The sequence below is a fragment of the Elephas maximus genome, chromosome 5, assembly GCF_024166365.1.
Source record: "Elephas maximus indicus isolate mEleMax1 chromosome 5, mEleMax1 primary haplotype, whole genome shotgun sequence".
Lineage (NCBI taxonomy): Eukaryota > Metazoa > Chordata > Mammalia > Proboscidea > Elephantidae > Elephas > Elephas maximus.
In genome coordinates, this window is record NC_064823.1 from 91213982 (window position 1) to 91358160 (window position 144179).

Here is a 144179-nt window from a genome sequence, read left to right on the forward strand (position 1 = left end):
AACTATGTTTACACACGTAGTTCACTGGCAATGCTTACATACTTCACATTACATTACCATTCCCCCTCTCTGCCCATATTGTTTCAGCACTATTAACTTTGACTCTGTGCCCTTTTAAGTTCTCATCTGTGTTTTAAAATTACTGTTGTCCATTTAATCTCATACAGATAATTCATTAAAAAAGTTCGATGCTAAAGGTAAATGTTCTTTATTAGATGAGCTAAATTGTTGTTTAGTTTAAAGATGACTTTATGGGATAGTTTCCTTTCAAGGCTTAAAAGTTGTTTCCAGGCAAAAGATTTGGGGGATCCTCTAGTCTCAATGTATCCAGTAAGTCTGTTTTCCAATAATAATTTGAAGTTCTATTCCACAGTTTTTCCACCTATTGGTCAAAATCCATCTATTGGGTCCTTGATCAAAAGTCTTAATAATGGTAGCCGGACACCATCCATTTCTTTTGTTCTCATGGCAAAGGAGGTAGTTGTTCACAGAGGCAATTAAACTTGCAGTGCATTTTCTTTTCCTGTTTCTGGATCTCCTTCATCTTCTGTTGCTCCAGGTGAATAGAGGGCAATTATTGTATCTTGGGTGGTTACTAGCAAGCTTTTAAGATTCCAGGCACCACTCACTGAAGTAGGAGTAGAACAGAAATTCTAAAAACAACCCTTATCCATTGCTCGTAGGAACGCACAGTGGTACAGCTGTTGTGGAAAACAGTGTGGTTGTTCCTCAAAAAACTAAAAATAAAATTATCATATGACCCAGCAACTCCACTCCTAGGTATATACCCAAAAGAACTGAAAGCAGAGACTCAAACAGAGACTGGTATACCTATGTTTATCACGACACTATTCACAATAGCCAAAAGGTGGAAAAGACATAAATGCCCATCAACAGGTGAACAGGTAAACAAAATGTGATATATCCATACAATGGAATACTACTCAGCTAGTAGGAGAAATGAAGTTTTGATACATGCTACAATATGGATGCAGCTTGAGGACATTATGCTGAGTGAAATAAGTCAATTACAAAAAGACAAATTTGTATGACCTTACTTATATGAAAAAAAAAAAGAACAAGCAAATGTATCCAGACCAAATTTTATTAGTGGTTACCAGAGGTGACAGCAGGGGAAAGAGAGGATTAATGGTGATGAAAAAATCATATTAAGGGTAGGGTTGCACAGCTAAGTACTGTTAAGTGCTGTCAATAAGTTGTACACCTGTGAAAAGTTGTATTGGCAAAAGTTGTGTGATAGATACATTTACAACAATGACAAAAACAAAAAAAGAGAGTAGCTGCTAAGGCTGCTTATGTACAATGAAAAACCTCATGGGATTTTGTTCCTAGTTCCTTGTTTAGTGCCTGGGGTCTTAAAAGCTTGCAAGCAGCCATCCAAGGCACAACAATTGGTCTGTATTTGCCTGCAGTAACAGGAAGGAGAGTCAGGAATAGGAGGAGGATATGGAATGTGTGCTTAATTGCCTCCATAAATAACTGCCTCCTTTGTCATGATACCAAAAGAACCGGATGGTGTCCAGCTACCATTACTGAATATTTTGATCAAGGATTCTGTGGATGAATCTTGATCAAAAGAGGTGAAAATGCAGAATAGAATTTAAGATTTTAATGGATTCCAGACTTTTTGGAGCAACGCAAGTTGAATGAATCCCTGAAACTATTGCTCTGAGATAATGTTTAAACCTTAGACCAAAAATATCCCCTGAAGTCTTCTTACAAGCAAACAACGTTTAGCTTAACTAGTAAAAATTTCTGCCTTGAGTATTATGTTCTTTTAAAATGTCTTTATATGAGATCAAACTGACAGGCTGTTGTTGTTGTTAGCTGCCGTCGAGTCGGTTCCAACTCATAGCGACCCTATGCACAACAGAACAAAACACTGCCTGGTCCTGCGCCATCCTTACAATTGTTGTTTTGCTTGAGCCCATTGTTGCAGCCACTGTGTCAATCCACCTCATTGAGGGTCTTCCTCTTTTCTGCTGACCCTGTACTTTGCCAAGCATGATGTCCTTCTCCAGAGACTGATCCCTCCTGACAACATGTCCAAAGTATGTAAGACACAGTCTCGCCATCCTTGCTTCTAAGGAGCATTCTGGCTATACTTCTTCCAAGACAGACTTGTTCGTTGTTTTGGCAGTCCATGGTATATTCCATATTCTTTGCCAACACCACAATTCAAAGGCATCAATTCTTCTTCAGTCTTCCTTATTCATTGTCCAGCTTTCACATGCCTATGATGTAATTGAAAATACCATGGCTTGGATCAGGCGCACCTTAGTCTTCAAGATGACTGACAGGAGCAACTCAAAAAAATTATATAGGAACCTTAGGGGGCAGTGAGTTTATGTTAACGGAGCAACTCAGAAACGGAAGGTGAGGCTGTGTAACTTGAAGAATGTAATCAATATTACTGAATTGTACATGTAGAAACTGTTGGTGTATGTTTTACTGTGTATAGTCTCAACAACAACAATAAAATAAATTCAAAAAAAAGAAAAAGATTAGGCCAATTGACTGGAGAGGCCCATGAAACCATGACACTAAGCCCAAGAGACAAGAAAACTAATCCTTTACAGTATTCATTTGTACTTATGTAGTATTAAGGAAACCCTGGTGTTGTAGTGGTTAAGTACTATGGCTGCTAATCAAAAGGTTGACAGTTCGAATCTACCAGGTACTCCTTGGAAACTGTATGGGACAGTTCTACTTTATGGAAGTAGACTGCCACATCTTTCTCCCTCAGAGCAGCTGGAGGTTTGAACCTGCCAAGCTTTTTGGTTTGTAGTTGAACGCTTAGCCTTTGTACCACCAGGGCTCCTAACTTATCAGTGTCGGTTAGGAATCTGTCCCATTCAATCTTTTACTAAATATTCAACAACTGTGTAAAGTAGGTATTAGCATCCCCCTTTTACAGATGAGAGAAGGAGCCCTGGTGGCAAAGCACTCAGTTGCTAACCCAAAGGTTGGTGGTTTCAACCCACCAGCTGCTCCACAGGAGAAAAATGTGGTAGTCTGCTTCTGTAAAGATTTACAACCTTGGAAACCCTATAGGGCAGTTCTCCTCTGTTCTATAAGCTCACTATGAGTCAGAATCAACTCGATGGCAATGGGTTTGGTTTGGGTTTTACAGGTAAAGAAACTAAGACTCATAGAGTTTGGAAAACTTGTCCAATTTCACAAAGTAAGTAAGTGGTAGAGCCAGGAGGTAACTAGTTATGTCTTACTTCAAACAAACAAACAAAAAACCCCCAGAAAACAACAACAAAAAAGCATTCTTTACAACATTAAGGTAACTTAATACTTGAAAACTAAAGAAGTAGGTTAAGGAGAAATGGAGAAAGGAGGTATAGGTTTTTTCTTTTCTTTTCTTTTTTTTTTAGTGGGAAGGATCATTTTCCCCAATGCCCTACCACCCAGTATATACATTTTCTATACAATGGCTTCAGTAAGTTACTATTCATATTCTGCTTGAATACTCTCAGAGACAGTGAAATCACTACCTTAAGAAGGGAATTCATTACATTTATTCCAATGCTAATTATAAACTGAATAAAAATTCTTTAAAAAAATTTAGCTGAAATCTACCTGTATGTAACTTCTTCTGTTCGTGTATTGGTTTTATTTATGCCTACTGGATGGGAGGAAAATAAGAGTAAACTTTCCAGATGATAACCCTTCAACTCTAAAAACAGCTATTAGGTCTACTTTGCCTTTTTGATTTCCGGGCTAAAGATCTTCAACTAATTCATTCAATTTTTAAATTAATTCACTTATTATGGACTTCTGGTGAACACTCCTATATCACAGACGTTAGTGCACAATAATGGAATACAGATAGTGATGAAAATGGGTTGAAGTAGAAATCACCACAAAATGTCTTGAATATACTTAGAGAAAAGGGAAGATACAGCATCTCTTCAAAGAGAGAATGAGAATGATAATAAGATTGAAGGTTTAAATAGAGGAAGATGGAGTGGCTGCCGTGTGAATTTTAAGTCAGAATTAACAATTGCAAAAAAGGCAGATGAGTTTAGCATGTCTTAGTTTTACATCTCCAGGGAATTGCTCATGTGAAAACATGAAATCACAAAGCTGGCGCATACTATTTTATTGGATATGGACATCCTTGCCTTTTGGTGTTGGAGAATGATATCAGAAGATATGTTCATGATCTTATATTTTATCTGGAAAAATTATAAATAGGTACATAAACATATGGCTTAATGGGCCATTTGTCTGACCCACAAGGACAACTCTTGTATCTTTTTATTAGAATATATCTGCCCATACACCAAGTTTTGATGGATAAAAAAATTCTTGGATCTGTTTATTATATACTTAAAAAAAAATTATATACTACCTAATTTTTTTCTGATTCAAAGTTTACCTCAATGATTTCACATAGTCACAAATATGTACAACGAATTCATAGCTTTTCATATTGTCATTTACCTTGTAAGCAACTCTGCTTTCTTAGTAGACAGGAAAAAATGGAGATACACACACACATACACACACACACACACACACTCAAAGACCCCAGAGTTCTAACTTATTACAATAAAAAGTAGAACCGCATTTATCAGATAATTCACTCTGATAGCAATCAAAAATGGTTTGTCATAGAAAATGACAGTTTAATTTTTATACTGAATGAAAATGGAGGTGATAGTGGAAACTTAAATATACTTAGAAACTTCCATCAATTTAAAAGTTATGAAGAAAAATAACTGCTCATTTAGTGCTTAGGTCACAAAATGTCTCTTTGGATTTAATTCAGCCTATCGTGTGTTGACCAATTTGACTCATTTTTTTTCTTACAAAGTCACTTAGATATCTCTATAGACAAGAATACAAACTGGATTTGTCTGTTTTACTCCATTTCACATATCATTTGGTGAAGAAGAGAATATCTCAGTCTGCTTGATTCCAAATCAGAAACACCTGATGATTTTTTAAGAAGCAGACACTGGAAAATGGTAGCAAATCTTATGCTTTCTCATTTGGAGATATGAGTGACTGTTTAAATGATGACTGTGGTTAAATCTGGGGCATATGGGAAGAAATAAGGAACTAGGATAATGCATATTACTCCAAGGGGACTTTACATGTATTAGTAATATTTGGTTATTTTTTAGAAGGTGGCTGTGTTGTCATATTGTTTGTGTTGTTTAAAGGTATTAGAAACGAAAGCTTGCACTTTCTTACACACTTTTTTGAAAGGGATCATACTTCCCTATAGGTCAAACTTTGCTTATTATTTATATTCAAACCAGTCCTAATTTTTTAAGAAAATATCTGACAAAGACACAGAGGGAGCAAGATAAAAATAAGGAAGCGATATTAAAAGGGAGAGAAAAAAAAGCCATCATACTAATTTAATTATGTGTCACAGGACTTACACAATTTTAGATAAGGACAATACAAAGACTTCTTGAATATATGATTGTGGCTTCTGTCTACTGAGAAGGGTTATCATTCTGTTCTTTGTAATAGAAGACAAGACTTGAGCCTTCACTTGCCTAAAATTTCTATCAGGTACTTGAGGTAAAATACCCATACATACTTCCCTGGAAACTATTATCTGAGTTACAAGAATACCATTTAGTAAGGTTCCAAAACTAATGTAATTAATGAAGAGTATGACTCTGCTCATGGACCCTATCTTATAAATTCATAACCAATTCCTGTCTGTGGATCAAAGGACGAGGAGAGTTCACACAACACAACAGTCATGTTTTACCCCTTCATAATATTAAAAAATGTTATAACTATGATACGCAGTAGTAAAAAAAAAAAAAAAAAAAAACATAGTAGTACAGCCTCATTAATCCAATGCCTGAAAACTCAAGCTTGAAATATGTCAAAAAGGACAAAAGCCTCTATAAGTACTGCAGTAGCAGTCTCAATAGTAGAAGTAGTAGTAGAAAACTCTAGTTGAAGAACAGATGGGGCAATAGTTTAGGGAGAATTGAGGACTATTGTTATAAAAATTAAATAAATCAGTGCTTCCAAATATCTTTGTAATGAATTCTTATCAGTGAATATAATTCGGGGTACACATCCTTAATTTATATATATTAATTTATGAATTACATTCTTGTATTACTGTACTAAGATAGTCTAATATATCATGAAACGTACACAAAAATAGTGATTAAAAAGAATGAAATAAAATAAAAAATACTTACACAATTTTTAGTTTTTAACAGAAAGTATATTGGCAAAGAACACTGAATATACCATGAACTGCCAGAAGAATAGACAAATTTGTCTTGGGAAAAGTATATCCAGAATGCTCCTTAGAAGTGAGGGTGGTAAGACCTAGTCTCACATACTTGGGACATGTTATCAGGAGGGGCCAGACCCTGGAAAAGTACATAATGCTTGGTAAAGTAGAGTATCAGTGAAAAAGAGGAAGACCCTCGAGGAGATGGTGCTACAACAATGGTCTCAAGCATAGCAATGATTGTGTGAATGGCGCAGGAAAAGGCAGTGTTTCATTTTGTTGTATATGGGGTCGCTGTGAGTTGGAACCAACTTGACGGCACCTAACAACAACAACAGAAAAAAAATTTCTGCTAATTAATATCGTAATAATACTTGTTATATGTATAATATTAATATATTATGTGAAAGCAATGTGATTGTCAGATCTAATTAGGCCATTACATTTAACAACATTATGCAGCTGATGAACAGCTCATCCTGGGAGTAGAATAATTGTCAGCTCGGCTTGTTAAAAAAAAATTTATACTACCTTTAATCCATATTTTTCCACAAATCTTTTCTTTTTCTTAATTGTACTTTAGATGAAGGTTTACAGAACAAATTAGTTTCTCGTCAAACAGGTAGTACACACATTGTTCTATGACATTGGTTAACAACCCCATGACATGTCAACACTCTTCTTTCTCAGACTTTGGTTCCCTATTACCAGCTTTCCTGTTCTCTCCTGCCTTCCAGTCCCTGCCCCAGGGCTGGTGCAGCCCTTAAGCCCTGTTTTGTTCCATGGGCCTGTTCAATCTTTGGCTGAAGGGTGAACCTCAGGAGTGACCTCATTACTGAGCTGAAAGGATGTCTGGGGGCCATCCTTTCAGGGTTTCTCCAGTCTCTGTCTGGCCAGCAAGTCTGGTCTTTCTTTTTGAGTTAGAATTTTGTTCCACATTTTTCTCCAGCTCTGTCTGGGACCTTCTATTGTGATCCCTGTCAGAGCGGTCAGTGGTGGTAGCTGGTCACCATCTCATTGTTCTGGACTCGCTCTGGTGGAGGCTGTGGTAGATGTGGTTGGTCCATTAGTCCTTTGCACTAATCTTTCCCTTGTATCTTTGTTTTCTTCATTCTTCCTTACTCCAGAAGGGATGAGACCAGTGGAGTATCCTAGATGGCCATTCACAGGCTTTTAAGACCCCAGACACTACTTACCAAAGTACAATGTAGAACATACTCTTTATAAACTATGTTATGCCAATTGAGCTAGATATTCCCGAAGACCATGGTCCCCACAGCCCTCAGCCCAATGATTCGGTCCCTCAGGGAGTTTGGATGTATCTAAAAATTTTTTTTTTTTTTTTTTTATGGAGCTACCATGACCTTACCTTGTACAGGTTGTGGAGGCTTCCACAGTTCCAAAAACCTTTTTAAAACTTTTTTACATTTTGTGAGGGAGTTTAGTTAAAACCAGATAAATTTTATACATAAATAATTTGCTTAATGAGATATACACAAATTGTAATACATCAAGATATGATGAAAGCAAACTAAAAAATGAGGGTGCCACTGTCAATTTCTCCATGTTGTAGAACCCCTATCTTTCCTCAGGGTATCTAGGATACCATATGTGATATGTGGCCTTCTGACATCCAAAGCTGAAATGAAGCTGCCAGTGTCAAACAAAATATTAAACATTAGTAATACTTTGCTTCTTAATATTCTTTAGATAAAAATACCTCTAAAGCAAGTTCTATTGCTTTTCTCTCACCTCTGCTGAACACATGGTATCCTACCTTTCTCATGGAGTATGAGCCTTTCTCTTTAAACACACTATAACAGACTAGTCTAGAGGCACTTTAAATGTCTAAATGTCAGTAATTGGAGCTAAACTGGCAAAAATCTTTAGGAGTGGTTCTTCAAAATTTCTAGATGCAGAAAGCTTAAACACAATCAAAAGGACTATGTAAGTAAGTTTTTTCAGGACCAGTCACATTTTCCTCCGGGTTCTACACAGCTTAGAGCAACCAGTTTTGGTTTATCAAACTGAGAAACTAAGCTCTATAAATATCAATGGCATATGTATTGAAACTCTTTGATTTAAGATACTATAATTGATACATAAAAGAAAATTAAATAATCATGAGCTAAAAGAATGTTAGGGGCATAATGTGTATTTTAAAGCTATAAGTATGTTTTCCAGACCCTGTCACGAGTCCTTCAGGTTCCTTGTGCCTAATATATAGAACCAAGTTTAGAGTGAAAAATCCTTTATAACTCCCACCCATTTGTCCTTCCTAATTATTGAATTGGGGCTCGGACTGATCCCAAGGAATTATGAAAATGAATAAACTAGACATGTGTATAAAATATTCTGTAGATTCGTATTCTTATCTTTCCCACAAGGCATTTACAGAGATTAAAAACTATCCTACTTGGCACAATATGAGATGCAAGATCAGAAATATTTAAACTAAACTTATTGATATATAGAGTGAAATAAAGCTGTGTGTGCATTTTCACTCAGGAAATGTTGCTGGTTTGACTTTTCTGATCACTGGAATCATCACTCTGGTAGTCAAGTATGCTCTCCTAGCACCCTATATCACAACATACTTTACTACTATTATTTGCTTAATGTTAGTCTTCTTTGCTCAACTGTAAGGTCTTTGCAGATAGAAATTAATCTTGTTTGTTCCACTGTGCTCAGTACTCAGCATGCTACTTGACATATAATAGGTGCTTAATAAGTATTATTTACTGTCTGTGTGAATGAATACATGAAAGATTGGGCCCAATGTCTAGAAGGATTATTACTTCAGGGATTTTTACAGATAACAAAATGATTTGATTATTTTGAATAAGCATATATTTTGGAATGAGAATAATTCAGAAGTAACTATTTATAGGGTCACAGAAGCGACGGTATGGCACCTAACAACAACAACTACTCAATAACCTAAACATAAAGACTTGCAACCATGTAAGATATGTGATGAAATTCTAATGTAAATTTTCATTTCCTCTTCACTGAGGATCTTGTGTAAACTCCTAACCCTATGTCCACAAGAATATTTCTGTTTTCATCTAGGTTAATTCTTTCTTCTCTCTCCCCTTTCTTCTCTTGCCTTTTCCTTCTCTTCTTAATTCTTCTTCTTTCCTTTCTCTTTCTGCTTCTCTTTCTCTGTCTGCTCCTTTTTTTCTTCCTGCTTTTCCTCCTCTTACTTCTTCCATTGGAGTTTGTACATTGATTTTTATCCACATAAGGTAGGGCAGCTACATGTATAGAGAGAGGAAGGAAAGAGGAAGGAAAAAGAAAGGAAGGAAGGAAAACAAAGAAAAAAGAAAGAAGAAACAAACCCTGACACACACACACACACTTTTAAACAAATAACGCACACCTTCTACGTTTGTTTGCCAACTGCGCCCTCCCTCCATGAGGTATTTTCGTAAGTGCTATGTCAGTTTTTTTTTTTTTAACATGTTGCTGTAAAAAAAAAAAAAAAAAAATTAGCATAGCAGCACTAATGAAAATACCTTGTAGGCGGAGGGTGTAGTTGGTAAACAAACATAGAAAAGTACTTGTTATTTGAGTAAAAATACAGCAGGTGTGTATATATATATACATATACTTACCACCAAGACACTGAAAATTTAGAAACAATATTTTTCCACATGGAGAAATAGTCTTCCCTGTGTATTTTTCCCTGGGGCTTCCAGAGAAGAATAATCCACTAAGTCAATAAGAACTCTGAGAGCTTCAAATTCGTGTGAGTTTGGTCCCAACCATAGAATAATAGGATATAATCAGTGAATAGGACCTACATGTCTCTATTCTAAAATTTAATATAGCTATGTGCCTATAAGGAAACCCTGGTGGCATGGTGGTTATGTGCTATGGCTGCTAACCCAAAAGGTCGGCAGTTGGAATCCACCAGGCTCTCCTTGGAAACTCTGTGGGGCAGTTCTACTCTGTGCAGTAGAGTCACTATGAGTTGGAATCTACTCGACAGCAACGGGTTTAATTTCTGTTTTTTTTTTTTTTTTATGTATCAGTAAGAGATTTCCTCAGTGTATGGGATGCACCTCAATATAAAGAACACAAAAATCCTCACAATTGAACCAGTAAGTAAATCATGATGAAGGGAGAAAAGACTGAAATTGTAAAGGATTTCGTTTTACTTAGGTCTGCAATCAACGCCTATGGAAGCAACAGTCAGGAAATCAAACGATGCACTGTATTGGGCAAATCTGCTGCAAAAGACCTCTTTCAAGTGTTTAAAAGCAAAGACATCATTTTGGGAACTAAGGTGTGACTGACCTAAGCCATATTATTTTCTATTGCCTCATATGCATGCAACAATGAGTAAAGAAGACCAAAGAAAAACTGATGACTTTGAATTATGGTGTTGGCAAAGAATATTGACTATACCAGGGACTGCCAGAAGAACAAACAAATCTGTTTTGGAAGAAGTATAGCCAGAACACTTCTTAGAAGTGAGGCTGATAAGAGTTCATCTCAAGTACTTTGGATATGTTATTAGGAGTTATCAGTCCCTGGAGAAGGACATCATGCTTGGTCAAGCAAAGGGCCAGAGAAAAAGAGGAAGACCCTCGATGAGATGGATTCACACAGTGGCTGCAACAATGAGTTCAAACATAACAATGATTGTGAGGACGGCACAAGACTGGGCACTGTTTCGTTCTGTTGTACACAGGGTCACTATGAGTCAGAAATGACTCAGTGGCACCTAACAACAATAACAACAAGCCAGAATGGATACCAATGACAAGAATGAAAGGCAACAATGACTCCCGTAGTCCAGGAAATTCAGCAGTTCTTGGGAAGAATGTGCCTGGATAATAGGATGTATCCACTTAGGAGATGAAGGAGCCCTGGTGGTACAATGGTTAAGGGCTCGGCTGCTAACTAAGAGGTTGGTGGTTCAAACCCACCCATATGCCCTGCCAGAGAAAGACCAGGCAATCTGCTCCTGTAAAAATTACAGCCTAGATAACCCTACAGGGCCGTTCTACTCTGTCACATGGAGTCACTATAAGTCGAAAATCAACTCGATGACACCTAACAATAACAATTTGCAAGATGAAGAAAAATACAGAAGTGATGTTTCCAGTATTCGTCAGTCTGATGTAGAAAAGTTAGCATGGATAAAATTAAATCTCATCTATAATCATGAATTATGCCTGTCATAATTTTGCATGGTGATATCAAACATACTGTTGAGAAAGCTTTCCAATACAGATTTGTTGTTGTGTTTTTGTTGTTGTTCATTAATTTAGCCATTGTTTGGTTACTGGCCATTCCAATGATTCAGGGCATTAATTATCTGATCCTTCTGATAACAGAGAAACATGCACGCTCTCTGTGAAGGTCCAGGGAAACCTCTCTTATATCACTCCTTGGCACAGCATCGTTAGCCTCTGGTAATTTTTCCATTTGATGTTGATGCTATCATGTCACTTAGGAGAGAATGTTTTAAAAGCAGTTATTCTGATTGAGGGATTGTTGGCGTAAGAAGTTTGTGTTATTTTAATTTCTTCATTACAGCTCCACTGTCATCTAGAGGGTCAAAGAGAAGAAGACCCTCAATGAGATGGGTTGACACAGTAGCTACAGGGATGGGCTCAAGCCCAGCAATGATTGTGAGGATGGTGCAGGACCAGGCACTGTTTCGTTCTGTTGTACCTGGGGTCACTATGAGTCAGAATCAATTTGACGGCACCTAAGAACAACAACAACTGTCACCTAGCATTCAGGTTGATTATGAAATTGAGGTTAAGGCTCAAGTTTTTTTCTTTTTTTCTTTTTAAGGATGAGAAGTGCTAACCAATCAGTGGATAAAGACCACTACTATACTATCCCATGAGGACCTCCTCAACCATGTGAAACAATTTAACAGAGATGTTACTAGACCATTTAACTAGAAATCTATTCTTTCTAGAGAACCAGGGTTGCAAGTATTATAAGAGAAGAAAATCTCTAACACTAAAAGAATTACCAATGAATTCCCAGAAATTTGACTTGAAGTTAATGTAGTGTTCTGTAACGAGACCTATTGATTTTTTCCCCAAAGATTAAACAATTTGTAGATAAAATATTTTCCGATCACATCACCCAAAATTGTAAAGAAATGACTGTTTGGCTGTTAGAAACAGATTCCCAGCACTACTAACCTCATGCCATCGAGTCGATTCCGACTCGTAGACACCCTATAAGACAGAGTAGAACTGCCCCATAGCGTTTCCAAGGAGCACCTGGTAGATTTGAACTGCTGACCTTTTGCTTAGCAGCTGTAGCTTTTAATCACTACACCAGCACTACTAGTATTAGTCAATTCACTCCAGTGTAAGCATTATTTATTGCGTTATCTGCTATGTTACTAATTTTTAGCCAGGCTGGAGGTAGATGGATCACAAAATAAGAACATGAATTCTACATATCATGATGCAGAAATTTATCACTGCTTTCCAAATAACTTAAGTAGAAAATGCTCAATTATGAAGAATAAAAACTAAAATTTTGTAAAATTTTTGCAGTTTTGAAAATTACTAGGTTTTCAAAAACCTGGTGATTCTTCTTTACTTTTGATGTTTGTTTGACCATGCTATTACATAGCTCGACAATAGAGCCCCCAGAACTATCAGGACACCATCCACGGAATCCTGTGTAAGTTAGTTCCTGAAGTCTCCCTGTATTGTCTGATAGTTTTAGATACTATCACAGATAAGTTTCAGCAAAGACACCATTTGTACTTTATATTTGAGTGACAGAAGAATATGTCTACAACTTTAAAAATGGTTATAATGAAGTAATTAAGCTATGTATATATTAATAATTTAAATGTGATTGCTTTCTCATCTGTAAAACACATAAATCAATTAAAAATCAAAGTTTTCTAAAAGAAACAGGGTTTGAGAAAAAAATCTATTGGCTTGCGTACTGGCTTGAGCAACTCCAAGATCTACTCTTTAGGGTTAAAAAAAATGCACAGATATTATGTTTTGATCTTCTTAGCCCCAGAATTCAATGAATACATAGAATTGATCATTGGAAATGGGTTGATCTTACTGTGAGTGCCCCTAGTTTTTGTTATCTCAGTTTTGGGCACAAACTATTTGTTCTTATACTATATTAGAGAAACACCACTCAATTTGATTTCCTTTTCCTCAGGCGTCGCCATGAATCAGAATCAACTCGAAGGTAACCGGTTTATGATACATCTATTCCAAATCATGGAGCTCATTGTCTCCCTGAAGGGTGGCTTCTTCTTTCATGTAAACATCTTTTGGTAGTGCTTATAATGGGAAGATGTAATCTTCCAGTATTTCTCCTTAGTTTCTTCTTCCATGGAAAAAATATACACTGACTGCCTTATAAGGACAAAGCAAAACTTAAGATCAACCTCCAAAGTATAGGCTATTAGTAGACATGAGGTTAAATTATTTTTGTTTCTTGACTCCTTTAGAATTTACTACAAAGTCTACAATCACAGAGAAGTATACACAACCCTTTTATAGAGTACATTCTAAAATGCACCTTTTCTATTCCTTGCCTTTATTTTGTACACTGAAGAAATTACACTGAAGAAGCAAGATTAATTGTGAGTATCCTAACTTTCCCCTTGACATCCTGGGGTAATGACCTCTTATTGTTGACTTTTTCTGGTTGACATTTCGCATCATACACTCATTATATGCCTTTGACTGATAATAAATCAATTAGCCGTGCAGCAATAGAAACCAGCATGGTGCCTGCCCACGTGTAGTAACCTGTGTTTAAAGGAGGTGAGAGCCAATGAAATAAGATTCACATGCAGTAGTTTCACAGCTAAAGTAAAATTACTAATGCCTGGCAACCCCAGGAATTAGCTAATGGAGCTCTTCCCAAACCAAACCAAACCCACTGCCATGTAGTGGATTCCGACTCATAGTAACCTTATAGGACGGAGTAGAACTGCCCCATAGAGTTACCAAGGAGTGCCCGGTGGATTCCAACTGCCGACCTTTTGTTTAGCAGATGTAGGTCTTAACCACCACGCCTCCAGGATTTCTGATGGAGCTATAGAGCCTTATAAAAAATGTTACTTTTAAAATCTTCATTTGCTACATTGATTAGAACCTAACATTGTCTTTAATTTTTTATCTCAACTAAAGAACTCTAGACAGCCTGGAGCTGCTGAGAAGAGAACCACATAGACAGAAGTGTTTGGAAAATAAAATTTTGAAGTCTATTGAACACAGTTAGCAATATAATGCTAATCCTAGAGGGGAAAAAAAAAAAGAAATTGAAAGAGAATGAAGTGCCTAACATTTCTGAGGGCTTTAGTATGTGCCCAGAACTATTTTAAGTTCTTTATGTTTACTACCTCTTTTAACTAGGTACAAGTATTACTCCCATCTTACGGAGGAAGAAACTGAGATGTAGAAAGGTTAAGAGCATTCCCAAGTTCACACAGTTAATGACAGACAGTGCCAAGAACTGAATTCAGGCAACTTAGGAGTCTGGTGGTATACTGCCACCCCATCCAGGAAAAGACATTACCCCAGACCCAGAGAGTAAAAATGATTTTGCATGTTTACTGAAAGCAGGAGGGGAAAACCAAAAGGAAACAAGGAAACAAAGCCTTTAAAACCAAATAGATGATCATTTGCAAGAATGGCTGAGCTGGAAATGTTCTTAAGGGAGACACTGAACCTCTATTTTTGAGAAGTTTTTAAAAATAATACAGCTTTTACTGACATCTGTGTTTAAATATGATTGAAATACATATTACAGAATTTCTTAAGGCTCCCCCGCCCCCAAATTCTATGATTCTGTATGAAGATGATGATTTTCTGAACTAAAAGAAGAAATAGGTACACATCACATGTCTCATGCCAGAACCTCAGGTCTGGTTCTCAGACTTACTCAGATGTATGCTTCTTGTACAGCATGATTTCCTTCATTTAAATCACAGTGTGTATTTTCTGCTGTATTATTTACTAATGTAAAGGGCTGAGAGTATTTTTATGAGTTTTAACAAATAAGATTATGAGGCTATCAATTTATTAATGAGAAATACTTTACTGTCAGCTTTAAAATCATTTTAAAAGCAAATTTTAATCATGTTAAAGTTCAAGTTAACAAGTACTAGCATATACCCTATATAAAAAAAAAGATTCAAAAAGTATAATAGGTTATGCATTATACACATATAGTAAAATTAATAAATTCATTCTAGTTCTTTTTTTGTCAGATTTTATTTTATTTGGAAAATGTCTAATCTCCAACAAATAAAGTTGCTTTTGCTAAATGAAGTTTTATAATTTTCAATGTGGTTAAAGTGATTTGGTAAGTTTTGTGAACTACTGATTCAGAAGTTTTCATTCCTACTCAAAATTATACTCTGATTTTTGGATCATATTTTCTATGATAATCTTTACCTGCATAAGTTTTCTCATTTGTACAATATCTTGGGAAATACATTTCACATTAATGACTTGAAGAAAGTTATAATGAAAATGTTAACATTAGATTCATATTGTATTTGTAGTATTTTAAACAAAGGTATATCCTGTATGAATAACAAAGACACATATTTATGTTTTTTTTTTTTTCCTTTAATATCTTCTAGCTCTGAGCCCTTAAAAGTAGCTCTTAAAATTGTAATATCTATCCTGTAACTTTTCGGATCTTTATTAGAAGCTTATGTATTTAGACTAAAATCTCTGTGGATGAATACAATCTTTTAGAGGAATTGTCTGTAAATACTGCAGAATTCACATACACTAAGATGGACTGGAAACCCTTGGCGGTGTAACTGGTTAAGAATTCGGCTGCTAAAGGAAATGTAGGCAGTTTGAATCCACCAGGTGCTCCTTGGAAATCCTATGGGGAAGTTCTACTCTGTCTTATGGGGCTGCTATGAGTCAGAATTGACTCAGCTGCTATAGGTAAGATGGACTAGGTTTATTTGTAACAATGAGAAAGGATAACAGTTTTTGTTTATTTGTTTTTACATTCTTTTTTAGCCTTTTGGGGATAAACAAATGCTTCCTGTTATGTTTAAAGCTAAAATGTACAGTATTAGAAAACTCGACTGCTAATCAAAAAGGTTGGCAGTTTGAATCTACCAGCTGCTCCTTGGAAACCCTGTGGGGCAGTTCTATTCTATTCTATGGGGTCCCTGTGAGTCGGCATCGACTCAACAGCAATGAGTTTGATTTTTGACTTTTAATACACTCCTGCCCTATTACTTATGATAAAAATAAGCCCCAGTGAGCTTAAGCAAAGGAGCTCTTGTGGTGTAGTGATGAAGTACTCAGCTGCTAACCAAAAGGGTGGAGGTTCAAACCTACCACCTCCTCAGTGAGAGAAAGATGTGGCAGTCTGCTTCTGTAAATATTTACAGCCTTGGAAACCCTTTGGGGCAGTTCTACTCTGTCCTATCCTGTCACTCGGAGTTGAAATTGACTTGACAACAATGAGTTTGGTTTTGGGTTTGAGCTTAAGCAGCTTTCTAATGGGTATACCACCAAGGTGACAGAGACAGGCCTCCTGGCTCTCAGCCCAGGTCTTCTCCACTCCTCCACACCCTGTGGTTTCCTCAAAGGGAAAAGACCGATTGATTCTAATGAAGAAGTAAGAAGTGCTATCAATGCATTCTAATTTGGTGTTTTTTTGTTGTTGTCGTATACGTGTTTTTTTTTTTTTTTAAACAAATTGGAGCCATACCTCAATGCTGATCATACCTCCCCAGTTGGAAAAGTGTGGCTTTCTGAATCATTACCAGCTGCAAGTCGTGTGCCTTCCACTGTTCGGAGCTTCTCTAAGCAGGTATTGACAATTACTTCAGTGTGTGGAAACTGCTGGCACAAAACTGATCATGTTTTTATCAGGACTAAAACCTCAGTCACTAAACCCGTCAGACTCGTTTCCTTTCTTGTTGCCAGCGATCCTATTATCTTCCGGTCTCCCAGCTCCGACCTGGCTGATAGAGATCATGTGATGACTGAATAGCAGCTGTCCCGTCCTGGGTACATGATGTACGCGTAAGTACTCAGAATTTCTCAGGAAGAGCTGTCGGATGTTTGCTGGTGGAAGTTGCTTTTTAAAAGATTTTTCATGTGTGTTATTGTGTTTTGTGTTAGTTGTGTTGTTGTTGGTTTTACAAGTAAAAATTATTTGAAACAAAAGGGGCCAATGTAGTCCTTCTTTGCAAAAGAATTGAAATGATACGCCATAATATATTGCCTATTTTATATTTAAACATTCAGGAAAACCTATGCTTCAAATAATAAATTGTTTAATGTATTTTATTTAATTTCTTTAGTGTGTTCAATAGCATGGAATAAATTTTTGTCATATGCCGCTTATTGAAGTATATGCTGAAAAAATAAGAAATGTAAATTTAGGAGGAGTGTCTATTACAATTTATTATTTCATTCTAAATAATAGGGAGCATGATATCAGTAAGATTATTGTATATATCACATAAATGCAATGATTAGAATTAAAATATTTACAAGTACTTAATTACTGAGTTAGCAAAATCTGGCCTCACTGTGACCTTTGTCGTAAATTGAACTCCAAAATAACCATCAATAAATTAATTTAAGGTAAATAAATGTTGAATGTATGTTTATATTTAGGTATCATTCGTGCTATTATGTTACAGGCTCGGAAATGAATAATCACATTTGATGAGAGTGCTTTCATTTAAACCTTCTTAGTCTAACCTACCTTCTCAAAGAGGTTCTTGACTCTCTGCAGACACCAATTTCCCACATGTTCTGCATTTACTAACAGGTCAGACTTAATCATGATCTTATAGTAATAGTAATTGCACCTAAAAAAAATCCATTGCTGTTGAGTCCAACTCATAGTGACCCTATAGGACAGAGCAGAACTGCCCCGTAGAGTTTCCAAGGAGTGCCTAGTGGATTTGAACTGCTGAGCTTTCGGTTAGCAGCCATAGCTTTTAACCACTATGCCACCAGGGTTTCCAATAATTGCACAGTCATTTGATTTCATCTTCAATTAAATATAATGCCTCCAGCCTGTAGGCTCTGGCACTATAAATGATGAGTGTTCCTGTTTCCCTCGTTTCCTCTTAAATAACAGCATACGTCTGGCAGTGCTCCACCAATATCATGCATAAAGCTTCCCCCCCATGGATCATTGCATAATGTAGCATATTACCTGTGCTTCTTATAAGAAAGCATCTTTTTCTTATTTAGCAAGATTAGGACATAACGAAGAAAAAATTACCTTTATTTTTATAAACATTGATGTAAGTATCCTACACTAACAATTTCAGTTTAAACAAATTAGCAAAAATTCTGAAGTTATCCCATACTCATTTATTTCATAAATTCTATCGTACGCCTTTTCTATCAGCCTGGCTCTTCTCTTCCCAACTGAAGACATCATCTTTTCCATTCCCTCACTTTTCCACTCTGAGAGTATCACGAAAGAGAGGAAATTTGTATCTTGAAGCCTCATCAAATTTGGTTTCAGGTTTTATAGTTGAGGATCTTAGAAGCCTTTTTAATTGGATTCCAGACCGGTATTGTTTGTAACACAAGCTTTCTGTCAAAAAATATGGATTGTGTCATAGAGATCAGATAAGGAGTTCAGGTAGTGGGTCAGTTGAATTCATTAGTAAAGATATTTTGCCCAACGGTCTAGCCTCAGGGGTAAATGAGTCAGATGTGCTGTAGCTTCTTAGCAAAAGTGCTGTCTTTCTCATTCAATATGCTAAGGAGAGGCACTGTGGTGTAGTGGAAAGAGTAACTGGATGAGATTTAAATGTGTTCTAGATCCAGTTTTGCACTTATTTGCCTGGTTAAGTCACTCATCTCTCAAGACTTCTTTTTTCTGTAAAATGTGAATATATAGAGTTCATGCTAAAATAAATGGCAGACTGTCACTATTAATGGGCCTTGAAATCATTTTCATGGATAACTACAAAGTTTTCATGGATAACTACAACAGTTAAGTGCCCGGATGCTAACTGAGAGTTGACAGTTTGAACCCACCCAGCTACTCTACTGGAAAAAAGACCTGACAATCTAATCCCCAAAGATTAAAAAGCCTAGAAATCCCTATGGAGCAGTTCTACTCTGTCACATGGGGTTGCTATGAATCGAAAATTGACTTGACGTCACCTAACAACACCACCGTCATAAATAGTAAGTTTAAGTATTACATTGTGGAACTGTTGTTTCAGATATATAGGGAGTATGTGTGTGTACCGTGGTGTGGGTACACATGGTGAAAAATATTTTTAAAAAGCACTACACTAGATGGGATTTTGAATTAAGTTCTATGATTTCAAAGGAGTTAGCAACTAGATAATATGGAGAGCATTAAAAAGTTTCTTAAGGCACCACTCCAACCATGAGACAGATAGGAGATATGGAGACAAGTATAAACCTTAGTGGGCAAGATACAAATCGATACGCCACTCTCTGATAGCACAGTCTGCTAAATGTCCAAAAAAACAAAAAAAAGTTGCAAACAGGGTGTCCAGACAATCTCATAAAAAGATTTTATAATGATTGAGGTTAGTCTTATAAAGCAAGTAGGGATTAGTTAGAGGAGAAAGAGAGGATGGCATTCCAGGCTGGTGGAACATAGCCATTGCAAAGGTCATGAGACTTGAGATGCACTAGCAAACAGATGTAGGATATGATCAGGAGACGAAACAAAAGAAAGAAGAAGGCAAAAGACTATGATGGGTCTTTGTGTTAGATTAAAAACTGAATTTTATTATGAAGATTTGAATAAACATTTAAGCGAGAGAGATGATGAGATTTGCAATTTAGAATGATTATTGTGGACCAGATCCATTTAGTCCACATGGTCACCCAGGTATGAGTGATACAAAACTAAGCAAAAGGAGTGGCAGGCAGAACACCTTTGTACGTGTTGTGTCTTCTGCCTATTACAATGAATATTCCTCTTCACATTCAGTGAGGCCCTATGGTCTTCAAGATACCGATCAAATCACTGTGAAATTTTTCTCTGCCTCATATCTTAAGTGTTGTCACTATTAATGGGGCTTGAAATCGTTTTCATGGGTAACTACAAAGCCCTAAGTACAGTCATTCTCTTCAAATTTGCATAATATATTGGCAGTTCTCACTCTCTGGGTGGATTAAATTCAATTACTCTCAATTAAACAGAAGGATCTCTGTATTCCCAATGCCAAAAACACTGTCTGGCCCATTATAGACATTCAATAATTATGTGTTGACTTACAATAACATATGTCCAAAGCCAAGGAACAGATACTGAGAAAAAGAGGAAAGACTAGAAGTGAATGAAAATTTCAAGCTCATGCTAATAAAAAGCTGACGTTTTAAATTCATTTCAAATGAATTTATGTTGTGGAGTTGATGAAGATTTGTTGTAGATATGAAAGCATTGGATAAATGCTTATAAACTAGATTTTTTAGTTTTATTTATTCATTAATTCAATATATAATCTGTAGTATACTACACATTATACAGCACATTATACATACATATGCATGTACGTACATGCATACATATCTACACACATGGCATATATATACATGGTATGTGTTGTGTACATATATCAGGTGTGTATGCCTACACATATCACATGCACATAACACATATGTATACACACATATTTAATAAAACAGTCTATGGATTCATGGTTTAAAATCTAAAGGAAGAGACATGACAAAGAAATAAATCCATGTTAATCATAAATGTGATGAGTATGAAGTAAAGGTTTTGTACTTTTCCCCTCTCCCCCAAATTTTTCTAAATCATTTCATTTCTTTTATAATTCCTTGATTTGGTAGTAACGATGGTAGTTATTACTGCCAGCTTTTTTTTTTTAAGTAGACTTTCAGTATATAAGATTCTATAGACATTTTTTTGTTAATCTACAGATAAAGAAAAGTTAAATTTGTGAAATGCAGTTTGAGTACATTAAATACTGCTATAGTTTCCTACTCTGCTTAAAGGAGCCGGCGAAGACCTAAACCCTCTCTTCACACTCTTCAGCACGTATAGGAAGAAAGCATGGAAACAAGAATTTTGACCAACAAGCTGCGTCTGTTAGTTTAAGTTGTTATTTGCAGTCGTCTTTAAAAGAATATTGTGCCTTTGTAGTACTGTAGGGTCAGGTGTGTTAGCGTGGTGAATGGGAATTTAGGGACAAATAGCAAAAAAGTCATATTTTTGAGTCATGTAATCATAATATGGCTTCATTACTTATTATGAAGCATTGTGAACCCTTAGAGTATCAGGAACATGCGTATTCAAAATCCTGCTTCAAAACCAAATTCAAAGCCCAATTATAGATATTTGTATTTGGTGTTTTTGGTTGTGTACATTATATTTTCTTCCAATAGTATGTATGACTACACTTTGACTCTCCACTAGTTTCCTATAGTTACCAGTATTTAAAATGCATTTACTTGTTTTTGAATTATTTTCCACAGCTTTTAGAATTTTTAATTAATTGCTAATTGCTGCTCAAAATTTTAAAACAGGCCACTTTGCCACATTCAAGAATTTGCATTATCTCATTATCACTGAGTAAAGAGAGTAGCTTACATCTTAGGTATTTTATAAATTCCTTTAAAACCTATAGAAAATATGAATTGGAGTTGACTCACAGACAGTAGTCTTTTTCTTTTGTAGCATCTATTAGTATTAATCATATCAAATTACCCTTTTTAGGGGTTAAAAATGATTGACTATGGCAATTTAATATGGCTCAATTTAATATAAGGTCTTTTTCATGTCTTGTTTTATTTATTCTCGAATATTATGTATGGAATGATTATGCACTCTCTAAAAACATGATTTTAAAAACTAAATATCCAGGTGACATTTGAAAAATCTCTGGTAATATGTAAAATGTGCTGGTTCAGATACGACAATAACGAACAATCTGAACACACATCCAAAAGGTGGGATTGGGTAGAGCAAGTTGAAAGAACTCCTGACTAAAAAAAAAAAAAAAAAAATACAGTGTAAAACAAGGAGTATAGGGTGTGTGTCTGTACAGTACTGTAAGACAAACAGAAAAAAGAAAAAAATTCAGTTAATCATTTGACCTGCAGGGTGTCAAACAACTGCTTTAACTGATGTATTTCCCTCCTTACACCTACTGACAGTTTTTGTATGTTCTTTCCTTGCTTTTATATTCAGCCAAATAAACCCATACAGGCAGAAGGACCTAAAATGGATAAGGCTTTTAGTGTAACATGGCAGTATCTAATCAGAATAGAAGCAATAGAAAATGAATCAACAGCTTCATCTTGATAACCCTCTAACCCGCTGCCGTCGAGTCAATTCTGGCTCATAGTGACCCTATAGGACAGAGTAGAACTGCCCCATAGAGTGTCCAAGGAGCACCTGGTGAATTCGAACTGCCAACCTTTTGGTTAGCAGCCATAGCACTTAACCACTACGCCACCAGGGTTTTCTTCATCTTAACAAAGGTTTTTAAAAACTAGGCCAGTTGTATTACTCCCATTTTTCATCCTGAACTCATCAGTTCAGTCATACACGCAGACCTGAACAGGATTGTAGAGACTGAAGTTGAGGATTGGATTTGACATATTAGCATAGATGCCACCTCAAAACTATGTCAATGGTATCATCTTGGCTCTCCTGTGTACCAAGGCAGTGAGGCATTTCCTGCTCTATTATGACCCTACTGCCTATCTTTCCCGCCCTCTCATCATTCATACTTTCTTAATCATCTTGCTGCCTGGTGGTTACTTGTCCTTAATTACACCTTAATTTCCAATCTCAAACTTTAGGTGGGTTATGTCATACAAGCCAACGTTTCTACTATTGGTGGGTAAGGAAACATCAACTCCTTTTTTTTTCCATTGTTTATATGTCATATCATTTTTAAATATATATTCCAAACCAAAACCCGTTGCCATCGAGTAGATTCCTACTCATCGCGACCCTATAGGACAGAATAGAACTGCCCCATAGTGTCTCCAAGGACTGCCTGGTGGATTTGAACTGCCGACCTTTTGGTTAGCAGCTGTAGCACTTAACCACTACCCCACCAGAGTTTCCAAATACATACTAAGTGGTAGGATATTGTGGCTAGGTACTTGAGAGATACATACAAAATGGCTGAGGCAAGCAACTTCACATTTTTATAGCATTAGCAGACTCATTTTCAGTAAAGTTAACTCTAAAAATACATCCTTTCTAGAGGCGATCACAGGCTTAAATCCCTCACTTTTCATGATTTAGTATTTTTGGAGTGACTACTTCGTGATTTAGTATTTTGGGAGTGACTACTTCTTTCTTAAGGAGTCCCTGGGGGGCACAGAAAGTTAAGGGCTACACTACAGCTGAAAGATTGGTGGTTCAAACCTACTCAGGAGTGCCTCAGAAGACAGGCCTGAAGATCTGCTTCCAAAGGGTCACAACCTTGAAAACCCTATAGAGCAGTTCTATTCTGCATACGCGGGGTCGGTCACCTTGAGCCCAAATCGACTCCCTGGCAATAAACAACAACTTTCTAAGGGCGGCCCCTGTGTTCCTTACCCTTTGGCACAACAAAAACAACAAAAATTTAGTTATTATTTACCACTTCTTCAAAACTGGCAAGACCATGCTTCTCTCCTTGTTTCAATTCATTTAGCTGGTAGTGTCCATTTTTGTCTTGCTGACAAGAGCTTTTGTAAGAACATTAAACATTATTCAGAAACAAACTGTGGAGATGTGGAAGATAGACTCATTAGCCTTTCTATTCATTCACAAACATACGGACTTTGAGTTGATTTTTTAGTAGTGTTGTGTCGATCTATTTGTATGACTTTAACTTTTTTTTATTTGTATTTTTTAATTACTCAGGGACCACCATTAGATGGAAATGAGGGTCACTATGAGTTGAATTGACTCAGGGGGCAATGGGTTTAGTTTTTTGTTTTTTCCCAAAGATACCTGAAAGAAGCCCTGAAGACATAGTGTTTAAATGGTTAAGTGCTCCTTGCTAACCAAAAGGTTGGTGGTTTGAACCCACCAGCTCCTATGTGGGAGAAAGAGGTGGCAGTCTGCGCCCGTAAAGATTTACAGCCTTGGAAACTCAGAACCATGGGGCAGTTCTATTCTGTCCTGCAGGGTTGCTATGAGCCAGAATCAACTTGATGGCAAGGGGATTTTTAAGGTACCTGAAAGGTCGGTGGTTCAACCCTCCTAGTGGCTCTGTGGGAGAAAGATCTGGAGATCTGTTCCAGTAAAGATTACAGCCAAGAACTCTATGGGGCAGTTCTCTGTCACATGGGGCCACTGTCAGTCAACATTGACTTGACCCCACCTAACAACAACAACAAGATAGAGTTGTTATTTTGTATTAAGTAACCGAGTACGGCAAACTGTATCCATATTACCTCACCACCTAATCCCAACTAGCTGAGCCAGGTACTCTTTTTGGTATTGGTAAACCAGAGAGCATATCTTAGTATCAACCCACTTTCCCTCAAAAAAAAAAAAATTTTTGTTGTTGTTTTTTAAGTGGATCAAAAACTCAGGCAGCATTTACATGTGTGTCTCTAAACGAATGAGATAAAGTGTACTTTGTGCATAATTGTCTTTCTGGAAGTGATTTAATAAATTTTAAATAAGATGCACATCATTCAACAGGCTGTGTGTTGGGAGTTGTTATAGGTTCCTGGAACTGGATTATCTTCTTGAATTCCGTGTTATCTATGCATTAGAATATGTGAACATTAATTAGAATGAAACCTACCTATTAGAATTGCATTTTTTCTGATTCATATATGAATGTTGAGGAAATTCACCCTGCATTTATAATACTTAACTGCATAAGAAGCAGATTCCAAATTCCTCAGTGTACTTCATGAAGTAGAGCTATTATTATACATACAGCTATAAAATAAGCTTTTCTTTCTAGCCATAATGACTTTTCAAAGCTTTATTTGTAGTCAGATATAATACCATCATAATTTTATTAATGAACTTTTACACAAATATAGAAGTGAGTAAATTTCTATTGATCCATTTATAGACATAAAAGTAGGATTTATCAGAATATGAAATTTGACAATGGAACACTAGGTATTTTTATGCAGAAAAATTAATTTATTTTATTTAAATGATATACATATTTGGTAAGTTTTCTTAAAAGTTCAGAAGTTAAAAGTTCGATCATGCTGGATGTTTCTGTAGCTACACAGCATGTCTTTTTAAAATTCTGGAAATTCGATGGTTTTATTTTAACAATTCATTAAGTGTCAGTGAACCACATAATGTATACTCACACCTTTAGGAATTAAAAACAAGATTATTCACATCACGGGATTGGCAACCAATGTCACAAACCAATTTATGTATTAACTGTTTAGTGAAAAACTATTCACTATATAAACTTCCACCTAAATCACACGCACACACACAAACAAGGTTATTAGAAAAAAAGATAAATCTAATGAAATAACATTTGGATTTTATGATTTTTAGTTGATTATTCAATGTAAGACTACTCAGAATTGGAGGGAAAAATTCCAAGAATGAGAAGCTCTTAAACTTCTTTGTAGGGAGCACTCTAACCCACTCATTGCCTCTATCGCACATGGCCCTTGGGAAACCTGAGAGAAAGATTCTGGGACGTGTTAATTTTGTTTATTTAATATGCAGATTAAATTAATTAGAACATTGTTGAGCTCCTTTAAGATATTTGTATGTTAGTCATAGCTCCTCCCTTTGAACCAAATTGCAAAATACCACTTACATGTAAACCCTTATACTAGTCAAGGATACAAGAAACTAAGTGAAAAAACAGCTGCTTATTCAAAGAAACTGCAGATAAATAAATATGTATTTATCTCTTGTTTGGCATCTGTGATTTTATACATATATTTCTCTTATGTGTGTGTATGTATATACACATACATATACTTTTTGGATACTTTATTATCAAACTGGTATTTTTTCTGAGATCAAAAATTTATTGCAACTAATAGCAATTTGTGTAGCTTTTTATCTTTCAGTAATAGAGAAACTATGGAAGATTTTTAGCGATGGTATAACAAAAATGTCCAACATCAACAAATGTTCAAAACATTTGGCAGAAGAAAGTGCCCATAACAATTTGAGTTCTTTTTAGTCATTAAACATTTTAATTCTGTTTTTGTCTCTTGAAATATCCTTTCAACCTCATGTGAAAGTAGCAAAATGTGGTTTCTCAAGAAGTATTTGATGGTGTGTTATAGGGTCGCTATGAGTCAGAATCGACTCGACAGCACTGGGTTTGGGTTTGGTTTTTGGTTTTAGATCAGGTTGGCTAAAATTATTTTGGTTGAAAGACATGGACTTAAAATGAGGATTATTGAAGGATCATTGGGCTATTTCACAAAATAAACAAAAACAAACACAAAGAGTTCACATGGGAGGGATAGAATCAGCCAGCTGGGAGTGCCACATGGAAAGAGAGGTGAGACTTAATATTTACTACCCTGTGAGCTAGGAAACACTGGAGGTGTATTGGTTAAGAGCTACCGCTGCTACCAAAAGGTTAGAAGTTTGAATCCACCAGGCACTCCTTCGAAACTCTATGTGGCAGTTCTACTCTGTCCTACAGGGGTCAGTATGAGTAGGATTTGAGTCGATGTCAGTGGGTTTTTATCCTGCAAGTTAGCATTTTTCTTTTCAGTTTTTCTTATGTCAACATGTGAAAAGAGAGCACCTGTAATATTTGGGAAAAAAAAAAAAAAAAGTAAACGCTCAGCCTGTTTCTAAATCTGAAACTCAAAATCTAATGGAAAAGTTTTGGCTTTCTCTTTACTGTGCTAGATGACCTGTGTTATCATTTGTTCAACTCTGAGGGGAAAAAAATAAAACTTAAGACCTGAGATTCTTGATTTGACCCTGGAAAGTTAGTATGGTTGTCCTTAATTGTATGTCAAACACGGATTTGTGTCTCCCTTGTCTACAATGAAGTGCCGGGAAGTTGCGAGCCTGAGGTCATTGTGATTCATATCCATAGTTGAGATTTCCTAAGCAGCTGCTATGTGAGGGGCTTATGGAAATATAAAAGAAGCAGAAGAGAAACCTCTGCATTTCAGGAGTTTACAGTCTTGTTGGAGAAGCAACTCAACAGCAACAGGGTTTTGGGTGGTGCAAATGGTTAGCGCACTTTGCCGTTAGTTGAAAGGTTCGCAGTATGTGTCTACCCAGACGCACCTGGGAAAAAGGCCTGGAGATCTACTTCTGAAAAATCAGCAATCGAAAACCCTATGGAGCACAGTTCTACTCTGACACACATGGGGCCGCCGTGAATCTGAATCAACTCAACAACTAGTGGTGTCTGAATCGCTTGCTTTATTTATTTTTTTCTCATTCAAAAATTTATACATATATTGTTTTATGACATTGGTTGCAATCCCCACAATATAACAGCACGCTCCCCATTTCCCCCACAGGTTCCCTGTGTCCATTCATCCAGTTCCTGTCCCTTCCTGCCTTCTCATCTTTCTTTTGGACAGGAGCTACCCATTTGGTCTCATATATTTGATTCAGCTAAGAAGCATGTACCTTGTGCGTGTTATTTTTTGTTTTATAGGCCTGAATAATCTTTGTCAGGAAAGTGGGCTTTGGTTTTTTTTTAGTCCTGGGTTAGCAGAGCATCTGGGTACCATAGTTTCAGGGTTCCTCCAGTCTGTGAGACCAGTAAATCTGGTCTTTTTTGTGAATTTGAATTCTGTTCTACATTTTTCTCCAGCTCTGTCCAGGACTCTCTGTTGTGATCCCTGTCAGAGCAATCCTTGGTGGTAGCCAGGCACTAGTTCTTCTGGTCTCAGATTGGTGGAGTCTCTGGTTCACGTGGTCCTTTAGTCCTTTGGGCTAATATTTTCCTTGTGTCTCTGATTTCCTTCATTCTTCTTTGCTCTGGATGGAATGGGACCAATAGATGTATCTTAGATGTCTGCTCACAAGCTTTTAAGACCCCAGAAGCTATTCACCAAAGTAGAACATTTTCTTTATGAACTATGTTATGCCAGTTGACATAGATGTCCCCCAAGACTATGGTCCATCAAAGTGTTTGGATGTGTCTAGGAAAATGCTGTACTTTTGCTTTGGTCCCAGTGTGCTGACTTCCCTTATATTTGTGTTGTCCTTCGCTTCACCGGAATTGACGCTTGTCTACTATCTAGTTAGTGATTTTCCTTCCCCCTCCCTGTGTAAGCCTTTTCTTGAGTTCTTATAATAGTGGTCTCATACAATGTTTGTCCTTTTGTAACTCACTTATTTCATTCAGCATAATGCCCTCCAGATTCGTCCATGTCGTGAAATGTTTTGAGGATTCATCATTGTTCTTTATCATTGCATAGTATTCCATTGTGTGTATGTACCATAATTTATTTATCCATTCATCTGCTGATGGGCATTTAGGTTGTTTCTATTTTTTTGCTGTTGTGAATAGAGCTGCAATGAACTTGAGTGTGCATATGTCTATTCATGTGATGGCTCTTATTTCTCTAGGGTATATTCCTAGGAATGGGATTGCTGGATCATATGATATTTCTATTTCTAGCTTTTTAAGGAAGTGCCATACCATTTTCCAAAGGGGTTATACCATTTTACATTCCCATCAGCAGTGCTTAAGAGTTCCAGTTTCCCTACAACCTGTCCAACATCTGTTATTTTATGTTTTTTTGGATTAGTGAGAGTATCGTTGGGGTGAGATGGTATCTCAATGTAGTTTTGATTTGCATCTCTCTAAAAAAAATTTTTTTTTTTTTTTTAATGATTAGTGACTGCAAACATTTCCTCACATGTCTGTTAGCCGCCTGAATGTCTTCTTTGGTGAAGTATCCATATCTTTTGCCCATTTTTTAATTGGATTATTTGTCTTTTAGTTGTCGAGGTGTTGCAGTATCTTGTAGATTTTAGAGATTAGATCCTTGTCAGATATGTTGTAGCCAAAAAATTTTTTTCTCAGGCTTCGGTTCTCTTTTTACTCTTTTGGTGATGTCTTTTGGTGAGCATAAGCTTTAATTTTTAGAAGCTCTCAGTTATCTAGTTTCTGTTCTGGTGTTTGTGCATTGTCAGTTTATGTTTTGTGTACTATTTATGCCATGTATTAGGGCCCCTAGCATTGTCCCTATTTTTTCTTCCATGATCTTTATCATTACTTTCTTTTGGGATCTATCCTGTATGGGGTTTGTTGAGCTTCTTGGATAGATATCTTCTTGTCTTTCACGATAATAGCGAAGTTTTCTGCCAGCAAATCTTCAACGATTCTCTGTGTTTTCCATTATCCTCTCCATTCTGGTACTCTGATCACTCATAGGTTTTTCCTCTTGATAATATCTCACATAATTCTTAGGCTTTCTTCTTCTTTTCTTTTTTTGGTTCTTTTTTCTGATTCTTTCTCAAACATATTGGTGTCAATGGGTTTATCTTCAATTTCACTAATTCTGACTTCCGTTGTCTCAGTTCTGCTCCTATGACCTGTTGAGTTATCTAATTCTGAAATTTTATTGTTAATCTTTTGAATTTCTAGTTGCTCTCTCTGTATGGTTTCTAGCAGCTTGTTTTTTCTGTTGTTTTGTTCTTGTATTGTTTTTATGAATTCTTCTATTTGTGTGTTCCTTGGTTTGGTCCGAGTTTTGCTTGATCTCCTTCCTTATCTCTTAGAGAGCACTGTATATTAGTCTTTTGAATTTTTATCAGGTAGTTCCATTGCCTTGGGTTAGTTCCATCGCCTTATCTTCCTCCTGAAGGTTTTCTGGGTCTTTATTTTGGTCACTTGCTGGAGCCATCTTGTCCTGCTTCTTTATGTGATTTAATATTGACTATTATCTCTGAGGCATCAATAGCTTATTATATTTATTTATTGTATTTCTGTTTACTGTGTCCTGTATTTTATTTTTGCTTTGTTTTGATATATCCAAGTAGGCTGAGCATGTATGCTACTCTGGTTGTTGTTGTCATTGAAGCTCTGTCTCCAGGAGGTCAGAGCAGCTACTAGGTGTGTGAACTCAGGAGTCTGTTCACTGTTCTTGGGGGGCTGTGGTTGTTTGGGGTGCGGATGACTGGGTCATCGGTCACTGAGTTTGTGGTGCCGAGACTCTCACCTACAGTTGTAGGTGGGCAGGGCTGTATGGGGTTGTTCAGAGCAGGCACAGGCCTCTGGTTGCAGTGGGGGATGATGTGAGGGGCAAGGCAGAGGGCTATCAGCTGCCCCTGGAGCCCAGATGGAGGGCGTGTCCCTGTCCATTAGAGTGCATAGTTGGGGTGGTAATACAGCCAGTCCTTGGACAACCAGCGCTGATGGCTGGAAGGATTGGGAGGCATCATTAATTCTCAGGCCTCTGTCATGGGTACTGCCAGCTGTCAGGCTCCAGGTGTGGGTGGGTGAGGCCCCTTCTTAGGGGGTGGGATGGTGTCGAATGTCACAAATCTGCAGCTCCCACTTGGCTGCTGCCAATGAAAAAGGACTTCAGGTGGATACCCTGCCTGTTTTGTGCTAATGATGGCATGCAGCGTTGGATCAGCTGCATGACACTGGGGTGAAGGGTGGGGGTGAAGGGCACTGCAAGTCCCTGGACCCCTTATGCCAGTGGCTGTGCAAAGGGGCAGACGCCTCCAGACCTGACCAGTTCCTGGCTTAGGGGGCATGGCGTGTTCAATGCCAGGGGACTGGTATCAGAGTGGGATGGGGAAGGGGAAGGGAGTGCTCCTTGGCAGTAGAGCTCTGGTGAGGGAAGAGTTATGACACCAGAGCAAGCAGTGGGTTGGGAGCTTGCACTTAACTTTCACAAGTTCTGGTGTCACTCCTGTTTCGTTTTGGAGGTACATTCAGATTTGCTGCTGCTTGGCTGTACCAGATGGGGTGGATTTCAGCTTGGGATGTTGCTGCTTGCCTCAGCCTATGCGCACTGTGCAGATTCAGCTAGCAGGATGCTGGTGACCTGTGATTCCCCATTTCTGCTGTTTTTGAATTGTGTCTCCTTCCACCTGCCACTCAGCCCGATTCTTCAGCTTTGTCTTTGATGATTAGGGCTCCTAGGTAGTCGTATAGATTTGATTCACTTGTTTTTTTGGGTCTTTGTTGTAAAAGGGAAGTATCTGACCATTCCACCATAACGACCCCACCTCTCCAGTATCCCTGTTGTTGCTGAGCCTTTTTTTTTTTTTTTTTTAACATTTTCACAGTTACTGATTTTTAAAATATTCAGAGCAGTGTGACACAGCTGTACATAGTTATATTTTTATTCTCTGAGGAACTTTATATGCTAATGCTGGACAGATTTATTAAGATGATTTTTCACTCATACACAAAAATTTTTGTGGAATTATTTTGCATGTCTCTTTTCAATGACTTTAGGTTGTTCTCTTTCTCACTAACTGTTTCATGCATACTAGTCTTCTTTCAGTATATGAACTTGCTAAACTTCTACTCACCTAACACAGGCTGAACTGTTCCTCCCTCTAACTGTCACCAAATTAGCTCATCCTTCAAGCCTTGGCTTAAATGTCCTCGGGGCTTTCTTCTCAGATCCCTAGTCTAGATAAGGTTTTCCCATTGTATGTCTATAATAACAGCTTACATTTCTCTCTTGGCAATTTTCATCATGGTAATCATACACATATATATGTAATTTTTTTTAATATCTGTATTTCCCACTCTACTGTAAGCTCTATTGGTCTGTCTAGTTAACAGTTGCACCCCTATCCTGCAAAAAAGTTCAATAAGTATTTTTTTGAATACTTTTACTGTGCTTTAAGTGAAAGTTCACAAATCAAGTCAGTCTGTTGCATATAAGTTTATATACACCTTACTACATAATCCCATTTACTCTCCCCCTAATGAGTCAGCCCGCTCCCTCCTTCCAGTCTCTCCTTTCGTGACCGTTTTGCCAGTCTCTAACCCTCTCTACCCTCCCATCTCCCCTCCAGACAGGAGATGCCAATACAGTCTCAAGTGTCCACCTGATACAAGTAGCTCACTCTTCATCAGCATCTCTCTCCAACCCATTGTCCAGTCCCTTCCATGTCTGATGAGTTGTCTTCGGGAATGGTTCCTGTCCTGGGCCAACAGAAGGTTTGGGGACCATGACCGCTGGGATTCCTCTAGTCTCAGTCAGACCATTAAGTCTGGTCTTTTTATGAGAATTTGGGGTCTGCATCCCACTGAACTCCTGCTCCCTCAGGGGTTCTCTGTTGTGTTCCCTGTCAGGGCAGTCATCTGTTGTGGCTGGGCACCATCTAGTTCTTCTGGTCTCAGGATGATGTTAGTCTCTAGTTCATGTGGCCCTTTCTGTCTCGGGCTCATAGTTGTCGTGTGACTTTGGTGTTCTTCATTCTCCTTTGATCCAGGTGGGTTGAGACCAATTGATGCATCTTAGATGGCCACTTGTTAGCATTTAAGACCCCAGATGCCACAGTTCAAAGTGGGCTGCAGAATGTTTTCATAGAATTTATTTTGCCAATTAACTTAGAAGTCCCCTTAAGCCATAGTCCCCAAACCCCTGCCCTTGCTCCGCTGACCTTTGAAGCATTCGGTTTATCCCGGAAACTTCTTTGCTTTTTGTCCAGTCCAGTTGAGCTGACCTTCCCTGTATTGAGTATTGTCCTTCTCTTCACCTAAGGTAGTTCTTATCTACTAACTAATCAGTAAATAACCCTCTCCCACCCTCCCTCTCTCCCCCCTCTTGTAACCACAAAAGAATGTGTTCTTCTCAGTGTATACTATTCCTCAAGAACTTATAATAGTGGTCTTATACAGTATTTGTCCTTCTGCATCTGACTAATTTCACTCAGCATAATGCCTTCCAGTTTCCTCCATGTTGTGAAATGTTTCGCAGATACGTCACTGTTCTTTATCGATGCATAGAATTCCATTGTGTGAATATACCATAATTTATTTAACCATTCATCTGTTGATGGACACGTTGGTTGCGTCCAGCTTTTTGCTATTGTAAACAGTGCTGCAATAAACATGGGTGCGCATGTATCTGTTCGTGTAAAGGCTCTTATTTCTCTAGGGTATATTTCAAGGAGTGGGATTTCTGGGTTGTATGGTAGTTCTATTTCTAACTTTATAAGAAAACGCCAGATATATTTCCAAAGTGGTTGTACCATTTTACATTCCCACCAGCAGTGTATAAGAGTTCCAATCTCTCCGCAGCCCCTCCAAAATTTATTATTTTGTGTTTTTTTGGATTAATGCCAGACTTGTTGGAGTAAGATGGAATCTCATCGTAGTTTTAATTTGCATTTCTCTAATGGCTAATGATTGAGAGCATTTTCTCATGTATCTGTTAGCTGCCTGAATATCTTCTTTAGTGAAGTGCATGTTCATATCCTTTGCCCACTTCTTGATTGGGTTGTTTGTCTTTTTGTGGTTGAGTTTTAAAAGAATCATTTAGATTTTAGAGATCAGGCGCTGGGCAGAGATGTCATAGCTGAAAATTTTTTCTCAATCTGTAGGTGGTCTTTTTACTCTTTTGGTGAAGACTTTAGATGAGCATAGGTGTTTGATTTTTAGGAGCTCCCAGTTATCTGGTTTCTCTTCGTCATTTTTGGTAATGTTTTGTATTCTGTTTATGCCTTGTATTAGGGCTCCTAACGTTGTCCCTATTTTTTCTTCCATGATCTTTATCATTTTAGTCTTTATGTTTAGGTCTTTGATCCACTTGGAGTTAGTTTTTGTGCATGGTGTGAGGTATGGGTCCTGTTTCATTTTTTTGCAAATGGATATCCAGTTATGCCAGCACCATTTGTTAAAAAGACTATCTTTTCCCCAGTTAACTGACACTAGGCCTTTGTCAAATATCAGCTGCTCATATGTGGACGGATTTATATCTGGGTTCTCAATTCTGTTCCATTGGTCTATGTGTCTGTTGTTGTACCAGTACTGGGCTGTCTTGACTACTGTAGCTGTATAATAGGTTCTAAAATAAGGTAGAGTGAGGCCTCGCACTTTCTTCTTCTTTTTCAGTAATGCTTTACTTATCCGGGGCTTCTTTCCCTTCCATATGAAGTTGTTGATTTGTTTCTCTATCACATTAAAAAATGTCATTGGAATTTGGATCAGAAATGCATTGTATGTATAGATGGCTTTTGATAGAATAGACATTTTTATTATGTGAATTCTTCCTATCCATGAGCAAGGTATGTTTTTCCACTTAAGTAGGTCCTTTTTAGTTTCTTGCAGTAGTACTTTGTAGTTTTCTTTGTATAGGTCTTTTACATCTTTGGTAAGATTTATTCCTAAGTATTTTATCTTCTTGGGGGCTACTGTGAATGGTATTGATTTGGTTATTTCCTTTTCGATGTTCTTTTTGTTGATGTAGAGGAATCCAAGTGATTTTTGTATGTTTATCTTATAACCTGAGACTCTGCCAAACTCTTCTATTAGTTTCAGTAGTTTTCTGGAGGATTCCTTAGGGTTTTCTGTGTATAAGATCATGTCATCTGCAAATAGAGATAATTTTACTTCCTCCTTGCCAATCTGGATCCCCTTTATTTCTTTGTCTAGCCTAATTGCTCGGGCTAGGACCTCTAGCATAATGTTGAATAAGAGTGGTGATAAAGGGCATCCTTGTCTGGTTCCCGTTCTCAAGAGAAATGCTTTCAGGCTCTCTCCATTTAGAGTGATGTTGGCTGTTGGCTTTGTATAGATGCCCTTTATTATGTTGAGGAATTTTCCTTCAATTCCTATTTTGGTGAGAGTTTTTATCATGAATGGGTGTTGGACTTTGTCAAATGCCTTTTCTGTATCAATTGATAAGATCATGTGGTTTTTGTGTTTTGTTTTATTTATATGGTGGATTATATTAATGGTTTTTCAAATATTAAACCAGCCTTGCATACCTGGTATAAATCCCACTTGATCGTGGTGGATTATTTTTTTGATAGGTTGTTAATTCTATTGGCTAGAATTTTGTTGAGGATTGTTGCATCTACATTCATGAGGGATATAGGTCTGTAATTTTCTTTTTTTGTGGTGTCTTTACCTGGTTTTGGTATCAGGGAGATGGTGGCTTCATAGAATGAGTTAGGTATTATTCCATCATTTTCTATACTTTGAAATACCTTTAGTAGTAGTGGTGTTAACTCTTCTCTGAAAGTTCGGTAGAACTCTTCAGTGAAGCCGTCCGGGCCAGGGCTGTTTTTTGTTGGGAGTTTTTTTTATTACCTTTTCAATCTCTTTTTTTGTTATGGGTCTATTTAGTTGTTCTACTTCTGATTGTGTTAGTTTAGGTAGGTAGTGCTTTTCTAGGAATTCATCCATTTCTTCTAGGTTTGCAAATTTGTTACAGTACAATTTTTTGTAATAATCTGATATGATTCTTTTAATTTCGGTTGGGTCTGTTGTGATATGGCCCATCTCATTTCTTATTCGGGTTATTTGTTTCCTTTCCTGTATTTCTTTAGTCAGTCTGGCCAATGGTTTATCAATTTTGTTAATTTTTTCAAAGAACCAGCTTTTGGCTTTGTTAATTCTTTCAATTGTTTTTCTGTTCTCTATTTCATTTAGTTTAGCTCTAATTTTTATTATTTCTTTTCTTCTGGTGCCTGATGGATTCTTTTGTTGCTTACTTTCTATTTGTTCAAGTTGTAGGGACAATTCTCTGATTTTGGCTCTTTTTCTTTATGTATGTGTGCATTTATCGATATAAATTGACATCTGATCACTGCTTTTGCTGTGTCCCAGAGGTTTTGATAGGAAGTATTTTCATTCTCGTCGCATTCTATGAATTTCTTTATTCCCTCCTGAATGTCTTCTATAACCCAGTCTTTTTTGAGCAGGGTATTGTTCAGTTTCCAAGTATTTGAATTCTTTTCCCTGATTTTTCTCTTACTGATTTCTACTTTTATGACCTTGTGGTCTGAGAAGATGCTTTGTAATATTTCGATGTTTTGGATTCTGTGAAGGTCTGTTTTATGACCTAATATGTGATCTATCCTAGAGAATGTTCTGTGTGCACTAGAAAAAAAAGTATACTTTGCAGCTGTTGGGTGGAGTGTTCTGTACAGGTCTGTGAGTTCAAGTTGGTTGATTGTAGCAATTAGGTCTTCCGTGTCCCTATTGAGCTTCTTACTGGAAGTCCTATCCTTCTCTGAAAGTGGTGTGTTGAAGTCTTCTACTATAATTGTGGAGGTGTCTATCTCACTTTTCAGTTCTGTTAAAGTTTGTTTTATGTATCTTGGAGCCCTGTCATTGGGTGTATAAATATTTAATATGATTATATCTTCCTGGTCAATTGTTCCTTTAATCATTATGTAGTGTCCTTGTTTATCCTTTGCGGTGGATTTAACTTTGAAGTCTATTTTGACAGAAATTAATATTGCTACTCCTGCTCTTTTTTGATTGTTGTTTGCTTGATATATTTTTTTCCATCCTTTGAGTTTTAGTTTGTGTCTCTAAGTTTAAGGTGTGTCTCTTATAGGCAGCATATAGATGGATCGTGTTTCTTTATCCAGTCTGAAACTCTCTGTCTCTTTATTGGTGCATTTCCATTCCATGTAATTATAGATAAGTATGTGTTTAATGCTGTCATTTTGATCCCTTTTTGTGTGCATTGTTGACAATTTCATTTTTCCACTTACTTTTTTGTGCTGAGACATTTTTCTTTGTAAATTGTGTGTTCCTCATTTTCATAGTAGTCGAATTTATGTTTGCTGAGTCATTATGTTTTTCTTGGTTTTTATTTTAAGTTATGGAGCTGTTAGACCTCTTTGTGGTTACCTCAATATTTACCCCTATTTTTCTAAGTAAAAACCTAACTCGTATCCTCCTATATCGCCTTGTTTTCCTCTCCATATGGCAGTTCTATGTTTCCTGTATTTAGTCCCTCTTTTTGATTATTGTGGTCTTTTACATAATGACTTCAATGATTCCCTGTTTTGAGCATTTTATTCTTTTTAAAATTAATCTTAATTTGTTTTTATGATTTCCTTATTTGAGTTGATATCAGGATGTTCTGTTCTGTGACCTTGTGTTGTGCTGGTATCTCATATTATTGATTTTCTGACCAAAGAATTTCCTTTAGTAATTCTTGTAGCTTTGGTTTGGTTTCTGCAAATTCTCTAAGTTTGTGTTTATATGTAAATGTTTTAATTTCACCTTCATATTTGAGAGAGAGTTTTGCTTGGTAAATGATCCTTGGCTGGCAGTTTTTCTCCTTCAGTGCTCTATATATGTCATCCCATTGCCTTCTTGACTGCATGGTTTCTGCTGAGTAGTCTGAACTTATTGATTCTCCTTTGTAGGAGACGTTTCTTTTATCCCTGGCTGCTTTTAAAATTTTCTGTTTATCTTTGGTTTTGGCAAGTTTGATGATAATATGTCTTGGTGATTTTCTTTTTGGATCAATCTTATAAGGGGGTCAATGAGCATCTTGGATAGATATCCTTTCGTCTTTCATGTCAGGGAAGTTTTCTGCCAACAGATCATCAACTATTCTCTCTGTACTTTCTGTTATCCCTCCATGTTCTGGAACACCAATCTCATGCAAGTTATTCTTCTTGATAGAGTCCCACATGGTTCTTAGGGTTTCTTCATTTTTTAAAATTCTTTTATCTGATTTTTCTTCAACTATATTGGTGTCAATTGCTTTATCCTCCACCTCCCCCACTCAGCATTCCAATTGCTTGATTCTGCTCCTCTGACTTCCTATTGAGTTGTTTAATTCTGTAATTTGACTGTTAATCTTTTGGATTTCTGAATGCTGTCTCTCTACGGATTCTTGCAGCTTATTAATTTTTCCACTATGTTCTTGAATAATCTTTTTGATTTCTTCAACTGCTTTATCAGTGTGTTCCTTGGCTTTTTCTGTAGATTGCCTTATTTCATTTTTGAGGTCATCCCTGATGTCTTGAAGCATTCTGTAAATTAGTTTTTTATATTCTGCATCTGGCAATTCCAGGAGTGTATCTTTTTTTTTTTTTTTTATCTTCATTTGGGAAAGATTTTGATTCTTTAATTTAGGGAGTTGTAGAAGCGATCATGGTCTGCTTCTTTATGTGGTTTGATATCGACTGCTGTCTCCGAGCCATCTATAAGATATTGTAATGATTTATTTTATATTTGCTTGCTGAGTCTTATCTTGTTTTGTTTTCTTTCAATATATGTAGATGGGCTACTAGATTGCACTGTCTTGATTGTTGTAGCCTTGGAATCACTTATGTCCTCTTACCAGCTGGTTTGGGCCGTTACCAGAAATATAAGCCTAAGAGTCCATTCACTATTCTTGAGTAGAATCTGATTTTGGGTCACCAAGTGTGTGGGGTAGACTGTCACCTATTCGCTTAGAGGAGTAGTGATAGTTGTGTGCACCAGATTCTAGTAGCAGCAGGGGGTCACACTCCGGGGGGGCAGGATGCTGACAGGCGTCCCCTAAATGTCAGTGAGGTAGGTGTGTTTCTATTCCTAAAGCCCTTTTGTGGGTGGGCTCTGCAGCTGAACCTTAGGCACCCAATGCATGTACCTCTACAGATTGGTAGATGTCACTATCCTCAGACCCCTATGGCAGGAGGTTAGGTGGTTTGGGTGGAGCTTCAGCCCTCAGTTCCCTGTTGTGGGTCAGTGAGGGCTCTGTTTAATAGGTAGAGATATCAGACCTGGGAAACTTGTCTTTCCAGTAATCCGCTAAAACAATTACAGTCAGATCTGTATCAGAATTGCCTTTGCATTGTAATAGCCACCTTCTTCCCTAGGGATGAAAGCCCAAGACTGTGGATCTCATAAGCTTGGCTGGATCTGGTTCTGTATTTTCAGTCCAATTTTGGGAAGTCAGGGAAGAATTCTTGGTCCCTGGGTTTTTTGTAGCTGATTCTCTCAGGCCAGGAGAATGGGTTAGGAAAAGACAAAACAAACAAACATACAAAAAACTGCAGAGCACTTCACTCTCTGGCCCAGGAAATTTCAGTGTTAATGAAGCCACCTGGGAAGGGGAGGGGAGAAATCAGATAGATAGGAGAGAGTAGCACCCAGGAATATAGACAAAGTTCTTATCTTGCTTGGTAAAAAAGAAAAAAAAATGCTTGGTAAAGACTGTTTTATCTGAGATTCCCGAGGGGTGTTTAGCCTGTGTGCGTTGGCTGGATCGAGATTGCCTCCAAGGGTCAGGCCCCCATCCTGTGCATGTGCTGTCTCAGAAGCCATAGTCAGTTCCTCTGCTCCCAGTCCAAAGCCCAGCGCCAAGTTTCCCCGGCTAGGATGCCGCACTCCAGGCTCCAAAACCAGTCACTGCCTCCTAGTGACTTCTCCTCCTGTAAGCTGTGTCACTGTGCTTCCTGTGTGCACTGGCTGGGCTTTCCCCTAGGTCACTTCAGGGGGCTAGGGCTGCGTCCTGTGTTTGCGCCATCTCAGGATGCCGTGCTCAGCTCTCCTGCGCCCAGTCCAAAGCCTGGCGCTAAGGTTTCCTGACTGGGACGCTGGCTCCAGGCTCCGAAAACAGTCGCTGCTTCCCCGTGGTTGCTTGTTTGTTCTCTCCTTAGCCGTGGCAGTGTGCAGCCTGCTTGCGCTGTCTGAGTCTCAAGTGTTACATGAAGACATAACAATGTCCAGAAGAGAAAAGGAACTATCTCTTAGTTTGACTGATTTTAGAAATAAGGAAACCTTTTTCAGAAGTCCTCCAACTACCTTTCCCTTGCATATCATTGGCCAGAAATGAATTGTATGCCCATTTGTGAAAACCTTTGGCAAGGGGGAGAGATTTATCATGACAAATTTAACCTTATTACCTGAGGTTGAATAGATGTAAGTGTGTATTTTAAGGGAATTTTTGCCCAAAGATCACTGGTAATTAATAGTTCTTTTTATAATTCAGTGAGCTGAAGACTGAGAATGTTAAGAAACACAAGTCAAAAGAGGTTTTCAATGAATATGCTCAACTTTGAAATCAAGATAACATTAGATAATTGGATATTATTTGTATTGTGTGCTTAGATTTCTTTTGGTGAGATCATTCTGTTTTTATCATTTCTAAGATCTGTTTAGATTTTCAGGAAGGTACTCATACCTACTATCATGTTAGGGGGAAAAGAGATTTGACAATGTTCAAAGTCTGTGAACTTAACCTGGGGACTGCTTCTTTTCTCTTGCAACTTCCACTCCCTTAATACTCAAGATAATTGAAAATAACCCATTGCTGTCAAGTCAATTCCAACTTATAACACCCCTATAGGACAGAGTAGAAATGCTCCATAGCATTTCCAAGGCTGTAATCTTTATGGAAGCTGACTGCCACATATTTCTCCCACAGAGCAGCTGGTGGATTTGAACTGCTGACCTTTTGGTTAGCAGCTGAGTGCTTAACCATCGCACCACCAGGCTTCCTCATAATTGAAAATACAGGATTCTAATTAAAGACTTCTATTCTTCATTTGAGAAAGTGATAGGTTGTCCTTCAGACTCTGAAGTAGACATTTTAAAGTAATAAGTGTTAAAAAGTTCTTGTGCTGTAATGCAAGATAAAGGGAAGAGCACTTTTGTGATTTTGCTTTCTCTTTTGGTTATAATTTAGCCTGTGGAAATTGGATGGCCTAAGCCTTGCTAAACCATGTACGTTAGGTGACAATCTTATTCAGAATGTAGGTCCTAGCTGAAGGGAGTATATTAACATTAAAAATAGCAAGCAAAATACATACAGGATTGTCTAAGGATACTTGGTTCATGGATTACATCAAGATATCTGTTACAGATAAAAATTAGCTCTTCTTCTTTTTTTATATTCTTAAGATGCATTTTTGTTGGAATTTTGTCTATTACTTCACTCATAGGAACCCATCCAGTCTAATAATATGTTGCCAATGTCAGCCCTAAAGGACAGGACAAATCTGTATGTTATCAACTCTAGAGGTCAGATATGAGTTTTTTTTTTTTAAATATTATTTATGGTTCAAGTATTTATAAACATTTACAAATTCTATCTTTATTTCCTGTCAGCACTTCTTGGAACAAAGAGTTTAATAAATGTATTGTTACAATACTTATTTTCTGTTTGTTTTAAATTGACCTAATTACAGTTTCAAAGAATGACCTCTTGTTAACATTTTGGAGTTTATTAAACAAGTTTTTAATAATTAAAATGCTCAGCCTTTGTCACTGCAGATTAGAATCTAATATTCTTACTCTATGCTCATACATCAACTCCAGACACACATGATCATTTTAGTTTCCATTCTTTGGTCTTCTTCTCTGCCCATTAGAGCTTTCTTTTGATGCAGCCACCAGAATTATACACAGTATTCCAAGAGATTGGTTTACCTTTTATATTCATGGTGATTCCCCTAATTTTCCTTTACTTTCAAATAACTTTGTCATCCTCTTAAAATGGCCTATCAATCTAGGGCCAAAAACTGGAGTAAAACTTGTGACACTGGCCTACGTTCATACTCTGTCTTTCTCTCACATCCCATACCCAAACCCCACGGGTGGCACTTTCAGAGTACATTCATAATGTGAGCACATCTCACTAATTCCACTGCCATCCCTCCCAAAGCTATCATGCTTCTTTTGCCTAAGTCACTGCAAAGGTTCCTGACTGGCCTCTTCGCTTTGGTCTTTGACCCAGTAGATTCAATTCTCAGTAAATTAGCCATATTGAAAATAAAAAAAAACAGATAATTTTGTTTGTATACTCAGTATCCTCTGATGGCTTCACATATAAGATATTAAATTTTACAGTGGGGCACAAGACTCTTCATAATCTGAGCTCTTACTATCTCCTTTCCTCAACTCTCACAACTTCCTCCACTCTGTGCTCCTTTACATAGCTCCAGCCACATGTTTTCTTGCTATTTCTATTTTTCAATATCAGATTTATTGAGAAAGTTTATATACGGTAAAATTTACTCTTTAAATTGTACAGTTCTACAATATTTGACAAATATGTATCTTTGACACAGTCAAAACTCCCTTGTACCCATCGATAGTCAATGCTCTGCTCAACTCACAGCTTATGACAACCACTGGTCTGATTTTTATTCCTATATTTTTGCCTTTTCCAAGATGTTATATAAATGGAATCATACAAAATTTAGACTTTCGCGTCTAGCTTCTTTCCCTGAGATTCACCAATATTGTGGCATATATCAACAATATGATCCTCTTTATTGATGAGACATAGCCCATTGCGTGAATGAACCAAAATTTCTTTATTCATTCATCAGTGGATGGATATTTTGAGTAAAGCTGCTATGAATATTTACATACCAGTTTTTGAGTGAACATAATTCTCTCCCACCCTTTAGTAGATACCTAAGACAAGAAAGAAAGACCTGATGGTCTACTTCGGAAAAGAATTCAGCAGTGAAAACCAGTGGAACGTTGATATAGTGCCAGAAAATGAGCCCCTCAGGTCAGAAGTCACTCAAGATATGACTCGGGAAGAGCTGCCTCCTCAAAGTAGAGTAGACCTTAATGACATGGATGAAGTCAAACTTTCAGGACCTTCATTTTCTGATGTGGCATGACTCAAAAAGAGAAGAAAGAGCTGCAAACATCCATTAATAATCTGAATGTGGAATGCACAAAGTATAAATCTGGGAAAATTGGAAATCATCAAAAACAAAATGAAATGGATAAAGATCGATGTCCTAGGCATTAGTGAGCTGAAATGGACTGATATTGACCATTGTGAATTGGACAATCCCAGGAATGACAACTCAAAGAGGAATGACATTGCATTCATCATCAAAAAGAACATTTCAAGATCTATCCTTAAGTACAACATTGTCAGTGATAACATAGTATCCACATGCCTACAAGGAAGACCACTTAATATGACTATAATTTGAATTTACTCACCAACCACTAAGGCCGAAGATGAAGAAATTGAAGATTTTTACCAACCTCTGCAGTCTGAAATCGATCAAATATGCAATCAGGATGCATTGATAATTACTGGTGATTGGAATGCAAAAGTTGGAAACAAGAAGGGTCCGTATTTGGAAACTATGGTCTCGGTGATAGAAACGATGCCAGAGATCACATGATAGAATTTTGTAAGACCAATAACTTCTTCATTGCAAATACCTTTTTTCACCAACATAAACTATACACATGGACCTCACCAGGTAGAATACACAGGAATCAAATCAGCTACATCTGTGGAAAGAGATGATGGAAAAGCTCAATACCATCAGTAAGAACAAGGCCAGGGGCCAACTGCGGAACAGACCATCAATTACTCATATGCAAGTCCAAGTTGAAACCGAAGAAAATTAGAACAAGTCTACTAGAGTCAAAGTATGACCTTGAGTGTATTTCCCACCTGAATTTAGAGACCATCTCAAGAATAGATTTGACAGGTTAAACACTAATGACTAAAGACCAAATAAGTTGTGGAAGAACATCATACATGAACAAAGCAAGAGGTCATTAAAAAGACAGGAAAGACAGAAAAGGACACAATGAATGCCAGAAAAGACTCTGAAACTTGCTCTTGAACACTGAGTAGTTAAAGCAAAAGGAAGAAATGATGGAGTAAAAGAGCTGAGCAGAAGATTTCAAAAGGTAGAAAGAGGAAAGTGTTATAACAACATATGCAAAGACCTGGAGTTAGAAAACCAAAGGGGAAGAACATGCTCAGCATTTCTCAAGATGAAAGAACTGAAGAGAAAATTCAAGCCTTGAGCTGAAATAGTGAAGGATTCTATGGGGAAAATATTAAACGACACAGGAAGCATCAAAAGAAGATGGAAGGAATACACAGAGTCACTATTCCAAAAAGAATTGTTCAACATTCAACCATTTCAAGAGGTAGCATATGATCAGGAACCAAAGGTAATGAAGGAATAAGTCCAGGCTACACTGAGGCATTGGTGAAAAGGCTCCAGGAATTGATGAATACCAATTGAGATGTTTCAACAAATGGATGCAGCACTGGAAGTGCTCACTCATCTATGTCAAGAAATTTGGAAGACAGCTACCTGGCCAACTGACTGGAAGAGATCCATATTTATGCCTATTCCAATTAAAGGTGAACCAACTGAATGCAGACATTATTGAGCAATATCATTAATATCATGTGCAAGTAAAATATTGCTGAAGATCATTCAAAAGCGGCTGCAGCAGTATATCAACAGAAAACTGCCAGAAATTCAAGCCAGATTGAGAAGAGGTCCTGGAACCAGGAATATCATTGCTGATGTCAGATGGATCCTGGCTAAAACAAAGAATACCAGAAAGATATTTACCTGTATTTTATTGACTGTGCAAAGGCATTTGACTGTGTGGATCATAAGAAATCATGGATAACATTGCAAAAAATGGGAATTTCAGAACACTTAATTGTGCTCATGAGGAACCTGTATATTGACCAAGAGGCAGTCATTCAAACAGAAAGAGGGGATACTGTGTGGTTTAAAATCCAGAAAGGTGTGGGTCAGGGTTATATCCTTTCACCATACTTATTCAATCTGTATGCTGAACAAATAATCCAAGAAGCTGAACTATGTGAAGAAGAAGGTGGCATCAGGATTAGAGGAAGACTCATTAATAACCTGAGATATGCAGATGTCACAACCTTGCTTGCTGAAAGAGAAAAGGTCTTGAAGTACTGATGAAGATCAAAGACCACAGCTGTCAATAAGGGTTACACCTCAACATAAAGAAAACAAAATCTTCACAACTGGACCAATAAGCAACATCATGATAAACAGAGAAAAGATCGAAATTGTCAAAGATTTCATTTTGCTTGGATCCACAATCAACACCCACGGAACCAGCAGTCAGGAAATCAAAGGGCGCATTGCATTGGGCAAATCTACAAAAGTCCTCTTTTAAGTGTTAAAAAGCAAAGATGTCACCTTGAAGACTAAGGTGTGCCTGACCCAGGCCATGATGTTTTCAATTGCCTTATATACATGTGAAAGCTGGACAATGAATACGGAAGACTGAAGAAGAATTGATGCCTTTGAATTGTGGTGTTGGTGAAGAATATTGACTATACCATGGACTGCCAAAAGAAAGAAAAAAATTTTATTTGGAAGAAGTATTACCAGAATGCTCTTTAAAAGCAAGGATGGTGAGACTATGTCTCACATAATTTGGATATGTTGTCAAGAGGGATCAGTCTCTGGAGAAGGACACCATGCTTAGTAAAGTAGAGGGTCACAGAAAACGAGGAAAACCCTCAATGAGGTGGATTACACAGTGGCTGCAACAATGTGCTTATTGGACCAGGCAGTGTTTCTTTCTATTGTACCTAGGGTCACTATCAGAACTGACTGGACAGCACCTAACAACAACAACGACAATAGGATTGTTGGTTACACTTGTAAGTCTATGTTTAACTTTATTAAAAGCTGCCAAACCATTTTCTAAATTGGTAGTATTTTCAATTTTCAAAAAATATAGTCATTTAGTAGGTATGTATGTCCTATCTAGAACTGAACAGAAGATTTCAAAGGGCAGCTCGACATGTGCAAAGAGCAGGAGATGGAAAACCAAAAGGGAAGAACACACTCGGCGTTTCTCAAGCTGAAAGAACCGAAGAAAAAATTGAAGCCTTCAGTCACAATAGTGAAGGATTCCATGGGGAAAATATTAAATAACGCAAGAAGCATCAAAAGAAGATGGAAGGAATACACAGAGTCATTATACCAAAAAGAATTAGTCGATGTTCAACCATTTCAAGAGGTGGCATATGATCAGGAACTAATGGTACTGAAGGAAGAAGTCCAAGCTGCTCTGAAGGCATTGGAGAAAAACAAGGCTCCAGGAACTGATGGAATATCAACTGAGATATTTCAACAAACAGATGCAGTGCTGGAGATACTTACTCATCTATGTTAAGAAATATGGAAGACAGTTACCTGGACAACTGCCTGGAAAAGATCCATATTTATGCCTCTTCCCAAGAAAGGTGATCCAACCAAATGTGGAAACTATAGAACAATGTCATTAATATCACACGCAAGCAAAATTTTGCTGAAGATCATTCAAAAATGGCTGTAGCTGTGTATTGCCAGGGAACTGCCAGAAATTCAGGCTGGTTTCAGAAGAGCAGGTGGAACCAGGGATATCATTGCTGATGTCAGATGGATCCTGGCTGAAAGCAGAGAATACCAGAAGGGTGTTTACCTGTGTTTTATTGACTATGCAAAGGCATTTGACCCTGTGGATCATAACAAATTATGGATAACATTTTGAAGAATGGGAATTCCAAACACTTAATCGTGCTATTGAGGAACCTTTACATAGATCAAGAGGCTGTTGTTTGGACAGAACAAGGGGATACTGATTGGTTTTAAGTCAGGAAAGGTGTGCATCAGGGCTGTATTCTTTCACCATACCTATTCAATCTGTATAAAAAACTAGTGCGCTGAGCAAATAATACGAGAAGCTGGACTATATGAAGAACAGAGCATCAGGATTGGAGGAAGACTCATTAACAACGTGCGTTATGCAGATGACACAATCTTGCTTGCTGAAAGTGAAGAGGACTTGAAGTACTTACTAACGAAGATCAAAGACCACAGTGTTCAGTATGGATTGCACTTCAACATAAAAAAAAACCTCAACATAAAGAAAACAAAAATCCTCACAACTAGACCAATGAGCAACATCATGATAAATGGAGAAAAGATTGAAGTTGCCAAGGATTTCATTTTACTTGGATCCACAATCAACAGCCATAAAAGCAGTAGTCATGAAATCAAAAGGCACATTGCATTGGGTAAATCTGCTGCAAAGGACCTCTTTAAAGTGTTGAAGAGCAAAGATGTCAGCTTGAAAACTAAGGTGCACCTGACCCAAGCCATGGTATTTTCAATTGCAAATCATATGCATGTGAAAACTGGACAATGAATAAGGAAGGCCGAAGAAGAATTGATGTGTTTGAATTGTGATGTTGGCGAAGAATATTGAATATAACATGGACTACTGAAAGAACGAACAAATCTGTCTTAGAAGAAGTACAACCAGAATGCTCCTTAGAAGCAAGGATGGCGAGACTGCGTCTTACATACTTTGGACATGTTGTCAGGAGGGATCAGTCCCTGGAGGACATCATGCTTGGCAGAGTACAGCGTCAGCGGAAAAGTGGAAGACCCTCAATGAGATGGATTGACACAGTGGCTGCAACAATGAGCTCAAGCATAACAACGGTTGTGAGGATGGCTCAGTATTGGGCAGTGTTTCGTTCTGTTGTGCATAGAGTCACTATGAATCGGAACCAACTCGACGGCACCTAACAACAAACAACATGTCCTATCTATTTCTTCCTACTCTAGGTTCACAAATATGTTCTCCTGTGTTTTCGTTTAGAAGCTTCTTAGTTTTAGGTTTTTTTTAAGAAATCAACCAGGAGTTCTAAAATTTATATGAAAAGTAAAGGGCTTAGAATATCCACAATAATTTTATAAAGGAATAACAAAGCTGAAGGACTCACATTTTCTGATTTATAATTGTCCCCTACTGGTATTTTTTGGTAATCTATAGTTCAATTTGGGATAAATTGACAAATCAGCAATATTGACCATCCAATTGATGACCATGTTATGTTTTTATACTTGTTTGTGTTTTCTGTGAATTCTACCAGCAACGTTTTCCTTATAAAAATCTTACACAAATTTTATTAGATTTATATATTATGGTTTTAAAAAAATATGATTGGAAATGGTACAGTTTTATAGTTTCAGTTGCCATTTTTTCCATGCTGGTGTACAGAATACAGTCTTATTTTACATATGACCTTGAATCATGTGGCCTTTATCAACTCACATAGAACTATAGATTACCAGCAGGAGACAATTATAAATCAGAAAATGTGAGTCCCATTTATTCTTTCATAAAATTATTTTGGTTATTCTTGGCTCTTTGCTTTTCCGTGTAAATTTTAGAGTTCTCTGTTGATTCATGGTATATTCTCAAGTATTTTCTAAGCAATCATATTGTATGTGAATAAAAGCAACTTATTCCTCTTAATGCTATATAAATTTTATTTCCTTTTCTTGCTTTATTGCACTGGTTAGCACTTTCAGTATGTTGTTAAACAGAAATGGTGAGAATAGTGTCAAAAATGTACCAAGAACTCTGTAAGGAGAGAAGTGACAGTTTGTTACAGCTGAAGCTGGGCAAATACTTGGTAAAATACAAGTGACACAAGGTCCAAAAAAGAGAGGGACTGGGGATTACATGAGTTACAAGTAAACCATTCAAAATGTCAGTTAATCACAGACTTTTGGGGGGCAAACTTTGTAAGCAATTTCCTGAGTATAATTTTACATGAACATCTTTTCAGGGTAACATTTTCATCATTCTCTTTCTGAAATGTTCTTATCACTTGCTTAACCATAAACTATAACTTTGTCTACAAGCATTCTTTCTGAAAACAATACACTTTTATCACAGTCTTAACAACATACTTGTTCATTGGGTGGGGGAGGGGAAGGTATGCACATATTCTGAAAGCAAAGGCAGGATCTAGGGGAAAAAAAAATTTTTTTTTTGGGGGGCAAAAGGAAAGTTTTATTCAGACCTGTGTCAGTCATTTAGTTATGCCAGTACATTTTTTGTTGTTCTTATTGTACTTTAGATGAAGGTTTACAGAACCCTGTATCTTCTCATTAAACAATTAGTATATATTGTTATATGACATTGGTTAACAACCCCTTCTCAAGCTTGGGTTCCCTGTTTTCCGCTTTCATATCCCCTCCTACCTTCTAGTCCTTGCCTCTGGGCTGGTGTGCCCCTTTAGTCTTGTTTTGTCCTATGAGTCAGTCTAATCTTTGGCTAAAAGGTGAACCTCTGAAGCTACTTCATTACTGAGCTAAAAGCGTGTCTGGGGGTCATACTCTGGAGGTTTCTCCAGTCTTTGTCAGGCCAGTAAGTTTGGTCTTCTTTTTTTGAGTTAGAATTTTGTTTTACCTTTTTCTCCAGCTCTGTCTGGGACCCTCTATTGTGATTCCTGTCAGAGCAGTCAGTGGTGGTAGATGGGCACCATCTAGTTGTACTGGACTCACTCTGGTGGAGGCTGTGGTAGTTGCGGTCTGTTAGTCCTTTGGACTAATCTTTCCCTTGTGTCTTTAGTTTTCTTCATTTTTCCTTGCTCCTGAAGGGGCGACACCAATGGAGTATCTTAGGTGGCCACTAACAGGCTTTTAAAATGCCAGACGCTACTCACCAAAGTAGAAAGTAGAACATTTTCTTTACACACTATGTTATGCCAGTTAAGCTAGATGTTCCCTGAGTCCATGGTCCCCACAGCCCTCAGCCCAGTAATTTGGTCCCTAAAAGAGTTTGGATTTGTCCATGCAGCTTCCCTGACCTTACCCTGAACAAGTCGTGCTGGTTTCCCAAGTATTGTGTACCGTCTTACCCTTTATCAAAGTTACCACTTACCTATTGTCTGTTTAGTATTTTTCCAACCCCAACCCTTTCCTTCCTTGTAAGCATCGAAGATTGTTTCTTTTTCTGTGCAAACCTTTTCATGAGTTTTTATAGTAGTGATCTCTTACAATATTTGTCCTTTTATGGTTGGCTTATTTCACTCAGCATAATGCCTCCAGATTCACCCATGTTGTGAGATGCTTTGCAGGTTCATCATTGTTCTTTAAACAATGTTTAAAGTTTAAAGTTAAAGTTGCATAGTATTCCATGGTGTGTATGTACCATAGTTTGTTTATCCATTCATCTGTTGATGGGCATCTAGGTTATTTCCATCTTTCTGCTATTGTGAACAATGCTGCAATGAATGTGGGTGTGCACATGTCTATCTGTGTGGCGACTCTTGCTGCTTGAATGTCTTCTTTGCTGAAGTGTCTGTTGATTTCCTTTGCCCATTTTTTAATGGGATTATTTGCCTTGTTTGTTGTAGAGGTGTTGAATTTTCCTGTGGTTTTTAGAGATTAGATCTTTGTTGGGTTCGCAATAGCCAAAAACTTTTTCCCAGTCTGTAGGTTCTCTTTTTACTCTTTTGGTGAAGTCTTTTGATAAGCATTTAAGTGTTTAATTTTTAGAAGATCCCAGTTTCATAGCTTATCTTCTGGAGTCTGTATGTTGTACTTTTATGATCTTTATAGTTTTTGGTTTTATATCTTGGTTTTTGATCCATTTTGAATTAGCTTTTCTGTATAATGTGATGTATGGGTTCTGTTTCATTTTTTTTGCAGATGGATATCCAATTTTGCCAGCACCATTTTTTAAAAAGAGTGTCTTTTCCCCATTTGATGGACTTTGGGCTCTTGTCCAAGATCAGGTGCCCATAGGTGGATACATTTACATCTGGGTTCTTGATTCTGTTCCATTGGTCAATGTATCTTTCCTTGTACAACTACTAGGCTGTTTTGACTACCATAGCTGTATAGTAGGTTCTGAGGTCAGGTAGTGTGAGTCCTCCTATTTTATTCTTCTTCAATAATGCTTTACTTATCTGATCCTCTTCCCTTTCCATATAAAGTTAATGACTGTTTTTTCCATCTCTTTAAAGAATGTTGCTGGTATTTGGCTTGAGATTGCATTGTAATTGTAGACTGCTTTGGGTAGAATTACCATTTTCACAATGTGGAGTCTACCTATCCATGAGCACAGTATGTTTTTCCATTTATGTAGATCTTTTTTGGTTTTTTGCAGTAGTGTTTTATAGTTTTCTTTGTATACGTCTTTTGCATACTTGGTTACATTTATTCCTAGGTATTTTCTTTTTTAGGTGCTATTATAAATGTTATTGTTTCCTGATTTCCTTTTTATTGCTTTCTTTATTGATGTATAGGAATCCAACTTATTTTTGTATATTTATCTTGTATCCCGCTACTGTCCTGAATCTTTCTATTAGTTCCAGCAGTTTTCTTGTGGAGTCTTTTGGGTTTTCTATGTACGGTATCATAACATCTGCAAATAGGGAAGTTTTCCTTCTTCATTACCAATTCAGATGCCCTTTATTTCTTTTTCTTACATTATTGCTTTAGCTAGGACTTCCAGCACAATGTTAAATAGGAGTGGAGTTAAATGACATCCTTGTCATGTTCCTGTTCTTAAGGGAAATGTTTTTAGCATCTCTCCATTAAGAATGATGTTGGCTGTTGGTTTTGTATAGATGTCCTTCATTATGTCGAGGAATTTCCCTTCTATACCTATCTTATTGAGGGTTTTTATCAGGAATGGGTGCTGGACTCTGTGAAAAGTCTTTTCTGCCTCGATTGAGATGATCATGTGATTCTTTTCTGTTCTTTATGTGATGGATTACATTGATTGATTTTGTAATGTTGAACCATCCTTGCATACCTGGTATGAATCCTACTTGGTTGTGGAGTATTATTTTTTTGATACGATGCTGAATTCTACTGACGAAAATTTTGTTGAGAATTTTTACATCTATATTCATGAGAGATATTGTTCTGTAATTTTCTTTTTTTTGTGGTGTCTTTACCTGGTTTTGGTGTTAGGGTTATGCTGGCTTCATAGACTGAATTTGGAAGTATCCCTTCATTTTCTTTGTTCTGAAATAATTTGAATAGTGCTGGTGTAAGCTTTTCTTTGAATGTTTGGTAGAATTGTCCAGTGAAGCCATCTGGGCCAGGGCTCTTTTTGTTGGGAGTTTTTTTTTTTTAACCTTTTCAATCTGTTTTCTTGTTATGGGTCTGTTCAGATATTCAACATCAATTTGTGATAGTTTGGGTAGGTAGTGTGTTTCTAGAAATTTGGCTATTTACCCTATATTTTCAAATTTGTTGGAGTATAGTTTTTTGTAATACTCTGTGATGATTCTTTTTATTTCAGTTGAGTTTGTCATAACGTCCCCACTTCATTTCTTATTCAGGTTGTTTGCGTCCTCTCCTTTTTTCTTTTGTCAATTTAGCTAGTGGTTTGCCAATTTTGTTGATCCTTTCAAAGAACCAATTTTTGGTTTGTTGATTCTATTTTCTAATCTCTATTTCATTATTTCTTCTCTGATCTTTATTATTTCCTTTCTTCTGGTGGCTGTGGGCTTCTTTTGCTGTTCTCTTTCTATTTGTTCAAGTTGTGTAGCTAAAGTTTTGACTGTCCTTTTTTTCTTTTTTGATGTGTGCTTTGATTGCTCTAAATTTACTTCTGAGGACTGCCTTTGCTGTGTCCCAAAGGTTTTGGTACGATGTGTTTTCATTCTCATTTGATTCTAGGAATTTTTTGATTCAATCTTTGATTTCTTATATTACCCAGTGGTTTTTAAGAAGGGTATTATTTAGTTTCTGTGTAATTGATTTTGTTTCCTTTTCTTCCTGTTGTTAATTTCTACTTTGATGGTGTTATGATCAGAGAAGGTACTTTGCATTATCTCAATGTTTTGAGTTTTGTTGAGGGTTGCTTTGTGGCCTAAGATGTGGTCTGTTCTGGAAAATGTTCCATATGTGTTGGAAAAGAATGAGTACTTTGCAGCTGATGGGTGGAGTGTCATAAAACTATGAGTTCCAGTTGGCTGATTGTGGCCTTTAGATCTTCTGTATTTTTGATGAGTTTCTTTCTAGATTTGCTGTCCTTTACCGAAAGCGACATGTTGAACTCTCTTACTATTATAGTGAAACTGTCAATTTCTCTTTTTCAGTGGTGTTAAAGTTTGTTTTATGTATTTTGGAGCCCTTTCATTGGGTGAATAGGTATTCATTATGGTTATGTCTTCATGCTGGATTGTCCCTTTAATCATGATATAGTGCACTTCTTTGTCTTTTATGGTGAATTTTGTTTTAATCTCTATCTGAGATTAGTATTGTCACTCCTATTGTTTTCTGGTGGCTGTTTGCTTGATATATTTTTTTCATCCTTTGATTTTTAATAAATTTATGTCTTTTTTTCTAAGGTGTGCCTCTTGTAGATAGCATATTGTTGGATCCTGTTTTTTTAATCCATTCTGTCGCTTTCTGTCTCTTTATGGGTGCATTTAGCCTATTTATGTTCAGTGTAATTATTGATATGTGTGAATTTATTGTTGTTATTTTGTAGTGCTTTTTTTGTTTTTGTGGTCCAGCACCTCAGTTTTAATAACATCTACTTACAGAGTAGACATTGTTCCCAATTTTAAGGGAAAAGCATTCATCTGTCACTAAAGAGAAGATGAGATATTTGATGTAGGATTTTTATAGATGGCCTTTATAGAGTTGAGGATGTTCCTTTCTATCCCTAGTTTGATGAAAGTTTCTGTTTTTTTCCCCCCTAAATCAGGAATTGATGTTGTTGTTATTAGGTGCCATTGGGTCAGTTCCAACTCATAGTGACACCAGGCACAACAGAACGTAATGCCGCCCTGTCCTGTGCCATCCTTACAATCATTGTTATGCTTAAGCCCAGTGTTGTAGCCTTTGTCAATTCATCTTGTTGAGAGTCTACCTCTTTCTCGCTAACCCTCCACTTTACTAAGTCCTTCTCCAGGGATTGGTCCCTTCTATAAACATGTCCAAAGTAAATAAGACAAAGTCTCACTGTCCTTGGTTCTAAGGAGAATATTAGTTGTATTTCTTCCAAGACAGATTTGTTCATTCCTCTGGGAGTCCAGGTAAATTCCCGTCCCAATATTTGCCAATCTTACCTTGCCCAAATTAATCTCTCTAAACCTTAGTTTGGAGTCCCTGGGTGGTGCAAATTGTTAACTTGCTCAGCTGTTAATCAAAAGGTTTGAGGTTTGAGTCCATCCCGTGGTGACTTGGAGGAAAGGCTTGGTGGTGATCTACTTCCAAAATGTCATTAATTAGAAACCCTATGGAGCACAGTTCTACTTTGACAAACATGGGTATCTTAGTTATCTAGTGCTGCTATAACAGAAATACCACAAGTGAGTGGATTTAACAAAATAAATCTATTCTTTCATGGTCTAGGAGACTAGAAGTCTGAATTCAGGGTGCCAGCTCCAGGGGTAAGTCTTTTTTTTCTCTGTGAGCTCTGAAATAAGGTCCTTGTCACCAATCTTGCCCTGGTTGAGGAGCCTTTCAGCACAGGTACATGGGGTGCAAAGGATGTGCTATGCCCTTCATGCTTCTTTCTTGGTGGTATGAGGTCCTTATGTCTGTCTGCTTGCTTCGCTCTTTTATATCTCAAAACAGATTGGCTTATGACACAATCTAACCTTGTAGATTGAGCCCTGCCTTATTAATATAACTGTTGCTAATCCCACCTTATTAACATCAAAGGGATAGGATTTATAACACACAGGAAAATCACGTGGGATGACTAAATGGTGGACAGCCACACAATACTGGGAATCGTGGTCTAGTCAAGTTGATGCACATTTTTGGGGGACACAATTCAATCCATAATAATGGGGTTGCCATGAGTTGGAATCGGCTTGATGGCAACTGGTTAAGCCTTAGTTTACCCATCATTAAATACATGGCAGAAATATTGGGGAGATTTGAGATAAAATGTACCATGTTTGGCAGAGAGAAAGAACCTCCAAAATGGAAATCACATGAATTCTCCCCCAAGATGGCATTTGGGGTTCTATTAAATGAATTATAATTACAAGTTAATTAATAAATTATATTTTTCTTTCATTGAGTGTTTATCATCTTCCAGGCTCTGTGTTCAGTTCAAGTAATATTATCTCTAAACTTCACTAAAAAAAAAAACAAACCCATTGCCATCAAGTCAATTCTGACTCATAGCGACCCTATAGGACCTCTAGAGTAGAACTGCCCCATAGGAGTGCCTGGCAGATTCAAACCCTTCGCTACAGTCCAGAAAATTCAGGACATTATTTCCATTTTTCAGATGAAGAAACTGAAGTTTATCAAGAGGTTATAAGGCTAATAAGTGGTAGAACCTGCTGCTCACTGCAATTATTGTGCAGTCTGTTTTGTGATGTCTTGATATACCAGGGAAGAATTTCTGCATTGTCATAAGAGTAATCATAAAATTTTTGTAAAGAGAATGTGCTTGCTGACTCAATGCAGGAAAAGGAATCATCTCAAAAATATTAAACTGAGAAGAGTGAAGATTGTGATAGTAGATGTATAAGTCTCAGTTTAAAAGAGTAGAGTAGACAAGCAAGGTTAAGTGAGGGAAAATAGTTGTGTGCTGGGGTTATAGCTCTGAGATTTAGTTATATTATAGCACCATGCCTAATACAATAGAGTTTACATAGGACAGTCCTAAATTGGTGGTTTTAAACCTAAATAAGGCATAAAATAAAGATGGGATTAAAATTCATGACGACCTTGGTTATTTTGAGAGAACTTAATACTATTTTGTTGAAGAATGGTTGAAGAGTTGTTACTCTCGATTAGACTCTCCTAGAGCGGTTTTACTTTCAAAGCAAGAAAAGTAAGATTGCAGGAAATATTACACTGGGGTAAGGTGGAAAGACATTGGGATTTGATTATTCTTATGAATTCAGTGGGTTTTTATAAAGGTCAACCAGTTTAGTCATATTCTAATAATAGCAAAAACTCTAATGGCACTTAGGACACTTTACATACATTGTCTCATCTTATTTTCACAAGAAACTTATGAAGTAGACACTATCATATCCATTTTGCTTCTGAGAAAGGCCAATAAATGTCTGAGTTGAGATTTAAAATGGAATAGCTGGGCTCCAGAGTTTGTGCTTCTAACTGCTATGTAATACTATCTCTCAACTCAAACATTTTAAAACAAACTTTGTCTTTTAATTGCCCATAGTCGACCATAATGAAAGACAGCTTATTCTTGGTAATGAAATTCCACTCTGCCACATTTCTGTGGCTACACACTGTGGAGGAGCCCTGGAGGAGTAGTTGAGAGCTTGGCTGCTAACCAAAAGGCTGGCAGTTCCAATCTACCAGTGGCTCCTTGGAAACCCTATGGAGCAGTTCTACTATATCCTATAGGGTCTATAGGGTCACTATGAGTTGGAATCAACTTGGCCGCAACAAGTTTGGTGGTTTTTTTTTAAACACTGGGGAAGAAGGGTGTGATTCTGAATCCACAGGTTCCTTTGTGCATTCAAAACTGCATTTAAAATGATACTTGTTCTCTGTTGCCACTTTTCTCCATTAACATGTATATATCACTATGTGTATGCACTTTAAGGAAGGTCATTAACCCCAGTAAATCCATGTCAATAAGACTTATTACTAACCACGGGCATTCCCAGAAATGGAAGCTTTTTGGCAAGTAGAGGAGAGGACCGTGTCCAAACAGAATATCAAATGTGTATCTATTTTCTAGTTTGAATATGAAATATGTTAAGACATGTGTAAAACAGAAAAGAATTTACCCTGAGGTCTGCTGCTGTGAGAACACCCAATTAGCCCATCAACATTTATGGCAGGAAGTAGAGGAGTGTACTATATTTACCTTAAGTCTGGTTACTTACATTTCTTTAGTACCAAGAATAGTAAGATACTTAAATCCTTATCTTTATGGCATCAATTATCTGATGGATTCACTTCACCTCTTTCAAATTAATTGCACAGTGTTTCCTTGTAACATTTAATAACATGAATAAACAGAAAGTCATGTCAGGATAATCATAAAGATTTGAGTAACATCGGTCACACTTTTTAAAAGGTTGTTTATATTGTCAAGAAAATAACTTCTCTTTTATACTTAAACTCTTGGCTAACTCATCCTCCTTTTGTGTTACTGAGTCAAGCTAACATATAACTGTATTCAGCATAAATTCTTGACTCTCTGTTTCTAATTTTGAGAGGTTTGATTTTAATTTTTTAATTCAAGATGGTTGATTTTAATTCAAGTTGGTCGATTTTAAAACAAAACCAGAGCCTTAAGCTCTGAATGAGAAAAGCAGATATAAAGTTCTCAGGGAACTGTGCTTTTGTAATTTGCATTTAGCTCTGTATATAATTCCTATTAATATTTCTCAACTCATGGAAGATCTGTGGGAAATGCTTCCTTAATACATACCTAATTTTTTTCCAAAGCAGAAGGGATTTAACCCTCCAATTTTGTAGATGGGTGGAGGGACTTGGGAATGTTTCCCTGATTTTAATTTATTCATTGATGAGTACCTAGTGGCTAGAAAAGTGCTAGGTACACAGTAGGTGCTCAGTAAGAATGAATTACACATGACAGAAGGATTAGATCATTTCGTATGATCCTAAAGAAATATAACTAGTTTAATGGATATAAGCTTGATGAATACATGCCTAAAAAACATTATCAGGGCTAATGAAAGGTAAGAGGAGCTTCCTCTAGAAGATAGGAAGAAATAGGCTGGGCAAAATTATGGTGGAAAATGATAAAGGAGATTTTAGCATTGGTGATTGAAGTAGATTAATTACAAAAACAAAAACCAAACCCGTTGTCCTGAAGTGGATTCCTACTCTATATAGGACAGAGTAAAACTGTCCCGTAGGGTTTCCAAGGAGCACCTGGTGGATTCAAACTGCTGATCTTTTGGTTAGCAGCTGTAGCTCTTAACCACTATGCCACCTGGGTTTCTGATTAATTGTAAGGGTATATTTAACTGTATGTTTGTGATTCTATATGGTTTCCTAGAATGACTGGGTGGGAGAAAATTATTAAAACATTCACTGCTAACCAAAAGGTTGGAGGTTCAAGTCCATGCAGAAGCACCTCAGAAGAAAGGCCTGGCAATCTACTTCCAAAAAAATCAGCTGCTGAAAACTCTATGGAATTCAGTTTTACTCTGACACATATAGGGTTGCCATGAGTCAGACTGGATGGCAACTGATGGTTCTATAGTTTCCTGCATAAAACCAAGAAAAGAATCATTTAAATTCTTACTTCTATACTTATAAATATATTTGTGTCAGTAATCAGTCTCAGAGGTAAGTGGATCCCTTTGCCAAAGACTGATGTTTCTAAATCCTATCCTTTCCTGCCCCTTGAGGTCTTGGGGTAGTGAGGGAACAAATGGCTCTAAGTTGGTGCCCAACTACAGGTCAAAGTTTGCCTAAAATTCTCCTGTCTTTTTAAAAAACTTCACAGAGGTGACATTTGCTCCCTGGGTGTGTTGGCAGATAATGGGTAAAAATCAGAATGTGAGAGAGATGAGGAAAGAGGGGTGTGACAGGGCAGGCTGCTAATTCTGTCTTGGAAGATCTTCAGGGTTATGCTAAGGAGTTTGTTCTTCAATATGAAATTAAGCAGTATTTCTTGAAAATGAAGTGTTTCAGGGGTCTCTGAGGTGAGGAAACATCAGACTGGTAGAGTTCCCTATGCACTCCCCATCCCAGAGCAGCTCTGTTTGAAATCTGTATTGTGTATTAGAGGTCCGTATAATAAGAATTAATTTGAAAAAAGAATCTAGACACTCTGACAATGTTTCCAAACCACTGGCATCATCATGCTTTACCATGCTTTGGCTAAAAATCTTGGAGTCATCTTTGCTTTTCCTCTATTCTCACATGCCACAAGCAATTCATCATCAAATTCTGCCAGCTCGGTCTTCAAAATATATTCTGAGTCCAATTATTTCTGATCTCCTCACTGCTAACATACTAGTTCAAGCCACCATCATCTCTCCCTGAACTACAGCAATGGTCCCTTACAGCTTCCCTGCCTTCATCAACCTGTCTCCCCTCTCCCACTACAGTATATTCTCCACAGACAGATCTTTTTAAAAGGGTCATTCTTCTCTACCAATCAACACTCTATACTGGCTTCCCTTCTTACTCAGAATAAAATATAGAAGTCCTTATTATGGTCTGCTGGGTTATGACCTGGTCTTTGACTATCTCTCTGACCTCCGCTTTTTCCCTCTCCTCTTGCCACATTGGCCACACTGACCTACTCGCTCTTCTGCAAACATACCAAGTCTGTTCCCACTTCAGGGCCCCTGTACTTCCTGCTTGTTTTCCTTGCAACACCTTCCCCGCAGATATCTGCACAGCTCCACCCTTCACTTTGTTCAGACCTCTGCTTAGATGTCATGTGTCACAGAGTAGAACTGCATTCCATAGAGTTTTCTTGGCTGTAATTTTTACAAAAGCAGATAGCCAGGCTTTTCTTCTGCAACCCTGCTGGGTGGGTTCAAATAGCCAAAACTTTTTGGCATCCAGAGACCTATGTTTATGTATAACTTTATTTATTGCTCACTATCTGTCTTCCTTGAAACCCTGGTGGCATAGTGGTTAAGTGCTACGGCTGCTAACCAAAGGGTCGGCAGTTCAAATCCACCAGGTGCTCCTTGGAAACTCAATGGGGCAGTTCTACTCTGTCCAATAGGGTCACTACGAGTCGGAATCGACTAGATGGCACTGGGTTTTTGGTTTTTTATCTGTGTCGGAACTGACTCAACAGCAATGGGTTGTTATTTTTTCGATATCCCCAGCAGTGTTGAAGGAATGAATGAAATCAAAGGGGTTCTTATTAACAGATACTTGGTAGTCATAGTAAGCATAAAGCCTTCTTGAGATGGAAAATGTGATGATTCTAATGCAATTTTTATATTTTGAAGATCCTATGTTTTTGAAGAATACAAACTATAGAAATATTCCTAGTATTTTTAAAAAGAATTAAATTATAAATTATTGTTAATGTAGCTACTGTCAGAGGTGGAGCTGCCGATCTTCTTGGTAGTGTAGTGTGGAAGGAGGTTGATTCTGAGTGTTCAGAAGTTGGCAGTCTTGATTTTGAAGGTCAGTGATAAAGATGTCACCCCCTATAAAGGGACAAATCTTTTGCTATATCTAGCCCTCTTAAAAAATTAGGCATTAAAAAATAAATAGTTTTTCGAAAACTCAAGAAATTCTTATCATTTATATCCTGAAATGGTTTATATTTTTTTAAGTTATAGTAGACTGTGTAAATAGGATTTACTAGGACAAGCACTTACCCTGAAAAAAGAGCTACTGCATGTTCCAGCAAAGGAGCAGGATACTATGCAATTTCTGCCCACACTCTGCCACTTTGCTCTTCTTTATTTCTCGCCTGCTGAACCAGTCATTTCTAGGTGATTGGAAGCTAACTCTGAGACAAACTTATACTTGAAATTCTCCCAGTTTCCCACCACTTCGCCAGTTCTTTATGCTTCTGAAGCCACTTATCATCATGACATTTACAGGATATATTCTTAAGATCTTTTGGGTAAAACTAAGGAATTTCTTTCCAGGATTCTATTGGTTCCTTGTCTTGGAATCTCTTATCAAGTCCAAAGTGAATTTTGCTCATCATGAAAACACAGTGTCATCACAACTTAGATGACTGTATCATTTTACATGATACGACAATTAGCTCCTCCCTTTTGCTACCCACCATTGCCTGTGTTTTCTGACTCATGCTTTCCAGCACTGCCAAGTCTTCCCATAGAAAGGAATTTCTCAAAAAAAAAAAGAAATCAGAGTGCCATGAGCTAAACTACATTGTTTATACCATTAAAAGTTCTGTAATTTCTTACACTATTCTCATTTTCTATCCAAAATATGAAATTTATTTTCTTTTGACAATTTTATCAATCTTTTTTTCAAGTGGTAGTAAAAAAATACTATTCACTAGTGGAGTTCCCTATAATTTCCAAACAAAAATTTAGAAAGATGCTTTAATGATAATCTGAAGTTCTACCCACAAGCAAGAAGCAAAAAGGGCAGGATATATGTAACCAGTGTTATGTGGCTGGAAAACCCTATTTATCCTTTAAGGGTCAGCTCGGCTGTCACATCTTATGAGAAATCTTTCCTATACCAATTTCTAACCCTTTCCTCAACAGAGTTTATCACTGAATCCTCCATGTTTTCCTATCACTATACTTGGTATATCTGTTATACTCTATAGATATACCTATAGGGAGTATCTATATTCCCTATGACATAATATACATTTTGTTATTTTATGTCTTTCTTTAAGCTGTGAGCCTCTTGACTACATGGCCCATGTCTTTTTAATTTTTTTTTTTAGTATCCCCAGTGCTTGCCATATGCTAGGCACACAATAAATGGCTCTGAAATAGAACTGAATTATGTATAACAAAAGGACATATAACAACTCTTCTGCTGACCAGATCGTGCATCTTGTGGCTCTACATTATGTTCCAAGTTTACTAGCAGAGCTTTGCTAGAAACATCTTACATATCTTACATGAATAAACCAATTGTCATATTATTAATATGTAGTTCAGGGGTCTTTTACCATGAAGCCAGTATTCACCTAGGTAAGACTGTAGAAGAGAAAAAGTACTGGAAAAACTAATGTAGTCGGAGTTCAGAGAAAGCAGATAATACCTGAGTTTAGGAGGCTTAGACAAATTTTGTCTCTGAATCAACAAATGAAATATTGTAGCTTTCAAAAATAGAGGCATTTAAGGAGTCCCTGAGTCATGCAAATAGTTAACACATACAGCTGCTAGCTGAAAGGTTGGAAGTTTGAGTTCATTCAGAAGTGCCTCAGAAAAAAGGCTGGTGATCTACTTGTAAATAAATCAGGCATTGAAAACCCTCTGGAGCACAGTTCTACTCTGATACACCTGGGCTCACCATGAATCAGAATCTACTCAATGACACCTTTTTTTCTTTTTAATGGGGATAGCTGTGTTTTGAAAATAACATATTTGATATCTTTAGTAGTACAATGTAATATGCCCTGGAAAGCAACAGATTAGAGTCAACTCACAGAAGCTGAGAATTAGACAATCAATGCTAAACCAAGAAATAATTATTCTATAATAGCATAAATGTTTTCTGGCGATGTAACCTTAGAAAATCACACACACTCAGACACACACACCCCAATTCTACTATGAAGTCTAGAAATGGAAAGAGATGTTAATATATTTTACTAATGAACATAGCGAACAGGTTCAATTTCAGTTTTACAAATGAGGAGACTGAAGCACTGAGAGATTAAGTTAAAAGGAGATAGAATACTGTGCCTAACCATGATGCAACAAAGTGTCTCAAATTAGTGGTAACTATAAAAAAAAAAAAAAAAGTTTTTTTTTTATAAGGCCTATGTCATGTCAAGTAAAAAAGACAAGCAGGGGAAAAAAAATGCCTAAATGTGAATTTTGATCTTAACCCTTTTACTGATTTCATCCGTAATAATGTTCCAGAGAATATCTGGCAATGATGTTTGGTGATTAAGGAAGTTTTACTCAAGTCTGCGGATGTATCTTACATCATATGATCGTCCTCTTGGGACTACTACAATTCACCTAAACCATATATGTTTACATATATTTCAGTTGAACTCCTTAAAAGGGTACAAATGGATTAACTTTGAAAATTCCAGAATAATTTGGGCAACAGCAGCTATCTGACATACCTTGATCAACGTTATTTGTAATTCATTATTTTTTGTCCTGGTCAAAAATACTATGACTTTCTTTGTAGATTTCTATCAAAATAAATCCATATTTTATTGGATTGTGAACAACTTTGCTCTATAGGTTCTCCCATGAAGATAAATAATCCAAAAGATACACATAAATTGAGTATATGATGGGGTAGGCCATGTTTTAGTTGTATTAACAATCTCCACATTGTGCCTAGCAGAGAGCATGGTAGGCACTCATGCCATTTGATGAACAAATATATAATGAAGATGGCCTACATCTACATACCTCTGCTTGAACTTAACACTAATTAGAACCCCAATTAATTTTCCCTAAGACCCTCCATTTTAAGAAAGTCTATAAAAGAAACTGAAAAAGAATTCTATTTTGAGTGCTTCTATATTTAAAAAGGAAACCCTGGTGGCGTAGTGGTTAAGTGCTATGGCTGCTAACCAAAGGGTTGGCAGTTTGAATCCACCAGGCGCTCCTTGGAAACTCTATGGAGCAGTTCTGCTCTGTCCTATAGGGCCGCTATAAGTCGGAATTGACTTGATGGCACTGGGTTTGGTTTTTTTTTTTTTTGGTATATTTAAAAAGATAGCTTCAAAACAGTTCAAAACTAAACTAGCACTACCATAAAAACCAAACCATTGCCACTGAGTCGATTCCAACTCATGGTGACTTCATGTGTTACAGGGTAGAACTGCTCCATAGATTTTCTTGGCTGTGATCTTTACAGAAGCAGATGGTCAGGCCTTACTTCTACTGTGCCATTGGGTGGATTTGAACAGTCATTCTTTCAGTTAGTAGCTGAAAGCAAACTGTTTGTACCACCCAGAAACCTGAACTAGTCCCTTCCTAATGAACATTGTCACATGTTCCACTGTCAGCCATCTTTAACATAACCATAGAGCTCATTACAACTAGGTATTGGAGTAGGCAGGCTTTCTCAACTGTCTATTTAGGTATGACTACTGTCTTACTTTCTTAGTTATCTAGTGCTGCTATAACAGAAATACCACAAGTGGATGGCGTTAACAAAGAGAAATTTGCTTTCTCACAGTCTGTGAGTTGGAATCGACTCAACAACACTGGGTTTGGTTTTGGTTTGGTTTAGTAGGTTACAAGTCCAAATTCAGGGTGTTGGCTTTAGGGGAATGTTTCTCTCTCTGCCGGCTCTGGAGGAAGGACCTTGTCCTCAATCTTCCCCTAGTAGAGGAGCTTCTCAAGTGCAGGGACCCTGTGTCCAAAGGACACACTCTGCTCCGGGTGCTGCTTTCTTGGTGGTTTGAGGTTCCCAACTCTCTGCTTACTCCCCTTTCCTTTTATCTTTTGAGAGATAAAAGGTGGTGAGGTCACACCCCCGGAAAACTTCCTTCACATTGGATCAGGGAGGTGACCTGAGTAAGGGTGGTGTTCCGATCTCACCCTCATCCTTTTTAACATAAATTACAATCACAAAATGGAGGACAACCACATAATACTGGGAATCATAGCCTAACCAAGTTGATACACACATTTTTGGGGAGACATAATTCAATCCATGACAATTACAGTGCTTATCATCAAAGAGCCTGCCTCTAAAGAGGATATAGTTCTCAGGTTTAATGGCTAATCTACTCAGGTGACATTTTTGTGCAGAGGGTATTATAAGTTATATTTGGTCTCTTGATCAGAATATTTGTGAGACTGTCTAGAAAGAAAAGTATGAGACTAGGCTTTTTGAATGTATTTTTTTTTTTAATAGTCTGACTGTGATAATGTAATTAGTCTTCCTAGCTGAATTAAGTCATAAGCATGACACAGCAGCACATGCTTAGACTGAGGAAAAATATAAGCAGGAACAGGCTCCAGGAAACATAGAAGGCATTCTTTCCAGTAAGGCAACTGAACCGCTTCTCTTAGTAACAAAATTTTAAGTAGGAAAAGTTTCATGGATTTCCTGCTGCTTCTCCATGGTCATTTTTTTCGATGGCCAGTTCATCCAACAGGCCACATTATTTTCCAAAACAGGTACTTCAACACACTTTCTATCTGCCAGAAACAGATTTCCAACCATTCTACACATGGCAGGCTTCTTCTCATGGTTCGTGTCTTGACATAAATTTTACTTTATTCACTCTTTCAAAGTGGTCCCTCTCTCCCTATCTGATTTATATCCTCTTATTTATGCTCACAGAAACCCTGGTGGTGTAGTGGTTAAGTGCTACAGCTGCTAACCAAAGGGTGGGCAGTTCAAATCCGCCAGGTACTCCTTGGAAGCTCTATGGGGCAGTTCTTCTCTGTCTTATAGGGTCCCTCTGAGTTGGAATCGACTCAACAGCAACAGGTTTGGTTTTGGTTTGATTTATGCTCACTGACATCTTTCTCATCTTCATGGCTCTCATCAACAATTGTAAGAATCTCTATGCTTACTAGTTTTGTCTCCACTGCTAGACTGTAAGCACCACGAAGGCAAGAGCCATGTAATTTCTATTTTATTCACTGTATATCCAGTACCATCAGTGCCTAAAATATTGTGGGTATTTGTGAAATAATTGTTAATAATGAATAATAACTCTTGATTTTTTAGAATTTGTCAGACTGTGCATGCAAGCAGTTTTTCTGGGTATAGGATCTAGACAGCATTACTTTCATTCATCATTTGTTCATTCATTCAGAATTTATGTTAAGTATACTAAGTAGTATAATAAACTAGTTTTTTCTCAAAGAAGCTTATGGTTTCTGACAAATCCTATTAATATAGTTCTTTAGATATCACTTTTTTTAGATATCATGAAATGCCTGCATATCTAACTTTTTCTTTAATCCTTACAGTGATCTTGAGTGGTGGGTAATATTATGAGCCTAATTTAATAAATGAAACCCTGGTGGCATAGTGGTTAAGTACTACGGCTGCTAACCAAAAGGTCAGCAGTTCAAATCCACCAGGCTCTCCTTGGAAACTCTACAGGGCAGTTCTACCCTGTCCTGTAGGGTTGCTATGAGTTGGAATCAACTCAATAGCAATGGTACAGGTTTAATTTAATAAATGGGGAATTCTTAGAATTCAAGACATCAAGAGACCTGTCCAAGATAATAGGGTCAATTGTGACCAAACAAGGTTTGAATCTAGGTCTTCTGATGTTAAATTTCATGTTCTCTGTAATACTGTTTCCATATATGCTTCATTACTGTAGGCATTCAAGTTTTATTTCTATTCAAATTTTTTAAATGCTTTAGTTCCTAGATTTTGCTTCTTTTAATGGATTTTAAAAATTATATGGGTTTCCAGAGAGGGCAGCTGTTTTATATACTCTCATGACACTAATGTGAGGTCACAACAATGACATTTTTATTTGATATCCACATTGAAGCATTAAAGGATAATGTAGTATCTCAATTTTATTAGAACAAAGGTATGGGTTTCATTTTAAATACTCTGGGTGTCTTAGGATAGGTTCTCTAGAGAAGCAAAACCAGTAAAGTGTATAAATATATAGAGAGAGTTATAACAAAGAAACAGCTCATATGATTGTAGAGCCCGAAACATCCCAAATCCGTGGATGAGGTTAGAGGCTTCTACCGATTCACATAGTGGCAGTGGTTGGTGAACCTAAGATGGGTAGGTCGGAAAACAGGGCTCTGCTCACATGCTGTGAAAATTGAGGAATCCTAAGATTAGCAGATAAACTGATAGCTCAAGTCCCAAGAACCAGGACAGATGAACAGGAGGCAGCCGCAGGATCCAGAGTGAATATCCACTGATATGTTGATGCAGGCCACATCCCCAAGGAAAGTCCCTTTCACAGCAGATCCCATCATGGAAGTGATCACACATAAACACTGAGAATCATGGCCCAACCAAGTAGACACACAATCTTAACCATCACCCTGGGTTTGTTTCCTTCAGATTGAGTGTCATGGTTTTTAATTCTGTTTCATGATTGGTACTAGAACCAGCAAACTAGTCAGAGCATTTGGCATTGAAGAAATAATAGATTTATATTCTTGGTGTTTATGCTTCTAGAAATCAGAAGCATATTATTCATTGTGTAACAAATCCAGAAGCATAGTTACATATTTTGATAAACTGTAAAGAAGAATAACATGCATGAGTAACTGTGCTGAACTGCAAATAATTTTGAACACAATACAGAAATATCTTTACCATTAATTGTCAAGTCACATGAAGAAGTATATTCAAAGATAAGATCAAAAGCAGAGTGAAACAAAGCTTGTTGTTTCTGGGAAGGAATCAGGATTATTCTCTAACTCTGTACCAGATACTATACTTATAGTATCTTGGATCCTAACAAAGTCATAAAAGGTTTTTGTTCTTTATTTTCTAGGTAAGGAGGCTGAGGTCAAAAGTGCAACTAACTTGCTGAGAGTAGCAAAGCCAGGATATAACCCAGTCAATCTGTGTTCCATCACAAGCAGTTACCAGTTTAGATCATGTACCAACACTTTCCATTTAACGTTAATAAGGTTGTTTAAATGTAGAAATAAGTTTGAGTTGTATTTTTCTCCATTATTCATTTATATATTTCCCTACTTTAATTTTACTTTAACATTAAAAAAGAAAATAAAACAAGGCAAAACAAGCAAGAGCAGCAATTTATTAAAAAAAGACTGAAAGAATAAATTTATTCTTAATTCCCTATTTTAAAAAATACAAAGTACTGTTGAAACTTTTCATTTAACACAATAGACTCATCAGATTTAAAAAAACAAACTGTTCTATACAAATCAGGATAAACATAGGAATATTTAAAAGTATTAGGACTTTTAAATGTTATCAAATAAAATAACATTTTGCAAAGCTTGGACAAATTATATATTAAAAAATAAAATCTTTCTATCTTACCATAGTCAATTTCTTAATGGTAACTGGCGCTTAAGTGCCTTGACTACATTTTGTTTTGTTTATTAACTCATCACAGCATTTCATAACAGCCTGGCCAACAAATTTCTTTAAAATTGTATAATATTTTTTGTTGGTTTTTCCAATTCTTTGTTTTCCCCAGTTAGGGCAAACACCACTTTCTTTTCAATTGGCTGGTGTCTGCATACAGACACAAATGAGTATTTGGTAAAACTTATTTCAACTCCCACTTGAGATAGACGTTAACTGACCAGTCCCATCAGGCTGAAAATAGCTGATCACCAGACAAGAGCAACTCATTTTATAATTAACTATGTCCACAATTAAAAGAAAAAAAGTCAGTGTTATGACATGAAGCTTGGTTATCAACCCATAAATTTGACAGAATTTTATTCTCATCATTTTTTGAATCTTGAAGGGTTCAATGTTCAGCAATGAAATGGACAAAACTGAAGAAAATAGGGAGTGAAAAAAAAAATACAACAAAAACCTCCACAAACTAAGTAATCAAGAGTATTTATTGCTCTAGATTTTGGGAATGGAGACATCAGTTATGGGTCAGGGGGAAAGCATTACACCTGGAGACGTTAGTACCTTTTTTGGTTTTTTGGGGGGGTGTGTTCCAACCTTAACAGTTGTTTTGTTAGAATTCTGCAACCAGATGTTACCAATACAACTAAAATAAAATGAGTCAAAGAGAAAGGAGATTAAAAAAAAAAAAAAAGGGCTTTTCATTTGGCTCAGGCACAGGTATAAGGACAGCAAATTGTTCTCTGTTAACAGCTTTAATATCTATCAAACCAAAACCAAAACCATTGCTGACTCATAGAGATAAGATTCTGACTCATAGCAATCTTATCTCTATTGCAAATACTTTTTCTGCCTCTTCTGATCCTCATCTTTCCTGGAGAGACACAATTTACATGAACATCCAAACGAAGGGGGCATTAATCATTTCCTTGTCCCACAGTTAAGAAATTACTTGACAAGGCTGGAGGATTTGAGTTAAAACTATGTTCTTCTCTCCACCCCGCTGCCACAACCTTAGATAAGACCCTCACCATCTCTCTTCTGGAGCCCTGGTGTTGTAGTGGTTAAGAGCTTGGCTGCTAACCAAAAGGTCAGCAGTTTGAACCTACCATCTGCTCCTTGGAAACCCTATGGGGCAGTTCTTCTTGGTCCTATAAGGTCACTGTGAGTTGGAATGAATCGATGGCAACAGGTTTTTTTTTTTTTAAATCTCTCTCTTATACCTTCAAAATGACCTCTAAACCCACAATGACCTCTAAGATGGTCTACTCGTCTGCACTTTTGCCCTAATCCTCATCCTCATTCATGCCGGTGTGATTACTGTAAATTATCAATCTGAGTAAAACTTTTATTGGCTCCCCATCTCCTGCAGGGTAAGCCTTTTATCTTGGGTTATGAGATTCTTCATGAACTCATTCCAGTTCACCTGCCTGACCACATCCTTTTCCCAGTTTAGCAGTGCTGTGAAATCTTGAGCATACTCTGGCAGACCACACATTCTTTAAGGTCAGAAGCCACATTTTATTTAGACTTTTATTTTCCAGTACTAATTATTAATAATTAATGCTATTTCACAAGTCTGGCCTTTTTATTGTTGTTGTTGCACATACTATTTCTTCTCTTTTTTTCTACCTGAAGAATTTTTATTCTTCAAAGTTTTAATTATGACAGTTTCTTGGTAAAATCTTCTGATACAGCCCCTCAGAAAGTTAATTGCTTTTTCTTTGTGTGCAGACGTATTATGGCACTTTTCACACTATGTATTAATTACTTGATTCCACGTCTAGCTTCCCTTTTAAAGTGTGGTCATCGTACGGGTAAAGTCTATATCTTAAAATTTTTATGCCTTTAAAAAAAAAAGGTATCTAAAAAAAAAAAAATTTTTTTTTTTATATTTCTGAAACATTGTTAATATGCAATAGGCACTATTCTAAGAACTTTAAATAATCTCATTTAATTAAATAAAGTTTACAGTAAATATTTGTTAAATAAAATTCAAAGCACAAAAACTTTTATAAAAATGTTTCACTTCCAAGATATCACAGTATTAAATCCTATTTGGAGATTCAGAAAGTAAACCAAATATATGCCAGCTTTCAGGTAGGAGAAAGATAAATCAAATGGCACAAGATACTTCGGGTAAGGGAAGTAATGCAGGTAGGAGTGGGAACAGGAGGCAGACTAGTGGAAACGAAGGTGCTCATGGGGACTGGAAATACAGTCTTACCAAGTACAATTCACAATTCATGATTTCATTAGAAGGTGCTAATAAAATGCAAAAAAATCATGATCAGGTCTTCAAAAGTAATATTGCTACTTTTAAAACAAACTATTAATTTTTTTTAATGTTACTAAAAAGTTGTTATTTGTTGTTAGGTGTCTTCCAGTAGGTTCTGACTCAGCAGCCCTATGTACACCAGAAGGAAACACTCCCCAGTCCTACACCATCCTTACAATTTTTGTTATGCTTGACCCATTATTGCAGCCACTGTGTCAATCTGTCTTATTGAGGGACTTCCTCTTTTTTCGATGACCCTCTACTTTACGAAGCATGATGACCTTCTCTGGGGACTGGGCCCTCCTGTTAACATGTTCAAAGTATGTGAAATGAAGTTTTATCATCTTTGCTTCTAATGAGAATTCTGGCTGTAATTCCAAGACAGATTTGTTTGTTCTTCTGGCAGTCCATGTTATATTCAATATTCTTCACCAACACCACAATTCAAAGGCATCGATTCTTCAATCTTTTCTTATTTATTGTCCAGCTTTCACATCCATATGAGGTGATTGAAAACACCATGGCTTAGGTCAGGTGCACCTTAGTCTTCAAGGTGAGATCTTTGCTTTTTAGCACATTAAAGAGGTTTTTGGCAGCAAATTTGCACAATGCAATATGTCATTTGATTTCTTGACTGCTGCTTCCATAGGTGTTGATTGTGGATCCAAGTAAAATGAAAGCCTTGACAACTTCAGTCTTTTCTCCGTTTATCATGATGTTGCTTACTGATCCAGTTGTGAGGATTTTTGTTTTATGTTGAGCTGTAATGCATGATGAAGGCTGTGGTCTTCGATTTTCATCAATAAGTACTTCAAGTTCTCTTCACTTTCAGCAAGTTAGGTTGTGTCACCTGCATAACACAGGCTGTTAATGAGTCTTCCTCCAATCCTGATGATGCATTCTTTTTCATATAGTCCAGCTTCTCAGATTATTTGTGCAGCATACAGATTGAATAAGTATGAGAGAAGATACAACCCTGATGCACACCTTTCTTGACTTTAAACCAAGAAGTATCCCATTATTCTGTTTGAATGACTGCATCTTGGTCTATGTGTAGGTAGGTTCCTCAAGAACACAATTAAGTGTTCTGAAATTCCCATTCTTTGAATGGTTATCCACAATTTGTTATGATCCACACAGTCGGATGCCTTTGCATAGTTAATAAAACACAAGTAAACATCTTTCTGGTATTCTCTGCTTTCAGCCAGGGTTCATCTGACATCAGCAATGATATCCCTTGTTCCACATCCTCTTCTGAATCCAGTTTGAATTCCTGGCAGTTCCCTGTCAATGTACTGCTGCAACAGCTTTTCAATGATCTTGAGCAAAATTTTACTTGTGTGTGATATTAATGATATTGTTCAACAATTTCCGCATTTGGTTGGGTCACCTTTCTTTGGGACGGGTACAAATATGGATCTTTTCCAGTCAGTTGGCCAGGTAGCTGTCTTCCAAATTTCTTGGCATAAACTGGTGAGCACCTCCAGCTCTGCATTCATTTGTTGAAACATCTCAGTTGGCACTCCATCAATTCCTGGAGGCTTGTTTTTCCTTGGACTTCTTCCTTCAGTACCATCAGTTCTTAATTATATGCTATCTCCTGAAATGGTTAAACGTCGATCAAACACACAAGCCACCACAGTACAACAAACTGATAGACTCATGGCTGCATTAAAAAGTGGACATACTAAAATCTTTTATTTTTAATCCAGTGATGCTCATGAGACTACTATACAACTTTGCTGCTAAGAACTTCCTTGTATAAATGACATGAAAATGTTATTTGTAAATTAACTTTTTATTAACCGAGCTGGGTATTTCAGCACCCAACTTCCAAAATGTCAATACACCAGAGAAGAAATACAGTGGGGAGAGATTCTCATTTGAATGTCAATATCAGTAGAGCTTTAACTTAAACTTGTACTGTGGTTAGGGTGTTGGAGAAGGGGTACAAATTAAAACCTCATGTTCTTTTCAGGATCTAAGTATTCCACTGTCATTTAGCAATATAAAATATAAGGAACGCAGGAAGTAGGAAAAAGTCATAGAAGCGTAACAAGCTTTTAATTGCCCTATTGTTTCTTTCTTTTTTTTTTTTTTTATTACAGACCAGTTGAATTTTCAGAACCTGAATACCCACAAGTTGAATATCAAAGGAGGCAGCAATTTTGGGATCCTATAAGGCGAGCTGTTTTCACATTGGTGATTGCAGCAATTATAGGAATTGCAATTGGTATAGTTACTCATTTTGTTGTTGAGGGTAAGTATACACATCACATTTCTAAGTACTCCATGATTTAGTATCTTGAAATTCTCTGCTGTATAAAAAATGACATTGGCATTTTAATTATTTAACTTTTATTGATGTTAAACTATAAACTATAATTGAGCTCTGTGTTGCATATTTTCACCAGTGTAGCTTGCAAAATACATTACATGGATAGAGATAGCCAAAAGAAACACACACACACACACAAAGAGATAGAAAGAAGAGTAAAAGAATTACCTTCAAAGTACAGACAAATCACATCATGTGTTGAGTTTAATATTTTTGTTTTCAGAATCAATATATCAATGAGTTGTCCCAAGAAAAACTGATGATATGAGAAAGGTTATCTTAAAAATACCTTTAAAGGGCTACAGAGCAACCATTATTTTTAAAGGAAAAAGAGATTGTTTCATGACTCAGGGAGGAGGGAACATACAGAATTTATTTCTAATTATATGCAAAAATGGATAGCCAGAATCCAGTTAACACCAAATGAAAATCAAGAAAGAACCATTTGCCTTTGTCTTTGGTGTGGATATTTGTGATCACATGTGACTGAGACATTGCCTAGAATTCTAGGAAATCATATCACTCAAAAAAAAATGCAATCACACTTGAAAGACTTCCCAGGAAGAGAGGAAATTCTGTCCAGCACTCCCAGTTTACCTTCCTACCCACTTTTTTTAGAGAGTGATAATACCTATTTCTTAGTCTCTCATAAAATAAAACTATAAACCGAGTTACCTTCTAGAGTTATCATTCTTGTTAATATCTTCTTCGGGTGGATTAAAAGGTAATGAAGTGGTTTTGTTTTTAAAGTCCTCCCCAGTACCATGCTATAGGTGTTCAAAAAAAAAAAAAAAAAGTAAGGGGATAATATAAATAATAGCAAAAAAAAAAAAAATCCATAAAAATTATCACATAGGTTGTAGTAGGCTGAATAATGTGAATAATGGCACCCAAGATGCTCATGTCCTAATGCTTAAAAAAAAAAAAATGCTTAGAACCTGTGAATCTTTCCTTATATGGCAAAAGGGACTTTGCAGATATGATTAGGGATCTTGAGATGGTGAGATTATCCTGGATTTCTGGGTGAGCCCTAAATGTAATCACAAGGGTCCTTATAGGAGGTAAGAAAGAGGTCAAAGGAGGAAAACAACATGATGACAGAAGCAGTGGGACCATATTGCAGTGTGATATAGGGCCACAAGTCAAGGAATGGGGATGTCTCCTAGAGCCAAAAAAGGCAAGAAAACAGATTCTTTCCTAGAGCCTCCAGAAGGAACTGGCCCTGCTAATACCTTGATTTTAGACATGTAAGACTCATTTCAGGTTTCTAAGTTCCAGAACTGTAAGATACTTATAAATTCATATTGTTTTAAGCACTAAATTTGTGGTAATTTGTTACAGCAGCAAAAGGAAACTAATACAGATGTTAGCACGCAAGGATTTGAGAGATCTTCCACATGGACCTTCCACGCAGCTAACTGAGAGTTGTCTGAGAATAGATGGAAATTTAATACAAGAAAGGAGAAGATAGACTGTGGCAATGGATAAAAAAGGAGAAGGAAATAAGATAGAGGTAGCTAGAGGAGGCGGAGGCAAGACAGTGGAATAGACAGACGCTTCCAGCGAGCCCTCTTTACAAAAAAGACCCGAAAAAACAAGTGAAACAAATATATTGGTGACAAACTGGGAGCCCTGAGCATCAAAGGCAAGCTGAGACAATGAACTGATGGGCAGGGGGAGGAAGAGACCATTCAGAAGTGGGGAGGAGTTACCGGACTTGAATCACGGGGAGCCCTCAGGCAGCATTCCTGGAGCAGTGGTGGCGGCGGCAGTGGGCTAGTACTAGTGTTCGGCCGCAGTTTCCTGAGGGAGAAGCTGTCAGCCACACAGCTTACTCATACTTCTGGAACCTGAGGAGAATGGCGCTCTTAGGAAAAGCTAAGTACTTGCGCATATTTTACCACACCGCTCCCACCCCAAGCTGACTTCAGTGGCTGAGTCCGTTGGCCTGAGATAGACCCTCGTGAGCACCTAGAGCCATCCTCCTGGCCTTGGGGAAGGAAAAAATTTGCAACTGGGGGGAAAAGATAACTTGCTAGCTCCATTAACCGGGGGGAGCTCAGTACAGAAGCGGCTCCTGTCCAGGCATAAACCGTCCATGGACCTTGAGCACCTTTCCCTTCTGTGTGGACTTGTGTGGGCCTATTTTGGGAGAATAGGCCCTTGTTGGCAGACTTCAACCATTTCAGCTGTGTGGTGGAGAGGTGGATGTTTGACATTTGACATTGCTTTGGCTATTAAACAAGGTCCTCACCTACCCACATCAGGGACCTAAGGACTGGTAGCTCCACTCAGGTCACCCAGTCACCCACGACAGGTGTCCAAAGATAACTGGTACCTCCCAGTCCTTACAACCAAAAACTTTGGGTGCCCATGGTCCCTCTGCAGAACCCACCCACCAGCATATTCTACGGAACAAAGATACGTTTTCCTCAGAGACACTTGGGGGTCGGTTCTCAGCCCCATGCCTTGTTCAGAGCGTGACCCCTTGCTGCAATCAGATACTGGTATATACGCTAATCACCTCTGCCCCTCTAAGACTGTAGAACAGAGCCTGTACCACACACTTGATGATCAGCTACCTGGAAACTCAGCTGAATTCATACAAGAAAACTGAATGGACTCCTAGACTGATATACCTGATAATAGCTCTAGCCACCTTGGGACAGGACACCAGAGCTCCAAAGGTGAAAATAATCAAGCTAGCTCACTCAAAGAACCCATAGGGGTATATCCAAACAAAACAAAGTAAGCAGCTATGACACAGTAAGCAAGCATAAACTAATACAATAACTCATAGATGGCTCAGAGACAACAGTCGATATCAAGTCACATAAAGAAACAGGCCATGATCACCTCAACAGGCTCTCAAAACAAAGAACCCAGGGATCTTCTAGATGAAAGTGGATTCCTAGAATTACCAGATGCAGAATACAAGAGTTTAATATACAGAATCCTTCAAGACATTAGGAAGGAAATGAGGCAATATGCAGAACAAGCCAAGGAACACAGATTAAGCAACTGAAGAAATTAGAAAGATTATTCAGGAACATAATGAAAAGTTTAATAAGCTGGAAAAATCATTAGACAGCAATCAGCAATTCAGAAGATTAACAATAAAATTACAGAAGTAGACAACTCAATAGAAAGTCAGAGGAGCAGAATTGAGCAAGTAGAAGCTAGAATTTCTGAACTCGAAGATGAATCACTTGGCACTAATATATTTGAAGAAAAATAAGATAAAAGAATTAAAAAAAATGAAGAAACCTTAAGAATCATGTGGGACTCTATCAAGATAAATAACCTACGAGTAATTGGAGTACCAGAGCAGGGAGGAATAACAGAAAATACAGAGAAAATTGTTGAAGATTGGTTGGCAGAAAACTTCCCTGGTATTGTGAAAGATGAGAAGGTATCTATCCAAGATGCCCATTGAACTCCACATAAGATAGATCTGAAAAGAAAGTCACCAAGACATATTATAATCAAACTTGCCAAAACCAAAGATAAAGAGAGAATTATAAGAGCAGCAAGGGATAAACGAAAAGTCGCCTACAAAGGAGAGCCAATAAGAATAAGCTTGGACTACTCGGCAGAAACCATGCAGGCAAGAAGGCAATGGAATGACATATTTAAAAAATTGAAGGAAAAAAATTGCCTGCCAAGAATCATATGTCCATCAAAACTGTCTCTTAAATATGAAGGTGAAATTAAGACATTTTCAGATAAACACCAGTTTAGAGTATTTGTAAAAACCGAACCAAAACTACAAGAAATACTAAAGGGAGTTCTTTGGTTAGAAAATCAATAATATCAGGTATCAACCCAAGACTAGAACACTGGGCAGAGCAATCAGAAGTCAACCCAGACAGAGAAATCCAAAAAAACAAAGCAAGATTAAAAAAAAAAAAAAGCCTAAAACAGGGTAACAGCAATGTTATTACATAAAAGAAGACAACATTAAAATAATAAAGAGGGACTAAGAAATGTAATCACACACCTTCCCTATGGAGTGGAAGATACGGCGATACAAAGAAATAAAACACAATAAAAGTTATTTAAAAAAAAAAGACAGGTAGCTAAGATGATATGGACATGTATTTAAAAAGTAAGGCTCACGTTTTTATAGTATGAAGAAATCAAAACTGAGTCAGTAAAGGAAATTACACTGTAGTAACCAGGATAACACGAAGAGAAAAAAAAAATTATAAAATACTAGTTTAGAGAGTGAGAATAAATGGACGTGAAAGGCAAGAGAGTAAAAATTACCAAAATGTAAAATAATCAGAACAAAAGTAAGGAAATTAACAGTGTTGATGGCAAAAATTTTATCATCAGGATTGAAGTGTATTTGATAGAATTATTTTATCCTATGGATCTCAATAATTACAAATGATCAGTTTTCACTATTTTACAGTTCTGACCAATTATCCATTCCCCAATATATGCTTAATTTTAAATAGAAGTTAATAAAATAATTCAGTGACATTTACAATATGAATAGTTTGTCCATTCAAAGATCACCAGGAACACACTCTAGTTGAACAAGTTGGATTTATTACTTATTGCGGGGAGTGGGAGCCCTCAATATGGGGAGCCGTAGGATGGCTTCATAGGAGGGTACTTGTCCTTGTTAGGTGCCATCTGGTCCACTCCAACTCATAGCGACCCTATGCACAACAGAACGAAACACCACCTGGTCCTGCACCATCCTTACAATCGTTGGTGTGCTTGAGCCCATTGTTGCAGCCACTGTGTCAAACCACCTCATTGGGGGTCTTCCTCCTTTCTGGTGACCCTGTACTCTGCCAAGCATGATGTCCTTCTGCAGAGATTGATCCCTCCTGACAACATGTCCAAAATATGTAAGAGCAGCCTTGCCATCCTTGCTTCTAAGGAGCATTCTGGTTGTACTTCTTCCAAGACAGATTTATTCGTTCTTCTGGCAGTCCGTGGTATATTCAATATTCTTCACCAACACCACAATTCAAAGGGGTCAACTCTTCTTCAGTCTTCCTTATTCATTGTCCAGCTTTCACATGCATATGATGCGATTGAAAATACCATGGCTTGGGGCAGGCATACCTTAGTCTCCAAGGTGACATCTTTGCTCTTCAACACTTTAAAGAGGTCCTTTGCAGCAGATTTACCCAATGCAATGCATCTTTTGATTTCTTGACTGCTGCTTCCATGGGTGTTGATTGTGGATCCAAGTAAAATGAAATCCTTGACAACTTCAGTCTTTTCTCCATTTATCATGATGTTGCTCATTGGTCCAGTTGTGAGGATTTTTGTTTTCTTTATGTTGAGGTGCAATCCATACTGAAGGCTGTGATCTTTAACCTTCATTAGTAAGTGCTTCAAGTCCTCTTCACTTTCAGCAAGCAAGGTTGTGTCATCTGCATAACGCAGGTTGTTAATGAGTCTTCTTCCAATCCCAATGCCCCATTCTTCTTCATATCATCCAGCTTCTTGGATTATTTGTTCAGCATACATATTGAATACATATGGTGAAGGAATACAACCCTGGCGCACACCCTTCCTGACTTTAAACCAATCAGTATCCCCTTGTTCTGTCCAAACAATTGCCTCTTGATTTATGTAAAGGTTCCTCATGAGCACAATTAAGTGTTCTAGAATTCCCATGCTTTGCAGCATTATCCACAATTTGTTATGATCCACACAGTCGAATGCCTTTGCATAGTCAATAATACAGAGGTAAACACACTTCTGGTATTCTCTGCTTTCAGCCAGGATCCATCTGACATCAGCAATGATATCCCTGGTTCTATGTCCTCTTCTGAAACCAGCCTGAATTTCTGGCAGTTCCCTGTCGATATACTGCTGCAGCTGTTTTTAAATGATCTTCAGCAAAATTTTCCTTGCATGTGATATTAATGATATTGCTCTATAATTTCCATGTTTGGTTGGATCACCTTTCTTGGGAATAGGCATAAATATGGATCTCTTTCAGTCAGTTGGACAGGAAGCTGTCTTCCATATTTCTTGGCATAGATGAGTGAGTACCTCCAGCGCTGCATCTGTTTGTTGAAATATCTCAGTTGATATTCCATCAGTTCCTGGAGCCTTGTTTTTCTCCAATGCCTTCAGAGCAGCTTGGACTTCTTCCTTCAGTACCATCAGTTCCTGATCATATGCTACTTCTTGAAATGGCTGAACATTGACTAATTCTTTTTGGTATAATGACTCTGTGTATTCCTTCCATCTTCTTTTGATGCTTCCTGTGTCATTTAATATTTTCCCCATAGAATCCTTCACTATTGCAACTTGAGGCTTGAATTTTTTTTCCAGTTCTTTCAGCTTGAGAAACACCAAGCATGTTCTTCCCTTTTGGTTTTCCATCTCCAGCTCTTTGTACATATCATTATAACACTTATTTTGTCTTCTCGAGCCGCCCTTTAAAATCTTCTGTTCAGTTCTTTTACTTTATCAATTCTTCCTTTTGCTTTAGCTGCTCGACATTCGAGAGCAAGTTTCTGAGTCTTCTCTGACATCCATCTTGGTCTTTTCTTTCTTTTCTTTTCAATGACCTCTTGCTTTCTTCATGGATGACGTCCTTGATGTCATTCCACAACTCCTCTGGTCTTTGGTCACTAGCGTTCAGTGCATCAAATCTATTCTTCAGATGGTCTCTAAATTCAGGTGGGATATACCCAAGGTCATATTTTGGCTCTTGTGGACTTCCTCTGATTTTCTTCAGTTTCAGCTTAAACTTGCATATGAGCAATTGATGGTCTGTTCAACAGTCGGCCCCTGGCCTTGTTCTGACTAATGATATTGAGCTTTTCCATCATCTCTTTCCACAGGTGTAGTCAATTTGATGTCTGTGTGTTCCATCTGGTGAGGTCCATGTGTATAGTCACTGTTTATGTTGGTGAAAGAAGGTATTCGCAATGAAGAAGTCGTTGGCCTTGCAAAATTCTATCATTCGGTCTTCAGCATTTTTTCTATCACCAAGGCCATATTTCCCAACTACTGATTCTTCGTCTTTGTTTCCAACTTTCCCATTCTGACCACCAGTAATTATCAATGCATGTTGATTGCATGTTCGATCAATTTCAGACTGCAGCAGCTGATAAAAATCTTCTATTTCTTCATCTTTGGCCCTAGTGGTTGGTGCATAAATTCGAATAATAGTCATATTAACTGGTCTTCCCTGTAGCCATATGGATATTATCCTATCAGTGACAGCATTGTACTTCAGGATAGATCTTGAAATGTTCTTTTTGACGATGAATGCAACACCATTACTGTTCGAGTTGTCATTCCCAGCATAGTAAACTATATGATTATCCGATTCAAAATGGCCAATCCCAGTCCATTTCAGCTCACTAATGCCTAGGATATAGATGTTTATGCATTCCATTTCATTTTTGACGATTTCCAATTTTCCTAGATTCATACTTCGTACATTCCAGGTTCCAATTATTAATGGATGTTTGCAGCTGTTTCTTCTCATTTTGAGTCGTGGCACATCAGCAGATGAACGTCCTGAAAGCTTTACTCCATCCGTGTCTTTAAGGTCGACTCTACTTTGAGGAAGCAGCTCTTCCCCAGTCATCTTTTATGTGCCTTCCAACCTGGGGGGCTTATCTTCCAGCAGTATATCACACAATGTTCTGCTGCTATTCATAAGGTTTTCACTGGCTAATACTTTTCAGAAGTAGACTGCCGGGTCCTTCTTCCTATTAGGAAGTAATATTAAAAGCTTGTGGCTTGTGTTGGGTGTTTGTCAAGAGGTCTCATGGAAGTGGATGCTATCAGGAAGCTGGGATAATGCTGTGACTGGTTATCTTAATAAGTCTTATCTAGAGGCAAGAGCAACGAAGTGAGGCTGTAATTAGTAAATTAATTAATTAGTAATTAGTAAAGAATCAACAGTCACTCAGATTAGCCAGAATAGGGGAATGTTCCATATTTTGTTTTGTACAGTTTTTTTTTTTTTTTTTTGAGTTCATATACATTTATGGAATAATCTTAATTTTGTCTCAGTCTATTACAGTCACAGGGTAGCTTTATCTGATGTTGATGTTCTGTGAAATTGTTAAGTCCAAGGCCTAGATAATTGTACCAGGCCAGCTCCTTGATGTCAAGGGCTGCTTTTCTCTTTCGCAGGTTTACATTGCTAATTCCCTAAATTCTTTTTTTACTATTTAGGGAGTACTTTAAAAATAATTTCTTGTGTTATTTATTCAATATTAAGATATTCCAATGGACTAGAATCTATAGATTATCATTACACTGTGGCAAGTGCAAAGCACAGCTCTACACAGAGTATTATAGCATCACAATTTTGAAATTTCTATCTTATCCTGGATTTTTCAGAGATGTCCCCTGATGACAGCTGAAGCCAGTTAAGCAATGAAGAGGTGTGGGGAAAGGGCATTCCAGGAAAAAGTGTATTTCAAGTGAAAGGGGTGGGATGAGCAAAGCCCCAGGGAAGGATAACAGCATGGTGAATAAAGACAAATGCAAACAGTTTGCTTTACTTGCAACATAAATCCTAAGGGGTATGTGGCAAAGAACATTCTAAAGAGGCAGGCAGAATCTATGGCAAGGAAAAACTTTGTAAATCATATTAAAGAGTTGAGAGTCCTTCCCATAGACAATGGAGAATAATGGATGCATTTTAATTGAGGGAAATTTGTCATTCAGAAAGATTACTCTTGCTACTATGTGGAGAATGGATTTGAGGAAAATAGAATTGGAGGCAGGGATACTAATTAGAAAGCTGTTACAATTTTCCAAACAAGAAATGATGAGGTTATGAGCTAGAGCATTAATTGTAGTGGAAGTTGTGAATACAGGATGGATTTAAAAGATTTTGGTGATAACATGTCAGAAAGAGACCGAAGATTACTGTAAGATATCCAGTTTAGATGATGAAGTAGATGGTTATGGTAGTAATTAAGATAGAGAATATGAATGGGGGCTTCTTTTTGTTTTCTACAGTCATTTTGTTTAGGATAGATATCAACTGAGTAGGAAGTAGCTTTTGTGGGTGGGATAAGGAATTCAAAAAATATTAAATAGGCTGCATTGATAGGACTTAAAGACTAGTTGGATATTGGAATGAGGAAGAAGCCAAGCCTTGAATGACTGCACAGATGATAAAGATGCTCACAAAGATAAAAACTATAAGACATGCAGCAAGTTTGAATACAGGAAGAGATAAATGATTATTTTACTTGGAGGTGCATATTGGATGTCCTCCAACAAATAGTCTTTTGAAGTTAATTGATACAGAATTGGAATTCATGACAAAGATCTAGTCTAGAGATAAGAATTTAGAAGTCATCAACAAATAGTTGATAGTTGAGAAGATCACAGTTAAGATCACCCAGAAGGAATGCTTAGCATGACCAGGCCAAGGACAGAATCTTGGAGATGCTAAGGGTAGAAGTGAACATAGAGTTCTCCAAGGTAACTGGGAAGGAGAAGCCAAAAAGGAAGAAAGAAAACTAGAAGAGGAAGAAAGAATACTAGAAGACTAGCTTCATGAAGCCAAAGATGAGGCTTCAAGGGAGCACAATTAAGGCTGTAAAGAAATTAAAGAAGAAAAAAAAGACCAAAAAAAAAAAAAAAAAAAGGTGGTCATTAGATATTACAACTGTTATTCTTGGCAATGCCAAGTTCAGTGCTATGTTAGGGGAAGATTGCAGAGAACTGAAAATTGAATGGGAAAAAAACAAAATGAAGACAGAAAATACAGACCTTTAAGTAAGCTTAGCAATAGCAATGGCAAGAAAAATTGATAGTATATTCAATGTATCCTTATAATGCAGTTTAGCTATTATATACCTATGTTAGCAATTCTTTGGGGAAATTAATGATTTTTAGATGATATTCAGCAATCGGAAACCCCGGTGGCATAGTGGTTAAGTGCTATGGCTGCTAACCAAGAGGTCAGCAGTTCAAATCTGCCAGGCACTCCTTGGAAACTCTACGGGGCAGTTCTACTCTGTCCTATAGGGTTGCTATGAGTCAGAATCGACTTGACGGCAGTGGGTTTTATTCAGCAATTGCTTTTTTTTTTTAATTGTGATATATATCATAGCCATCTTTTTATCATAGCCATCTTAGTGTGTGTGAAGTGATATCTCACTGGGGAGCAATTGTTAATATTTACTTTCCATTATATGTTACATGTCCTATTGTATGAAAATTTTGGTATGTGTAAATGTCAGTAAGTGAGATATCCTGAAAGTACACTTTGGGGCCTGGGTGTTCCATTTTAGGTGGCTACAATTATAAAACTACCAATATTTTTAAAATGTCCATTATAATTTTTGTACTAAGTAAAAATAAACTGCGTTATAGTAAGCCTAGGCATGGGGGAGGGTGAGGGACAAGGAACTGATTACATTTAACCATGGATCTTTTGTTTATTTTACCTTTCAGGTGATAAATCTTTCTATTACCTTGCCTCTTTTAAAGTCACAAATATCAAATACAAAGAAAAATATGCAATGAAATCCTCAAGGGAGTTTACAGAAAGGAGTCATCAGATTGAGAAAATGGTAAGCTCCACAGAATTCTTAAATGTTTATGAACGAGTCTTTCTCCTCATTTTGATGGATTGACACAGTGGCTACAATGGGCTCAGGCACAACAGTGATTGTGAGGATGGAGCAGGACCGGGCAGTGTTTCTTTCTATTGTGCATAGGGTTGCTATGAGTCGGAACTGACTTGATGGCAACTAGCAAGAGCAACACCCTCTCTTTGCCTCAATTTCTTTTGTAAAATGGTTACAACATAGTACCTAAGTCATATGATTGTGAAGATTAAACAATTTAATATCTGTAAAATATTTAGAGTAGCGTTGTATACCTTTATATATAAAAAATTATATATATGTAGCAGATTAGAGTAGGTCAGACAAATATTTTCCTTACTTATAACTCTTGAGTTTATCTTTCTTGGTTCATTTTACTGAATCTTTTTTTTTTAACATAACATAGTATTGACGCATGCACTGTATCATTTTGTTTATTTTGTGTTTGAAAGCACTTAAAGAGTTATATAAAATATAATTTTATATATATTAATTTTATTCCTGGTATCAATTTTAAATTAAGTTGTTGTTAGTTGCCAGTGACTCTATTCCAACTCATGGTGACCCCATGTGTGCAGAGTAGAACTGTTTCATAGGGTTTTTGAGGCTGTATCTTTTCAGAAGCAGATTGCTAAGCCTGTCTTCCAAGGTACTTTGGGCTGCCAGCCTTCCAGCTAGTAGTCAAGTGCTTAACCATTGGTGCCACCCAGGGACCCCTTAAATTTAGTTATATCCCTTAAATATCATGGTTTTCCTTGATAACTTATGCATCTATTATAGCAGAAAGTCAAATAGAATAGTTAATCCTCCATTTCTTGACCCATGAAAAGCATTATTATGGAGACCATGAATTTGTTCAGCAAACCCAATATATTAGAGTGTATCCCTGTATGCTATGAGAGTTACTACTGGAACAAACATGTAACTGCTCTGTAGAGGGTACTGTAGCAATATGACTCTTTACCGTCATCAATAGACACTATCTCTTAATTAAAAGATAAAGACATTAGCATTCCCGCCTTTCCCTCATTATAGTCTCCTTTCTATGTAAAAATAACATGGGGAAAATTTGCATTTTATTCTGTTTTTATGCTTATATATTGGTTGAATTTGAATGTTGACAACAGATACTATTTTTATTTTCACAGCCATTTAAACAGTATTTTTTATACAACAAAGTAGTATTTTATTTTTCTACAAATATGTTGCAACAATTTTTTATGAGATTCAAAGAGGAATGTTTCCAGAGTCAAGTTTGAATAGATTTTCCTTTTTTTTTTGGTAAAACTTCTACCATTTTCTTATGTCTTCATGTATCTCCAAGGCTTGATCTTTATTTTTTCAATTTCTTTTTCTCAAAACTGTATGCTTCCTGCTATAATTTAGGCTGACTGGTCTCTAGGTGGGAAACCCTGGTGGTGTAGTGATTAAGAGCTATGGCTGCTCCTTGGAAACCCCAAGTGTCAGTTCTACTCTGTCTTATAAGGTCGCTGTGAGTTAGAGTCGACTAGACCGCAATGAGTTTTTTTTGAGGGGGCAGGGAGGGGGGGCTGGCTAGGTCTACTTTGGAAATCCTGGTGGCGTAGTGGTTAAGTGCTACAGCTGCTAACCAAAAGGTCAGCAGTTCAAACCCACCAGGCACTCCTTGGAACCTCTATGGGGCAGTTCTACTGTGTCCTACAGAGTCACTATGAGTCGGAATTAACTCCATGGCAACGAATTTTAGGCCTACTTCACAGAAGGAAACCTGGGCCAGGAGAGGACTGTGCTAGTGTGTTGGACCCATTGCTTCCTGCATCCCATGATTTCCTTGATATGATGGGTTATGTCTTGAAGTAGCTTCCTAAAAAAAAAAAAAAGGGCATGGAAGGTAAAATTTCTGAGTTATTGAATATTGGAAAAGATATTCTATATTCTTTTCAATTGATAGTTTGGATATAAAATTCTAAATTGAAAACCATCTCCACTCAGAATATTGAAGGCCTTGCTTCATTTTTATTACTGTATCGAGTAATATAGCTGATGAAATATTGTGTATTTAATTTTTACATGTCCAATTTTTCTTATAAATTTAACTGTTTTTTTAGTTTTCTGAAATTTCATAAGAATGCATCTTGATATTTTTTATTTCACACATTTTTATTGGAATATTATATCATACTTTTAAAAGTATGCAAAACATTTTAAGGAACAAATTATAAAATGAATACCTGAATACCCACCACTCAATTTAAGAACATTGCCAGTACTTCAGAGACCTCTACATGTGCCTCCCTCTCTCCTCCTCAGAGGTAAAAATCCCTATTTTGAATTTTGTTAAATTATGATTTTTGTAGTATTTTCATCTATGTATGTACCCCTAAATATTATATTGTTCAATTTGCTTCTTTTGAACTTTATGTAAATGAATCATACTATGTCATTAAGGAACTATCTTTAAAGTTTTTCCTTCCTTTCTTTTTTTTCAATTTCAAGGAAGTAACACTTGAAATGCAAAAACACTTTTGAAGACATAAAATATTACCTCTGAAAATATCCATGTTTACATTTACTAAATCTTTTACTGACTACAAGCTTAAAAACCTCATCTGAAAATTGCGGATATGTGGCCACAGATCTTCCAAAGAATAAACACAATGAAATAGAGGGAGAGCAGAGCATTCTCTAGCTCCAACTCATTTATCCCTGAGTAGGTTTTTTTTTTTTTTAGATTGGATCCCAAGAAGCAGAATCCGAGATGAGGGTTCTGGGTGAAGAGGTTCATTAACCAAGAGCTTTTAGGAGAAATTTGTAAGGAGGTGAGGGCAGCAGGAAAGGGCAGAGGAAGAAGCTAGACAAAGATGTGGATTCAGAAGTGCAGTCTCAGCTTGATTTCACCCTAGTTCTGGAACCTAAATTATAGAAGTGGCCCTGCCCACAGCCAGGAAAGCTGAACTGCAAACAAGGGCTGCCGGTGAAAGGTGGAGCATAACCTCCCAGGCATAACTGGGTGAGACACTCATGTCAGTAAAGGGCAAGCCTCTGGAGAAGTGCAGGTGTCAGCTTTTATTAGTCAACAGTTACTGAAGCTAGGGAATGAGTGCACCTGCCCAATAAATCTAATCTGAGTAGAGCACAAATATCTGCTATAATTCCTTTTTTATCACAATTCATCATCTTTTAAGTGAATTCAGCTTTTTAAGAAATGTCTAAGAAAGAAAGAAAATTTTATTAGTTTGATAAGGGGCTACAGACAATAAATTCCCACTGGCCTACTCCTTCAGATTATTCAGGGCATAATCCTAGACCTTGCTTTTCTTTCCTCTGTTGCTCTGTGAATTATCTCACCCATTCCCATGATAGACATGACACGTTTGGCATCAAATAAGGAAAGCCTAATTAACAACCAAAGTAAAGGTAGGTGGATGGATGAAGGGGTGGATGGATAGGCAGATGGATGGGTGGAAGAATAAATGAATGAATGAACCAATCAATCGATAAACAGAAGACTGTTGGGAAAACGTAGGGATTCATCTGGCTGCAGATATAGCTGAATTCAAGGGCTCAAACAAATTCTTCAGGCTCTGGTTCTTTCTTTCCACTATTCTTCATGTGGCAAATAAGACAGCTAGTAGCTGCTCTAGATTCACATTTTCCCAAGTTATTAACTGAAACAGGAAAAGACAGTTTTCCAATAGTTCCTGGAAGAAAGTTTGGAGAAGCAATTTCATTGGTCAAATTTGGAACACCTACTCATCCCTAAACTAATCACTATTACCAAAAAGATGGAACTGTGCATGTAATGCTTGTGGGAGATGGGAAAAGGGGAAACGTTTTTCTCCATGAAAACCATATAGAATGAGTTCTCTATAGGAAATTGAGATTCTCTTAGCAGAAAAAAGGGGAAGTACTGATACTATTTGCCAGTCAACTCTGACTCGTAGAGACCCATGTGTGTCAGAGTAGAAGTGTACTCCACAGGGTTTTCAGTGGCTGGTCCTTCAGGTATAGATCACTAAGCCCTTGTTCTGAGGCACCTCTGGGTGGACTCAAAACCTACACCTTTCAGTTAGCATTCAAGCATGTTAAGCATTTGTACCACCCAGGGACTTTGGAAGTACTGATAGGTATACAATAATTTTAATTTGAAAAATTTCAGTCTCTAACCTAGGTTTCTCTGAACCCCTCACTTGTGAATTCAGTGGTCTACCTGACGTCTAAACTTGGATCTCTCACAAGCCTCTCAAAGTAATCATGTCTAAATCCAATTATTGAAAGTCACCTCCTCTCCCATTCTCTCATTCCTATTTTTCCCACTTAACAAATGACATCATTGTCCACCTAGTTTCCATAGCTTTATTTCCCTTATTCACATGTCTAATCCATCTGCAGGTTATGTTTCTACCTCCAAATTACTATCTTCATCCTAGACTTAAAAAAAGACTTAGCTAATATAATTCCTCCTACGGGTAATTCAGAGTTCTTACTGCTTCCACTTCATTGTCGTTAGTTGTCGTCAAGTCAGTTCAGACTTATGTGATTCCATGTGTGCAGAATAGAACTGTTTCATAAGTTTTAAGGCTGTGAACTTTTGGAAGCAGATCTCCAGGCCTGGTCTTCCAAGGCTTCTCTGGGTGGGTTCGAACCACCAAACTTTTGGCCCGTAGTTGACAACTTAACTGTTTGCGCCACCCAGGAACTCTACTCACACTTCCACTTTAGCCATCTGTAATATCTTGTCTACATTGCAACCAAAATGGTCTTTCAAGACACATCATGTTATTATTCTGCTTAAAACTAATAAATTGTACTTTCAATTGTACTAGGAATAATATCCAAGCTCTTTACCAAGACCTCTAAGGACCTGCATAGTCTGGTTCTCACTACCTCTCCAACTTTCACATTCCCCTCCTTTGCACATTCTGTTCCTTCTACCAGGAACATTGTACCTGACCCTACTCTTTTGCTGCTGAATCCTTCTCATCATTCAGACATCACTTAAATATCACCTCCTCAGCCAACCCTTCCCTATTATATACCTCTAGTCATTATCTGACATTACTTTATTATACTGGTTGCCTTTTCTAATTTTTTTATTATTGTCTATCTCTCTCTTCTGTGAGGACAAGACCACCCCTTTTTGTTCACAACTCTATCCAGTATCTGTCACAGTTCCTGGAACAGGAGATTCCTAATCAATTATGCTGAATGAACAAATGAATGACAAAAAAGTAAGAAGAAAAAAAGGTATATTGAAAGGGCTATCAGCATTTTTTTCTTCCCAATGTTTTTTTTCTTCCCAATGTTCACAATTAACTATAGCTACAGAATCAATCAATTAATGAAAATGTTACTGAGCACCTACTTTGTGCAAGGCTGTGCAGAATGCCAAGTACAGTTCTTTCCTTAAAGAAATTTATAATATAGCTTAAGCTTGGAAGTTTATGCATGGAAAACAATGTTGTTGTTAGTTGTTAAGAGCCATCGAGTTGATTCTGACTCATAGTGACCCTATGTATAACAGAATGAAACGTTGCTAGGTCCTGTGTCATCCTCACAATAATAGGTATGTTTGAGCCCATTGTTGCTGCCACTGTGTCAATCCATCTTGTTATGAGACTTCCTCAACAATACAAACTGAAAATTTAGATAAAAAATGATGTGATGATATGAGAGATGCCACAGTGCAACATATGATTGCCAAATGTGTGACTTGAACAATCAGTATTTGATGAGTTCAGAGGAAGGGAAAATCCATTTGGGCTAGCAGGACGGCTTCCCGGAGAGGAACAGGAAGAGGAATTTGTCAGTATATTTGCTCTCTACTGGTACGTGAATATTTGAGAGAAGCAGGAAATCTGTAGAACTTGCCTGACTTCTTTTCATGGGTGGGTCTGAAAAGGGATTCCCTAGCTTGTATTTAGAAATTGCTGATCTTCCTTGAGGACTTAATTTGCACACAGTTCCCAGCCAGAGGGAAGGTACAAGCTCAAGCTTCCTGATGACAGTAACCCGGCTCTTTAGTCAGAGGCACACTTACAGTTTCAAACACATCATTTTGTTTTTTTTTGGTACTGGAGTTCACACCAAGGACTACAATCGATGTTTGATTTTAAGGTTTTTTTTTTTTTTTTCATTTTACCATAAGCTTAGACACTTGGTTGTTGTCGTTCGGTGCCATTGAGTGGGTTCCAACTCATAGTGACCCTATGTACAACAGAACGAAACACTGCCTGGTCCTCGGCCATCCTCATGCTTATGCTTAAGCCCATTGTTGCAGAAACTGTGTTAATCCATCTCGTTGAGGGTCTTCCTCTTTTTCGCGGACCCTGTACCAAGCATGATGTCCTTCTCCAGGGACTGGTCCCTTCTGATCACTATCCTGTTTTAAATGGAATAGTAACTAGTATAATTATTTACTCTTTGGTTTGGACTGTACAAAGGGAAGAAAAAACTTAATTTTGTAGTTTGGACTAAGTATTGCAGTACTGAGTCCTGAGAAGCAAAATAAAACGAGTTAAAGTTCCCCAGAAATTGGTCACAATGATGATTAGGTGTCTGAGAGGAGAAAGTTCTCTTAGCCCAGTTAAACTTAAGAAGAGAAAGCAATCTCCCAAGAGGTTATCATTTATGAGGTTTCGATTCAGGGAATAGAAACTATGTTTAGGGGCTTCTTTAAGAGTTTCCTACCCTCAAGACCTTCCTTCTGCCACCAACTGAATATCTGTCTTCAAGTATATGAGTAACCCCTGGTGACAAAGTGATTAAGTGCTCAGCCGCTAACCGAATAGTTGGAGGTTCAAATCTACCAGCCACTCTACAGGAGAAAGATGTGGCAGTCTGCTTCTCTAAAGATTTACAGCCTTGGAAATACTGTGGAGGTAGTTCAGAATCTACTTGATATCAATGGGTGGGTACAGGTTTGTCAATGTCGTCCTATGATCAGTGCTTAAAGGTTCAGAATCTATAGTTAGATTTCCTGGGTTTTTATCCCAGCACCATCATTTACTATGCCACTTCAGACAAGTTTACTTAAGTGCCTTGGGCCTTCTTTTCTTTATCTATGAACTGGGACTGATGATAATAGTACTTTCCTCGTAGGTGGTATAAGTTGAAACAAAGGAATTTACCCAATGCCTTAATCCACCCATTTTTTAAAAATAGAGTGGACTCATCATGAGGTCATGGTATTGTTAATGTTATAGTTTGAATAGATTATTAGTAACTTCTTATACTCTGATATGATACAATCCTGATCCTTCCCCCAAGTACCATCATATGTACAAGTTCAAAATTTCTGAGGACATTTATTTGAAATGCTGAGACCTTAAAATCAGATTTTCTCCCTATTCCTTGAGAAACAGAAATAAGCTCAGATAGCTTAGTGAAATCAGAAGTAACATAACTCAGAATTGACCCAAAGCACTGAAACACCTATCTATACAGGGTCACCACCGGGGTCTTTGGGATCTCACCTTGTATCAGATGCCCAGGGATTTCTACCTAAGTTGGTCATGTGATTTTCAGCTAAAATAAAATTATGTATTATCATCTTTTTTCTGTTACCCTATTGTTGATTCTTAATTGATTTACTCCATTATTCATCCATGTATTTATTCACCAAACATGCATTAAATGTTTACAGCTTGCCAGGGAATGTGCTGAGCACTGGGGATTCACAGATATATAGGGCACACTCCTTGCCCTCACAGGGTCCTTGGCTCACAGAGCCCAGAAATGGAGAAACACCATTGTAAACTAGTTTGATAATTGCGGTAATAGAATCAAGTGCAAGTTGCTTGGATATCCCAAAGGAAGGAGTGTTCAACTTTGTTTGAACAGGAAATCAAAGATAATTTAGTTGTCATTGGAGTTTCTCAAGAATAACAGAGTTTTCAATAAAGATATTTGCCTGAGGAGTGTATTCTAGGAAGCGGGAAAATAATGTGCAAAGGCAAAGAGGTGTGAACCATTCTAGTGTGATTAGGAAAGAGCAAGTAATTAAGTAGATAAAAGAATAGGTTTTGGAAGAGGGAGCATGGGCCAAAGACGGGATCAGATTGTGAGGCTCACACTGAGGTGGATATAGGCATTATCTGTAAGCTATAGGGTTTTTATAGGGAGTTTTGAAACAGGACTATAATATATTCAGGTTTACATTTTAGAGATATAACCCTGGTTGCTAACATTGTTGAAAAACAACTGAAGGGAGGAAAATGGGACAGAATTACATAAGCGTGCAGTTAGGAGACTACAGCAAAGGCCTTGGCACAAGTTGCTGAGGACTTGATCTTAGACTACAGCAGTGGAATCGAAGGAAGGGATGTGGTTCAAATATTGAGGAGGTAAAATCTGCTAGGTATTCTTACAAATTTAGTGGAGTCAGGGAGTGGAAGGAAACTGGTGATGGCGGTGGTGGGACAATAGTCTCTCTCCCCAGAGGATGTAGTAATGAAGTGGGAGGAGCTTTACCTTAGATGTGGACCTCATATAAACTTAACGAACCTATAATTTCTGAGTTCTGGCTCTCAGTACAATGTTTTTTTTACTCCAAGTCACTACCTCAACAGTTAGATGGACTCCCTTTTGGGAATCGAGTCCTTATAAGGAATTAGTTCGCCCAGCATCCAAAATTCTTCAATGGCTCATACTGGGAAAGCTGAGTAAGAAAATGCTGATCGTATGGTGTGTGGTGAAACTTATTTCCAAATCTATGACCAGTTGTGAATGCCTGCATTTCATAGAGAGATGACTACATGTAAGGGTGTTGGAATCACAGTACAGATTTTGTGATGTATTATGTCAAATGATCTAGTATTGGTATAATCATTAAAGAAATAAGCAAATCGATATCAATAGTAGAAGAGATGCCATAGTCAGAAGTGAATGCAGCAAATTTACAGTGGGCTTTCTTAGAAAGATAAAGATGTTACCTTAAAAAAAATAGCACAAATCCTTTAGTTCATTTGACAATAATCAAAACCGAAATTATCAGTAGTTTACTACATGCTCCATAAGGTATTAAATGTGTGATATACATTATTTCATTGAATCCTTAAAATAACTCTATGCAGTAGTATTGTTGTTATCCCTTACAGATGATTAGCAAAATTTAATAGATTTTGTCTTACCATTGTGAATAAGCCATTTACATGTCTTGAAATAAACTGAAATCTTTTCCTTTGCCTCAAGTCTTTATCTAAGACAGGGAGTATCATTTTTCTTAAGACTAATATATTTTCTTTTTAATCAGATGTCCAGGATATTTCAACGTTCTGCAGAAGGTCGGTTTATCAAATCTTATGTTGTCAAACTAAAGTAAGTGAACTTGGTTTTCAACTTTAAACCAATACTGTTAACATGACAAAGACAGCTGGCCAGCTCCCCTAATGGCCTTGTGTACATGGAGCAACACACAGATTTCATAAATACTGAGTAGTCCAGTTTACACTACCTAACCATTTGCCAATCACAATGGAAGGAGCAATCTATGACAAAAGAGAATGCCAGTTACTACATGGGTGGCGGAGGGGGGGAGGGAGGAGTAAGAGGGGAATATGCTCTGTGAGAGCAAAAAGGTGAAAAAAAAATAAAGAGGAGGGATGATGCTAAACCCTCACCCTCCTAGTACTGCTGCCCCTTAGGCTAGGAGCTAAGTAGAACTTACACCAGTTCCATTTGATTGTTCTCATTTTAACCTACACAACAATCAGACTATGATTTTTTCTGTATTACATCTTAATCATTATTTTTAATGCCTCTTTATTCTGATGCTCTGGTGAAAGTTAATATACATAAGTCGAACATGGAGATATTGTCAGAAACTTAAATAAATTAATAGAATCCATCCCGAATATGCTTTTTAAATGATTTCCAAAAAGGTTGGCATTTACTGGCATATATAAATTATAATTCCACCACATGTCTATCAGTTTGTCGTACTGTGGTGGCTTGCATGTTGCTGTGATGCTGGAAGCTATGCCACCAATACTTCAAATACCAGCAGGGTCACCCATGGTGGGCAGGTTTCAGCAGAGCTTCCAGACTAAAACATGAAGGACCTGGCAACCTCCTTCTTAAAAAAAAACTAGTCAGTAAAAACCTTGTGAATAGCAGTGGAATATTGTTTGATACAGCACCACAAGATGAGCCCCTCAAGTTGGAAGGCACTCAGAATATGACTGGGGAAGAGCTGCCCACTCAAAGTAAAGTCAACCTTAATGACATGTATGGAGTCAACCTCTCGGGACATTCATTTGCCGATGTGGCACAACCCAAATGAAAAGAAACAGCTGCAAATATCCATTAATAATAGGAATGTGGAATGCCCAAAGATGAATCCAGGAAAATTGGAAGTTGTCAAAAACGAGATGGAGTGCATAAAGATCGCTATCCTAGGCATTAGTGAGCTGACATTCACTGGTATTGGCCATTTTTAATTGGACACTCATATGGTCGGAAACCCTGGTGGGGTAGTGGTTAAGTGATACAGCTGCTAACCAAAGGGTCAGCAGTTCAGATCTGCCAGGTGCTCCTTGGAAACTCTATGGGGCAGCTCTACTCTGCCCTATAGGGTCACCGTGAGTCAGAATGGACTCAACGGCACTGGGTTTTGGTTAATCACATGGTCTGTTATGTTGGAAATGACAAATTGAAGAGAAATTACTTCGTATTCATCATCAAAAAGAACATTTCAAGATCTATGTTGAAGTACAATGCTGTAAGTGATAGGATAAAATCCATACACCTGCAAGGAAGACCAGTTAATATGAATATTATTCAAATTTATGCATCAGCCACTAATACCAAAGATGAAGAAATCAAAGATTTTTACCAACTTTTCCAGTCCGAAATTGATCAAATATACAACCAAGATGCACTGATAATTAGTAGTGATTGGAATGCAAATGTTGGAAACAAAGAAGAAGGATCGGTAGTTGGAAAACATGACCTCGGTGATGGAAATGACACTGAAGATCTCATGACAGAAATTTGCAAGAGCAACAACTTATTTATTGCAAATACCTTTATCCCACAACACAAACGGCAACTATACCCATGGAACTAGCCAGATAGAATACACAAGAATCAAATTGAATACATCTGTGGGAAGAGATGATGCAGAAACTCAATATCATCATTTAGAACAAGGCCAGTGGCTGACAGCAGAACTGGCCAGCAGTTGCTCACATGTCAGTTCAAGTTGAAGCGAAAGAAAATTAAAACAAATCCTCAAGAGCCAAAGTACGACCTTGAGTATATAGACATGAATTTAGAGACCATCTCAAGAATAGATTTAACAAATGGAACTCTAATGACCAAAGGTGGAAAGACATCAAAGACATCATAAATGAAGAAAGCAAAAGGTCGTTAAAAAGACAAGAAAGAAAGAAAAGGCCAAAATGGATGTCAGAAGAGACTCTGAACTTGCTCTTGAATGTAGAGTAGCTGGAGAATGGAAGAAATGATGAAACAGAAGAGCTGAACAGAAGATTTCAAAAGTAAGCTCAAGAAGACAAAGTAAAGTATTATAATCCAATGTGCAAAGATCTGGAATTAGAAAACTAAAAAGAAAGAACAAACTTGGCATTTCTCAAGCTGAAAGAACTGAAGAAAAAATTCAAGCCTTGAGTTACAATATTGAAGGATTCTAAGGGCAAAGTATTGAACAACACAGGGAGCATCAAAAGAAGATGGAAGGAATACCCAGAGTCACTGTACCAAAAATAATAGGCCTGCATTCAACCATTTCAGGAGGTAGCATATGATCAAGAACGGATGGTACTGAAGGAGGATGTCCAAGCTGTACTGAAGGGATTGGCGAATAACAAAGCTCCAGGAATAATCTTCCAACAATTGGATGCAATCAATGCCAGAAGCGCTCACTCATCTATGTCAAGAAATTTAGAAGAAAGCTACCTGGCCAACTGACTGGTAGAGAGCCACATTGGTGCCCATTCTGAAGAAAGATGATCCAATGGAATGTGGAAATTATGAAACAATATCATTAATATCACACACAAGTAAAATTTTGTAAAAGATAATTCAAAAACAGTTGCAGAAGTATATCAACAGGAAACTGCCAGAAACTCAAGGCAGACTCAGAAGACAATGTGGATTGATGGATAACATTGCTGATGTCAGATGGATCCTGGCTAAAAGCAAGATACCAGAAAGATGTTTACTTGTGTTTTATTGACTATGCAAAAGTATTCAACTGTGTGGATCATAACAAATTATGGATAACATTATGAAGAATGAGAATACTAGAATACTTAATTGTGCTCATGAGGAAGCTGCACATAGACCAAGAGGTAGTTGAGCAGAACAAGGGAATACTGAGTGGTTTAAAATCACAAAAGGTGTACATCAGGGTTATATCCTTTCACCAGACTATTCAATCTGTATGCTCAGTAAATAATCCAAGAAACTGGACTATATGATGAAGAACATGGCCTCAGGATCAGAGGAAGATTCATTAACAACCTGAGATGTAAAGATAACACAACATTCCTTGCTAAAAGTGAGGAGGACGTGAAGCACTTACTGATGAAGATCAAACACTACAGCCTTGAGTGTGGATTACACCTCAACATAAAGAAAACAGAAATCCTCGCAACTGGACCAATAAGCAACATCATGTGGAATGGTGTAAGACCAGGCAGTGTTTTCTTCTACTGTACGTAGGGTCATTATGAGTCGGAACTGACTCGAGGGCGCCTGACAAAAGAAAAACAATATATTATAGTTTATATATATATATATATATACACCTAGTTTTCAGCCACTCAAAAAACCTTTTTTATGCATATTTCAATCTAGATTCAACAGTGCAATAGAAACATGTATATATGTATATATACTTGTTTCCTTCACTCGTTCTTTTCTCATGGCAAAGTAAATATTAAAAAAAAAAAAAATCTCATTGTTGTCAAGTTGGTTCCAACTGTTGTTGTTGTTGTTGTTAAATGCCGCCAAGTAGTTTCCAACTCATAGCGACCCAATGTACGACAGAATAAAATACTGCCCAGTCCTGTGCCATCTTCGCAATCATTGTTATGCTTGGGCCCATTGTTGCAGCTACTGTGTCAATCCATCTCTTTGAGGGTCTTTCTCTTTTTTGATGACCCTCTACTCCACTAAGCATGAGGTCCTTCTCTAGGGACTGATCCTTCCTGATAACATGTCCAAAGTATGTGAGACATAGTCTTGCCATTCTTGTTTTAAAGGAACATTCTTGTTGTATATCTTCCAAGACAGATTTGTTCATTCTTTTCTCAGTCCATGGAATAGTCAATATTCTTTTCCAAAACCACAATTCGAAGGCCTCAATTCTTCTTAGGTCTTCCTTAGTCATTGTCCAGCTTTCGCATGCATATGAGGTGATTGAAAACACCGTGGCTTGGGTCAGGCACATGTTAGTCCTCAGAGGGACACTTTTGCTTTTTAACACTTTAAAGAAGTCTTTTGAAGCAGATTTACCCAATGCAGTGTGCCTTTTGATTTCTTGACTGCTGCTTCCATAGGCTTTGATTGTGGATCCAAGTAAAATGAAATCCTTGACAACTTCAATCTTTTCTCCATTTATCATGATGTTGCTCATTGGTCCAGTTGTAAGGATTTTTGCTTTCTTTTTCTTGGGGTGTAATCCATACTGAAGGCTGTGGTCTTTGATTTTCATCAGTAAGTGCTCCAAGTCCTCTTCACTTTCAGCAAGTAGGTTAGCATAATGTAGATTGTTAATGGGGGGTCTTCCACTTATCCTTATGCCATGATCTTCTTCATATAGTCCAGCTTCTCAGATTATCTACTCAGCATCCAGATTAAATAAGTATGGTGGCATGTACAGTTTCCTCATGAGCACAATTAAATGTTACGGAATTCCCATTCTTTGCAATGTAATCCATAATTTGTTATGATCCATAGTCGAATGCCTTTGCATAGTCAATACAACACAGGAAAATATCTTTCTGGTATTCTCTGTTTTCAGCCAGGATCCACCTGACATCAGCAATAATATTCTTCATTCCACATCCTCTTCTGAATCCAGCTTGAACTTCTGGCAGTTCCTTGTTGATGTACGGCTGCAACCGGTTTTGAATGATCTTCGGCAAAATGTTATTTGCATGTGATATTAATGATATTTGTTGGATAATTTCTGCACTCAGTTGGATCACCTTTCTTTGGAATAGACATAAATATGGATCTCTTCCAGTTGGTTGGCCAGGTAGCCATCTTCCAAATTAGCATAGATGAGTGAGCACTCCCAGTGCTGCATCTGTTCGTTGAAACATCTTAATTGGTATTCCGTCAGCTCCTGGAGTCTTATTTTTCACCAATCTCTTCAGTGCAGCTTGGACTTCTTACTTCAGGACCATCAGTTCCTGGTCATATGCTACCTCCTGAAATAGATGAACATTCCTTTTGGTAAAGTGAATCTGTATTCCTTCCATCTTCTTTTGATGTTTTCTGTATGCTTTAATATTTTCCCCATATAATCCTTCAATATTTTAACTCGAGGCTTGAATTTTTTCTTCGGTTCTTTCCACTTGAGAAAAGTGGAGCGAGTTCTTCCTTTTTGGTTTTCTATCTCTACCTCTTTGCACATGTCATTATAATATTTCATTTTGTCTTCTCAAGCTGCACTTCGAAATCTCCTGTTCAGCTCTTTTACTTCATCATTTCTTCCTTTTGCTTTAGCTACTTGAAGTTCAAGAGCAACTTTCAGAGTCTCTTCTGACATCCATTTTGGTCTTTTCTTTCTTTCCTTTATTTTTAATGACCTCTTGCTTTCTTCACGTATGATGTCCTTGATGCTATTCCACAACTCATCTGCTCTTCAGTCATTAGTGTTCAATGCATCAAATCTGTTCTTGAGATGGTCTCTAAATGCATGTGAGATATATTCAAGGTCATACTTTGGCTCTTGTGAACTTATTCTAATTTCCTTCAGCTTCAACTTGAACTTGCATATGAGCAATTGATGGTCTATTCTGCAGTCAGCCCCTGGCCTTTTCTGACTGATGGTATTGAGCTTTTCCATCGTCTCTAACCCAGATGTAGTTGATTTGATTCCTGCGTATTCCATCTGGCAAAGTTCATGCATACAGCTGCCATTTATGTCGTCAAAAAAAAAGGTATTTACAATGAATAAGTCGTTGGCCTTGAAAAATTCTATCATGTGATCTCTGGCATTGTTTCTATCACCTAGGACATATTTTCTAACTACTGATCCTTCTTCTTTGTTTTCAACTTACCCATTCCAATCACCAGTAATTATCAATGCATCCTGATTGCATGTTCAGTCGATTTCAGACTGCAAAAGTTGGTAAATGTCTTCAACTTCTTCATCTTTGGCCTAGTGGTTGATCCATAAATTTGAATAATAGTCATATTAACTGGTCCTCCTCGTAGGCATGTGGATACTATGCTATCACTGACAACATTGTATTTGAGGATAGATCTTGAAATGTTCTTTTTGACTATGAATGCAATGCCATTCCTCCCCAGTTTTTCATTCCTGGCATAGACCATAAGATTGTCTGACTCAAAATGGCCAATTTCAGCTCACTAGTGCCTAGGATATGGATGGATGTTTATGTGTTCCATTTCATTTTTGATGATTTCCAATTTTCTAGATTCATACTTCATACATTCAAGGTTTCAATTATTAATGGATGTTTGCAGCTGTTTCTTCTTATTTTGAGTCATGTCACATTAGCAAATGAAGATCCTGAAAGCTTGACTCCATCCACATCATTTAAGTTGACTTTACTTTGAGCATTCAGGTCTTTCTCAGTCGTGTTTTGAGTGCATTTCAACCTGAGGGGTTCATCCTCAGACACTATATCAGACAATGCTCCACTGCTATTCATAAAGTTTTCACTGGCTAATTATTTTCAGAAGCAGACCACTGGGTCCTTCTTCCTAGTCTGTCTTAGTCTGGAAGCTCTGTTGAAGCCTGTCCACCATGGGTGAACCTGCTGACATTTGAAATACCGGTGGCACAGCTTCCACATCGCAGCAACACACAAGCCCCCACAGTAAGACAAACTGACAGACACTTGGGGAAGAATAATCTGCAAATTCAAATAACTTCCTCATCGGATTTCCAAGGCTGTAAATCTTTAAGGAAGCCGACTGTCATATCTTTCTACCCTGAAGCTGCTGGTGGGTTTGAATCACTGGCCTTTTGGTTGGCTGCCAAAAGCTTTAATCACCATGCCACCTGGGCTCCTTTAAGTGAATATATTTACGGTTAAAAAGCTCATGCCATTTCTTTCCCTCCCACTCCCTTTTTCCTTTTTTTCTTTCAAATAAATTAATTCTCAAAAATCTGCTTGAGACTCTCTAGCCCTACAAATCACAGTATAAATTTACATATTTGATCATTGTATTAGATGGTTTCCTTTAAACTCTGCTTTCTCTAATTATTTATTTATTAAACACATATTAACTAAGCACCAAACCCCAAATATGGGTGGTTTACCACCATAAAGATTTATTTCATTTTCATGGCATAAATCAAAGATAGTCAAAGGTGGTGGCAGGGAGTTTTGTTGCTGTTCGGGATTGTGGAATGGAATTTTCCACTTTACCTTCTGCCAATTGTTGGCATATAAGGGCAGAGTGAAAGCATGGAAGATGATATGAGAGGAGCTAGGCCTAGAAGCAGGGTATATCATTTCTACCACACCCCAGCAGCTTGTGTTTCAATAGGCTGCAATGAGGCCGGGAAGTATAATCTAGCTCTGTGCCCATGATATCAAAGAAAATAGGATTTGATGAACACAAAACATTGTCTCTGCCACACCACTACTAATGAATAATAAGTATGTTGGTTACAACTTTTTCTCAAAATGCCTTGAAAAGCAAATATTTTAAGTGCATGTTAAGTATAATTTCATCAACAACTCCTTCTCCCACAGCCCTCTCTAAACTATGGGCTAAGTAAAGGCAAAGAACAGTGTTTTTATCATGTATCGTATCCAGTATGTCTGATACTTCCTTTTGCTTCCCCTGTAGTGCTTCACACACTTCCCGATCATTTTATAAAAGGAGATACAAGCTGTTTAAATTTTAACATCCAATCCTATTCCCTGTGTCTAGACATAATTTAAAAACTTGGTATATGCATATGCCATGCATCAGGTTTCTTTAAATTTAGTGTGAGTCCTAATAAGTAAAAATAGTTAAGGATTCGAGAAGCAGCATTATTTATCTCCTTTTCTGTTCTTTAGTCCAGATAAAGATGGTGTGAACATTTTCATGGTGCTCATGTTTCGATACCCATCTGCTAGCAGTGCTGAAAGAATCAAGAAAAGAATTGAAAAGATTTTATATCAAAGTCTGAAGACCAAAAACTTGCCTTTGACTATAAACAAACCATCATTTACACTCACAGGTAAGTCTCTTTTTTTAAAACCATATTTGTGATTACTTCCACTCACAATCCCTTCATTTTTCATCAGAATTTAGGTCAACATATTCTTCCATTTGAAGATAAGTTTGAAGGGACAAAAATGTTACAAAAGGGAAGGATAAAGTGGGGTAAGAGGCTGCAGTATGGGTGGGGCCTCTATACTGGCTGTATGTGAAAGAGCTTCACACTTCTAGTGCCTGCTGCCTGAGAAACTGCCTTCCACCATATTCCCCATATTCCACCATATTCCCTCACTGAGAGTAGGCCATCAACTCGCATTGACTGAATTCCTACCCTGTGGACCAGGGCCTTGAGATTGAGCCATGACAGGTCTGTGATGTCCCTGGAGCTACCTTTTCATTGCTGGCCACTAGGCATATGCAACTCTCACATAGGCTGGTACAACTGTTATTGTTAACAACAGTTGTGATGGGAATTGAAGGGTGCTCCCTTGAGCTATACTGGAGCCTCCAAATAAGGCAATCGGAGACATTTATCTTTACTCATTCTCTCCTAATTTCTTAATTTTTCTGCTTGCTAAGCAAAATCCAGAAAATAGAATGTTCTCTGTTTTTCTTTTAAAGTAAAATTATACAGTTTGGACCAAAAATCAATTCAGACTACAGGATTATTTACATATTACTTGGTTATAAAAAAAAAAATCTACCCTCTTGAAATATTGATGCTTCAGATAATAAGCATTTCCAATAATGGGCTATTTGAAAAAAATAACATAAAATAGGGCATATTATTCTGCCAACTAATTTATGTACCGTTTGTTCCAGCTATTGACAGCAAAAAGATGAGGAATTTTCTCAACAGTCGTAAGTTTGAAAACCTACAATTAATTGCTTATTTAATAGCTAAAGATAATGATTAAAAACCACAGAGAAGTGTTTTGCTAATTTTGTGTTTTTGTAAACCAAAAGCATAGACCCTTTATTATTGTTTACTGTATCTAATATCTAAAACACTTAAGGCTATAAATTTATTTTTACTGTATCTAATATCTAAAACACTTAAGGCTATAAATTTATGTTAAATGTAATTTTACATTTTATGACTAATGGGATGTGGCCAAAAAAAAAAAAAAAAGGTAGCATTCTAGCTATTATAATAGGATGGAACTATATATTTAACATTCTACTTTAATTTTCTTTTAAATATTTATCTTTTTAAATTCTCTCCCAATTTAAAATGGCAATTAGTTAGATTTACTCCTGTTAAAAGCTTTCTGGTTTTCTTGCATTTTTGCTAGAATACCTCCCAAGTACTTTCTATGCTTTTACTCCCTTTTGGTACATATCGAGATTTTCTTTGTGGGCAAATATATTTCTATTAAGCATGCTGTAAGGACACCAGGAAACAATGACTATTCTCTACTTGTAATATGTAGAGTTTAACATATTCCCAGATATTTTCATTACTCATGTGTTGTTCCTCTCTTTTATGTTTTCCAGCTTTATGTAAAAGTTCTTCCATTGTGGTCTTTTTCTTTATGTACTTTGTTGTTTATATCTTCTTCATTTGAAATATGGAAGTCTTTATGAATCTATTAGTGTCCACCTTTATGTTTGTTAAATAATATCTAAATCTTCATTTTCTAGTTATCATAGTCAAGAATAAAGCAATAACAATGCATGAGGAATTCAACCATTCTAAAATGCTTTTTTTTTTTTAAATGCTGTTTTCAACCTCAATCCATTTTCCAATCTTTGTCACACAGTCTTGTGTAATTTTACTTATCACTTACTCTTTACATACTATATCAATATTTTTTCAAGATATTTTTTCAGTTTTTTCCATAGTTAAAATTATTTACTCCAAACTTCATATAGGTTCATAATTTGTAAGAACCATCATTAAAGTTTTCTATTAACTCTTATTATTTTCCATTCTTGAGTCTTCATTTAGATTTATCTATTGGCTGCTAAATTATATCCTGAAGTATTTTAAAACATAAGCATTATACAAATGGTATATTTTCTGAATACTTGCATAGATAAGAACATCTTTCTGTTTATCTCAATTTAGAATAAAATTTTTCACTTGAAATTCTATGCATATTATTTTCTTGTATTCTGATGTTTTTCTTGTAGAATTGAAGTCTGAGGCTAGTTGTGGTTTTTATTCCTTTGTAGGTTGTCTTTTTTGTGCTTACAGGAACGTAGAAAATCTTTATCTTATAATGTTTTGCCAAGAGATCTAGAGGGTTGTATATTGCACCAAGTTTTGACTAGAACATTCCGAGCTTTTTCAATCTATACACTTTTTTTCCTAGTTCTGGAAAGGTTTTTTCTATTATAAATTTGATGATTAATTCTGTTCCAATTGTTCTTTTTTTCTTTCTCAGAAACAAAAATTATTCATTATCTAGGATCCCATTTTTTTTTTGTCCTCCATATCAATTATTATTTGTAGTTACAGTTCAGGGTACTTTCCTTTACACTCTAGAGATCTCAGCAAATCTGTCCTATAGACCACTTATCTCAATTTTCTGATGTGTCACTTTTACTCTTCAGTACTTCTAATATGGGTTTTATATCAGCAATGACATTCTATGAGGAGCCCTGGTGGCACAGTGGTTAAGTGCTTGACTGCTAACCTAAAGGTCCATGGTTCGAATCCACCCAGTGGCTCCCTGAGAGAAAGATGGGACAGTCTGCTTCCATAAGGATTTACAGCCTTGGAAACCCAGTGAGGCAGTTCTACTTTGTCCTATAGGGTCACTGTGAGTCAGAATCGACTCAACGGCACCAGGTTTGTTTCTCTTTTTCCTTTTTATGACATTCTTAAGTTTATTGAAATTTTTTCAATCACAGACAACTCTGTTATATATATTCTTTTCATGGCTTTTTTTGTTATAGTCTGCTGCTTTTATTATATTGAGGCCATATTTTCCAGCATATCTTTGTTGATACCAAGCACATGCTTACTAAAATTTCATATTTTCTGTGGAAAATAATCTTCATAAATATCTCTGCCTCCGTGGTACCCTTTCATAAGCATCTGGTTAAGGTGTTAGGTTTTGGATTATTTGATTTTTCATTCTTAAAAGTGAAGATATAAATCCAGACTTAGCATTTCCCAACCAACAATATGTGGAATCTCTTTAGCCTCTCTCTCTTGGGGACTGGCAACTTACACCTCTCAAATCAAGGTTTGAAAGTTAGATTAATCTACTCAGTTCCTTTCCCATTTCCAAAGCTTAGCATACACTTAGAGTATACAGTTCTGCTTAACTACACAGTACCTTATTCTATTTTAGTTGGAGCATGAGATTTAAAAAAGTACAAATTCTACCTGTTACTGGTGCTTCTCTAGAGCCCAGGGTGGTCCCTGGCACTCATAGGATGTTCAGTAAATACTTGTTGAATGGATCAATGAACAATTTCTCTATTTTGGGGGTGGGGGGTGGACTCTAATTATAAGTTAGACGTAGGCTTAAGTTCTGATCTTACGAGTGTACCATATGAAAACGACATTAACCACCCCTTTACAACACCAGCCCCAGAACTCACTGATGCTGGTCCTCTTCCTTTTTCTGTTGAAATTCCTTTTCATGATGTAACTACACTTTTCGTAGTATTTCTCATCTTTCCTCTATCGCTAAACAAAGTGGCATACTGGGAATTATGGCTTCTAAATAGATAAAGAAATGATAAAACAAGGAGTAGGTCACAAAGGAATGGTTCAGAATAGTTTCTGCTTGGCTGGGACAGGTGTAGTGTTTTGTTCCCTGAGCTGGGAAATCACAATAGGGTGAGCCAATGGCTTTTCCAGTCTCCTTGGTGCTCTCTATACAGTTCTAGTCCAAGGACTACCACTTGGGCTATCTAAGAACTTGCTTTTCAGACCAACTCAGTAGACATTGCAGTTACTGAAAATTTCTACTAGAGTTTATAATATGTTTTCATCTTTCCTAAATTTGTAGTAATTTTGTTCCTTTTGGCTTTGCACAATACCATGCACTCGAATTTTTCATCTGTAATATGGAGATAATGACACCTAACATTCAGGGCTGTTCTGAAAATTGAAGAACATATATGTAACACCATGCACAATGCCTGGCTCATAACTAGTAGTAATTATTTACATTATCATTATATTAATGCATATTTTAAGGGGAAGTTGGGATAGGAAGTATTAGGTACTACCAGTAAGGCACTATGTCCCCGGGTGGTGCAAATGGTTAACACGTTTGGCTGCTAACCAAAAGGTTGGAGATTTAAGCCCATCCAGAGGCACCTCAGGAAAAAGGTCTGGCCATCTACTTCCAAAAATTAGCCATTGAATATCCAATGGAGCACAGTTCTACTCTGACACACATGGAGTCACCATGAGTCTGAATCGACTTGACAGCAACTTTTTTTTTTTTTAATATGACACTATGTTAACCTAGAAACCCTGTTTGTTCAATTTTAGGCTCACTTTAATTGGAAACAACCTCAGTCAAATTATTTAACTCTGGGGGAATTATGATGAATATGTGAATATGATTTCAGACAGCTACTTTTTTTACTATTTCTGAATTCCTGGGTGGCACAAATGGTTAAGCCCAAGGGTTGGTGGTTTGAACCCACCCAGAGGCACCTCAGAAGACAGGTCTGGCGATCTGCTTCCAAAAGGTCACACAGTCTTGAAAACCCTATGGAGCAGTTCTGCTCTGCACATATGTGGTTGCTATGAGTCAGAATCAACTCAATGGCAACTAAAAGCAACAATCAAACTCCTTTTAGGAAAAAAAAAAAAAAAACTACATTTTTAAGAAACGTAAATAAAAGATACATTAATAAACTATACTAATTCCCTTTCAAATCTTATTTAAGGTTGGTTTGAAGTCTAATCAAAGAAGGATTTGATACCAGGAGCAGAATTTTTTTGTTGTGGTTAACTAGCTTTTCAAATTTTAGAAGACTATAAAAGAACAAAAAAAATTTTTTTTTTTTTTCATAAAAGAGCATTACTGTTTAAGACTGTTAAAGTACAGGACTTTGCAATACAATATATGGATTACCCCTAGTCATGTCAAGGGTGAATAATAGCCTACATTTAGTAGTCAGAACACAGGCTTTGGTGTCAGATCCTTAAAATTTCATATTTCATTCTGCCACTTACCAGCTGGGCTTTCTCCAGCAATTTCCATTCCTTATCCAAGGCTTAGTTTTCTAATCTCAAAAATGTCTTGCTGGGAAAAACACACATACACACACACACACACAAGCAAACACTTATCAGAGGATCTATACATCTTTGATGCTCAATAAATTATCTATCTATCCAACCACAAAAAAACCAAACCCACTGCCATTGAGTCGATTCCAACTCATAGTGACCCTGTAGGACAGGGTAGAATTGCCCCATAGAGTTTCCAAGGAGCACCTGGTGGATTTCAACTACTGACCTTTATGGTTAGCAGTCGTAGCACTTAACCACTACGCCACTAGGGTTTCATAAAAAAATATATATATATGTTTTATAGAGAGAGGTGGAAGTTAGTTCCTGACTAGATGCCTTGAAATGTTATTAAATATTTCTTCTGAACCTAAATAGGATCAGCAGGACCCCTATAAAATAACTTCAGGGGCTGAGTGTTAGGAATGGGTTAAAGAGTAGCAGTAGCAATGGTTTACCTAAGCATCTCCATCCAAGGCAAATTAGGATATGCTTTCTTCCCTCCTTTTCACAAAAAGAAGCTAATGTGTATTTCTGTGACAGGCTGTGGGATAAGGATGAGATCTTCAAACATGCCAATGCCGTCATTCTCTTCTACTGAAAGGCTTGTCCATGGAAGAGAAACAGCTACAGTTGGAGAGTGGCCATGGCAGGCCAGCCTCCAGCTCATAGGGGCAGGCCATCAGTGCGGAGCCAGCCTCATCAGTAACACGTGGCTCCTCACTGCAGCTCACTGCTTCTGGAAGTAAGTTCATCCTGCTTTGTCCCTAAACACCTTATGCTTGTTCCACGCATCTGATCATGTTCTTCCCCTCTCCCTTCTCTCAATAGCTATGATTCTTGGTTTGTATACCTCATGTGATTCTTACCATATATTTCCTGGTGTGCCATCTTTCTAACTATGGAATGAATTATTTTAGTGTAAAGACAATTATCTCAATAACATATTAAAACTCTCCCATATACTCAAGGAGAAAATTTAATTGCTTTTGTTGTTGTTTTTTCCCCAATTAATCCCTCGAGCCTCCCACTATTAACATTCGCTGTTATTTTATAAATTAGAAAAAAAAAAAAGGTAGCCCTCTTGAAGCTCTTTTTTCTTACTACATTGTCCATTTCAAGACTCTATTACTTAAAAAAAAAATGGATATTATATGTTTTTAGTAATGGAAGGTATGCTGAATCAAGGAGCCTTTCTGAATTTATGTTATGAAATATAGATTTCGATACATATTTTGTGGGGAACATATGTCCCATCAAAAATCACACCCTCTTTTGTGGGGAATACATGTCCTAAAGAACACGCCAATGTCCCAATGATAATTGGAGGCACCATTTGATTATATTGGGCACCTCCGGTTTTCCAAATACGATACACACACACACACACATACACACACACACACACGCACATGCACACACTCATAAAACCAAACCCAGCAGGTCCCCCTAGCTATCACACAAGAAGCCATAAATGTGCTTACAAGGCTTATCTAGCTGTATAAAAGCCAAAAGTTTGACCCTAGATATACTGCCTCATCCCTAGGCCTTCCACCTTAGTGAGTTTTCACCAAAGTTTTTTTTTTGCTTTTCTTTTCATTTTTCACCATTACACAAGCCCCCACTGAAGGGCAGTCACTACTTTTAGTGAGAAAAGTAGCCTTCCAAGAAACTTGAGAGCCTGAAAATATTTGTGGGCAAATTCTGGCCCAAGAACCATGAAAGGGATTTATTCAAGAATCCTTGTGGGCTTGTGAGTTTCAGACAGGTATATAGAAGGTGGGAGAGGTTTGCTACTCTGTCTCACTGCTGTCACAATATTGCTCTTGAAAATTTGTCAGGTACAATTCAGCAGGAGCTCCCTGCTTGGGCCTCTGAGATTGCACCTCTTAAAGCCAACTGTGTCAGTTTATCTACATGAATATACACAAGTACCCTGTTGCTCCAGGAGACCAGGGACACACCATCTTTCTTTCATGGTGTTTCACCATCGGGGTACATGTGTTTAAAAGCTCAAAAGACAAAAAATCTTGGAACAAAGCTCCTTTGCTTGGCAACTGGAACTACTCATGCACCCTTCTAAAAAAGCCTATCCGTGGTGATTCTAGGAGGCTTTTCACCATCCTCCTAATGGTAACGGTCCAAATGGTTCCAAGATGCATACATCTTTCTTAATGGAGTAGAGGTGTGAAAAAAACAACCGAATGTATGTAAGGCGATTGTCAGAAAAGGCACTTAATTTTTATACATATCTGCTGTTGTTGTGTGCCGACCAGTATATTCCAACTATAGCAACCCTTATAGGACAGAATAGAACTGCCCCATTGGGTTTCCTCGGCTGTAAATCTGCAGGAGCAGATTGCCAGGTCTTTTCTCCCATGGAACCACTGGTGGGCTGGAATTGCTGACCTTTCAGCTAGCAGCCAAGCACTTAACCATTGCACCCTCAGGGCTCATATATATATTTACAACCCCAAAATAACTGACACCATCCCTTAGAGGTGAACTTGAACCCAACAATTTGTTAATGCTTTCTGATTTCTAATGTTCACACAATCCTCCGTTCTTTGTATTTCTGTTTTGGTGAGAGTATCATTCACTTTAGTTTATAACTTTCTCAGTTTATGTGGATTAAAAAAAATAAATAAACCCAGAATGCCAATTTATTTTTAGTGAAGAATATCACCTATAATGATTAAAATACATGTTCCAGCAGATCCAGTGTAGACTCTGTTTAGAAACACCTACATGGGAACTGCCCATTGAATTTGACAAAGTGGAAATCACTGGTGTCCTTGAAAAAGGAAATTTTGGTGGTATGATGGGAAAGGGAATGGATTCAAGAGAGCATAGAAGAAGGACTGGATGCAGAGAGTTTAGAAAGCACTTTCAAGAAATTTTTATATAAAAAGGAGCTGAGAAATTGGACCATAGTTAAGTGGGGTGTAGTGTCAAAAGAGGGGTTTAAAAGAATATGGGGGACATTATGCTGATAATAATAATCCAAAAGAGAAGGGAAAGGTGATAATCTTGGAGAGAAAGGATTCAATTGTTAGGATGATACTGCACCTAATTGCAGAATGTGGTGTGCTGCTGAGAAGGAAAAATATTCAGTACTTTGAAGACAATATTGCAATCAGTCAAATAGACTACCTTTTTTCAGCAAAAATAGTATATTTTTTAATAATGTTTAAAACAAATCTTTTCAATTTTATATGCATGAAAAATGATCCCAGTCATTATGGCACTGTGGTTGGGGAAAAAGTTCTTGACGAAGAGTCAGGAGACCTGGGCCATCTCTCTCTAATACTGATTAGCTGGGTATTTCACTCATCTGGGCAAGTCACTTAACTTCTGGGTCTCAGTGTCCTTATCTAAAAAGAGTGGGTCCTATTACATGAGGCTTTCTATCATTGGCAACGCATGAAGGAACAGAATATTTCTATTTTGTCTTCCCATTTAGATTGCAAGTTTCTTAAGGACTGGAGTCTTTGTACCTCCAGGATTCTAGTTTTTAAGTGAATGTTTCAGGTTTAAGATTTCTGCTTCAAATAAAATCTCCCTTTAAAATGTAAATAAGTGAAACAGACGTACAGAGCTCTCCAGGCTCTGCCTGCTCATCTCTGGGGCAGTACAGAGCCCTTGGAAAACCACTGGTCTTTCAGGTTCTTCATTATACTTTAAAGTTTATGAGTCACCAACACAGTAATCCCTCATGGAAGAGGAAATCCCCTTTGTGAATTCTTCGCTATGTGATTTCCTTCTACATAATTTCCCTCCACACAGAGAAATTCAAGTTTCTCTACATTTCCAATCATTCTTGATGGGAATAGTTAGAAAAAAAGAGAACTGGGTTTTCGGGAAGAATAGAGAGATAAAAAATGATGACAGGACTAGATAGAATTTGCTCATGATGCAGCTTCGTGAGAGAGAAAAGTATCTGCGTGGAGGTAAAGTTGAGAGCTTGGTAAGAGGTACCGACCAGGCCAGATGAAGGGAAGACCGAAGCTCTAAGAGCATGAAATCCAGTTGGGGCTGTATAGCCATTGAATATTGGAGTGGGAGGGGGACTTAGTGTGGAGAAACGACCTTGTGTACAGATAAGGGTTTGTGAAGTAGACAAATTGCACACACAGTAAGATCCAGGAAACATGAGCCAATAAGTGAGTCATAAAATAAGAATGGATCAAGGATCTGACACAGAGGGAGAATGCCTCTTAGTATGCATATTATCCAAAACAAATAAAAATTAAGCTCTATACATTTCATTGACATTATAGAAGAAAAAGAACCTGAAGGATTTCTAACAAGAAAATAAAACACTGGAAATCAATTTCGTAGTATCCATTACTATCATCAACCTAAATAAATAAAGCATTGAAATTCCATTTAGTTGCCATGTTGTCTTCTTAATTTTAGAGGATGTAAAATATTTTGAAGGGCTTTCGCATGTTCATTTGTATTATCAATGTTTTTAATCTCTTTTTCTCAAAAGTCATCAACTGCAAATTTCTTTCACTAAGGGATTTTCAGGAGCATATCTCCAGTAGTTCAGAAGAAATACAGTCTCAATCATTTTTATAAAATAAATACCTTTTTTTTTTTTTTTTTTTTTTTACAGAAATAAAGACCCAACTCAATGGATTGCTACTTTTGGTATAACTATAACACCACCTGAAGTGAAACGAAATGTGAGGAAAATTATTCTTCATGAAAATTACCACAGAGAAACAAATGAAAATGACATTGCGTTGGCCCAGCTTGATACTGGAGTTGAGTTTTCAAGTATAGTCCAGAGAGTTTGCCTCCCGGATTCATCTGTAGAGTTGCCACCTAAAACGAGTGTATTTGTCACAGGATTTGGATCCATTGTAGATGATGGTGAGTAATTTCAATCTAATTTACTTAACGCAATTTGTCTTGAGATCTAAAAGCTGTCTTAGGGAATCTTTTAGGCTTTTCATAAAAATAATGTTTATGTTTCCAGTGCGTAGAGCTCAGGATAGAACAGGGGGCTATGGATTAAAAAATAAAAGTAACTGGGTCCCTATTCTTTGAGGACTTCACAAATTATTTGGAGCACTGGTTAGAAATGAAAGACAAATATAGAAAAAAAAGAATAGATTGTGTTACCTGCTATAAGAAGGGACAAAAATCTTTGGGTGTATAAAACCAACCCGTTGCCCTTGAGTTATTCTCACTCATTGTGACCCTATAGAACAATGTAGAACTTCCCCACAGGGTTTCTAAGGAGTGAATGGTGGACTCAAACTGCCGACCTTTTAGTTAGCAGCCCAGCTCTTAACCACTTGGCCACCAGGGCTACATGGAAATTTATGGGAGTAAATAACTAAAAATTGTATACTCCCAAATGTGAATACTACCAGTTAGCATATAAACCTACTTCTCCATTATCGGACATTTCACATTTACAATAGTAAAAAAAAAAATCTACTCTTGGACTGTTCTGCGCATTAACCACTCAGCGTCCCCCTGCCAGGGTGGACCAGTGAAATCGCCCACCTGTAGCCTCCCTGGGGATGACCAGGTAGTAGTGGCAATGCGTCAAGCTCTGTCCCGGGGCTGGACCCTACAGGGCAGGCAGCCTCCCTCCCCTTCCCAAGTTTGCTCCCTGGTGGGCCCCAGTAGGTGCCTCCCTGTGTGGTGGCCCCACCCAGGACAATGAGCATGCTGGGTGCCTCAAGGAAGGCTGCGGTGACAGGGAGTGCGTGGGACCCTACTGCCATCACACCCCTGCACCCACGGTACTGGAGAAGGGGCAACAGAGGCACAGCGCCCATGCTGGGCATGGAGGCCCTGTTAGTCCTCACTGGCTGTCCAAACTGCCCTCTGTGTCACCGCACCTTGAAGTTTGCTGGCTGATTTTGAAAGTTGCGCTCCGGGCTCCAAAGCCACTCCCCCATTGAACCTCTGGAACTGCCCCACTCACCACTGCTGCTGCCGCCCTCTGAGAAGCCCAGGTCCCAAGGACACGGCAGCCCCACCTTCTGGGGGCATGTGAGCCACCGCTGCCCCAAGAGGGTGGGCAGGCTGCACAGCCCCTGCACCTCCCGAGGCAGCACTTGGGTCAGGGGCTCACCTCAGCCTCAAACAGCCTGGGCTACCAGGGCACCCAGGGCATGGAGCTGGACTATTGCATAACACCACTTTCGCATAAAGACCTGGTTTTTGGAACCTAACCCTGTTCTGTCGATAAGTGAGGAGTGGGTGTACATTAAACCACCATCTTAATGTCAGTATTTTGTTTGTTTAAGTCCTTTCTTATTTTAATGAGTAATTACAGTGATCATAAACATGAAAAGGCTTTGTGAATATTTTGAGAATTTTCATTTTGGCTAGTTAATAAAGTTAATAGAATCTGTATTTTCTTCCTCTGTCCCACTTCCTAAGGTTGTTTAAAAAAAAAAGAAATTCTAAGAATTTTATAAATTGAAGACTAAAACTTAACATTTCTAGGTATTAGTTCACTCAGTTCTAAAGAAAAATGTTATGTTTGAATGTTTAGGTGAGAAATCTAGAAGTATGTTTAAGTTTCTATCAATGGTAGAAATCAGGTGACAAAAGCTAATATGCCTTAATCTAGCTTTTTTTTTTTTGACAGAACTGTCTTGCATGAGGTAACTCTGGTGGCGTAGGGGTTAAGAGCGACAGCTGCAAACCAAAGGGTGGGCAGTTGGAATCCACCAGGCACTCCTTGGAAACTCTCTGGGGCAGTTCCACTCTGTCCTATAGGGTCGCTATGAGTCAGAATCAACTCAAGGGCAACGTGTTTTTTTGTGGGGGTCTTGGTCTTACATGACAAAATTCCCAAATGCCTCATACATTCCAATTTGACTTGCTTCTTCGTCTCACTTACCTCTAGTTCATTGACAGCATCAATCAGAAGCCTTAAGCTACCTCCTTTCCTGCACTCTAATTTCCTTGCCCATCAAAGCTTCTAGGTGCTGTATCCATCTCCTCCTGTCCTGGCCCTGCTCTGTGCTGGTGGCATCAGATTGCTGGTATATATCTGGCATCCCCATGGTACAAGGCACCCCTAAATAGCACACTGTCCCACAAAGCAGGGCAAACAGATTGCATGGGCTTGGGTCCTGGTTTCTACTTGAATACCTTTTGGAAATCAATGAACCATCCTGGGTCTCAGTTTCCTTATATGGAAAATGTGCCACTTGAACAAGTTAAGATCAGAGTGAAAGATATCTTTTCGCATCTTATAAAACTATGATTCTTTCCTCATGAAAAAAAAAATGCATGTATACATATACAAATGAGATTTTGCATGCAGTTTTAAGGGGTCCAATAACATTTGAAGATCTAGAAATATAATACTGGGGCATTAAGTTTATGGTTCCTCGCATGGAGACATTTATGACTTGGAGAATAAAATTTGGAGATAACTCAATTTATGTTAATAAAATAATCTTAGGATTTTGCTCCTATGAACACGTCTTAGATACAGTTATATTTGAAGAACACTCTTCTTTCTTTTTTAATAGGACCTACACAAAATAAACTTCGACAAGCCAGAGTAGAAGTCATAAGCACTGATGTATGTAATAGAAAGGATGTGTATGATGGGCTGGTAACTCCAGGCATGTTGTGTGCAGGGTTCATGGAAGGAAAAGTAGATGCTTGTAAGGTAAGTCCAAAGTGAACCTCAACACTCTTGAAAAAAGTTTTGTCAGTTATCATTAGCTATTTCCAAGTTTAGCATGTATTTTACCTGAGAGAAAAAAAATGGCATCTATTTCACCATGGACCAAGATTATCTAATAATGTAACAACAAAAATTATTGTACTGAGTGTACCAAGCTGTTAATCACTTTTTGTAAATTATTTCATTTAATATAATGAGATACAAATATACTACAATAATCTCTGTTTTACAAACTACAGATTTTTAAACACTTTTGCTAATACCACTACCTCACTGGTTCTTTCTTTCCAATATTTCTGTCTGACAAAGTCCCAAACCTGAAAGAACTCAGCTATTCACCCTCTCTGCTTGTACCCAAGCAGGGAAATGTGCGTAGAGAAAATATCACACAACACGTTGATTCCACTTTAGAGTCCAGATAATAAAGCTGGCAAGCTTAATATGTTTGTTGTTTGTCTATTTGTTTTCTCCCAAATCTACCATTCTCTGAATTTTTTCCAACATTTTCCATTTTCCTTAACTTCTTATTTCCCCCATGCCTTATTCTCAGCTGATATCTTTGTTACCAAATTTTCAAAGAAAAATAGAAGCTATAAGAGGGGGATTTACTTATCTTCCCAGTAGCAAGCATTCAGCTCTATTTTTATCTGGACCCATGTCATCAGCCTTCTGCTTCGGCCACAACAGGGAAGCTACCTCTTCTCTTTAAGGCTAATCCTTCTTCCTGTGCTCTGGTCTCATTCTCTCTAACCTTTGGGGAAGTTTACACTAACAATTATTTACTCTCTTTACAGTAAACATTTCTCTAGCAACTGGATCCTTCCTTATTTAAATCTCCCAAATTAGGGGAACAAACAAACAAAAGCTAGCTTTTTCTTGACCCAGGATACCTCCAGCTGCTACCTACCTTAACCCTTTACTATAGAACATTTGAAAAAAAAAAGTTTATACTCATTGCCTCAATTCTCTCACCTCTGACTAACTGCTCAACTCATTTCAAATAGTTTCTGCCCTATCAATCCACCAAAATATCTCTTCTAAGGTTTCTAGTGACCTTTACGTTTCTAAAATCCAGTAGATATTTTTTAGTCCGTTGCTATTTTTAATTTTTAGAAGCATCTAATAATGGTTATCTCTCCCTCTTCAAAAGTTATTTTCTTTGACTTGTAATGATTTTCATCCAACATCTCTGTCTATTCCTTTTCTGTCTCTTTTTCAGCCTCATTCTCTTAGCCACAGCCATTAAATGTTAATCTATCCTATGCCTGCTCCTTTTTTTACTCTGAACTTTCTCCCTAGTGGATCTAATTCTCCTCCACAACTACAATTACCACCTCTGTGCACATGACTAATAAATTTATACTTTCAGCTCAGCCTCTTCCCTGAGCTTCAGACTCATATATCTAACTCCTTGACAATTCCACATGGATATTTCGAAGACATCTCAAATTCAACATGCTGCATCTGACTTTACTCTTATTCTCTTTCCACCTAACTTGATCATTCTTATGGTTTGTGTCTTTATGAATTGTATCTCCTTTTATTGTTAAGCAAGCTAGAAGGCTAGAAGCCATTCTTTTTCTACCTATCCCATAGTTACACAAGCCCATGGCTTTAACCTCCTAAATATACCTCCGCCACAACTTTTACCTTTACCTTTATTTCTATAGTGGAGTCAACGTGTTGTGTGATATTTTTCTCTATGTACAACGTGTTGTGTGATATTTTTCTCTATGTACTATGCCTGGGTACAAGCAGAGAGGGTGGATAGCTGAGTTCTTTCAGGTTTGGGACTTTGTCAGACAGAAATATAGGAAAGAAAGAACCAGTGAGGTAGTGGTATTAGCAAAAGTGTTTAAAAATCTGTAATTTGTATAGACGACTACATTAGCCATACAGCTAGCTTCTCTTTTCTTCATGTTCACTATTTTGCCCGTTAAGAGCATTAGTCAAACAAAAGCCAGAATGATCTCTAACAACATACTAATCTGATGATTTCAACGCCCCTTCTTAAAACACTTCAGTCACTTACTTTTGTACCTATACTAAGACAAAAAACTAAAAAACTTCTAAACAAGACCCACAGGAGTCCACATGGACTAGTCTCTCCCTACTTCTCCAACCTCATCATACCACACATATTCTGTTACACTCATCTCCCCTGTCGCTCTGCCTGGCTTTCAGGCCCTTCACAAGTTAGGCTCCTCCTGCCAGAGCTGCTCCCTCTGCCTAGAACATATTTCATCCTCCCCTGCTGTTTCCTAGTTAAGTGCTCTTCCTTCAGATATCACGTCATTGTGCTTCCTCAGGGGAAACTTTCCTGACCTCCCTGATTGGTCAAATTCTCATATTTCATGCTTTCATAGCCCTGATCAAAATTGTGGTGTCCCTGGGTGATGCCAGCAGTTAAGGGCTTGGCTGCTAACTGAAAGGTTGTCAGTTCCTATTCACTAAGAAGTGCCTCAGAAGAAAAGCCTGAAGATCTACTTCTGAAAAATCAGCCTCTGAAAACTATTGAGCACAGTTGTACCCTGACACATTTGAGATTGCCACAAGTCACAGTTGTCTCCACAGCAACTGGTTTGCTTTTTAAAATCACAGTTTTAATTTTGCCTTAATTTGTAGCCTCATTCAATTTTTTTTTTTTTTTTTGCACTAAACTGCCACCATGCATCTGTCAGTTTGTGGGGGCTTGTGTGTTGCTGTGATGCTGGAAACTATGCCACCAATATTCAAATACCAGCAGGGTCATCCATGGCAGACAGGTTTCAGCTGAGCTTCCAGACTAAGACATACTAAGAAGAAAGACCCAGCAGTCTACTTCTGAAAAAAATTAGCCAGTGACTACCTTACGAATAGCAGTGGACTGTTGTGTGATATAGTGCTGGAAGATGAGCCCCTCAGGTTGGAAGGCTCTCAAAATATGACTGGGAAAGAGCTACCCACTCAAAGTCAAGTCGACCTTAATGATGTGGATGGAGTCAAGCTGTTGCAACCTTCATTTGCTGATGTGGCACAACTGAAAATGAGAAGAAACAGCTGCAAACATTCATTAATAATCAGAACATGGAAAGCATGAAGTATGTATCTAGGAAAATTGGAAATCATAAAAAAAAAATTGAATGCATAAACATCGATATCCTTGGCATTAGTGAGATAAAGTGGACTGGTATTGGCCATTTTGAATCAGAAAATATGTGGTCCACTATGCCAGGAATGACAACTAAAACGGGAATGGTGTTGCCTTCATCATCAAAAAGAACATTTCAAGATCTATGCTGAAGTAAAATGCTGTCAGTGATATGATAATATCCGTACGCCTACAAGGAAGATTGGCTAATACAACTGTTATTCAAATTTACTCACCAACCACTAAGGCCAAAGATGAAGAAACTGAACACTTTTACCAACTTCTGCAGTCTGAAACTGATCAAACATGCAATCAGGAAACATTGATTGATGATTACTGGTGTCTGGAATGTGAAAGTTGGAAACCAAGAAGGATCGATAGTTGGAAAATATGGCCTTCGTGATAGAAATGATGCCAGAGATCACATAATAGAATTTTATAAGACCAATGGCTTCTTCATTACAAATAACTTTTTCACCAACATAAACGATGACTATACACATGGACCTCACTGGTTGGAATACACATGAATCAAATTGACTAAATCTGTGGAAAGAGATGATGGAAAAGCTCAATATCATCAGTCAGAACAAGGCCAGGAGCCAACTGAGGAACAGACTATCAGTTGCTCATATGCAAGTTCAAGTTGAAACTGAAGAAAGTTAGAACAAGTACATGAAAGCCAAAGTATGACCTTAAGTATATCCCACCTGAATTTAGAGAAAATCTCAAGAATAGATTTGACGCATTGAATACTGATGACCAAAGACCAGACGAATTCTGGAATGACATCAAGGACATCATTCATGAAGAAAGCAAGAGATCATTAAAAAGAAAGGAAAGAAAGAAAAAATCAAAATGGATGTCAGAAGAGACTCTGAAACTTGCTCTTCAATGGTGAGTAGCTTAAGTGAAAGGAAGAAATGATGAAGTAAAAGCGCTGAATAGAAGAATTCAAAGGGTGGCTCAAGAATATATGTGCAAAGACCTAGAGGTAGAAAGCCAAAAGGTAAAAACACATTCAGCATTTCTCAAGCTGAAAGAACTGAACAAAAAATTCAAGGCTTGAGTTGTAATAGTGAAGGTTTCTACGGGGAAAATATTAAATGATGCAGGAAGCATCAAAAGAAGGTGGAAGAAATACACAGAGTCATTGTACCCAGAAGAATTGGTCGATGTTCAACCATTTTAGGAGGTAGCATATGATCGGGAACCAATGGTACTGAAGGAAGAAGTCCAAGCTGCCCTGAACACATTGGTGAAAAACAAGACTCCAGGAATTGACGGAATATCAATTGAGATGTTTCAACAAACAGATGCAGCACTGGAAGTGCTCCCCCCTCTATGCCAGGAAATTTGGAAGACAGCTACCTGGCCAATTGACTGGAAGAGATCCATATTTATGCCTATTCCCAAGAAAGGTGATGCGACTGAACGCAGAAATTATCAGACAGTATCATTAATATCACATACAATTTTGCTGAAGATCATTCAAAAGTGGCTGCAGCAGTATACTGACAGGGAACTGCCAGAAATTCAGGCCAGATTCAGAAGAGGACCTGAAACCACGGATATCATTGCTCATATCAGATGGAGTCTGGCTGAAAGCAGAGAATACCAGAAGGATGTTTACCTGTGTTTTATTGACTATGCAAAGTCATTCAACTATGTGGATCATAACAAATTATGGATAATATTGCAAAGAATGGGAATTCCAGAACACTTAATTGTGTCCATGTGGAACCTGTACATAGATCAAGAGGCAGTTGTTCATATAGAACAAGGAGATAGTGCATGGTTTAAAGTCAGGAAAGGTGTGTGTCAGGGTTGTATCCTTTCACCATACCTATTTAGTCTGTATGCTGAGGAAATAATGCAAGAAGCTGGGCTCTGTGAAGAAGAACGGGGCATCAGGATTGGAGGAAGACTCACTAACAACCTGTGATACGCAGATGACACAACCTTGCTTGCTGAAAGTGAAGAGGACTTGAAGCACTTACTGATGAAGATCAAAGATCATAGCCTTCAATATGGATTGCACCTCAACATAAAGAACACAAAAATACTCACAACTGGCCCAATAAACAATATCATAATAAAGGAAGAAAAGATTGAAGTTGTCAAGGATTTCATTTTACTTGGATCCACAATTAACAGCCATGAAAGCAGCAGTCAAGAAATTGAAAGACGCATTGCATTGGGCAAATCTGCTACAAAAGATCTCTTTATAGAGTTGAAAAGTAGAGATGTCACTTCGAAGACTAAGGTGCACCTGATCCAAGCCATGATGTTTTCAATCGCCTCATATGCATACAAAAGCTAGACAATGAATGAGGAAGACGGAAGAAGAATTGATGCCTTCAAATTGTAGCCTTGGCAAAGAATATACCACGGACTGCCAAAAGGACGAACAAATCTGTTTTAGAAGAAGTACAACCAGAATGCTCCTTAGAAGCAAGGATGGTGAGACTATGTCTCACACACTCTGGACATGTTATCAGGAGGGATCAGTCCCTGGAGAAGGACATCAAGCCTGGTAAAGTAGAGGGTCATCAAAAAAGAGGAAGACCCTCAATGAGATGGATTGACACTGTGGCTGCAAAATTGGGCTCAAGCATAACAACGATTGTGAGGATGGCACATTACTGAGTAGTGTTTTGTTCTGTTGTACATAGGATGCTCTGAGTTGGAAATGACTTGATGGCACCTAACAATAACAACAACAACACTAAACTAGAAGTTCTGTGAAGATAGGGACCTTTGATTACTGTAGTAATTCACTAAATAGCTAATAAAAGAATGAACAAATGAGTGAAGCAAATGAGGCACAGAGAGCTTAAGTATCTTACTCAAGGTCCTACAGCCAGTGATTCATAGAACTGAGACGGAAGCTCAGACAGTTCAACTACAGAGACCACATCATTAACCTCTATGCATATTTTTATTTATTTACTTAATCTTCTTTGTTCCAAAAAAGTTTAAGGGAGCTTATATAAAATCCAGCATGAAAAAGAAAATTAGAAATAGGTGAGAGAAAGAAACTAAGAAAAGGTGCAAAAAGTACAACCAAGCTAACAGCTAACATTGAGATCACTGAAATCTTCAACCTATGCCCGTAAATACTAATCTCATATTAACATTTGATATACATGCTGACTCAAGCATGAATAAAGTGTTTAATCAAACTAGAAAAAAAAAATTCAAGGATTCTGAACCGGAAATAATGTAACTATTTCATATGAATGAACGTTAGTCTTATTAAAAAGCAAAGCACCTTTAAAAGAAAGACCTGAATTGCTGGCCTGACAGAGACTGGAGAAATCCTGAGAGTATGGCACCCGGGCACCCTTTCAGCTCAGCAGTGAGGTCATTCCTGAGGTTCATCCTTCAGCCAAAGATTGAACAGGCCCATGGAACAAAACAAGGCAAAAGGGGTGCACCAGCCCTGGGGCAGGGACTGGAAGGCAGGAGAGAACCCAGGGTTGAGAAGGGAGAGTGTTGACATGTCGTGGGGTTGTTAACCAACGTCATACAATAATGTGTGTACTAGCTATTTGATGAAAAACTAGTTTGTTCCATAAACCTTCATCTAAAGTTCAGTTAAAAAATATATATGTGTATAAATAAAATTAAATTTTTTAAAAAAAGCACTTTAAAGTTTAGCACAAAATTTAACTCAATTGAGAGAAACATTATATAATCCATCTCAACCGGCTTTACGTTTTATGTACTAGTTTGCTTTTCTTCTGTGGAAAAGAATTTATTACAATGATCTCCTTTTGAATTAAATCAGAGTTAACATTTCAAATCTACATTTGTTTTTCTGCAGGGTGATTCTGGTGGGCCTCTGGTTTATCCTGATAATCATGACATCTGGTACCTTGTTGGTATAGTAAGTTGGGGACAATCATGTGCTCTCCCCAAAAAACCCGGAGTCTACACGAGAGTGACTAAGTATCGAGACTGGATTGCCTCAAAGACTGGCATCTAGTGTGAATTGCTCGTGAATTGTATCCATGGCACACAGAGGTGAAACTCTTCCATGTCGTGTATTATTCATGTTCATGTGGTGTGGATCAGTGCCTTTGCTGGAGGTCAAGAAGCCCTTCAGACTCAGAACAATCTAATATCATGAAGTGGTAGCCCTTGTGTACATATGACCCAGCTCTCTCTCTACCATGAGGAAGAAGACACAGCAAATGACAGATAGCACCGATCCCTCACTCACAAGAAAAACTTGTTCCTCATACTTCTTACTAAGGCAAATACTTATGAATGGTCCCCCCCACCGCCCCGTGGAAGAGGGGGAATATAATTTTCCACAGGATATGAAGAGCCAGTGTTGCCAAGATATTACCTCATACAGTATCTGGAACACCTGGGATTCTTCTAGATAAACGTCATATAGAAGTCTTTCCTGAAGATTCAGAGATTCAAAATTCTAAGACTGATAACTTAGTGTACATTCCACGGGTAGAATGGAGAAGCATGGGCTTTGTACTATAATTTGAACTCCAACTCGTGTTTATATCTAACAATGCAGAACATTATCATTAAGTCAAAAGAGTTGCCATTAAAAAAAATTTTTTTTTTAATATATCTGAACTTTCTTTTAACATTGTGCTATACACACAAGCTCTAGCTTCAGGAAGCATATTGTATTATTAAGAAGTACTTTTGATTTATTTTTTAACAAAGGGGAAAAAAGACTCCTGGGAGCAATTTTCTATGGATACAGCAAGGATAAAAAGAAGACATGGGACCAAGGTTAGTGGAGAGCTGGTTTCAAATGAATGGTAACAGGACAAAGATATTCCCTTCCTTGATTTTTGGTGGAATGAACTATCGAATTATTATTTAAACAGATCTACATCAGCGTATGGCAACTGATGCTTTGTAGGTCAGAATGTCAGGTTGAGAGAACTGATTTGTATAAAGCGTTTAGGACAGTGCCTGGCATACATAAATGTTTATATATTTGGAAAGGGATGTTTTGGTAAGCTTTTTTTTTTTTTTTTTAATGGTAAATGAACACTCATTTGGTCAAATTAGTGAATGATTTTGGAGCACAAATACAGCCCAAAGTCTATAGCGGTGGAAATTACAGAGCTGCCTGAGCTTGAAACTTGTCTCTGCCACTTACAAGCTGTATGTCCTTGCACAAGTTACTTAACCACTCTGTGTATTAGCTCTTTAGCCCTTTCATCTCTACAACATGGATAAAAATGGTACCTACCTCCTGTGGTTATTATGTGAATTAATTGCATTAATACAAGTAAAACACTTAGAACAGTATCTGCACACAATAGACTCTCAGTGTGTATTGTTGTTGTAAATTGCCGTTGAATTGATTTGGACTGATGGTGACCCCATGTGTGCAGAGTAGAACTACTCCATAGGGTTTTCAAGGCTGTGATCTCTTGGAAGCATATCTCCAAGCCTGTCTTCCAAGATGCCTGTGGGTGTGTTTGAACCACCAACCTTTCGACTAGTTAGTCGAGCACTTAACTATTCAGTGTGTATTAGCTGCTAATAACTATGATCAATGTGCTTTGGATTTGATAAAACTTACTATGTTTCTAAAAAACTGCTACTTCTTTGATGTCATGTAGTTGATTTTGAGGAGCCCTGGTGGCACAGTGGTTGAGTTACAGTTCCTAACCAAAAGGTGAGCAATTCAAATCCACCAACTGCTCTTTGGAACCCTATAGGGCAGTTCTACTCTGCTGTATAGGGTCAGTGTGGGTTGGAATCACCCTGACATCATGCAACAACAATAAAACAGTGGATTTTGAAATACAATAAATTACATTAAAAAAAAAAATTTAGAGACCATCTCAAGAATAGATTTGAATAGAGTTGATGCATTGAACGTTAATGACCAAAGACCAGATGAGTTGTGGGATGACATCAAGGACATCATACGTGAAGAAAGCAAAAGGTATTTAAAAGACAGGAAAGAAAGAAAAGACCAAAATGGATGTCAGAAGAGACTCTGAAATTTGCTCTTGAATGTAGAGTAGCTAAAGTAAATGGAAGAAATGACAAAAGAGCTGAACAGAAAATTTCAAAGGGTGGGTCAAGAAGACAAAGTAAAGTACTACAATGAAATGTTCAAGGACCTGGTGTTAGAAAACTAAAAGAGAAGAACACACTTGGCATTTCTCAAGCTGAACGAACTGAAGAAAAAATTAAAGTCTCAAGTTGCGATACTGAAGAGTTCTATGGGCAAAATATTGAATGACGCAGGAAGCATCAAAAAAGATTGAAGGAATACACAGTCACTGTACCAATTGGCGTAGTGGTTAAGTGCTATGGCTGCTAACCAAAGGGTTGGCAGTTCGAGTCAGCCAGGCGCTCCTTGGAAACTCTATGGGGCAAGTTCTACTCTGTCCTATAGGGTCGCTATGAGTTGGAATCAACTCGATGGCACTGGGGTGGGTACCAAAAAGAATTGGCTGACATCCAGCCATTTTAGGAAGTAGAATATGATCAAGAACCCATGGTATTGAAGGAAGATGTCCAAGCTGCACTGAAAAAACAAGGATCCAGGAACTGATGGAATACCAATTGAGATGTTTCAACAATACGATGCAGTGCTCGAGGTGCTTATTTGCATATCCTAAGAAATTTGGAAGACAGCTACCTGGCCAACTGATTGGAAGAGATAAATATTTGTGCCCATTCCAAAGAAAGGTGATCCAACTGAATCACCTTTCAATAATCCAGATTATCAAACAATGCCATTAATATGACATGCAAGTAAAATTTTGCTGAAGATCATTCAAAAGCAGTTCCAACAGTGTATCAACAGGGAACTGCCAGAAATTCAAGCTGGATTCAGAAGAGGACGTGGAACCAGGGATGTCATTGCTGATGTCAGATGGATCGTGGCTAAAAGCAGAGATACCAGAAAAACGTTTACCTGTATTTTATTAACTATGCAAAGGCATTCAACTCTGTGGATCATAACAAATTACAGATAACATTGCAAAGAATGGGAATTACAGAACACTTAATTGTGCTCATGAGGAACCTGGATAGACCACGATGCAGTTGTTTGAACAGAACAAGGGGATACTGCGCTGTTTAAAATCAGGAAGGGTATATGACAGGGTTGTATTCTTCACCCATATTTATTCAGTCTGTTTGCTGAGCAAATAATCCAAGAAGATGGATTATTACATGAAGAAGAAGGCTGCATCAAGATTGAAGGAAGACTCATTTACAACCTGTGATATGCAGATAACACAAACTTACCTCCTGAAAGTAAATAGGACTTGAAACACTTACTGATAGAGATCAAAGACCACAGCCTTCAGTATGGATTACACCTCAACATAAAGAAAACAAAAAATCCTCACAACTGGACCAATAAGCAAAATCATGACAAATGGAGAAAATATTAACATTGTCAAGGATTTCATTTTTCTTGCATTCACAATCAACACCCATGGGAGCAGCAGTCAAATCAAATGACCTATTGCACTGGGACAATCTACTGCAAAAGACTTCTTTAAAATCTTTAAAAGCAAAGATGTCACTTTGAGGACCACGGTGCACCTGACCCAAGTCATAGTATTTTCAATCGCCTCATATTCCTTCAAAAGCTGGACAATGACTAAGGAAGACCAAAGAAGAATTGATGCCTTTGAATTATGGTGTTGGTGAAGAGTGTTGAATATACCAGGCACTGGGTTTTTTGGGGCCAAAAGAATAAACGAATTTGTCTTGGAAAAAGTACAGTTAAAATGCTCTGTGAAAGGAGGATGATGAGACTTTGTCTCACGTAGTTTGGATGTTGTGAGAGGGACTGGTCCCCAGAGAATGACATCATGCCTGGTGAAATAGAAGGTCAGTGAAAGAGGAAAACCCTTAACAAGATGGATTGACACAGTGGCTGCAACAATGGGCTTGAACATAGCAAAGACTGTTAATACCACACAAGACCAGGCAGTGTTTCATTCTGTTGTACATAGGGTCACTGTGAGTTGGAACCAACTCAACAGTGCCTAACAACAACAACTAGATTGTATATTTCATTACTCTATTTTAAACTATGTCTGCTTATAGACAAGAAGTCATAAGATGCTATGATTATCTGCTGTTATGGTAGTACCACGTGTACAGAGATGTGGCTGTATTCACGACCAGGCCTCAAGTGCAAGATTTGTTTCTGTGATTTATAAGAGAAAAATCTGGCTTATTTGTTTCTTTACTAACTGAAAGTTTTGGTAGTTTGTATGTATTTGTGTTTATATTTAACATGTGTATAAAAGATACCTAGAACTAAAAAATATCTCCTAGTTGTTATTTTTATCTCAATATTAAGATATGTTAGCTGCAAAAGAACCATCCATGTACACTTCCTTTTTAAAAGAAAATATTGCCAAATTTCTGAGTTGACGGCAGTAATAACTAAATATCATCAGAAAAAGCAGAGTTAGAAAAATTAAATTCTTGCTCCCCTTCTACATGTAGAGAGATATCCAAAGTTTTCTGGAGAATATTTAATACATTCAAAATGTGTTTGATTGACTACGAACCTTTTTTATGTTAAAGCTCAACATCTTCTTTGGTTGAAACAGAAAAAGCAAATATGTCCACAAACAAACAAACAATCCAAACACTTTTCCTTATTTTAGTTATATAACAATGGATATGTCCATTTCTACGGTTATACTTATACGTCATAAAACTGTTATGTTTCCTTTTCTTTACAAGTGTCTGTGAAACTGTATATTGATTTAAATCAATCTATGCTTAATACAACTCAATTCAATAAAATTTTAATACAAGTGAAAGTAATAAATACTTATATTTATTATAAGGAATTATTATATTTCCATAAGGAAATATAAGAAATGGAAAAAATGGATTTTTGTTACAGGATTTATGTGTCCTTTTTTACGTTTGGTGTTTGATCTACTAAATGTATATAGAATCATGTAATATCCTTTATCTATGCTTTTCGTCTGTCAGTGGGACATTAGCTATCTACCTCATGATGTTGTGAGGCTTCCCTGTTGAAAATAAAGACCAAAAGTCAGAGAATGTTTATAACCTGCTCAAAAAAGTACAAAGTACATTACTGTAAACTGATATCAGTACAAAGTGATGCTGTACAAGTACTGATTATAATGAAGTCTTTTTTTTACAGCGTTAGCATTTTTATTTATCAATAGTATTGCTTTATGTGTTTTGCAAAATATACCTGTTGTTTAAAAAAACACAGGCTCTGCCTCTTACATGGTGAATGTTATGCTAATATTCTTATTTTCTCACAGAAAAACTCCACAATTTGTCTGACTCATTGTTTAAGGAGACAGGTCATACCTACTAAAGTGACAGTAAGTAACATGGCACATAATCTCTATGAAATCTTCATGGAATTTTCAGTGTCATGAGCACTAAAGGGTTAGTTTAAAATGCAAGGACAAGATTGGACCAAAATTTTTGCCAGCGTTTAAACTATTTCCCTGTGAAAACTTCATGATTCAAGAAACGTAACAACAATGGTTGTCATTACTAGCATTCTACCCTTTTCAACTGAATAAACCTATTGCTTTTTAATGTATTTATTGGCAGACAGGGGATGTGTGGGAAATATTCCTTCATATAATCATTGGAATGAAAAATAGACTTGTTACAATGGATTGAAATTAATGTTAGAACCATAGCTGTTAGAGTCAGGAGGAGCTTATGAGATTATCTACGTCAGCCTCCTTTTTTGCCTGACATGAATTCAAGGCCAAGAGTTTTCCCAAGATTACACAGAGGGCTATGGCCAGTGCCTCAACAGAATCCAGGAGCCCTTGCACCCAGTCCAGTCTTCTTTCTACTACGCTAGTTTCAATTATGTAGTTCACCAGCCAGGAACGTTGTGATTCTAGAAGTCACTGGAATTAAATAATTTTTGTCAAACCAATGTTTCTTCTTGCAAAAAATGTGAGGTATATTAAACTCACATGGTATTTAACAAAATATACCGTTGGGCCAAACCAGTTTTATGATTAAGGCAGACAACACCATTTGAAACTGTACCCAGTTATAAGTGAGGAAATGAAGGATGATTTTAATATAGGTGTAGCTGCTAAACTAGTTAGGCTGGCAGGTCAGAATACTCTAGGACGAGTTCATCCCAAAATTTCTTTCCTTATTCCATCCTTTTCTCACCCACCACACTAGCTTTATAATTACGAAGTCACATTAAGCCTTGACATGTATGCTGTGTTGTTAAAGGTTCTCGAACTTAAGTTTGTTACCTAAAAGTCATAGATTTTTCTGCAAAGTTCTATTTTCATATATGATGTTCCATTGTCAAAAGCTATGTTCTGAAATGTTATTTTAAAATATAGTATTGTAGGTAAGATCATCCTGTTAGATCTTCCTTCTCTTTCCACTCCCAAATCTAAGTACTCTCCATAAAAGATGCTCAGATGCCCTTTTAAAAAAATACTTCCAGAAGAAGAGATTTCATAAACACATAGGATTCCCTTCCCAGTGGTTTAAATAACTGCTCTTCATAAGTATTCAAAACAAGTGCCTTCTGCTGAACCTCCAACTTGTATCTTCCTGTGTAGAACTAAGCGTTGATTCCTGAATTCTTGGGAGAACATTTTAAATCCACTATAGATTGTCCTACAAGTGATGATCCTTAAGGAAAGAGAGTTAGGAGGTTGGATGAACAGGCTGAGATGCACTTTGAGGAAAAGGAGAATGGAAAAGTGGAGAGGAGAGAGAAATAGAACCTGAGAATAAAAAGGAAGTCATTGCACAAAACGTAAAAAATCATATAAAGTCATAGGTGCTTGATGAAAAGTTTTTTGGATGAAAAAATGATTGGACTTTAGAATAAAAGTTGTATTTCAAAAATAAAGAAAAGGGAGGCTTGATTCCCTTCCCCTATGCACACATGCTTTTTTAAAAAAGTTAAACAACATTGTAAGTAATATTTTTTGAGAGGGAGAGGGCACACAAATTTACCATCTTAACACAACTATGTTTATTTTATTATCTGCCAAACTTTGTCCATATCCATGCATGTATTTTACAAAGTTGATATAATAGCATATATAAAATGATACATTTCTCCACCTGAGATTATATTATATATTTTTCAATATATGTGTGGCATAATCATCATTTTTAATGGCTTTTTTTTTTTTACATTTGAGTCAATACATTGAATAGTTACACCACAAAGACCTTGCCCAGTATGTTAGGCTAGCCTGTTATCAATTAAATTTTATATTAATACCAGGGTTAGGAACTGTAAAGAATGGCATCCTCCTTCTCCCTCACTCCATGAATCCTTTAGCACTGCACTAAGTGAAGATGCCTCTGGCCATCTCTCCTTTCCTGTACTTTGCTTCTTTCCCCTTAATGCATGTGTTTTTTTCCCTCCTTCCCTATACTGCTTTTTGTTTCTTCCCCACTGATTCAGCATCTCTCGGCTACCATCTTTCCCAGCTGCTTCCACTGAGTCCTCCTTGCTCCTTTTTATTAAAATGCTCTGATACCTTCAACTTCTTCATAGAATGCTCCCTCATCATCTTACTAAAGTCTGGATGCTCCTGTCTAAAATATCACTTTGTTGTAGCCCTCTCAAGTGATTACTCTTTTTCCCTGGCTCTAATAAAAAAAAAAAAAATTAATACAGAGTCGGAATTCATCCAAATCTCAACTAAAAGTTCCCAAATATTTGTGTAGTTTCCCAGCAATTACTTGTGCACTCTAGCATATAAAAGTACATTTCTTTGAGGCTCATGCCTCTATACCACACACTGCCCCTCCTAATTACTACAAACCTCTTGATCACTCCCCACATTTATTGAGGTACTAGGCACTTGGCTCAAAATAGACCCCTCCACCCAACTCCTATCTTCATTGTGGTCAATTTTTAACATCCAAGTGAATGATCCACACTACACCCTACCTTAATTCTTTGAACTCATAAGCCTGAATGACCGTAAGATCTATTGCAATCTAAAAATTCAATTTCTATTTTGTTAAATCTCTCAGAGTCTCCATATTATCACAGCATACCAGCCCTCTAAAGACCACACTTCCTTCCAAACACAAAGCTTGGGCTTCATTATAGGTAGTGTAAACTGCTTTTCCATTATTATCATTCTCAATTCCTAGTCCTTAGCTTGCAGCCTATCAACTGAGCAAACTCCCAAACCTAGATTAACTCTTGATTCAGTGGTTTTTCTCCTATGTCTGGAAGTAGTTAACATATTTAGAGAAAATGCATTCAACCATATATATTAATATCATTAGAAATTTGAGCTAACTCATCTCAGTTGTACCATTGGTGCCACCAGATAATTCTTTTACTTCTCTTTGAAAAACACTTTCTTCCAACCTTTTCAATAATTGTTCCAGCATCTCAATATTCCCTTCATGACTTAAACTCAAAATAGACTCTTCATACTCTCTTTGGTTATAACTACATCAAGAAAACAGAAGAGATTACCTAAAATTCCCACAGAGTCACGTTTATATTAATTAATGTTGGGATTATTCTTTGCCTCCTTCCTTTCTGTCTTATCAGGGTAGTTTTTATCCATTAAAGACCAGACCTTACATTTTATTATTGATTATCCCCTCCTATGGTTTAGTGTTTAAGAGCTCGGCTGCTAACCAAAAGGTCTGCAGTTCAAATCCACCAACTGCCCCTTGGAAACCTATGGTCTTTTAGTTATGAGTTATGAGTCTGAACAGACTTGACAGCATTTAACAATAACAAGATTCTGCCCTAAATGTTGGCTCACCACTTACCCTCTCTATCCATTATTTTCATTCTCTCTCTCTGCTGGTTTCTTCCAGTCAGGCTATAAACATGTTCACTATTCTTTCATAGAAAAGGAAGGAAGGAAGGAAGGAAGGAAGGAAGGGAGGGAGGGAGGGAGGGAGGGAGGGAGGGAGGGAATGGAGGGAGGGAGGGAGGGAGGGAGGGAATGGAGGATCTTAAGAGTCTGTCCCTTTAAACACCACACTATGAAAGTTGAAATTAGCTTAGATTCTGCCCTTTTCCTCACCTGTAAATTCTGTCGTTATTATCTCTTGAATCTCTCCCTTCTATTCCTGCTGCTATTGCCCTGCCTAGAGTCTCATCGTCTCCTATCTGGGCTGTTAGAAAAATCTCAGATTGATCTTCTATCTTCCATTCTTGACCATTCTAATTTGTTCTTCTGTAACTCCCTTTCAAATACCTCTAATTTTTCAATCTCCTACAGCAAGGATACTTAATCTAAAGCCCAACAACTTGGATAGGACAAAAATTTTCATCTTCATTTTCACTAATTTTGAACAGAAATTTAGTATTTTTTTCTATCATAAATAATAATAATAAAACCAAACCCATTACTGTTGAGTCAATTCTGACCCAATGAGACCCTACTGCAACCCTATAGGATAAAGTAAAACTGCCCCATATGGTTTCCAAAGAACAGCTGGTGGATTAGAACTGATGATCTTCTGGTTAGCAACCAAATGCTTAACCACTGCGCCACCAAGGCTCCATTATAAATATTGGTGAAATAAACAGTAATATTAGCAGTACCAGTGACTTTGTCACTAAGACGGATCGTAGATATTTTTATTTAATTTAATGGTTATTGCAGGTATATCATTAAAATACACTGACCACAACTTTTAAATTATATGTTAATATACCAATTGTAGATCCTTTTATTTAATGTGTTATGAGAAAAGTGTACTTGTTATTATATAATAACTTAAAAAATATTTTCGTAAATAATTTTTTAAGAGTTCACAAGGAGAGCATGGTGGATTCAACCTGCCAACCTTTTGGTTAGCAGCTGTAGCTCTTAACCACTATATCACCAGGGTTTCCTTTAAAAAATATATTTCTGTATATTGGTCCTTTGCAATTCTGTTGTTGTTAGGTGCTGTCGAGTCAGTTCCAACTCATAGCGACCCTATGCACATCAGAACAAAACACTGCCCAGTCCTGCGTCATCCTTACAATCCTTGTTATGCTTGAGCCCATTGTTGCAGCCATTGTGTCAATCCACCTCAATGAGGGTCTTCTTTTCCGCTGACCCTGTACTTTGCAAAGCATGATGTCCTTCACCAGGGCCTGATCCCTCCTGACAACATGTCCAAAGTATGTAAGACGCAGTCTCACCATCCTTGCTTCTAAGGAGCATTCTGGTTGTACTTCTTCCAAGACAGATTTATTCGTTCTTCTGGCAGTCCATGGTATATTCAATATTCTTCGCCAACAGCACAATTCAAAGGCATCAATTCTTCTTTGGTCTTCCTTATTCATTGTCCAGCTTTCACATGCCTATGATGCGATTGAAAATACCATGGTTTGGGTCAGGCGCACCTTAGCCTCCAAGGTGACATCTTTGCTCTTCAACACTTTAAAGAAGTCTTTTGCAGCAGATTTACCCAATGCAATGCATCTTTTGATTTCTTGACTGCTGCTTCCATGGCTGTTGATTGTGGATCCAAGTAAAATGAAATCCTTGACAACCTCAATCTTTTCTCCGTTTATCATGATGTTGCTCATTGGTCCAGTTGTGAGGATTTTTGTTTTCTTTATGTTGAGGTGCAATCCATACTGAAGGCTGTGGTCTTTGACCTTCATTAATAAGTGCTTCAAGTCCTCTTCACTTTCAGTGAGCAAGGTTGTGTCATTTGCATAACAAAGGTTGTTAATGAGTCTTCCTCCAATCCTGATGCCCCGTTCTTCTTCATATAGTCCAGCTTCTCATATCATTTGCTCAGCATACAGATTGAATAGGTATGGTGAAAGAATACAGCCCTGACGCACACCTCTCCTGACTTTAAACCAATCAGTATCCTTTTGTTCTGTCCAAACAACTGCCTCTTGATCTATGTAAAGGTTCCTCATGAGCACAATTAGGTGTTCTGGAATTCCTGTTCTTTGCAACTTTATCCATAATTTGTTATGATCCACACAGTCGAATGCCTTTGCATAGTCAATAAAACACAGGTAAACATTCTTCTGACATCAGGATCCATCTGACATTGGCAATGATATCCCTGGTTCCACGTCCTCTTCTGAAACCGGCCTGAATTTCTGGCAGTTCCCTGTCCATATACTGCTCCAGCCATTTTTGAATGATCTTCAGCAAAATTTTGCTTGCATGTGATATTAATGTTACTGTTCTATAATTTCCACATTCGGTTGGATCACCTTTCTTGGGAATAGGCATAAATATGGATCTCTTTCAGTCGGTTGGACAGGAAGCTGTCTTCCATATTTCTTGGCATAGACATTGAGCACCTCCATCTGCTGCATCTGTTTGTTGAAACATCTCAATTGATATTCCATCAATTCCTGGAGCTTTGTTTTTCACCAATGACTTCAGAGCAGCTTGGACTTCTTCCTTCAGTACCATCGGTACCTGATCATATGCTACCTCTTGAAATGGTTGAACATCAACTAATTCTTTTTGGTATAATGACTCTGTGTATTCCTTCCATCTTCTTTTGATGCTTCCTGTGTTGTTTAATATTTTCCCTGTAGAATCCTTTACTATTGCAACTCGAGGCCTGAATTTTTTCTTCAGTTCTTTCAGCTTGAGAAACACCGAGAGAGTTCTTCCCTTTTGGTTTTCCGTCTCTAGCTCTTTGCACATGTCATTATAATACTTTACTTTGTCTTCTTGAGCCGCCTTTTGCAATCTTCAGCCCTTTTACTTCATCAATTCTTCCTTTTGATTTAGCTGCTCGACGTTCGACAGCAAGTTTCAGAGTCTCCTCCAACATCCATTTTGGTCTTTTCTTTCTTTCCTGTCTTTTCAATGACCTCTTGCTTTCTTTATGTATGATACCCTTGATGTCATTCCACAATTCATCTGGTCTTCCGTCACTAGTGTTCAATACATCAAATCTATTCTTCAGATGGTCTCTATATTCAGGTGGGATATACTCAAGGTCACATTTTGGATCTCGTGGACTTGTTCTGATTTTCTTCAGTTTCAGCTTGAACTTGCATATGAGCAATTGATGGTCTGTTCCACAGTCGGCCCCCCAGCCTTGTTCTGACTAATGATATTGAGCTTTTCCATCATCTCTTTCCACAGATGTAGTCAATTTGATTTCTATGTGTTCCATCTGGCGAGGTCCATGTGTATATTTGCCGTTTATGTTGGTGAAAGAAGGTATTTCCAATGAAGAAGTCGTTGGTCTTGCAAAATTTTATCATTCGATCTCTGGCATTTTTTCTATCACCAAGGCCATATTTTCCAACTACTGATCCTTCTTCGTTTCCAAGTTTCCCATTCCAATCACCAGTAATTATCAATGCATCTTTGTTGCATGTACGATCAATTTCAGATTGCAGCAGCTAATAAAAATCTTCTATTTCTTCACCTTTGGCCTAGTGGGTGGTGGGTTAATTAGAATAATAGTCATATTAACTGGTCTTCCTTGTAGGCATATGGATATTATCCTATCACTGACAGCATTGTACTTCAGGATAGATCTTGAAATGTTCTTTTTGACAATGAATGCAACACCATTCCTCTTCAAGTTGTCATTCCCAGCATAGTAGATTATATGATTGTCTGATTCAAAATGGCCCATACCAGTCCATTTCAGCTCACTAATGCCTAGGATATTGATGTTTACGTGTTCCATTTCATTTTTGACGATTTCCAATTTTCCTAGATTCATACTTTGTACATTCCAGGTTCCGATTATTAATGGATGTTTGCAGTTCTATGTATTCTATATTGTGCATCTAAAATCATTGTTAGAAGAATGGGTATATAGCATTCACCAGACTGCAGAATATGTCCATAAGCATGGCACAAAAGAGATCAGAATTCCCTGATGCAGTGCGATGAATTGCTTTTATATGGTCTTTCTTGCACGGTTTTGTGATTGGGTGAGACTGTGCAGTTAATGTGCACCTGGCTAACCAAGGGAATTGGAGAGCTTACTAATAATGCAAATAAAGTGCGTGGCACACTTGTGAGGATGGGACCATACAAATAAGGTATATGGAAACTCAATGAGGGGATAGGTCAGTTTTGCCATCCCACTAGGCTTGAAATGAGCCAACCCAGCTGTGGAAAGGGGAGAACTCACTAACACCAAGAAGAGAGATGGGAGCAGAGAGTATCCTTTGCACCTGGGCTCCCTGTGATGAGAACCTCCTATACTCAGGAGACAGAGAGAGAGAGCTGTAGCACCAGAGATGGTGCAAGATGGTGAGAAGTGGCAGCAGAGAAATGGCAGTAGCAGAACCAGGAAACCTGGTCCACAGAGCAAGGCAGTTACAGTGGGTATGCTGACCCGTGGAGTGAGAGAGCTGAACTCTTTTTTGCAATAGGCTTCCTGGCAGAGTGGGGTGCCCCCAGGTACTTATTGGCAGAGCTAAAGACCTTTGTAGACAAGGATCAGCTTTGGTGAAGGGAAGGACAACACACAATACAGGGGAAGCCAGCAGAACTGGACCTAAGCAAAAGCTAAGAAGTTTCTGGACACATCCAAACACTTCGTGGGACAGAGTAACTGAGGCCAGGGCCTAAGGACTATAGTTTCTGGAGACATCTAGGTCAATTGGCATAACAAAGTTTATTAAGAAAGTGTTTTGCATCCCAGTTAGGTGAGTGGTATCTGGGGTCTTAAAAGCTTGTGAGCTGCCATCTAAGATCTATCAATTGGTCCCATCCCACTTGGTTCAAAGAAGAATGAAGAACACCAAAGACATAAGGAAAATACTAGACCAAGAGACTAAAGGACCACATAAACCAGAGACTCCACCAGCCTGAGACCAGAAGAACTAGATGGTGCCTGGCTACCACCAATGACTGCCCTGACAGGGAACATAACAGTCCCAAATTGAGCTGGAGAAAAGTGTGGAGCAGAACTCAAATTCATATAAAAAGGCCAGGCTTAATGATCTGACAGATACTAGAGGAATCCCTGAAACTATGGCCCCTGGATGCTCTGTTAATCCAGAACTGAAACCATTCCTGAAGCCCACTCTTCAAACAAAGATTAGACAAGACTATAAAACCAAAAATAATACACGTGAGGCATGTGCTTCTAAGTTCAACCAGATACATAAGACCAAATGGGTAGCTCCTGTCTGGAGGCAGGATGAGAAGGCAGGAAGGGATAGGAACTAGTTGAATTGACACAGGGAACCCAGTGTGGAAAAGGAGAGTGTGTTGTCACATTGTGGGAATTTCAACTAATGTCACAAAACAATATGTGTATAATTTTTTTATGAGAAATCAACTTCAGCTGTAAGCTTTTACCTAAAGCACACGCACACAAAAAAAAGGCCTTTGTAACACTTGCCCAAGCAGGGCAGAGGCCCAGCTGAGGAGCCAAGGTGTTGTGGGGCTGAGGGACTGAGGTCTAGAGAGAGGCCTACCTACAGGCACAGCTGAGAAGAGGCTGTCCTGATCAAAGAACTGCATCCTGAGTCATTTCTGATTCTGAATTGTAACTTGTTCCTTTCCTAATAAACTCCATAACTGTGAGTACGGTCTGTGAGTTCTGTGTGGCCATTGCAACAAATTATCAAACCCAGCAGAGAAGTAGAGAGTGCTGTGGGAGGAACGGCTGGTGTCAGACCTGGTAAAAAGGTTGGAGAGGGGAGGTATGTTTGACCTCCACCTCACAGTAATCAGCTTTAAACTGTTAATCTTGGTCCTCATTCCCCTCTTATGAAGTTAGAGGAGGTCAGATGCCCCCATGCTGCCGTTTTTATACTTGACCTTTAGAAAAAATAAGTCCAGTTTCTTGATGTGCAAGAATTTCATGCTTATCCTTTTCCCATTTTCTATTTTAATCTCCCATTTTGGTTTCATCCCATTTGCCACCTTCACCTCCATTCTCTCTTAGTTTTAAAAAAAAAAAAAGTACTAGCAGTGCTCTGAACATACTGTGATATCTAAAACGCAATTGAATTTCTTTGTGTAAGTGCTCTTCTCTCCTTATCATTTTAGCAAGTTTGCTTTCTAAAGCTGTTTTAACAACTTACCATATCTCTGGAATACGTGGATACTGAATTTTCACTAAAATAGACTAAAGGTATTAAACTAGTTCAAAAGATGGAAAATAAAGTCTTGTTTTGTATTGTGGTTGGTAAAATTCTAAAATGATCCACTGAGTCATTTCCTGCCTTAATCGATAGGACAGTAAACATGATGAGGTATCTATCATGCCCATGACTATGTTACTTTACATGACAAATGGGATTTTGTAAGTGTAATTAATGTTACTAATTAGGTGACTTTGAGTTAATCAAAAGGGAGACTATCTGAGTAAGTCTAATCTAATCACATAAACCCTTTAGAAGCAGAGAACGTTCTCTGCCTATAGCAGAAGAGGAAGTCAGAGAGATTCAAAGTGTGAGGAAGGTTCAGTGCACTCTTGAAGATAGAGGGGCACATGTGTCAAAAAATGTGAGAAACCTCTATAAACTGAGGTCGCCACTGGCTGACAGCCAACACAGAAATGGGAACCTCAGTCCTACAATCATAAGAAATGAGCTTAGAAGTGATTTTTCCCCAGAGTCTCCAGATAAGAGCCCAGCCAGGCTGATGCCTTGATTTTAGCCTCGTGAGACACTAAGCACAGAACCCAGTAGAGCCTGTCCAGATTCTGACCTACAGAACTATGAAGTAATAAATGAGTATTGTTTTAAGCTGCTAAATTTGTGATAATTTGTTGCACAGCAATACAAAATTGATTTGTTGTTGTTGTTAGGTGCTGTCGAGTCGGTTCCGACTCATAGCGGCCCTTTGTACCACAGAATGAAACACTGCCCAGTGCTGTGCCATGTTCACAATCATTATGCTTGAGTCCATTGCTGCAGCCACTGTGTCAATCCATCTCGTTGAAAGTCTTCCTCTTTTCTGCTGACCCTGTACTTTACCAAGCATGATGTCCTTCTCCAGGGACTGATCCCTCCTGAAAACATGTCCAAAGTATGTAAGACACAGTCTTGTCATCCTTGCTTCTAAGGAGCATTCTGGTTGTACTTCTTACAAGACAGATTTGTTCATTCTTTTGGCAGTCAATATTCTTCACCAACACCACAATTCAAAGGTGTCAATTCTTATTTGGTCTTCCTTATTCATTGTCTGCGTTCCTCATGCGTATGATGTGATTGAAAATACCATGGCTTGGGTCTACATAATTTTGATTTACTAGCCAATTGGAGCATTTCCCCACATGTCCATTTATTAATTGTAATTGTGTGTTCCAGTTTGCCAAAAACATTTTTTTAATGCGGAAAAAAAAAATGCAGAAGTGCAGATTAAATATGCAAAGGAATGTTAATTTTCAAATTGGCCTAAAAAAAGACACAATGAGTCTTGAATCCCAAAGTATTTGCTGAGATGCAGGTGAGTGCATTTGATGGCATCATAGTTTCTGTCCTATCTAACAGGAAAAATGGAAAATCCAAAATAAGCAAAACTAAAACCAGAGGCTTACTTGAAGGAGAAAGGTGAGTCAAGTCTTGTTCAGGTAGTATAGGGACTATAGAAATAAAGGTAAAACTTCCTGTAGGTGTTTACTTCAGAGAACTGGCTTTAGTCACCATGAGTCAGAATCTACTCTAAGGCAACTAACTGTTTGTTTAACAGGCTTTTAGAATCTGTGGATCCTGAGTAAAGAGATTTCAGTTAAGATGGGAAAATAAAAAACATTTTGCATCAATTTCTATTTTAAAAGGCTTCATTCACTAGCTGCTTCTCTCTATGTGCACTTCTTTTTGGCCATATGGGTGGCTACATCCTTTGATTTAGCCATATTTTCTTTTATGTCAATCCAATCGTTTTTTTCTCCACTGCATCTTTGCTGCACTCCCTAAAATATCCTTCCCTTTCTTTATATTGGCCTCACTCAATCTAAGATCTGCCTCACTGTAAGTTTCCAGTCATTTAAACTCTGATCCTTCTTCAGAGTAGACAAAAATGAATTACTGGAGCAGACACATGTACCATTGCATTAAGAAAAGCAAGTCCAGGGCCATCAAGTGTCTCATGAAAACCTCTGACTGCGTTCTCAGGTTTACCTCTGAAAGAGATGAATGAATGGTAGGGCCAGCAGGTCAGATTTGTACTGATGCAGAATAAACTGCTACCTCTGGAATACCAAAAACCAAACCAAACCCGTTGCCATCAAAATAAAGACAAATAAAAAACATCTCAGAACATCAAAGGGTGTTGCTTTAAGTTTTGGACCTGACATTGTCTCTCGCTTAATTAGCCAGAACCGGAAAATTCTTATTTCCTGAGACAAGACATATCAAGCGATTCTTCACCTCAAATCATACTAAAGTTTACCCATCCCAACTTGTTAAACTAGTTTACTTTAAATCCCTAAGTGTTCTTACTTTACTCAGCTTACAAATCTGAAAGAATGACCGGGATTCTACTCACTTAACCAGAAGTTTCAAAGCAGCACAGAGGCCGAGGAGCTTGCATTCTCAACAGAGAACAATGTATCAGTAAGTTAAATTTTATTTTCAGATTTGAAAAATTTATTTTGGTTTCCAGTTCAGGAAATTATTCTGAATTGTGAGTTTAATAGTTTTGTTTTTTTCTCTAGTTTGAGAAAATAATGCCATAGTAATTATCTCATTCTTACATTATATCTTTCAATTAAAATCCAAAGAGTTAAACTTTTCAAATTCTAAATAATATGCTACTACTCTTTATTTCAGAAAACAGTGATGATGATTTTATATTTAGAATTTGAAAAGTTTAACTCTTTGGGTTTTAATTGAAAGATATAATGTGAGAACGAGAATTACAGAAAGAAGGAGAAAAAAAAGAATCTGAGGAGAAATTGTGTGAGTGAGTTTGGAGGAGTGGAAGAATGGGGCAAGGAAGAAAGTGTTTCTCACCCTCAGTTTAGAATATATTGTGAGTTTTCTTAAATTAGGCATTTAGTCGATACACTGAAAAGGAAGGAGATATTCATGTTGTGTAGGAGGGTATTGTATTTTAACTCCTGTTCTGATATTGGTAAGTATAACCAAAACTCCAAAAAATGAGTAAGAATTTTAATGTCCTTTGAGAAATTTTTTGTCTTTAAAAATTAAAAAAAAAAAAGAACATAAGGATATAAAAACTGAAAAGCAAATAAATGATCCTAACATCTTTAAAAAATATATTTGGAAGAAAGTCTATAGAAAATAAACCTTAAACATTTTTAGTTCTCAACTCCCTGCCTAGTCCATTCTGTATTTTTCCAGCTTATTTTAACTGGTAGCATTGAGTCATTTTTGAACATTGATTTTTCATGTACAAATATGATGTCAATTAGTACAAATTACTAAAGATAATGAATGAATTACAAATCTCTTTTCTAATGGTGTTTAACCAGAGTTATACTTTTTCTTCATTGGTGATAACTGGATATTTGTGTATAAAACTCAATTATAGTACACATGGGTTTCTAGACTACAATTCCCCTAATCAATTTATTTCTTTATAATCATTCAAAATATTTGCCTTTATACCTACTTACTTTAGAATCCAAATTAAGGGCTAGGTTGTTAAAAAGCAAAACAAATCAAAAACAAACTTTTCATGCTAAATTCATCTCATTTCTAGAACTGACCAGCACACATTAAGATTTACTATTAAAACAGACAGTAATAGAAACAAGATACATTATTATTATATTTTCTAACTAAAAAGTATCTCCAAGCTATTAGGAGAAAAAGATAGTGGCATGCCAATAAGGATAATTCAATTAATCCTTTTTTCCCCCTCTGTGATATCACTAATCTCCTGTATTTATTCAAGAACTACTGTGTGCCAGGTACTGTTATTAATATTGGGGGCATAATAATGAATAAACATACAGTTTTATTAAATTTCTTTTAAGGATCATGGGAATATCAATTCTGTAATATATCTGGCTAAAGGGAAAAGAAATCCATCAGAAAAATAAAGAGAAAAATGAAAGTGACATAAAAAGAGCGAGGCAGGTAAAACAGAATGAAAAGAAAAATCTGCAGCAAGAAGACCTACATCTGGTCTATAGTGTCTCTCCCTACCTTTTCGTTTCCCTCCATTTTTCAAGATTTTCAGTATTGTTCCTTCCAGGTCCTAGCTCCTTGAAAAGTCCACAGTCCCATTCCCTATTCAGATAAACCAGTCTGCCTATTTATATATTTTTGCAGGATTAGGTTTGGTTTGGATTTTTTTTTGGTTCATAAGGAGATTGAGGGGTGAGGGTGATGGGTCCCATTGATAATCAGTGGCTTGGCGTAATTTAAGTCTCAAAGGGTTTCCTCATTTAGAATACTTAAATAGATCTTCATTTATTATTTTTAGCCACTTCTGAGTAATTTGAACAAAACACAGTATCTTATTCTTTGTTATACAAGCCAATACCTAGTAGAATACTTGACAATATATGTTAGTTGAACCAGTTAATTATTCTTCAAATTTATTTGGCACCAACTAGTTTGGGGCAGGACCAGGCAGCATTTTTGTTCTGTTGTACAGATGGCTGCTGTGAGTCGGAACCGACTCAACAGTAGTAACAACAACAACTAATTTCCAATCTTACTGACAAAGATCAAAGACTACAGCCTTCAGTATGGATTGCACCTCAACATAAAGAGAACACAAATCCTCACAACTTGACCAATAAGTAACATAATGACAAATGAAAAGATTGAAGCTGTCAAGGATTTCATTTTACTTGGATCCACAATCAATGCCATGGAAGCAGCAGTCAAGAAATCAAAAGACACATTGCATTATGCAAACCTGCTGAAAAAGACCTCTTTGAAGTGTTGAAAAGCCAAGATGTCACTTTGAGGTGTGCCTGATCCAAGCTGTGGTATTTTTACATATGCATGCAAAAGCTGGACAATGAATAAGGAAGACCAAAGAAGAACTGATGCCTTTGAATTAAAGTGTTGGTGAAGAATATTGAATATATCATTGACTGCCAGAAGGATGAACAAATCTGTCTTGGAGGAAGTAAAGCCAGAATGCTTCTTAGAAGTGAGGATGGTGTGACTTAGTCTCATGTACTTTGGACATGTTATCAGGAGGGAACAGGAAGGACAATGTCTTAGTTATCTAGTGCTACTATAACAGAAATACCACAGGTGGATGGCTTTAACAAAGAGAAATTCATCCTGTCACAGTCTAGGAGGCTAAAAGTCCAAATTCAGGGTGCCACCTCCAGGGGAAGGCTTTGTCTCTCTGTGTGCTCTGAGGGGAGATCCTTGTCATCAATCTTCTCCTGGTCTAGCAGCTTCTTAGTGGAGGAACCCCGGATCCAAAGGATGCACTGTTCTCCTGGCTAGTGTTTCTTGATAGTATGAGGGCCCTCTGTCTCTCTGCTTGCTTATCTCTTTTATATCTCAAAAGAGATTGACTTAAAACACCACCTAATCTTGTAGATTGAGTCCTGCCTTATTAACATAACTACCGCTAATCCCACCTCATTAATGTTATAGAGGTAGGATTTACAACACATAAGAAAATTACATCAGATGACAAAATGGTGGACAATCACTCAATCACACAGGAATCATGGCCTAGCCAAACTGATACACATATTTGGGTGACACAATTCAATCCGTAACAGACATCATGTTTGTCATTCAAAGAGAGTAAGACCCTCACTGAGATGGATTGACACAGTGGCTGCAACAATGGGCTCAAACATAGCAAGGTTTGTGAAGATGGCACAGGACCAGGCAGTATTTTGTTCTGTTGTACGTAGGGTCACTATGAGTTGGAACCATCTTGATGGCATCTAACAACAACGATTTCCAACCTAAAATTCACCAGCTACTGAGTAATTGGAGCTCTGGTGGTACAGTGGTAAAGAACTTGGCTGCTAACCAAAAGGTTGGCAGTTCAAATCCACCAGCCCTTCCTTGGAAACCCTATAGGGCAATTCTACTCTGTCCTATAGGATTGCTATTGACTCAGCAGCCAAGGGTTTGGTTTCAGGTTTTTGGTTGTTTGGACTCATTAGCTACTGCTCTAGTCATCTGGATTTTATAGCATTTTAAAAATACCTTTTTATACAGAAATATTTTGTTTACTTTTCCAGTAAGCCATTTGGATATAGATGGTAATGTAAATATAGATGTTGACCCTTTGGTTAGCAGCCGTAGTAGCACTTAACCACTACACCACCAGGGTTTTCAATAAAGATGTAGATATGATTATAATGTTTAGTCCTTGTTTTCTTTCCTAAAACAATTATGAAATAGTCTTTGTATTATCTTATTCTTACGATGATGTTCTAAGTAATTATATGTTTTTCTTTGTCTCACACAGATAGATTAGAGTCCATTTTCATGTAGTAATGCCCATCAACAGATTTTTAGGCTATTGCCCACATCAATTATAAAGTCAAGTTTTGGTTTTATAAGTGTAAGCATAAAAGGACTTTGCCAAGTGAAAACATGTAAATGTAGAAAACAGGGACTAATGAAGTTAATTTGAAAACCAAATTTGTCATTTAAGTGGGAGGCTTTCTTTATCTTCTGTGATAGTGCCTTAAGCTCTAGGAGTTCAGATCTGTCAATAGAGGACTAGGACAAAAAAAAAAAAAGGACTAGATACAAGAAAATTCAGAAAACAGATCACCCCAAACAGAATAAGAATGTTTGAGTAGCATAATTCCAGAGTTAAAAAAATTAATTAAAGCTTTATCTATCTAATCTATCTATCTATCTACATACAATACACTCACATACATATATATAAAAAAAAAAGGACGGCTGTTCGAATCCACCAGGCGCTCCTTGGAAACTATGGGGCAGTTCTACTGTGTCCTCTAGGGTCACTATGAGTCGGAATCGACTCGATGGAAGTGGGTTGTTTTTTTAATATACATATATATGTTCTGATAAAATTTTAATTCATTAATTCATTTAGTACATTCATATTTTTCTATAATATATATACTATATATATGCATATATTGAGACTTAAGACACAACCAAATATGTGTTCGTATATGCTTAAGTTTTTTTTTTACAGGAAAATGTTGTGATAAATTAATTTAAACCTATTATATATGTATATATATTTTTTAATTTCTTCTGCGTAAACACTTGCATAATTCCTGGAATGTCCATCTTATGAGTAAGAAACTGCTCTACTTTTTTTTCACTTGAATATGCCGTATAAAAAAATCAAATCAAATCCACTGTCATCGAGTTGATTCCAACTCACAGCGACCCCATAGGATAGAATAGAACAGCCCTACAGGGTTTCTAAGACTGTAAATATTTAGGGACACAGACTGTCACATCTTTTTTTCCTCAGAGCGGCTGGTGGGTTCTAACCACTGAACTTTTGGTTAGCAGCCAGGCACTTAACCACTGTACCATGAGGGCTCCCTCAATATGCTCTATGCCTTGGATAACTGACTTTTAGTTCTTTCCTCAGGGAATGGCATTCTCTACAGCCCTCTCAATTAGGGGTTTCTTATCATTCCATGCTCCAAAATACTTCAGGATTGAATACTTATTCTGTATACTCCTCACATCTTAAGCCATCTCAGACCATTATTTTCTACACTCCTGAAAAACGCTTCGCTCCTAAGGCTCACACAATTCTCTTATAACACCTTCTTTCCTTCCTCATTGCTGTCTGTACAGACCCAATGTCTATTTCCCCATTTATTGAAGACTCTGGCACTTGCTCTCCTTTTCTATTCCAAGTCCTACATTTATCTTAGGTGGGTGACATCAGTGCCAATATGGTCAATCTCCGATGTTCTAGTCATTTATTTCCTTGACCTTCTCTTTTCTATAATCTTCTCCTCAACCTCCCTGCAAATACTATTCTTATTTCCACATTATGGACTTTTTCATAATTTGGAATTACTCTATCTAAATCATAATTTTGGACATCTTTCAATACAGTCTTATTGTTGATAGGTTGTTGTTAAGTGCTGTCGAGTTGATTCTGACTCATAGTGACCCTATGTACAACAGAAAGAAAAATTGCCTGATGCTGCGCTGTTGTGTTTGAGCCCATTGCTGCAGCCGTCGTGTCAATCCATCTCATTGAGGGTCTTCCTCTTTTTCCCTGACCCTCTCCTTTACCAAGCATGATGTTCTTCTCCAGGGATTGATCTCTCCTGATAGATAACATGCCCAAATTATGTGAGACGTAGTCTCACCATCCTTGCCTCTAATGAACGTACCGGCTATACTTCTTCCAAGACAGATTTGTTTGTTCTTCTGGCATTTCATGGTATATTTAATATTCTTTGCCAACACCATAATTCAAAAGCATCAATTCTTCTTCAGTCTTCTTTATTTATATTCCAGCTTTCACATGCATATGAGGCACTTGAAAACACCATGGTTCGAGACAGGTGCACCTTAGTACTTAAAGTGACATCTTTGCTTTTTAATACTTTAAAGAGATCTTTTGCAGCAGATTTTCCCAATGCAATGTGTTGTTTGATTTCTTAACTGCTGCTTTCATGGGCACTGACTGTGGATCCAAGTAAAATGAAATCCTAGACAACTTTAATCTTTTCTCCATGTATCTTGATGTGGCTTATTGGTGCAATTGTGATGATTTTGGTTTTCTTTCTGTTGAGGTGTAATCCATACTGAAAGCTGTGGTCTTTGATCTTCATCAGTAAATGCTTCAAGTCCTCTTCACTTTCAGCAAGCAAGGTGTGTCATCTGCATATTGCAGGTTGTTAATGAGACTTCTTCCAAGACTGACGTCTCATTCTTCTTCATATGTCCAGCTTCTTGGGTTATTTACTCAGCATACAGATCGAATAAGTATAATGAAAGGATACAACCCTGGTGCACACCTTTTCTGATTTTAAACATCTTAGTATCCCCTTGTTCTGTTTGGATGGCTGCCTCTTGGTTCATGTACAGGTTCCTCATGAGCACAATTAAGTGTTCTGGAATTCCCAGTCTTCAAAATGTTATTCATAATTTATGATCTACACAGTCAAATGTCTTTGCATAGTCAATAAAACACAGATAAACATCTTTCTGGTATCCTTTGCTTTTAGCCAGAATCCATCTGACATCAGCAATGATATCCTCGGTTCTATGTCCTCTTCTGAATTCTGCTTGAATTTCTGGCAGTTTCCTGTTGATGTACTTCTGTGACCCCTTTTGAATTATCTTCAGCAAAAGTCTCAGTTACTAATATATCAGCTTTTTCTTTTTAAGCCACTGTTCTATGAATTCTTCATATCCATCAGCTGCCCACCATAATCAAACACATATTCATCTTTGCTTTTCTTCTGATTCTTAAGTTCATCGTTTCAAAAAAAAAAAAAAAAATCCCAATGAGACCTTAAACT

At 37.5% G+C, this 144179-nt stretch overlaps 1 protein-coding gene across 2 annotated transcripts; it reads left to right on the top strand.

Annotated features, from left to right (window-relative positions):
• Positions 1-17241: 17241 nt before the first annotated feature.
• On the top strand, positions 17242-120850 carry LOC126077130 (transmembrane protease serine 11F). 2 transcript variants are annotated; one of them, XM_049886162.1, is made up of 10 exons: positions 17242-17286; positions 71666-71817; positions 82318-82436; positions 91705-91769; positions 99692-99855; positions 100659-100697; positions 105592-105793; positions 109670-109929; positions 112566-112708; positions 119686-120850. In XM_049886162.1, exons 1-10 carry the CDS (start codon positions 17276-17278, stop codon positions 119845-119847), a joined length of 1317 nt encoding a protein of 438 aa, XP_049742119.1. In that variant the 5' UTR covers positions 17242-17275; the 3' UTR covers positions 119848-120850. The 2 variants fall into 2 exon arrangements, with proteins under 2 accessions (XP_049742119.1, XP_049742120.1); XM_049886163.1 differs by lacking the exon at positions 71666-71817 and having other exon boundaries at positions 17253-17286.
• Positions 120851-144179: the final 23329 nt, after the last annotated feature.

Bases quoted from the DNA above. Each gene is read 5' to 3' on its own strand.
- LOC126077130 (XM_049886162.1), top strand. The intron at 91,770-99,691 runs GTAAGTGAACTT...TCTGTTCTTTAG, and splicing joins TCTTATGTTGTCAAACTAAA to TCCAGATAAAGATGGTGTGA. The intron at 99,856-100,658 runs GTAAGTCTCTTT...CGTTTGTTCCAG, and splicing joins ACCATCATTTACACTCACAG to CTATTGACAGCAAAAAGATG.